This window comes from Plectropomus leopardus, chromosome 6, assembly GCF_008729295.1.
Source record: "Plectropomus leopardus isolate mb chromosome 6, YSFRI_Pleo_2.0, whole genome shotgun sequence".
Lineage (NCBI taxonomy): Eukaryota > Metazoa > Chordata > Actinopteri > Perciformes > Serranidae > Plectropomus > Plectropomus leopardus.
The window spans coordinates 31,397,646-31,541,824 of NC_056468.1; the positions used below are offsets into that span (position 1 = coordinate 31,397,646).

The 144,179-nt window shown below is 39.1% G+C and overlaps 3 protein-coding genes and 2 non-coding genes across 5 annotated transcripts in view; all 5 read left to right on the forward strand.

The window, feature by feature from the left end:
- Window positions 1-17,172: 17,172 nt before the first annotated feature.
- Window positions 17,173-96,753, forward strand: srrm4 (serine/arginine repetitive matrix 4). Its single transcript, XM_042488748.1, is given in 14 exon segments — window positions 17,173-17,973; window positions 72,233-72,367; window positions 81,517-81,600; window positions 81,743-81,823; window positions 81,911-81,937; window positions 82,256-82,306; window positions 85,677-85,760; window positions 87,379-87,544; window positions 92,619-92,941; window positions 93,142-93,336; window positions 95,157-95,255; window positions 95,371-95,485; window positions 95,488-95,528; window positions 96,479-96,753. Coding segments are annotated over 14 exon segments (1,863 nt in total). The 5' UTR covers window positions 17,173-17,770; the 3' UTR covers window positions 96,738-96,753.
- Window positions 80,108-80,190, forward strand: trnal-cag. The gene has a single exon. It is a non-coding gene; the product is annotated as a tRNA-Leu (tRNA).
- trnal-cag lies at window positions 82,353-82,435 on the forward strand. The gene has a single exon. It is a non-coding gene; the product is annotated as a tRNA-Leu (tRNA).
- Window positions 96,754-101,739: 4,986 nt separating the features above from the next.
- On the forward strand, window positions 101,740-117,325 carry hspb8 (heat shock protein b8). The gene is made up of 3 exons (XM_042487482.1): window positions 101,740-102,376; window positions 110,027-110,090; window positions 116,861-117,325. Exons 1-3 carry the CDS (start codon window positions 101,950-101,952, stop codon window positions 117,033-117,035), a joined length of 666 nt encoding a protein of 221 aa, XP_042343416.1. The 5' UTR covers window positions 101,740-101,949; the 3' UTR covers window positions 117,036-117,325.
- Window positions 117,326-132,315: 14,990 nt separating this feature from the next.
- The window catches only part of LOC121944421 (coiled-coil domain-containing protein 60-like), a 73,615-nt gene continuing 61,751 nt past the window's right edge, over window positions 132,316-144,179 (forward strand). Inside the window, exons 1-3 of the mRNA XM_042488205.1 lie at window positions 132,316-132,658; window positions 137,306-137,383; window positions 137,747-137,823. Coding sequence (XP_042344139.1) covers window positions 132,404-132,658; window positions 137,306-137,383; window positions 137,747-137,823 — 410 coding nt within the window. The 5' untranslated portion in view covers window positions 132,316-132,403. The remainder of the gene's footprint in view (window positions 132,659-137,305; window positions 137,384-137,746; window positions 137,824-144,179) is intronic.

Genomic DNA, 144,179 nt, shown 5'->3' on the forward strand with positions numbered 1-144,179 from the left:
GGCTATGTTGCGATACACGATATTTATCTCAATATTTTTATATCTCCTCAAAAGCACTTCATTAAGGCTAGGAATGGGAGACAGAACCAAACATTACAGTTTTTTTTAACCAAAGTCCTCTCACTTAACAATGAAGCTCCACGACGCACGGTGTCTCTCTCTCACCTTATGCGCTGAAGCTGTTGGGGGTTAGGATCCCCTCTCTCCCTCACCTCCCTCATCCTTTTCTCATCCATGAAGCGCACGATTTCTCCTCCCCTGACGGGGAAGCTGGGAAGCTCAAGGTTGCAAGGTGTCAGCACAGTTTCTGTCATCCGACTGAAGGCCGGATTATTCACCGTTGATTAATGGCAAAGCTCTGGAGCGCAGAAAATGGTATTCAGGACAGGCCTTCTAACGGTCTCCATTTCTTGCGGTCATAGGCGAAGGCCTGAGTTTTAGCAAAGCTCATCTCTGTCACTCAGTGATATTGTCCACCAGCTTCTTTCGCTGTTGGCCTCATCTCCTTTTCCCCTGCACTGTTCCCTGAAGGTTGGTCTTGGAGAGCCAGTCAGATCTTGTCACGTGGCCATACCATTCAATTTCCTTTTTTTCATTGTGGACAGAAGGTCTTCATGCCAACTAAAGTGCTGTCTGATGTTTTTCCTGACTTCTTCATTTGTTATGTGGTCCTTATCGGAGATGCCAAATGTCCTCCGAAGCATCTCATCTCCACTGCTTGGATCGTTGTCTGAAGCTCTGCTGTGAGACTCCAGGGCTGCCATGCATACAAGAAAATAGATCAGACCAGTGCGTGCAGGAGCTTCAGCTTTGTTCTGGAAACAAATTCAATCAACTTCAATTTTTAAGGCAGCCCAGACAATAATTTTTCTAAGTTAAAACAAATAATTTCTTTTTACTGCAAACATAACCACTTGCTGACATGTGGAGCCATTAAAGGAGGAGTTTAGCATAATTAAATCATTGTGTCCCACTTGTTAAATTTGTACACAAGCAGAAATGTAAACACGACAATTTGTGGTTTTGGGGGACGATTTTAATGGAAATATGAGATTAATTGCAACTAACAAATCAGCAGATGAGATCAGCGCCAAAAAAAAAAAAAAACAAACAAAATCCTGAGCATCTTGGTGGAACATACAATAGTTTCATGCAGAGCTCTGAATTAAAACTCCACTGAAAACTTTCTCTGTCGAGCGATGCCCTTCCTGAACGACTTGTTTTGTAAGTGAATACAGTGATGGGCTCTTCCAGCCCCAGGGTCAAAGCAGCGGCCATATTGATTTTGCTGTTTATAAAGACAGTAGCAAACAGGGCAGACTCTAAATGCCAACAGGAGTGACTTGAAAAAGGCATAGCCTGGAGGTATTTCTGTTTTCCCTGTCTCTGCCTCCCTCTCTGTTTACCTTGAATGTGTTTTACTCTCTGTGTTCTCACCATCGCTGTCACTCTTGTCTGTCTGTGTTTCTCTCTCTCTCTTTTTATCTCCCATCCACATATTCTATTCTACATGGATGAGTAATTTTTGAAAAAGATAAACAAGAATTATGACGATCTGACAAACACAGCTGTTATGAAACTGAGGTCCATAAGAGGCCGTGTTTGTTGTGGAGAAATTCTCCGCCATCTAAGCTATGGATTTCTCTGACAAGTTGATAAGTAATGCAATTAAATGGACTGCATGCTGCAGAACAGGGATTATTTATTCACGGCTAAAGCTCATTAAATTTTTGTTACAAAAGCTTCCTCTGAGTCTTTTTATGGCATGTGTGTTTCGTTTTATCTCATTTATGTGAATTTCTGAGGATTATAGGCAGTGTGTGAATTATTGTATGGCATCAATGGTGTACGTTTCAGACTCTGATTTGACGTTTGCACAGATTCAACGCTCTTGCTGCCAAAGAGAAACAAACCAAAGACATTTTGGCTACATAGTTACTCGGCCTATTTGTCTGAGGACTGCTCATTGTTTTGACAGCTTATAAGTCTGAAGCCCCAATAGTATGAAAAATGGAATTTGGACTGAAAGCCTATCTGTCCCACAGCTCTGTATCCCCAAAAAATGCATTGCTTCCGAGGGGCCGAAGGCATGACAAGCCTTAAGGCCTTTGCACACTGAGTCCAATGCATTTTATTATTCTGTTCATTTTTTACATTCTCAATACGAGACACATTTGCACCCTTGCTTCTCTCCGCTGGAGTTAGCTCCCTGGCTAATGCCGCTCTCTCCCTGCGTCTTGCATTTGGCACTGCAGCTTCATGAAGAGACTGAGCTGTCCTCCCTCTCTTGTCTCCACACTTGCTTTCTTTGTCTGTGTGCGGTCCTCATCCACCTCCTCATCATCTTCAGTCTGAAATATCACTATCTGGTCTGTTAAAAATGAGCCAACTGAGTTATGAAAAGATATTGTATGTTGCACTCCTCTCTCTTGTTATCGATGTGTTCTGCTGCCACATTTTCAACGGTGTTTCTTGGTCAAACAGCTCTTAAAAAGCTTTTGACTCAGTGCTCAAAGGCCTTCACGCTGCCTCTTATTGGCAAGTACTCATTGCCCTTGTTTATTGGTTTGGTTAGGTTTAGGTACAAAGAGAGAGATTAGTTAGGGTTAGGGAAGGAATATCAGGAAAAGCCAATCAGAGGCAGACTAGGGTGGGTCCTACCTTCATAGTAGGAAGGTCTGAAAAACTAGCCATGTTCTGTTTGAGAAACAGCTCTTTGGAACAATGTGCATTGTTTTTCAGGTTTTTGGTCAAAATGAGACATATTTTGGACTAAAAAAGGCTTTGGAATTATGGGCCATCGGAACAATGGTATGGCGCCGTGTATCTACTCCTTTCAGAAGATTTGATACATATCTAGATACACAGTCTACAGTGATATAAAACAATACAGATACACAATTTGTGATTTAAGTTATCATTCGAATCTGCAGCCTGATTTCAGACTGCAACAGGCTGCTGTTTTCAGTGAAAAAGCACTAAAGTCACTGTGCACTTTGCACCTAGCACCAAACTGCAGACAGACACAGTTAGCAACTAGCTGGTGAGAATTTAGCACCTAAAGAGTCAGATATTTCCTTAAGAAGTTGGTAGATACAGAGTTAAAAGAAAGGCCTATATTAGTCTAAGTGTAGGCTATATGTACAAAATGCTCAGTGCTATGTTATCCATCTACTCTTTCTTCAAAGCCATCAGTCTCAAATAACAAAAACCATAATTTTACCCTGCAGAACACAAGAAGTTGCTGATCTATTGCTGCTTCAGTCAATTAGTTCATTTGTGTTAACTGGTTAGTTCAGATTCATCAAAGTTACACAATGAGACAAATTAACCAAACAAGACAGCAGTAGACATGCAACTCCTGTGATCGGCGAGGTAAAATTACCGTTTTTGTCAAATGAGTCTGGTGGCTTTGTAAAGAGCATTGATAACGACTTCAGTATTGGAAAGGATTGTGTTGATGACAAGGTAAGCATTAAAAATATTTACCATCAACTGTAATACACTGACTATAGATCAACCTCATTTCAAAACGATCTGAACTATCCCTTTTAGTATTTCTAAAAAAGTGTTAAAGCTCCAGAACATTTCATAGAATATTAAGTAATTAAACTTTTCATCAAGTGTCTGATTTTGTTTTTTGGCTGCAAAAAAAGACAACAAATTTTATATTCAAAGCTTTCCACTTTCCAACACATAAAGGAAACAGTGACACTGCAAGTGACAGTGTCTTGGCCTTTGTCACAGCAGGTCCTCCCAGGGCAGCAGAAAGTCTCGCTGTACAAATGAACATCAGACATGTGGCATCACCTACCACCTTTTCTTAATTGCCAACTGTATTTATAGATAAAGGATTCAGCCGTGAGGTGCTGGGGGGCAGAGCTGCACGTCGAGTGGAGACACAGCCGGATCGTTGCCATCTGTCAAGGAGGCTGTTTTTTTCAGGGCACGTTGTTGGCCATGTTGAGTATCTTGTGTATATAAAGGTAAAGAAATCAATGAAATTATCCAACCATACCTCATAATTTGGCTGTTATAGATTTCATAATTTGGACATATTCTATAATATTTATGTCTTGAGTATGCATGCATCATCAGGGACAATAAAACACGACTGCAGTGGTTTGGCATTAGCCAGCAAACGTGATAAATTAGGGATTTAACCACTGAAAATCATTACAGGCTCATTAAAAAAGCAGCTGTTGAAACTTCCAAAAATATTTTCACCGTACAACAACACAAATAATTTTCTCCCTGTGTGCCAGAGGTCTTTAAATTGTGGGTGAGGCTCACAACATGATCGCTGTCCTCTCAGATGACAGCTCACGAGGTGACCCGCAGCTTATCTTTAGGGGCTCTGCGTAACGTTCCACGGTCCGGCACGCAATCACCACGGATGAGCTTTATTCTGTGTCCTCGGCCTGCGGGAAAAGCTGCACAGAGCCTTTCCCCCAACCCTGCAATTTATTTACCCTGATGGAGAATCGTGATTTAATTTGGCGAGATGGGAGTGTCCTCTTACCCTTCCCCTGTGCAGCTGGGTCTCTCCTTCGCACGGCCCTCCCTGACCGCTTCTTCACCTGCCTGGCTTGCTTAGGCTGTGCTGAGTCACAGTATAAAATATTTCATAGTCTGCGTGTCTGTTATGTAATGGTAGGAGCCAGAGAGGGACTTGCAGTTGTTTGTTATCCCTGTTTGGTTCTCTGTTCTTTACTTTTTTACTTTGCATTTGACCAAGACTTAAATCTGACTGATACAACATTTTGAATGCATTTCTTAGTGTATGTAATGCTGGGATATGCATTTTCCCATCAGCACTATCACCTATATAGAAGCTTAATGTAAACAAGAATAAAACTTTGTAACTTATAATGCTTTAATTGTGTCAAATTAAAGGTAACTATGAATGCCAGGAAAAGGACACTGGTTAAAACATTTGAATTACAGCCCAGAAATCTTGTGATATGAAATCATTAAAGTGAAAAACACACACTCATGTTTTTTAATTTTGGCAGGCAGCACAAATATTTCAGCGCGAAACAGCGCACCTGTGTTTATCTAAAGAATAAAGTCATTAATTTGGCGAGCACAGGACAAAACATAGTTTGTTTTGCAGCATGCTGTGAAAAAATAAACATCTGGATAGTTTCATGGAAACATCTATTTTTGTAAGTGACTGCTCTATACTTTCTGTATAAGCATCTTTGTGTTACTTGGCTGTGCAGACTTTATGCTTTTCCAAAAAACTTGTAATACACTTGATGCGATGTTTGTTGTTTAGGTATGTATGTATTTATTAAGCCTGTTGAAATATTCTGAAGCCAATACAATTTTGTTGGTGACTTCTAAAAATACCCATATGACCTTTCAGCATTCAGCTGATATTTGACTGTGGTGGTTTCAGTCTGAATAACTTTAGGCAACTTGAATGACTTGATTACGGTTAGGACAGATTGTGGTCATGGTGGAAAAAAGATATGTTGCCGACTGTTGGTAGGACATGATATCTGAAAGGTTGTCTGCGATGCCAACCTCAGTCCACTCCATTCTCCTCCCTGACTTTAGAAACGATTGCTTCTCCAAACTCGCTTGGTTTGGAGAGCAAAAAGTTGTCCCGTCGTACAGCTGGTGATGACAACATGTGAAGGTCATTCTAAAGTTATGCAATGAGTTAATATTTTTTAAACGATCATAAATGGCCATGTAACTTTATTGGCGGCAACTAGTCGTTCAATTTGTTTACCAAGACAACAATCTTTGCTTATCAGAGCAATAAGATGTATTGATCACTGATAGTGTGTGCTGATGTCAGTCACAGGACAAGGATGTAGGTCACTATATGTGACAGGAGGGGTCTACCTGAGGTGATTTATTGAACTGTTATTTAGCAAAAAGCAGCTCTGGTAGACTGTGCTTATTTAATATAAAGTAGTTTTTTTTTTTTTATTCAGAACCCTCAAAAACGATAATTATTTTGCTTAGCACAAGTAAATTGGAGTAATTTTTATATCTGTCACACTAAACAAAGAGCGACCTTTTAACTTTTCACTCTGATTTGGTTTAAGTACAGATTATAATGGGCAATTTTCACAGTCTTTTTAACCTTAACATGTATTAAGCTTTGAGTTTCTATGGTGACACATCCAGCACTGCAATGTAGAGTTAGGTTGGGTGTGAGGGATTATCTTTATTTTATCTCGTCATGCTCCTAGAGGGTAGAAGAAGAGCTATGAGCTACTGCATGATGGGTAATTACACTGCTAGATTGACTGCTTTGCTGGTTTTATCCAATGTCTCTTTCAACATGTATCCACCCCTCTGTCTGTGACGGTGCTGATGGGGAGATAAAGCTGGGATGAGAATCCATTTATATTCACTATGATATGCTAATGGAAAGATTCAGTATAAAGCAACATATCCCATTACATTTCCAGCCAGTCTGCACTGATTTCATTGTAAAGCTTAATCAGTCATTGTGATAGCAGTGCAGTTATTTGTCCGTTTGGATGCTGCAGTACACTGTTCAGTTTAACAAACATACCAACAGTATAAGCTCCCTGAGCTGCCACATTCATTGTGCAGCAGTGTCAGCATTTGTAACTCTCTTCCTTTTGTTAATTCTTCTTTTATCGGACATCCTCCTCACACCTTGGCCCCCCTGTGCCATGTCACACAATAGAGTCAGACCAGGTCTATTTACTTTCCAAAATTGCAGGCGCCCGAAAATGAAATATCTTATCAGGTTTGAGCAGCCTGAGCCAAAGCACCTAGAATTTGGGGTTTACATGTTAATGAGGGGATTCTGAGTAAACAGTTGAACCAATCGAAGAGCCTGTGTCTTTGTTGGCAGCCGTCCTACAACACAGTAACAGTGCAAGGCTGGATTTATTCTGTAATGTGTTTGTCCTACTTTAAAAAGTCATTTGTAGTTTATAATTAAAAGAGGAGCCTCAAAGTTTTACTTGGAGGAGATTATTTTAGTCCAGTCAAATATTTCAAAACTCTGTTGTTGTCACCTGAAGGTGATGGGCCACCGTTAGAAATGTGCATGAATCTATAACCTAGGGATGGATGATAAATTGAAATATACTGGATGTATCATAGTTTCTTCCATGTGCATTATATAAAATGACTTTATCGTGTATAAATTACTTTTATTTTTTGGACACTCGCATGAGACTTGCTTCGGCTTTTCGTTTTCCCTCTCTCCTGCAGTCCTCTGCCTCTTACAGACACACACACAAAAGTAGGGCTTTTGCAGAGCTCCAGATTGTGACTATTTTGTCGTATTTTGTCATCAGGTGTTTGGGGACTGACCACAAGCCATCTTAGATGATATGTGCGCATGTGATAAAGCCCTGAATAGCTAGCACTTGTCTTGAGTTATATTTCTAAAAATGCTGTTAACAATTAGGCACAAGTGTAAGTGGAAAGTAACTAAGTACATTTACTCAAGTACTGTTCTTTCTTAGGTACTTGTACTTTACTTGCATAGTTAAATTTTCTTTCACCTTATACCTCTATTCACCACAATTTAAAGGTGAATATTGTACATTTGCTCCATTACATTTACTCAAAAAATTCTCTTTCAAGTGAATTTGCATTCTGCTTTAGGGTTGTAACAGTATGAGATTTTCACAGCATGAAAATTGTTTCAGTAAATATTGTGGTGTCACGATATTACAGAATTAATCTTACTGTCAGTTATGATGAGCCTTAAAGGAATAAAAACTGAGGGGCTCTTATAATTAAACAAATGTTTTATTACTATATTTGAAACTTGATACCAATTTTTAAAATTAAAGTATGTGGTGAGATTCCCTGTCCAGTTACATTTTTTTTCATTACTGTAGTAGCAAATGTACACAGTATGATAACTGTATAAGTTTTCATACCATGGCATACTTTGAAACCGGTATATCACTGCAACCCCATTCTGCATAATACGTTCTTTTACTTTTGGTACCTTAACTGAATTTGATGCTAATGTTTTTGTGCTTTTAGGTAAATTTGGCATTACTTTGACTTTACGCTATAGTATTGCTGATTTTAATTACATAAAAAAATCTTGCACTTCTTCAAACAGTTAGCACAAGTTCTCTTATTTTGTATGAAGTTGAGAAACTGCAGAAAGTTGGCTGATGCAGAGAAAAATGGGTCACAGATAAACCTTTTCATTGATTTGTAGCATTTTATGAACAATAGTTCTGCCTGGCACGTAAGCAGAGGACAAGAAATTGATTAAAGCTATTCAGAACTTTTCAGCTGTCCAAAAGATTTTTGAGAGACTGGAGGAATAACAAAGAGAGTAGATGTTCCATTGTTAGGATCAATTGTGAAATGTGGAGTATTTTTCTTTTGATCCCACAAACCAATGCACAGTCACTCTGAAAATAAATACACGTTATTGAACTCCATCTTTCTTTGTCCGAAGTCTTTGGCATTGTAGACTCTATAAACACCCGTGAGCGTATCACAAAATTTCACTTGTCAGAGATCATGTGAGGTTTACCATATCAATGCATATGAAATGCATATTAGTTACTTATAGGGTTGGTTGACGTTTACATTTGAACCAATACCAGTGGCGATACTTGGAATTTGGTACTGGTACCTAACAATACTTCTTTTTTTCAGTAGTTTACACTTTCTGAAGGCTAAAAACAAAAATGTAATTTGTGAACAAGCTGCAGTCAACAAATATTTCTGTTCCTCTGGTCTTTTTCAACTGCACAGTGTGTTTGTCTGCTCTCTTTTTGCTCTCTATTAAGACACAACTGACCAATATGTGGAAATAAGTATGTAATTTTATAACACAATCACAAACAGCAGTGATAATAGGTTATTTTTTAAAAAGAAATAGAAAAGAAAATACACCAGACAAAGCGAAATTATTGGTAGCGCACTGATGGTTTTGGTTTCAGGGCACTCCACCTCCTTTCTAAACCTGGCGGAGCTCCTTTGTCCTTGCCACAAAGCACCCCGAAGCTGGGAAGTCGCTTGCTGAGCTCCAAGGCCGGATTCAGGGCGCTTTGTGGTGTCTGCCTCCTGTCTGGACGTGGCCTTTTCATCCAGGTGTGCTCTTAGCTACCTAAATTTGGCAGCAATTGATTTACAGTGAATTGGTCAGTGGAATTTCAATTGTGTTTGCACTCCTAATTGTAATTAATTCAGTGCCTAACCCTAGTTACTAAGCCATATTCTAAATGCCCTTATTGGTTTAAACAGTTATAATACCTAAATGTACACTGCTAAATTGAAGGCATTCATTCTCTAGAAGTACATGCTGTTCAATATTGATCATCACAAAAATGTATGCTCAAATCCATCATTTTTTAAAATTTCTTCCTCCTGTTTTGATCTAGACGCTGTGGCACCCCTCCATGCATGGGCATGTTTCCCTGGTAGCAATTTTATTCATTTATCTATTTTGAGCGAGCCTTTTCAAATTACTGCAACTTATTTCAACTTCAGCTAATATCCCATTTTGACATCTGTTATACCTTTTCTCCGCAGAGAAGGATGAGAAAAATAGTAATGCAAAGTACAGCCTTAGCTGAGCTGTGTTTGTGTTGGACTTCCTCAGGCAGCACCCTAACTTGGACAGATGTACCGCTGCTGTGATGAGACCAGTGAAAATAAGTGAGACGGCTCAGAAGCATTCAATTAATCTTTTTGACAACAACATGAATCACAAATGTTCAGAAACCAGAAATTGTCAGAAACAGAGTCTGCACATTTCTCTTTGTCCCTATTTCTTTAAGTTTTCAGGGCTCATTAGCTGAGCTATAAAGTTTACAACCACATCCTTAACTGAAAACCAAACACACAGTAACACCACAGAATGAAAAGTGGAGCCAAGAAACGTTATTAGTGTCATATCTCTTCAAAACTTTTTTTTAAAAAGTAAGCCTGGCTGTCCTGAATGCTGTGGTGACAGCTTATCCCCAGATAATACCTGCGGTTGATTTCTCTTGAAGTTATGGGGAGGTGTGCATGCTGAAAGTGAAAATGAAAAAGAAATGAACAATGCTATGAAAAGAAAATACTGCTCAGGTTTTTGAAGGAAGGGCGAGGCTAAGCTTTACTGTTTTTTTTGTGTGAGTTTTAGTAGAACGAAAATAACTTTAAAATTATGCATCAGTGGCAGAAGTTGCACAAAAAGAAACGTATTGATTCGAACTCTGATTGGCATAGAGAAAGGAACATTACATTTCAGAGCAATTTGCTTTTTTCCTTTCATGTTGAATATATTTGCGATAGAAAAAAAATTCCATAGAGACGAATCCATCTACGCTAACAAGTGCAATTACTGTCAGCGTGAGATCTTACAGTGCAAAGCCATTGAGCCCTGCCAATAATATTTCATATATTCCCTCTGCTTCTTACGAAAAAAAATTCAACTAATTCTGATGTACTTTAAATGGATGCATTTCATGGTTAGCTGTGGCTGTTAGTCAGCTTACCCAGAAAATTACACTGTACAGTTGCCTTGTTAATAAGCTTTAGGCTCTTGGTGATGTGTAGAGCTGCATTAACACTGCAGGATACATCAAGACACATCTTAAAGGGGGAGTTTGGGATTTTTGAAGCAGGGCTGTATGAGATGATTATGTATTGTCAGTGCATTACATACTGAAGCTGGCGGTCGGCGTACTCCAGGTTTGCAGAAACGCCCCACAGGGGTATGTCAAAACTTATTTTAGCCTGTTTAAAAAAGGTCTACTTAAAAAAACAACAACACTCCAAGTGGATATTTAGAGTACTTTCACTGCTTTACATCACTGTCACCCTGCCTTTTTTTTTGGCACTCGATTCTCATCTGCCGCCAGCCAGCTGTTGGGTTCAGAAAGTGCTGTTAGCGGCTGTTATGTGATCTAACTGAAACAAAACTTCAAATTGAAAAACCTCTCAATACAGAATCCACTTAGACTGATATTTTATTTTTTAGGTTGGTAATTTTTTAAAGTGGCTAAAATACATTTTGATATCAACACTCCTAGCTGTGGGGTGTGCATCTCGTCACTTTCTGCAAACTGGGCGCGCGCCGACCACCAGCTACTGCATGTAACTCACTGAGATAATTTTACTTGTTTTAAAAAATCTTGGAAAGCAAAATGTTCTGTTGTGTTTGCAGATAATTTTGGTGATATTAAGAAGGGTTGGGTACTGAAACCTGTACGACCGGTAACTACCAAACCAACTTGTCACACAGACCTCTGTGCCTCATTTCAGTGCCAGATTTTGCGAGTAGTGAGACAGGAAGCAGAGGCGAGCGAGAGATAGAGCAAGCAAGCGAGCATGTGTGCTGGTGACGGTGAGGCTGCAGCATTCAGAGCAGAGAGAATAAAGTTAACTTCAGCGGTGCAGTGTGTGAACAGTTCAGGGTGTTTGTCAGTAAATAAATGCTACAACACTGCAAGACCCGAGCCATGCTCCCGTGTCTTTCTTGTCACCTGCTGATTAAAGTCAAAGGCGTTACCGCAGAAGTCAGCGAGCTAAGTTAGCCTCCCAGGCTCCCTTAAGGTGGACCTGCAGTTCTCAGCAAATCCTAAACATAAAATAGAGAAATGTCTGACTGCTGAGTCTCTTCTGAGTTACTGAGGCAATTACAGATGCCAAATCCAAAATTATTCTGCTGGTAGTAGTCCTGAAAATGTATTTATGGTTGGATTATTGCAGTGGGGTTCTGTTTGATTTATAAGGGGCATTTGTGAATAATGATTTGTATTTATTCATTATAATATTATTATTTGTTTATTTCATAACAGTATTATACATTTATATTATAATACATTTAGGTATACATTAAACTGTTAATTATACTGTAATATTTTTTAAGTTTAAATTTGCCTTTGCATTAAAAAATAAAAATAAAGAAATAAATAAGAAAGTTTTTTTTTTTTAATTGTATTTATTTTCTAATATCAGTTCAGGCACCAGTATAGTTTTAGCACCGGTATTGGAAAAGATTTAAATAACACCAAACCCTGATTTTATGAAACATTTCCCCCATTTTATTGCTTTTTTTCATTACTTTTGAGAGCTGACTTTTTGCAGTACAATATTGATGTTATGTTGATGCAATGTCTTGACCACAAAGTGCCAATTATAATGAGGAGTATTGAGTTTCTGATCCTGTATGTGGTGCCATGTTACACCTACTGTCACCAGGTGCAATTCTCTCTGTGAAAACACCAAGGCTAAAACATGAAATGATTGTCTCTCCACAGTTTAATGACTTTTTCCATAACAGCTTTGTGTCCTTCAGCTCAACTTTCCATATAAAACCACTGCTAGCGAAAGCACTTCATAAAAACACTCAGCAGGAGGAAGTCCACCCCATTGCCCTCGGCACAGCCCTCCAATATAACCTGGACTTCATCTCATGGCAGAAACGGCTGTTTGATATTCCCCACCATAAATGAAACATATTCGGTGTTTTGCAGGGCCGGCTCGTCTCTGCCCTCTGGTTTGATTCGAGAGTGCCTCTGCTCTATCTTTATGCAAAGCACACTGATGAAGCAGCCACTTATCATAAAGTGGCTGCCGTTGTTATACATCAAGGTTTCATGTTATCAGCTAATATATGCATTATTAATCCAGACGAGGTACGGCGCTATGTCTTTATGCATACCTATTAGCAGGGAGAGATATTAATTCCTACCCACGCTTACAACTCCTCATCAGGGGAAAGAGAAGTTCACGTGACGATGTTGTCAGTACAGTGAGTGGAAATTGTTGTTTACAACACCTTGTTAACACACAGAGCCAGAGAATATTGGGGTATGATCCTTGCTCACCTTGTATTTTGTAGTGCACTGATCCTTATATATAGAAATGTCTGATCAAAGTCATCCGGAGCAGATTTATCTACCTTCAGCAAAAAGCAATACCACAGTGTAAAAATATTCTGTCCTGCATTCAAAAAGTAACTTAAGTAAAGTGCAAAAGATGTGGTGGAATCTTTGAAGTCTTATTTGTATTGTGAGATTTATGGAAGAAAATTGCTGTCTGGAAAATTTGTAGTATACTCTGGAACAGGGTTGACAAACGTGAAGAGTGTTATTTGTAGTTAAATACAGAGCTGATGGGTTCAAACAGGGATACCTTGTAAAAGCTTCAGAACAGCAAATGTGTGAAAGATGACATGAACCACATAGGTCGTTTTTTAACCGTCTGTGCCAGTGATAGTCGTAGCTGGAGGCATTATGTTTTCGGGTTGTTTGTCTGTCCATCCAATTCACGTAAATGCGATATCTCAAGAACACCTGACGGGTCTCAATTTCATAACTATAGACCTGGACAGTCTTCATATTCTTGTTATAATACAAATATCGGGGAGTTATTTAATGGACTGAAAATGTTCATTTACTGGAGACTTTGAAAAGCTCTGTTGTCAAAAACATTTTAATTGGATCAAGAATGATTCCCTTATGAACTAATGTTCATACGGTCAAAATGTTAATTTGCACTTTTATTTTTTTTTAATTGTCTCAGATTTGGCACAAATGTATATGTAGACTCAACTATCCAAATTTTCTCACCCCCCCAATTTTAAGGATCAGGTCTCTTCTGTCGTGGAATTAACATCATATTATGCCTGCATGCGCTTTTCCCCCCGTTTTTCTAAACGTTATTTTTTATTCTTTATTTGACAGAACAGCTTTAGTGTGAAAGGGGGAAAAAGAGAGGACATGCAGCAAAGGACCATAGTCTGGAATCGAACCTGTGACCTCTGCAGCAAGGTATTTGCCATTATATATGGGGCACCCACTGTAATGCATGTATACTCTTATCCTAATGGCCCACCAGCAGATGGAGACATGAAACACATTGCTTTTCAATTTATGTCATATTCATTTATTGTTAAAAATAGGAAAAAAAACATGTTGTCCAGTTACAATAGTTCATTTTAAAGCCACTTTTGTCTGATACTGATGACATATCAGCACATTGGCAAATTCTGATCGTTAATTTTAAACCCAATATCAGCCGATATCGATGATGTGCCGATGTTACCGTGCATCCCTCAGTGAAGAACTGATAAGAATTTAGTGGTCCATGGTCAAGGTCACTGTGACCTTGCAGCCGCCTCATTCTCTTAAATGCAAAATCTGAAGATGGCCTTCAGGCAGCTTCCTCTAATTTAGCACAAATGTCCACTTGAACTTAAGAATGAACTGTTTAAAATTAGGTGATCAAAGGTCAAAGTTCAAGGCTACTGTGACCGCATAAAATATGTTTTTAGCCATAACTCCCTATAATGATGTAGTGCTGAACTTTTAAATCCAAGGGGTCGAAAGACAACTTCACTGTGATGACAAAAATTTTCTGTCCATTACTGAACCATAACTCGTAAACAGAAGGGGAAACATTTGGTTAGATACTGCTTGGTGACACTAATCTCAGGTGTCCATCATGCGCTGATTGCATAGATCTGCTGTGCTGCTGAGGGGAGGATTTACATGAAGTTGTAACTTGACTGGTGTGCGAAGGCACACAAACATGAGGCAGTAATTCTAGTTTTGTTTCGAGGCAGAACGTGCAGATGAAAATATTATAGAATAGTATTTTTAAAAGCAATCTCATTTTTTTGAGCATTTACACTCACACCCCTGACTCTGCAGAAAGCCTGTTATGGTAACAAACGTGAGCTTGTTGTACGTTAAGGCTGTCAAATAAACAGCTAGATTTGTGAAAAGCAAGAAAGCAATTCCAAAAGTCTATAAATAGAGTTTATCCTGTTGTAGCCTAAACAGGGTGGTATCCCTGTAGTCGTCAATAATCCCTCTCAAGATTCCAAGGCAGAGTCCAATGTGTTACAGCACTGGCAAGCGGCAGATGACTTGCAGCATTAGAGGCAGAGCGAAGAAGAGAAAAGTAGAGAGAGGGAGGGACGGAGGGAGGGTTGGGGTGGAGATTGTCGAGCTGTTGCTCCGTGTTATGTGTCGTGTAGAGGCAGACTGGAGAGGAGAGGAGGAGGTATCCGACGGCAGGGAAAAGCTGAAACCCCCGGGGGGAGGTTTGTGTCAGCCACATGCTCCGGCTGGTCCTCCCTGAGCCAGGGCTTTTGTTATGCTGATTTACTCAGTCTTTTGTCCAAGACACTGATGGAGGGTGTGTGTGTGAGGGAAGAGAAGAAAGAGAGAAAGGCTGACATAGTTTGCAACATATTGCAGATTATTTGTACAGAAGGCATATTAATAATCATATATTCAGGGAATGGCAGTGCACATCACAATATCATACCATCTTACGCAATAAATACGCATTCATGTAACTGAAAATGTTCAGTTATTGATGAGACTGGGTGATAAAGTTGTTGATCAAACTGTGGTGATTTTCCATAATGATGCTTTGTAGTTTTTTAAGTAGTTTCTGTAATTTCATCGACTCTTTCTGCTGTTATGCAGAATTTGTGACTTCGCAGCTGCAGGTGTAAAAAAGTGTTTGTCACATACACTGCATGATGATGATGGCATTATTGGCCCGGCAGGAAGTTTGACTTGTTCACCATCAACATTATTGAGGGAGGCGGTGGTGATAGCAAGTTCTGTATAACAGACACAAGAAAACAATGCGTAGCAAAACAGTAATGAGCAGCAACACGACACATTACAAGATATTTGCTGGAGTATGTAATGTTTGGAAGGAGCTGAAGGTAGCTGATAGGTTTGACTTCTGTCACTACCAAAAGAGATGATGAGGCTAAAAGCATAGTGCTACATCAAAACATTAGAGTGTTTATTTTGTGCATATGTTGTCCTCTGAATAGTACCCCAATTAATGGAATTTTATATTCAATTACAATTTTGGCGTCCAGAGATTATGAAACCAAATAATTGAGGTGAAACAATTGTTGCGCCGCATTCAGCACTGATACGCCTGTTCTGCCCTGTGTTGAAATCCACAGGCACCCCCATCCACTTAGTGTTGACTACTAGGTGACTTTCATGCCAGATTTAGGGATGTTTCCACCCTCTAAGTGATTTTATTTCTAAAGTGCGAGAAAAATATATTCAGATATATTACATTACATTGCAGTTAATTCCAATGCATGCTGCTCAGAGTAAACACAGTCCACAGCTCTTCTTCGTGGGTTCTCTCCTTCTTCCCCTGTGCTGATTTTTTAAATATGTATTATTGATTTGATTAATTTATCTATTTTTTTTTACATTTTCATAACAGTATTTTAGTTTAATCATATTTAAACTTCAAGAATATCCATTTTTAAGTTCAGAAAATGCATAAAGAGAGAAATTGTGTCAAATAACTGATTTCAATATTGTTAAAATAATTGTGATCACGATTTTTGCAGTAATAAAGTAACCTCAGTTTGTAGTGCACATGGAAACAAAACTTAAAAAAGCAAAAAAAAAAAAAAAAAAAAAATAGAGCAACAGGTTTCAATCCAGACAAAAGCTCAATCACAAAAAGAGAAAACATTTATTCAGGTAATTGTTATTTCTTTTTAAAAGTGAATTTACAAGGCTGCAACTAACAACAATAATTTTATTATTGATCATTTGGCCTTTAAATGTCAGAAAAATACACTTTCACAGAGCTGAAGGTAACATCTGCAAATGTCCTGTTTTGTCTGACCAAAAAAGGTGTTCAGTTTAAATAGATTTAATAGAAAACACACAGAGGACGGCAAGCCGGACACGGAGGATGATTGGTTCTTTTGCTTAAAAATAGACTCAACAGATTAATCACTTAGCTAAATCGTGCAGATTAAGTTTCTGTTGAGCAACTAATCGACTAATTTACAAATTATTAGAGCTTAAGTATTTATTGAAAAAAATGGGAAGGGTCAAAAGGAAGAAGAAATAAAGGGGACGACACAAGGAGAGAAGAATAAAAAAGGACTGAAGTGAAGAGAGAAACAAAGAACAGAAGAAACAAGGAAGAAAGAGAGAAAGTGATGCTGACATACGTCAGGATGAGAAGTGAACCTCATCAAGGTTATAGTGGAGCGATACAAGTGTTACAGAGAGAGGGAGAGAGGGAGAGAGGGAGGGAGGGAGAGAGGGAGGGAGGGGATGACAGAAGGTGTCCCTCTCCCCAGCGTCCAGCCCCCGACTTTGACGTCACAGGCTGAGAGACACAAAACAAGCGGCTCTCAGCTGAGCTCCTCGCACATTTCCACTCACACTCTCCAGCGCACATTCACGCCTGCCCTCAGACTTGCCGCGACACTTGCCTCGGCACCCGCTCAGCCCTGAGCCGGTGCGCGTAGGCGTCTAATCATCTCTACACCAAAACATTGCACTTCAGCAACAAGAAAACCACTTGCTCTCTCTCACCCCTCGGGACTGAAACATGCTCCGTCTCTTGTGAGCGATGCCTAATTCTGTGTGAGGCTGCCGACGGGAGCACACGGGAGAACAAGGAGCACTCCGACTCCCAACTCTGACCCCGTCCCAAAAAGCAGCAGATGTGACAGAAGAGGAGAGGCGGAGAGAAAGAAACACAATCTCCCCCCACCCCTCCTTCCTTCATCTGGAAGAACAATACCCAGGCTTCAGTTGGAGAGGGTCAGCTTTTGTCCCTTTCCCCACGCTCCCGCTCATGAGCGAAGAGCAGACAGACGCGCTGACACATTGACCTGCTGCTGCGAGAGGAGAAGACGGCGCACAAACAGTTGCAGCGTGTTTGATTCAGTACTTGGACAGCTCCTGAGCGACAACCAGCGCAAGTGCGTGCGTGCGTTTCCATGAGTGTGTAAGCTCTGTCGTTTTTTGGTTGGGAGAGCGAAGAAGCACATATGCAGCCCCCGTGCTCGCTCCAGCTCGGCCCCTGTGGCCCTTCTCCATCCCTGGGATCGCAGAGCAGCACCACTGGCTTCCAGCACCTGGGAGAGAAGCAGCTCTTTGAGAAGTTTTGGAAGGGGACTTTCAAGGCTGTGGCCACCCCGAGACCAGAGAGCGTCATCGTGGCCAGCATCACCGCCCGCAGGAGGGTGAATAAGTGAGTTCTCTACTTTGTAATCGCAGTCGCAGTGTTTATTTTTTCCCGTTTGAAACATGTTTGCCGTCCAGCTGTTTCAGTGAGAGATGCCAAAGATTGTTCTCTCCATCGAAACGCATGCTTGTTCATACAAAACACCAGCAAGTGGTTGTGCAGTGATTGCCAAGAAGATCTTTGTCAGCAATTTTTTTAAATGTACTGATGCAAGAACAGCTGAACTCATCTTCTCTGTCACGTACTATAGGTATCCTTGTTGCGTGCACATGCCAAAACATTCCCAAAGGCTCTAGCATTTATCGTAAGATTTGGTGTTTACATGTTAGACAAGGAACAAGTCAATCATATCAAGTCAGAGTAGCCCAAAAAAAATGCACTTTTGGTAATTTACTGGTTAAAAGATGTCAAGTTGTCTGTTGGAAAACTGGAGTAAATTTGTTTGAAAAAGAAGCTTACATTTTAGATTTCTTGGTGTCATATAATTATTATCTCAACATTATTTCAGTGACGATTTTAACATGTTAGAGCGTCCTACTCTACTGCTTTATCTAAAGACCTAAAAACGTTAACTTTTCGTCCTAATTTAGCCCTGTTTTGACCTGCGAATTAGGACTTAAAGATGTTAAAAACAAAAAATATGTCCATGGTGTTGCCTTGCCACCACACACACATTTGTATGAGGTCTCCATTTCTGTATGCAGCGGGACACATGTGACATACAGCCAAACACAGCTGGCATGAAGTGTGTGACGTTCACTTAATTGTCCCCTTCAAAGGTCACATGGCAGCATCTTCATGCATCTAATGTCACACTTGTCCCCTCTTTCCCCTTTGTGACATGGCTTTGTGCCAGTGTCTGCTGAAGGAGCAACGTGTCACGTGTTTGTTCCCCCACATTCATCCCTGCGACCAAAGGTTAGTCGGAGCGCTCGCAGCCTGAGTGCGAAGGAGCGGGAGCGATGTTGCCCTTTCTCCTCCTCATCCCTGCTCTTTATTCCATCTTTGCTCCCGTGTGCACGATCAAACATCACGCGCTGAATTTGACAACTTTATCTGTTTTATCATGCACTGCTCTGCCTGCTGAGGCTGTTTGTCAAACATCACACAACAGTGACAGTGACACGGTTTTGCTTACACTATATGTAACAGAACACGTAATGAATACTCAAACAGGTAGACCATTTACACACCCGCTCTTACATATGCATTTGCGCATACGTACCCGCATACCAAATGATGTAGCTTGCTCGGGTGACCTTTGAATGGTTTTGACACCCACTATCAACTTTCTCTCATGTGAAATTAGCTATGTTAATGAGGATTAGAATGGCCCATTTCATCCTACATCGGCACAGGCAGCGCAACACACTGAACCAGATAATGTGTCTTTAATGGGTTCTATTACAGCAGGACCGTAATGCCGCACATGGCCTGGTTATAAAAGATTTTATTAGCTTGTAGGATATTACAAAAAAAAAACACTTTATTGGAAGAATCTGACCAAATATGCTATTTTTTTCATTGTGCCACAGCTCAGCGATCTAACCAAGCTTGAATTTTTTTGTGAAGCAACCGTAACGTGGGACAAATGATAGATCCACATCTATTAGAAGAAATAGAGCAAATGATCCCACAAAAAAATTAACTTAAATGTGGCTGGCTGCCATGAACTGAGCAGCCCTTTTTCTTTCTTTTTTTTTTAAATAGCCGGAGACTCTGGAGCGGGGCCCAGCTGTCTCTTCGGCTTTAGCTTCTTGAGGAAGGAAGCTCTCCTCAAGTGGCTCTGCCCCTCCACGGGCTCTGCATGGGTGACAGTGACGATGATGGCAGCACGGCAGCGGCAGGCGAGACCGAACGTCCCCAGAGAGCAGACATAATGTTGCTAATTCGCCCCATGTCTGTTAGTCAAAGACGACAGCAGCCGTCGTCCACTGTCCCTTCTCTGGTCCCGCCTGTGTGTGTTTTTGCAGGAAGGGTAAAATACAGAGGGAGTTTTGTGTGATACAGATTGTACATAATGAGTAACACACAACAAACAAACGCAACACCCAGAGAATATGAATGCAGGAGGAGGCTCGGGCGTCCTCCCTCCCTGCCCGCCGCACTGTTGATATTGCCCGAGCAGTGTGAGACTTGGGAATGCTTAGACCATCAGAATTCGTGGCCTTAGGCTCGCTCCTCTGCCTCTTTCTCTCCAAGAGGAAACATCATTATTCACTGTGGATAACTGAGGGGTGATGAACAATTGCAGTGAAAGTGAGGGGGCATTATGTACAACAAGCAGAGAGGGATAGAAAAGAAGAGACCAAAGGGAGATGTTTCATGTTCAATCAGCACGGTTCTTTTTTTTTTTTTCTGTTTGCGCCGTCCTCGCCCTTCCTCTGTCTTCTCCTCCTTCTCTCTCTCTTTACTCCTGGAATAAAAATGCTGTAGGGGCCCATGAGCCACAGAGGAGTAATTAGAGTTTGTTGTTCTCCCTCTGTCCTCCCCTCTCTGTCCTTCCTGTTTGCTCCTCTTCAGGCCAGTCACACAGTAGAGGGGAGGAGTTCACTGGCTCTGTGCAGCGGGGTGGGGCTTTGCTCGAAACCATTATGACCCCGCAAGCTGTTTTGTTCATGGGGGGCTCCTCATTAAATATGCGGCCTGGCCAACTTTGAGTTGTGTAGTGTGTGTGTGCGCGTGTGTGTGCGTGTGCATTCATGTGCATCTGTACTGGACATGTTTTCCAGCAATTGCAAGGGTTTGAAATGAGGGTGTAAGCTTGTGTGAGTGTGTGTGGCGGCCGTGTTAGTGGGGTCTCGTCCAACTCTGTGGCAGATGGCAGGCTCGAGAGAATGCAATGCAAGGGAGGGGGGGGAAGAGAGAGAGAGAGAGAGAGAGTGTGTGTGTGTGTGTGTGTGTGTGTGTGTGTGTGTGTGTGTGTGTGTGTGTGTGTGTGTGTGTGTGTGTTCAGGGGTTTCAGGCCCTCTTACCTCAGCAGATGCTGATTTAACGAGGAGGAGAGGAAAAGGGTTTGGAGGGGCTTGTACACCGACAGCACTGGTGGGAATATACAGTGGGGTGGACAAAATAACAGGAACACCTTTGAGTAGATCGCAGTGCAATCCAACTACAGCCTGAAAATTGACCAGAAGGTCTAATCAACACATTTTTGAAGTTGTTGAATCAAAAATAGAACAATAATTACTGCAGAGCTGTTGTACTGAATTAATGATAATGATACTAATATATGTAATATGTAGCACTTTTCTAAATTGATTCCCAGTGTTCTTAAGCAGTAAAAACCAGCAGACTGAGCAGTAAAAATGCCGAATTAACCAGATTACAACAGGAATTCAATAGTACAACACAGGACATAACAATAAAACAATAAGCAGTTAAGAAAAAATAAGTCCAAAAGAGAATGTGGACATAGTTACAATAAAAAAGGCTATCTGATAAAAGTGAGTTTTAAGAAGTTATGCAAAGATGCTACAGAGCTTACTAGCCTGATATTCTCAGAAATGGACTTCCAAAGCTGAGGGGCACGGACTGAAAAAAGGCTTGGTCACCTCAGCTTACTAAACGATTGGTTGAACAAGTAGGAGACCCTTGCCTGAGGATTTCAGGCTGCGCTGTGGCTCATAACGGATTAACGTCAACAATAACTGGGGGCCTGACCATGCAAAGCCCTAACATTTATAAGCAAAATCTTCAAATCAATTGTAAAACCAACAGGGAGCCAAAGCAAAGATGCAAAAATGGGATGATGTGATCTGATTTCATATAGTTTTTTTAAAAAGCCTATTGGCAGCATTTTTTTTTTGCGGATGAGCTGCAGGCGTGCAAATGACTTACTTAAGTGACCTGAAAGTAAAAAGAATTACACTACTCAAAGAAAGAGAGAAAATAAAGGCATGGATTACTTTCTCAAAATCTGCAGCTGTTAGAAACAATTTGATTGTAGATATTATCTTCAGCTGAAGGAAGCATGATTGTACTGTCCTGGTGTGAGTCAAATATGAGCCCTAAATTGCAAGAAGACTTCCTTTATAGAAGATGATAAACAACTAAGTTTGGATTGTAGTGCTTACAAAGATGAAGGTGGGCCAGTGAAAAGATTTTGATTCATGTAGTTGCAGAAAGCTTTGTGCCATCCAGCTGTTGTGATTAGAAAGACAGCTGAGGATTTGGGTTATATTTGCAGTCTCACCAGGTTTAAGAGGAACATACAGCTGTGTGTCATCAGCATACTCTTGAAAATTAATGCAGTGTCTTTAAAAATATGTGCAACATTGGCAACATAGAACTGGAAATTAAAAAACGAAAAATTGTACAGTGGGTTAGCAGTGAGCTTATTCAAGAGCTGTTTTGCTAATATCGACTCATTTTCCAAATGATTAAAATTGGGATTGAGGCAGTAGGGCTATCCTAAGTAGTATATTTTGGGCTCTGTCCGTGTCCTACGGTTTAATTAGAGGCATTCATTAAAGACTCTGTTATTCTACAGTTTCCAAAAGGTTTGGTTTGTTATATACAGTACATGTTTGAAATTCTCTCAGGTTAGGTTAAAGGATATCTTGTCTATGCACTTTATGTGACATAATCACAGCTCATGACAGTTTTTCATATCAGGGATAAATTATATAAGTGAACCTACATAATTTCTCATAATAATAGGCTCTGAATCCAAAACAAAACCTGACAAAGTGTTGTAAAAGAGTGCAGAAACAGCATACTAGCTCCAGCAAGTCTAAGTTTAATGTTTATATTCATAAGATTTAAGTTTATAATTTCCTTATTGTCATTTAAAAAAAACAAAATCCTAAACTTTAAAACAGAATGCCTACCCAATGGCCCAAATAGTCAAAAATTCGGGTCAAGCACTACAAAACAGAACCCAAATCAAGCATTTAGCAGGGAGCAGAATTCAATGATTATAATAATCTTTTATAAAAACTGCAGCTTTAAAATAGGCCTAAAGTTATTTAATACCAGTGGGTCAAAGAATGGACAATTGCATGCTGGAAATAAAGATGAGAAAGTGCTTGTGGAAAGATAACAGTTAATAATGGAAAGAGTATTAGGTTCAGTGGTTCAGTATGAAAACCACATAGAGGTTATAGAGGCAGCAGTGGGGTTTTTTCCAGAATAGTCAGACTGATTGGTGTAGATTTCCCATTCACATGATGGGGGAGAAATTGTAGCCTGATTTATTGATAGAGTGATAGAGTACCTCTTCTACCTCTTCTTTGGTGACTTCAAGAAACTGTGTAAAAGGAGGACTGTCAATGGTCTGACATAAAATCCATCCTGGGATTGTGGCTTTGAGAGGCAATCAGGTGGAAATAATGTTTTTTTTTTCTTGTTTTACAAGTTTGCAGTTTGCTTCTGAAGGAACAAAAAGCATCATTAAGTTTATCTTTTTCCAAGTTGTTTCTTCTCCTGCACTTTCTTTTTAATGTCCCTAATGTGATCATTTAGCTAGGAAAAGAATTATGTTGTAATGTCTCCTTGTAAAAGGTGCAATTTTATCTAAAATACTGCAAAGTACGGTATCAAAACCATTACATTGTATCAGAGGACAATTCAGGCGTATTACAGCTGGGGCATTCATATCTTTGGCCATTATATAAGTTATAATAACACTGCACTCACCACCTAAATAGATGATATATTTGAAAACAGCTACAAAAAGTCTGACAGGGCACAAAACCCATTAGAAGATCAGACAGGTTGCCAAACATGCCAGATTATCTTAACCACTTAATTGTGATGTAAAACTGAAAGTGAGTGTATCTGAAATGACAGTTATAGAACAGGACAAGCTATTTTGGGCATCCAGGTTTTGTAAGTAAAAGTTGATGTTACGTGACTGACCGTCGGAGCTCTTTTACAGCTTGGATCTGCATGAAACGCTCCTGGTTGAAATGAGAGGTGAGAAATTGATCTAAGAAAGAAACTGCAATTTCCATTTCTGGAACAAACATCCAATCACCAAACCCGAAAATCTGTTACCATACGTGCACTGCTGATAATGGATTAAAGCCATATATTACATTGTTGTGAAAAATGGCAATAAAATATGCAGTTTAGATTAATTGATTTTTTTTTTCTCTCTCTATTCTTTGCATTTTTTAATCATATATCTTGAAGTTTAGGAAAAGATCATAACATTGGTTTAAAAAAATATACCACAACAAACTGCTGTTTTCACTATGGATGGATAGTGTGGTGCAAAAATCATAAAATTTGCTGTCTGAGCATTTTTCTGATTCGTCTGGTATAGACGTTTTGGGAATTGAGAAGTACTTTCATTAGCAGTATTTTCTCACTATGTTAAAAGAAAACAAAAGTCGCTTGTCATTATATTTCCCTCAAGAACGTATTTGCAATGTCAAATTAGTTGTATATAAACGTTGCACAGAAACCTGTGGGTACACAACTTCAGCAAGTGTGGTTGATCATAGTTGAACCTTTCCTCTTCAAAGTAAGTTTGACCAATATTTGGGCTTGTTTACAAGTTGATTGTCTGACCGCTATGGTCCTGAGATGTTGCCAAATGTTTCCAATTCGTTATAAACTAGAATTTTTTGTGTTCTCCCCTTTTGTGGTTGTTATGGAAACGATTTGTCTTGGGTTTGAATTTCTTTAGTGGCCTCCTCTGTGTTAAAGCACGCTGGAAATTGTCCACTCATACCCACAAATACAGACATAAAATGTTCTGAGAGTGGGAATAAATGAATAGAGGATAAAGAGTCTCAAAGACATCAAGGAGTCGCAGTCAGAGCTTCCCCTGAGACGCCGCGTCTCTCTCTCTCTCTTTCTCTCTGCGAGAATGACAAACATGATTTAGTGGCGAGGGGTTTGTCTGCCGTTGTATATCTCTCTGTCTGCGCTTCTGCTCTCTTCATCGCTGAGTATCTTTTCCCTGACTTTGCTCCCTCTCCTCACATCAGTATCTCTCTCCTTCCTTCCCTTAGTATCTTTTCAGTGTGCGTTAACTCGGCCTCTCTGTGTCTGTGTCATATTACTCAGAGCGAACAGGATGCGGCTGCTGAGGCACGCTGACAGGAGAGTAGGAGATGATGCCCGCTCTCCCAGGCAGGATTCAGACTTATCACCACAATGGATTCACATTTGATATTGATTCCCGCATAGCCAGTGCATTTGAATCAAACTAGTGTCTGTGGCTTAACACTTTATACCTCGTTCCAGTGTGTTTTACAGGGGGATGCGTTTTGTATGTTACAGGAATGGGAGCTTTAACAGAGACGCTAATTGGTGGAGTTGATTTATATTTGGCATTGATTTCTGCGCGGCTAATCTGTCTGAATCAAACCAGTGTCTCATTATTAACACATGATACACTGTCACAGCATGTAGGAGTGCATTAGGAGGCATTTTAAAAAATCAAGACAAGTTTATTTATAAAGCAAATCTCAAATCCAGAGTTTAAAAGGGGAAAAAAAGCATTCAAAATCATACATGAATGCATAAGAAAAGTGAACCATGATTACATAGTACAAACTGGTCACCAGTGTAGAGACTTTAAAAGGGAAATAAAATAAAAAAATATTTTTTGTTGCAACTTGGCTGTCGCAATTTGCACAATTTGTGAATTGATTTTTGATTTCTGACTGATAAGAACAGTACAATATCTAACAAAGGAGTGGGCAAGAAATGGTTCAAAATAGCAAAACCGTACTTCATCACATTTGATTTTTTTCTTCTTTTATTCGGAACAAAACACAAATGCCTCAGGAGACAACACTTGAGTTAAAGAACAAAAACAGGGTGTCTGCAGGTCCTTAAGTCTTAATGTGGTTTTATATATATTAGGGCTTAAAAGTCTTCAAACAGTATTAAATGAAAAAATGTTGAGGTCTTAATTGTAGCAGTCACTTTATCTAATTTCATTTATTCATCTTTCAGTTTCTTCTTGTCAAAATCAGTTAAGCTCTTCTGTAAAACGTCCATATTTCTAATGTTACAGGTATATAAGACTCCTATTGAACCTCTCATGGTCTATGTACTTTATACTTGCACTTAACAGTTTGCAAAATCTAGATTATCCCAACTCACTCTGATAACCATATTCCTGCATAAAACTACCTCTGCAAGGGAACCACATACCTGCAATGCTTGAATAAGAAAGAAGATGAAAATTTGGTTAAAAATAATTTAAAAAAATGTGTTAAAAAACATTAAATTTAAGTGTCAGGTACCTGGAAAGACACAGAAAACAGTAAAACTAATCTTGTTTTAAAATTGAAGCTTTATAAAGTGTAACAGGTTTCTGCATTTATGCCTTAAACTTCCCTGCTACAATCGCAAGATCACATGAGAATTCATCCCTGTAAAAGAGATTAAGACACATTATTGCCAATACTCAAATTTGTACAAATGGACAAGTTTCTACCATCTCATGGTATACTACTGTCATATGGGCCAACATTAAACCAAACTGTAAAAAAAATCAAATATTGTGTGATGGATTCAGGTTCTGTGAAGTTCTGAAAGTAACTGATTTTTGGCAATATTATTAATATATAAATAGATTGGACAACCTTGCTAATATAAAATCCAAAATTCTGGGTGGCATCAAACAACACATCCAGGTTTTTGACAGAGGGCTTAGTGTTGTAAAAAAGTACAATGTGGAGCAGAAGCTATGAGAATAGTAAGAGTGTTACTGTGTTACTTGAGTGAAGACCTCTTAAAAATAAAGGGCTTTTCAGTAACAAAGACAGTTTATAGTTTAAAGATCAAGCATTTTTGAGTTTGTCCAATGGCATTTTAAAGAGTCTCATAAGAAGAAAGAAACACAGAATTTCTCTGCAAAATAAAAAAAATATTTCAAAACCTTTTACATGGAAAAAGCTAAAGAATCATTTTAAAAGCAGGAAATGATACGCTTTTAGGCAAGGCCACCAAAATGTAGTTGCAGAAAACCAAAATTTTCCTTCAACTGGATATATTTCTGCATACAGAGAAGAGTCACACAGTCATTGAACTGATTCAGTAATGTCCATTTACAGCAATATTTACCTAATAATCATCATTAAACAACATAAACCACCTTGAGCTACTTTTTATACAAAACCAAGAAAAGATTTAGCAGAAACACTACTGAGTGTACTCTGTTGAGCAAGGATGTGAAAATGTGTTAATTATTTTCAAAACTTACATAATCTTCCCTTAATGGAGCAGTAATGTGTTTTCTCACTCAGTCATGAATAAAAAAAAAAAGAAAATCAGTTTTCTATCCATCACTTTAACTCACCAGTCAGGCTATCATAAATACTTTGAGCTGGCTTTAGTCAAATTTAAGTGTTGCTGTTATGTTACCGCAAAGGCAACCTGCAGAGGCCAGCCAGCATGATTGCTTCTACCTTTCCAATTAGCAACACTGTGACCATCCATATTTCTCCCTACCTGCAGGGTACTATTGTACCAAGTCTAATCCCTTCTGAATTCTGCTGCAGCAAAAACTGTAAAGTTCTCTTTCTTGTGATATTTTTTCGTAATGTAACAGATGATAATTTCAGCTTTTAAAGCACACATTGACATTTCCAAATTTCACTCTGCATCACAAAGGCTCAACCTGGTGCTGTGAGAAATTGCTAATGACACTACCATTAATATGCTACAATATGCTGCACTTAAGTGCCAACTTGTGATAGATGTTTGATAGAGCTGAAGCATGATGGGTAACAAAGAGCAGCACATCTCTGTGAATGTGGAGCTCAAACAAGTCTTTCATATTTTAATCCTGCCAATCTCTTTTTTTCTAGAAATACACAGACCTCCTGAAAAGATGTCAGGTTGTGTGCTTTTTGTGGGGTTATGCATCAGAGGATAAAGATAGATATTTACACATTATTGCAGAGTTTCTCACACATTTGTAACGGGTCACCACAATTAAAACATGTGCTTCCACAAATAGATTTTCTGTTTTTGAAGATTTACTGTTAGTTAAGCGCTGTATACTATTTGGTTTTTTATAGCACAACACTGTCAGAGACACTCTGGGCATAGACAAGCATTAGAACATCAGGCGCTTTAAAAGTGAAACTGGATCGTTTATTCTTCTGAATCTAAAATTTTGCATCAACTCACAAACAGCTGCTTTTCTCATCCGTCAGTGTGATCGGATCAGCTGTGAACAGATCAGTTGTCCTCCCCCAGTAATCACAAACTGTTGCCGAGGAAAAAAAGAACTCATGGAGAGCTCCGCCTGTGCTGCTTTTACAGACCCACCGAAAATCTCCAAATTTAGAGAGAGGGTATACAGAATGATACGAAGGGACACATTTAAATAAAAAATAAATACATTTTAAAAAGCTTCCTGAGGTTTTACAAAGTAAAAGTTCCCCCTGTGCTGACACTTTCTTTGCACTTTTAATCAATTTTACCGACAATCATTAAAAAAACAAAAGCCGACAGATATTCGGCAAAATTCCAAATGTTGGCTACAGTAATCGTCCAGGCTGATAATCTGTCGACCCCTAGTTTTGTCTTATTGTGAATCTTTGATCTGAACTGGACTGAATACCTTTAAATGCAACAATCTTGCAGTGAAGAGAAGCATGCCTTAATAAAATCAACACATGAACTCATACAATCAGTTCATGATGTTGATTGTTTCACTCTCCATGCTGGGCAGACAACATGAAGATGATACAAAGAGGTCGCTGTAAAATGCTGGTTGTAATGACACAGACTCAGAATAACAACAATGCCTGCAGTGACAGCCTGACTTCCAAAGGTAATTGAATTCATCATGAAGACAAAGACAATCTTTTCTTTGTTCAGCAAGATGTTTTGAAGAACTCAGAATAAAACGTCGCCGACAAGAAAAAAGCAGTTGACTAAAAGTAAACACTTTGTCACAAAAAAGAATATCTGATACTGATCCTGCAAAAATTTGGAGTCATCGCCGCACAGTTTTTTTTCCTAAAAAATGCTCCCTTCACCTTCACCCCTTCCCAAAAAATAAAATAAATAAAAAATTGCTCTGAACTTCACCTGAACCTTAATCCTCGTCACAGTACAATCTTATATAGTAACCATAATAACAACAAAGCTTGAGGAAGCAAGCGCCTCTCTTTGGAGGATTTTTTCTCATGAAGATACAACACAACGCATGTGCACAAACTGCTTGTATGTGCAGGCACTTACATATACGAACATACTATATGCACATACTGCACAGTGCATATAGAGACTGACACACATTACCCCACGGGGGTTCAACGTTATAATTCCTCCAGAGCTGAACAGCAGCAGCAGCATTTTCCAAGATGAAAGCAAAGAGCTGGGAGTTAACCCTTTCCTCCAAACATCGACTCAAAGCTGCTGTGAAATTCCCCCTCAGGGATCACAGCTCCCAGCCTGTGGTCCACCTCAGTGAGGAAAATACCACACGCTGCCTTTCTCCTGCAGCTGCTAGCTATTGTGAAGCCTCCTCCTATGCTGCACATTTTCTTGTGAAACATTTTCAAGCAGTACATAAATAATTTTCTAGTTCGGAAATAAAAAACCTTGCTTACAAAGCTAAAGGTCAAGTGTGCTGGCCAGGCCACTTTCTGTCCTTTTTGGACATCAGTTGGCACTCTGACCTTCTTTATAGCAAAATAACTTGATATAGTAGTTGAATTCAATTCCACTTTACTCACTCTAGTATCCCTCATCCATGTCTTATACTGGTTCATATCCACTTGACATATCCATACTGGTTATACTGGTTCATATATTCACATTCTGACTCTTTATTTTTGCACTAATGTTCAGGTGTTACTGTTGGCAGAGTTTAACTAAGTGATGTCAGTTATGTCGCTTTTCAACCAAATAATAAACGGCCATTGAATTTTGGATCATTACAGAATATCAGCTCTGTGGTAGACAGATGTTTATGATACTTACGTTTGTACATGCTTTGTTAGGAAAGATAATCTTCAAAAAGGAACGCCACAGGATTTTCGATACCTAAAAGCAATCATCAAAGTAAAAAGGTAACCTTTGGCTATATGTAGACGACACCATGGTCACATGACCTAACGTCGCTACCACAAAAAAAAATCTGCAACCACCCAGCTGAGGCAGCCTTCCCTTCCAGCTGTGTTTGAGAACAACACAAAGTGTGACAAAGACTCAAGAAATGCAAAAATAGTGAGCAGAGTGGTAGCTGAGTTAATCTGTCTTGATCAGGTTTCCATAACTCATTCAGGAAATCCCCTCAGTAATAGCACCCCCTTGTGTGCAATTTAAACATGGCACTTTGTTGACTTTGCAAGCCAAAAAAACTGATGGCTAAATGCCAGATTTCCATCTAAAGTTTATTTCTACAATAATAACGTTAATAAATGAATAATAAAACAGCTCTTTTAGTTTTTTTGTCCTGGTATTGTTTCAGTATCAGCATCAAGATGTGGTATCGTATTGAAGTCATAATTTTGGTATTGTGACAACACGACTTCTTGGAAACTGTTTCTTTAAAGATATGTAAAGGCTTCAAAATTTATGAGTGGGTTATTTACAGACATATTTCATAAACCGCTGACTCATATCTGGGTTTTAGGACTCATTCTTGCAATACTCCACCGAGTGTGAAGACTGCTGCTGTCGCACTCAGGGCATTTGGCACAGTCACTGTACATCCACTAAAAATGCTTGTTTTTGCCACTGACAGGCTCAAGTTTGTTATTCTAAGTGTCTGACAACATTATGGAAAGGATCCTTAGAGATTTATGTTTTTTGTTGTTGTTGTTAAAGAGTATGATCCTTTTTATTTAAGCAGATACAGCCCCGAAATAGATATCACCAATAACACTAGACTTCATTTAATAAGCAATTTTCATCTTTCCACTGTTACAACAATCACCAAGTCTGGTTTGGTTGAAATAATTCTTTAATTCACCCAGTTAGATGTAAAAAATATCAGAATAGAGGAAGGTCAGACATCACAGAAGCAGCAGAGAAAAGCATATTTTCACACCTAACTAAATCATCCTCTGAGGAAAATCACTAAATTATCTCTACAATCTCTACATCAAACTTCAAAGTTCTACATGAACAATTTTACCAAAATTAAAGTACATTCAGCAGTGGAATTGCGCTGATGTATTAACAGTTGATTTATTAGCTGTGCAGAATATTTCCATGCAGTGTGATGTTATGAAAGGCATAAAAATAAGGTGATAAAAACAAGCACTTGAGATCAAGCACAGAAATAGACTGTATAAACATGTTGGTGACTGCTTATCTTATTCTATTTCATACTTATGACTTCATATTTACTTAATTTGGCTAAGAGACAGGAAATTGAATACATTATTAGGCCAACACACTTCTTTTTTCCTTTTTACCAATTTAAACAATTAAATATGCATCTTATCATTGAAGCTGCTTGTGCATTTTGAATGTAACACATTGACACCAAATGTGAGGTGTAAATTCCATCTAAGACGCTACACAACCCACATTATACAAAATATTACTGCCTCTACACTGTACTACAGTACTCCCTTAAGTCTGCTTTCCAGCTGTGAGCATTGGCAATGACACTGAGACAACTGAATATATTTTATTGAAGCTGTAAGATGTAGATGTTCAATCAGCGTCAGTAAAACATAAGGCAAGAATGTAATCTGTCATGCTGTAAAGAGAAATTTTCTGCTCCAGTGGCAGAGAAGGGTGAAACGATTTAGTCTGAGCTTGCGTTTTTACGCCTGAATTAGTTTAATTCCATAATCATAACAGGGAGAGAGAGGAAAAACATTAGCCCTGTTTGAAAGTTACTGTCTTGTTCATTGAAATTTGAACTGTTCATGTATACAAATCTAGACTGAAGTACAGCAGTATGGATCTGCTCTGCACCTGGTTGCACTTACTTTATGTTAAAATCGAGTGCACTGACATTTAAAAAATCTCATGACATTTAAGTCCATTAGCATCGTAAATTGTTTGCTTGCTCATGAGAAGTGTGTGTGTGTGTGTGTGTGTGTGTGTCTGTGTGCGTGTGTGTCTGTGTGTGTATGTGCGCTCCTCATTTTGTCAGATTGCCAAGTGCAGACTCTGCAAGAACAAACATAACGGATGGAGACACAAAGGCGTAAAACATCCCCAAAATGTAACGACACCAATTTCTTCTTTAAAAAGTGAAATATTCTCTCAGTAGTTTGGGTGACACACACTTGTGTTTTTTATTTTTTTTACAGAAACTGTTAAGGATTGCTAGCTTTAGTCTTTCAAACCTTATTAGGGTCTTCTTATCTCTCCGAGCTTTGGCCCTTTAATGTTCTGACTGCTCGACTTTATTCGGGGATGTGAGTAACGCATACGGACAGATGTTGCCTCAGATACTTCACTGGGCTTTCAGCCTTGTTTCCTGTGACTGCTGCATATCTTAACCTTGCTCAAATGCTTCAAAAGGAGGTATTTTGTACTTTTTTGACATTGAGGAACCAGTGCACAACAAGGTAAAAGCTGACTCAACTGGATAGGCTGAAAGAAAACACAGAGATCACAGACTTGCTTTCATATCTCACATTTTGTCTCATACAGAAATATACAAAAACATATAGTGTGGATTGTTAGGATGTGGTACAGGAACAAGCAGCTTTATAGGGATGCATGATAAAATCGCCACATCATTGGTATCGTCAGATATTGGCTTTAAAACAAAATATCAGGAATCAGCCAACATGATGATTTCTGATGATATCACAAATCAATTTTTTAAATTATTTTTACAGTGAACATGTACAAAACATCAACCCTAAGTTGAGGTATTTTTCTTATTTTGCACAATAAATGAACAGTACAAACAGTAAAAAGCATTGTGTTTTATGGGTCCATCTGCTGGTGGGCCATCACAGTAGGAGATGCATACTATTTTGTTCATTTCACTACAGATCAGATTACACGACAGATTAATGATCGCTAAAATTAGGTGGGGAAGAATATGGATTTTGATATTGATATCAATTATCGGCCAAATATATTGTCATATCGGATATTGTCAAAAAAAATCCAATATTGCGTATCCCTACAGCTGTATGTAATTGGTTTCAGTATTTTGTGAAAAAAACAGAAGCAAGAAAGAGAGATGGAGAAAGAGATTAAAAGAAGAAGTTATTATTTTCAATAAAGTGGGGGGGTGGAAATCAATATACAACAGTGCAAAGCATAACTATAATAACTGTCTGAAATAAAAGAAAGAACGAGGGAAAAAAATAGAAAGGGTTAAAAAAGAAATAAGAGGGGAGACTTTGTGAGTGACATTTTAAGATTGTCCATTTCAGGACACTGGAGCAGCCAAGGTTATTACATTTTACTGAATATCACATTCCAGCCTATGAATAGAAATCCTTTCTTGAGCCTCGGCCAAAGGGAATTGAATTATATGTAGGCACATAATGTACAGCATTGAATAAACTCATAATGGACGATGAGAGAGAAGGTGAAACACCCCTTTGTCCTCTCGCTGCTTCTACAAGAAATGGACAGTCGTAAATCTTACAGACAGTAAAAGAGATGACCTATTCCTTTGAGCGATTCATTACCAGCGCGCACGGTTGCTGAGAGAGGGACGGCTCGCTCATTACGACCTATTAGATCTTCACAAACCAGGGATGTCCCTGGACATGAAAAAGATATGAGCTAACTTCCAACTTTAACTGCCAGTCATCTGGCCTGCAGCAAAGAGGCACCACAGAGGAGGAGAAACAAAAACATGCTTATGGCCAGCAAGCCAGATTTTGCTTCTTAATGTAAAATATAATGATACTGTATGTTTTTATAACCCCAATGTTATTCATTTAGACTATTTGCATAAATCAGCCAAGAATATGATTTAATAGATAAAAATTTCACCATAGTATAATTTGACAGATCAGCATGTAACCTCTCCCCCACAGGCAAATCTTCTGAACAGGCTATCTATAAAGAGTATCGGTTTTGTCATACCTTTGTACCAAATTTCACCAGGTTACACGATATATGGTGGTTTTGTGCCGTCCTGTTTCCTAGTCCTGTAATGTAATCCCCACCACTCGCAGTCACAGTATTTCTCAACTGAGCTGCCTGTTTTACCAGTGCAGACTGACCTCTGGTGGTGCGTGCTGTGTATTGGTACCGTTCACATTTGATTAACAGTATCCAGTATCCTATGAAATAGTATCCTATGATACACCCCTACTTTACTTTCTCTGTTCTAACAGAAATGTCATTTTTATACAGGTTGTACAGTTGACGTAGTCGACTCCTCTGCTTTTTTTTATAAACACACAGCTCTTTCTTTCCTTCTGTTCGTGTGTGTGTGTCTGTGTGTCTGTGTGTGCCTGCTTGTCTAGCAGCGATACGAGGCTAAATTAAAATAATATATAATAAAAATAGACCAGCCGCTGAAATTGCCGCAGCAGATTGGCGCTGCAGCAATAGTTTTGGTTGGTTTGGAAGCACACGGAGTGGCCATGGGGCTTCATGGCCGGCATCCTGGCTTTGGTGCGCATCTGCCCCCCCTGAAGTTAAATCTGGCGGCTCCATGGAGGTCCGCTGCTGGCACTTCATAGTATTCTCGCCTATTTGCTTAACCTGGCATTTTCACCCAGATATGCTTACATGTACCAAAATTTGGCACTGATAGATTTAATGTGAATCTGTAGAAGGTAGCACTGATAAAAAGAGTTTGGTACCCAAATTAAGTGCTGTGCACTACCTACAATAAATTATCAATTCAGCAGATTACCAATTGACAGTTTTGAAAATTATGCCGTTGGGATGTCTAAATACCACGGTATATTGTCATAACATGATATTGCCCAAGCCTACCACTGTTGATCTTTTGATCACATTTAATTGACTTGCTGCAAAAGTACAAGCCCATATCAGAGCTGTTTTTTTAACGCATTGAGAAATTTACGCCATCCTTCATTTTGTCTGTGCTTTTAACAAATACTAGTATGCACTGTGTCTATTTAGTTATTTCCACCCTCTTTCTGACAAATACAATGAAAATACAATAAACATACACCCCTATAGTTTTTAACTTTGATACAATACCTTGAAAATATCGATATTCAGTACCATTTTTGATGAAAGGGGGGAAGACTTACATTGAGGGCATACGATTTAAAAATGTTATTAGAAGATAAACATAACAAGGCTGTGACATAACAGCAACAACTTACCTTTTTTATTTGGTTAGTAGAAGAAAACAGCAGAAAACACTGAAAATAGAAAACACAGCGAGGACTGGTTTATCAATACTTCACAAAATGAGTATTAAATCTCTTTCAAATTTCAGAATGTATCAATAAATCAATATTTTGACAACACCACACCCTTGTCTGATGAACTCCCAAGTTTGTTAGAGCCTCAACCTAAATAATATAATGGTTCAGAATATACAGCGGCTGAAAAAGTCATAATAATAATAAGATCAGCCGTGCTTTGGGGGATAGACAGATAGTTATTGCCACATCCAACTGGAATGCAGTGTGCCATGAGGAAGCACAATCACTCATAATGACAGTAGGCTGAAATCTTCTCAGTCTAAAATCGCACCGAGGCAAAAGCCTCATTAAATATGCATGCACACCCCAGAGTTGGCATATTGGAAAATCTGAAAAAAATCCTACATAATAGGGTGAAGCCTTTTTCCCCTGGCAGCAAATTTAACTCCAGAGTCAAAAAACTCCCAGGAGCATCTTATTTACGATGGATACACACACACACACACACACACGCACATAAAGAAACACAGAGGACATTCAGACAATAAAGCTCAGTTTTGTGCTACAGTGACTGACTGTCAGCTTGTTGGTGTCTTTTTTTTTTTTTCCTTTTTTACCAAGTATGCTTCTTCTTTGTAACTGGACCCCCGGAGCGGTCATAGTATTCATTATTAAAATGCAAACTTATCAAAGTCAACTCCTCATCGCTTAAATTAAATCATTTCAAGGCTGACTGGCTCCCACGTCTCGGCCTCCTCCTCCATTTTTCATTCTCGCTTCTTGCCCATCCTCATTTCAGGAAGACGATCTGCCATTCATGTGAAATTGCCACCATTTGCATAACTGATGCAGGGGTGAGGGTGCAAACTGTGGTGGTGTTGATGTCACAAATGCAAGTGGAGATGTGAGCGGTGGAATTAATTGGCCCCGCAGCTTTACTCCCTCCCCTCTGCTGCCGCTGCCTTCACCTCTGCCGTCGCTTTTTGACACGAAATGTCATGCAATGACAAGCGATTCCAAAACTGTAACATCTTTCAGGTTCACGTCAGGTGAAAGACAAGCTTGCTTTGTATTTGGAAACTTTGTGGTGAAGTTGCGTCAGACATCAGCTGCTTTGTTGAGAGTTTGAAATGTGTGTTTTTAGCTGCTTTGGCCTTTTTTCAATCAACGAAAGGGAACATTATAAAGAGCCCCAATATTTCTGCATTATGAATTTATGCCTCTAAACCTCATATGATTCCAGTTAAGTAGTCCTAACACTTTAGCCTCATTATGTTATTATTCCTGTTTTCAATATTCAGTCATAAATAATGAATCCATTTTGCCTTGTGCTTTCCCGTTGTTATATGTGCATAAAAATATACCCACCGGCCACAATTCATGCCTTTTTAAAGCGATAATATAACTTTTACTGCCTTTCAGCAGTAAAATAACTATATTATATCTGAGGGGTTGACGGGGTTGTTGATCAATACCAGTGTATCCCAATTTTAAGACACTCTCAGCACATAACAACGTGTCATTAATGCAGTTATAGCCGCTCTGGGGAATATTTTAATGTAACAAGGACGCACAGTGTCACTACAGTGAGGCACCCTTCACAGTTTAGCATCATCACAGAGACAGCGTTCGTGAATGATCCTGGTTCAGTCTGTTGTCTGTCAGTTCAGAAAATCACTTACACATCAGCTTGTTTGGAGCTGGATTAGTTCAGCTAAATGTGGGAACCTTGAAGTCAAACATTTACAACGCTGCCTATTATTCTTGGAGAGAAACTCTGTTATACTCAGCACGAAAAATAATGACTTAGTGTTGAAATGGAAATAGGGATGAAATGTGAACAGCATCGGGATGGGACAGGATTGGCAAAGAGAATAAATAACAGGGCTGTGATGAGCTGAGGAGAAATGAATCATGACCCAACAGGATGGCGGGATAATTTCACTCCTGTTTCACCCTCAGATTGACTAACTAAGCGAGCAAGTTCGAAAGTGTGAGGAGTAATAAATAAATGAACATGTCTGTTTCTCTTTGTCTGTGAAGTGCTGTGGATCTAAAAAGCTTGGTCACACATTTTAAAATGGCAAAATGTTGTGGCAAAATCACTTTATTTCAACGTAATCCCCATGATCAGTGAATTTGCACAGTAAAACACTCAAGAGCAAGTCTTAAAAGGGTTGACCAAGAGAAAGAAAGCTATCTTTTGTTGCACCGTCCACTTAAATTTAACCTTGTCTTTCGGAGTACAAACTGCTCCTCAAAAGAGGAATGGTTTTCAGACAGCTATAGGACAAGAGTCAACCTAATAATCTTGCATACTGACAGCACATCTAGCTAAAAATTAGCTAAGCGAGCTAGCTTGGAGAGTGTTCTTCGATAACTGTCTCTGAAATAAAATCTTTTATAATCCTGATAACAATATGTCAGCGGGGACTAAATGCCACCGTACAGAGCTGTTGGTAGTAACTAGCACTAGGCTTACATGTTAGCCATTAGCTCGCCAGCTGCAGTAGTTCTCAATCTTGCCCCGATCTTTTACTGGTGTGGCTGAACCTTAAGTCTTTTCTCTTCTTTTACAGCAGGTCTGAATCATAGAGTTGGAATTTAACAGAGAATATGATCATGCATGTCACCATTACTGCTTTTGTTGGATGATATTGTCTCAGAAGAGATTGTCTCAAAAAGATTAACATATCTTTTCAAAAAAAAAAAAATGAACAACTGTTAGTACCTTTATATAAGTAGTATATAAGTATAACAAAAAATATTCAGTTTGAGACTTTGGCCAACAAAAAGAAAACCAAGTGATGCCTCTTGTCATCAATAGACAAGCTCAGCAAAGGTCAGGGAACACAGCAGTTACTTCCATGATTTGTCTGGTGTGCTTCAGCTGGCTCCTGGGGATAGATGGCCTGGGAGCCTGGTGATTTGCTGTTGGATTCAAAGAGCAGAGGATGAAGATGGTGGAAGGTGAAACTACAAACAAAGGACTGTTTGGCTCGCTATCAAGGGTTGGCAATTTAGCAACTATAAATATTGTGCCTTTTCCACTCCAAAAGTACAGCTGCAGGCTGCCAGTACACTGTGTCATCTTTCAAATGTTTTTTTTTTTTTTTTTTTTGGATTTGCGTAAGTGGGCGAGCAGGAGTTGAAACAAAGGAAGATTTGCTGCGTCCCAGTCTAATGGTTTAGAAAACCCTGCTGCATATTGTGGTATTATTTTTGCTGAAATGTTAGCTACATTCTTAAGTAAACAAACATGCATGTAAACACAGTGCACAATTTGGAGGTCAGCAAAATTAATGAGGTCACGTCCAAATGTTGTACAGTATTGTATAGGTAACATAGCCTAATTGTCGTGGCAGGCCTAAATGTGACAAAATAAATGTATGAAGTTTGCATAAATGACATTTTTGTGTTGCATATGGAAACTTTTGCATCCACGATAAGGTCTGAGGTGAAGTTGCACAGTGAAATAATAACTTGGACTCATTAAATCCATCATTTCGTATAAGAATAGGTCAGAGATGTAGTTTGTTAAAGAACCATAACATAATTTTTTTGATATTTAAACTGGCAATAGACAATTTTTTTGCTTCAGTGTACCATGATGAAGTAAATGTTGATTGCACAGTGTACAGCTTCAGAATAATTACACCATCAGTGTTCAGATTGGTTCCTTATAGACCTCACTTTCACCACGCAATTCTGTCTGTTATCGAATATGATGTCTTCTGGGAAAAACCCTCTGACATTTCTATTTGCTTTCATGTCTCCATTATTTCTAAATGAAATAATAAACATACACTTTTCTCCTGTGTTGTTGGTAGTTGCTACTCTGTGGAAAATGGAGAGTGAGCCAGTTGTATTTGTGACAGTTGCCCCAACTGCTTCCTGGAAACGCCTGCGGGGAAAGTTTTCTGTTTCCACTTTAAAGTTTAAATTTTCAGCTTTTTAGGTCTCGTTGCTATTTTCACCTCTGAGCACAGCTGCTTTAGAGAGCTTCCAGTCAAATTTCAGAGGTACACCCCCACTAATGCCTCATCAGATGAACATAGATGAGGTGCGCCAAGCAACAAGCTAAATCTAAGCAGTTGAAGACGCTGTCGTGTCAAGGTCAACATCAAGGTCAAAGAATGATGGCGTAGCAAGTCGAGAGCTGTGCAGACTGTTGTTCAAAGGCTCATTTTCCCAGTGTGCTACTTCCAAGTGTGAGTGTTATTCCCGATGACATTCCAGTAGCCAGCACATCCCACTGAGGACTGATTAGGACAAATGGAGCTGACAGGTTTGTCGCTGTTCCCGGAGTGAGAGAGACGTGCAAGGAAGTGGAGTAGAAATCTCCTGTTCTGTCAGGTCAAATCACACTGAGATGAGACGGGAGATATGATCCTTTTATAAACTCGGACTCACTTCTTTTGTCTATATAATTTTACAGCTTTTTTGAAAAACTAGTTATCATAAAAACTGAGCATTTGTTAGTCATCACCACCTAATAACAGCCCCAAATGACAAACATTAAAACATGCTTGCTTCTCTTTGCCACTGATAAGAGATCTCTCAAATTCTAATGGCTTCAGCAAAGTGTAGGTCCGCCATGCAATTTAATATTTGCAGACTACAGAAAAATCATTTAACAAAGTTATCATTTTCACATGACATCAGCACACTGCCCAAACATCTCAAGATTGGTGTTTCTATTGCTTTGCTTTCTGGAAATGGCTCATTTCTTTCCTTAATTAAGTTCAGCAACAGCCTTGACTGAGCTGCTCAGTCATTAGACATATGTTAAATGTGGTCAGTGTAAGAGATTCGGTAGCCGTGGATGCATAAATGACTTTGCAGATGCAGTTAAGCAATGGTGTTGCTGATTCATTCCCTCAGTGATCAGTTTGTTTTGTCTGAGTTTGTTGGAGTAGTTTGAGAGTTTGTTGATGATCTAGCTCAAGTGTGCACACTGGAAACACATGTTAATACCAGCTTTAAATGTTGTGATCAGGTTAAATAAAATAAATAATATAAATGATCTGTTTTCTTAATGTTATTCTGTTTTCCATGTGTCACTGTTCTGGGATTCCAAAGTCTTGAGACCACATGGGAAAAAAGTGCCATTACTTAACTGTAACATGTCCTGTTGGTATCGTAAATCCATAAATAATCAATGAGTTTAGTGCCATGAGTGAGGCAAGTCCTCCACAATCCAAGTTTAATTAACTTCTCAGCATATAAAGTTTAAAGCCTTGCTCCCCATCATGGAGAGGTGAGCTGTTTTATAGTCAGTGAAAGTAATTCAGCAGCTATAGGCAACCTTAGAATCATATGGAGTCATAAACAGTATACATGTGCGATTCAGGTGAAAACCTTTTTTTTTAAAAAGCCCCCCCCCCATTTAGTGGAAATCTAAAATGCAGTGTTTTACCACCTGCTGTCACTGGCCATACCTTGACTTCAAAACATTACAAACTGAGACATCCTCCAGTCTCATAAGGACTGCTTAATAAAGACATGGACACTGCATGTGCTGTTTAATTTGTCCACTAATTAAATTTATCTGGCAGGGATCGGGGTGATCTGGGGATATTCTACCTAATTATAAGAAATATAATTAATGTCTGTGGCATATGAGCTCATTTCAGTGGCTTCCTATCACTTTTGATAGAAGCGAGGGAAACTTCTTTTTTTTTCCAGTTTTGCATCGATGAAAGAATTGGTTATCGCACTCGCCCTGATTCATTTGGAAAACATGAAAGGCTCTCCGATAGCCACATAATTAAACGGTTATTTTGGGGCATTCAATTTAAACTTGGGCTCAGCAGTGCCCTTGTAGGAGAAATAGAATTGCTTTGTCTCAGCACTCTCTTTGACTCGGAAGACTGTTTAAGGAAATCTAGGCGCCATAAAACACCAGATCTGACTACAACAGGAGGCTGCGAATTAATGATTTGCCTTTGATCCGACCAGGGCGATGCACGAGTGCCTTTTGTCCTCATCTAAATGAGTTCCTAGTTCTGTGGAAGACTGCTAAATTATTTAGGCTGTGCCAGAAGTTTGACTTTTTGATGTTCCCTTTCCTGCACTGCAGCGAGGGAACCTTTGGCAAAGAATTCAAAGATTTAAAATAGAAATAATCTCATGTTTGCAATAATCATGATGCCTCATAGACCGGAGTTGCAGATCATCTGCCTAATCTCATCAACCTCCACATTAACCTACATAGTCTATATTTGGATATTATTTCAGAATTTACTGCAGCAGAATGCAGGAAGGTGCATTATATAATGTGACGGACATGGAGCTGCCGGCTACAATTTGACTGCAGGACGCCCTCATCTTGTCTGATATATTCAGCCGAGGTGGGGGCAGGGTTGGCCTATCAAGCGATGATTTGCGTAAACAAATAGATCCTGACTGGTGGCATAATCTGTCTCATGATGGCCAAAGGGCGAACTTAATGCACTGAGATATCAACGTCAAAGTCAAAGAGCAGAATAGAGACTATTTTTAATCCACTTATCTGAGTCCTTGATTTTCTGCACATTTGCCTCATTATTCAACCTGATGAAAAATACTTTTGAAAAGCAGCGCTTTTGAAATACAGGTGTTGCACATGAATCAGAACTGTGTGCATGCATGTGTTGATAACATTTTTTTTCAAACTCGTTCTGCATAATAAGTATCCAGCAGCAGATATGTGCTGTGGTGCTGTAACAAGGCTGAATGTATTGAATGTGGAGACGTTGGAGAGGAAGAGAGTTGCCTTGTTGACTCTCTTCTCCTTCTCTTCAAGAAAACCTCTCAGCGCTTCAAGTGATTGACATATTTACTCCTAGTCCTCCAGCATCCCTCTCTCTAGCTGTCGCTGCCCTTAACGACACCTCATCCTGTTGAGAATGGGCTGAGAGAGGCAGGAGATTAGGGGCTAATATGGTATTGGAAAAGAGGAATAATCTTACAGTCGCCCTATCTTTTCTCATAAACCGTGAGGTGAAAGGACAGTCCTCTAGCCTGACTGACAGACGGCCGCACTCGTTGACTGACAGCCGCCAAGGTTAGGGTACGTCAGATTGGAGGAGTCGAGTTTAAAAGCCAGTTAGCGACGCACCGTCTTAGCCCTCAGGTCATCACCGTGGATGACCGCCTGTGCTATCAGCTTTAATCCCGGCCTAAAGCCTCGTTCCCCGTCCCCACAGCACCAATATTGCTCTGGGACGTGAGATGCTTTTGCAATCATTTCAAAGATTTATGGTGATTTTAATCCTGTGCAAATCTACCACGTCTACAGTTTGTAAAGTTAAAGTTTGAGGGCAAATTCCTGACTGTATTTATAAGAAAGATGGAGGTCTCCTGATAATACCAATCCACTGCAAATCAAATTCAGTATTTTTCTCCTTTTGAAATGGACGATTGCTCCATTTCAACCCTGCCTCCTAGAAATTGCATTTATAGGCTAATAACGAGGAAATGCTTTTAAATGAATTTGATGTACAAAAGCTGCCAAGTTGCAAAAAGTTAGTTATGATCATTTCTGGAAAACATGCTTCATATTCCCACAGTACCTTCCTGACTCAAAATACCTCGCAGAATCAGCTAATGCATGAATTCAACATTTTTGAACATTTTTGATAGTTATGTTTAAGGACACAATGCACTTGGTTAAGGAAACATCATTGTCTTGGTCAAACATCTAAAAGGTCACTTAACTTATTAACAGTAATGAGATTTCACTGAAATCACAATCTGTCCCAACCTGAATCAAAGTGCTAACCAAACTGGAGAAAATGATGCCACCATTATTAACTGGGCATGCACTTATATAACAGGGTTTCTGTCCATGTTCTACAATAACCTTATTTCTTAAATGTAAATGAGAAACCCAGTTTCTGCAGTTGCAATAATGGATCAGAGAGGCTTGGGAATACAACACGATATCCGCTGGATAAATCTGATTTCATAGCAATGTAAAACATGCAACTTGGTTCTTAACAGGACTTTTACAGGAGCACATGACGGATATTTTTTAATCACCATTGTGATGCTAACTTGCACAATAAACACAACATGAGAGACTTTAAACCTTTAAACTTTTCACACTGAAATCATGCTATAGGGCTGTTATGAAGTCCCTTTTTTTATACTGCTGTCACATTTTCACAAAGAAACAAACAACAACAGCATAATGCTGCTCCAGTGTGTTATTTTAGATAGCATGCTGGCATTGTGGAAACAAAAGGGGCGTGAAGGGTGTGACGTTAAAACAGCATTGTCTGCCTCTAGTGTGACATATAACATACCCCTAAAGAATAACAATTGTATAATATGACAATAATAATTATTTACCTTCTGTGTTAGATGGTGGCTGATCTCATCTGCTGCTCGGAGGGTAAGGAGCTCCCCAGTCTTATTGTGTTCCCAATTTGCAGAAATGTTCTTCTTCTTTGAGTTTGTAGTTACCTGCTATAAGCTACTTTTTAAATCTGTCACAGTGGGTTACACGAATAACACGCCATCAAAACATCCTACTCGTCTCTGCCGGCTGTCCCTTTTAAATAGAACAGGATGTGGCGCTATATTGTCAATTATTTATTAATCTGTTGATAATTTATCAGTTAATCATTTAGTTGATTGGTCTATAACATGTCAGAAAATGGTGCAAATATGTCGCTCAGTGTTTTCCAAAGCCAAGGATAACGTCCTCAAATTTCTTGTTTCGTCCACAACCCAAAGATACTTATTTTGCTGTCATCGTAGAAGAGAAACCAGAAAATATTTACATTTAAGTAAATACTTGAATCACTTAAATTCAACAAGCAATTTGGTGTATTATATTCAACAACATTATTGAATATTTTCCCTATATGTGCAGCCCTTTGTAGTAGTTTTACTACAGTGATTCACAAAGTCACAGCTTGTATATCTAGATGTTTGTAGTCAAGGATACAGAGGTTGACAGGATTGTTCATTAATTGCATAAAGTTCCCAACACACCGAACAGTAGTAGTCCCATGTGAATAAGGCTTGAGTCACTTTTCATCAGGCCTCTTCTGTTTTTCATAATCTGCTTGCAGTCAAAACACTGCAGGATCAGGCTTACCTTCTTTTAAACCATGTCTCCTCCAGTTCCCCTGAGACCGGAGAGTGGACTCCCTACTCCCTGACTCACTTTTACTTCGCCCTTCCCTCTCTATTATTTCCCTCTCTGGAAAATGTGCTTACAGCCTTTCTGTGACAAAAGGAGAGAGATTCAAGTTTACATCTGCACACTTCTCAGGCACCGCTGCTCTTCATGTTCACTCAGAGAATGGCTGCATTTGCCAGCAAAACGACAAAAAAACATGCTGTCAAGACGCTGACGACATTCAAAGCAGCTGACAGGCTTTGCGCCAGATGCCTCATACATGCCTTTAGGGATTATTTTCAAACATATCTTATTTCCCAATATGTCCTGCACAGTGGAAAGCGATATGAAATATGCAATTTACAATATTACGCCTGTTTACCTATGTTATGAAGCTGTGATGCTTTTCAGAGAGCTCTCAAAATAGAACAGGATACAATATGCTCAGTATGCCCACACACCACTGGTCCTGTTGCGTTGATGGGATCGTTTTCACCTTGAGAAAGACTGCATCAGAAATGGAGAAATATTACACTTTAGCTGGCCGGAATTTGGACCATTTGGCCATAATAAAGGAAAATAACAAAGAGTCATTTTATAGTGTCCCCACATTTCCCAGTATGACCTTCAACAATTTAAATAGAAAGTTCACCCCAAAAATCCAAAATACATATTTTTCTCTCACATGTGGTGCTGTATATCAGTCTTGACTGTGTTGGTGTGAGTTGCTGAGTGTTAGAGATATCGGTTTTAGAGATGTCACAACTACAGTTTGCGCACAAAGCATTATTTTTTTTAAAAAATGCATTTGAGAAGCTGAATAGCAATGTCTCTGTCCAGAAATTATAACCCGATACTCAAGGAAACTCACAGACCTTGTTGTTTTATGCAGAAATATTTTCTTTCTACTGAACTACACCCACTAACTGTATCGCTGTGCAGCGGGAAGTGTGCATCTACTCATGGACAAGGCATTAATGGCGTCCTCCTCAGCTGTAGGGTTGGGTATCTTTTCAGTACCAGTGCTAAAACTATATTTCTAAAATGGTACCAGTGTCTAAACGGTGCCTGAGAAGATTTTCCTTTCCAGATAAAGCACAAAAAGACGGTCAACGACACTAAAAAAACTGCTTGTTTTTTCTTACAAAAGCAAATTTGAATTTTAAATTGAACTATATATTAACTCCTGAAAGTTTAAAGTATACTAAATATATAAAAATGGATAAATACAAAACACTATTAACAAATTCACATTACACAATCACATGATTAGTAAAGGGATTTTTGATCTCACAACTTGAACAAAACCAGGGTTTCCCCTGTCATATTTAATAAAAGCTTTATGAAATCAACTATTAAAGTTCAAGGAAAAAGGGCAGAGGCACCACTTAATGCAGCAAATGTCAAATATTAAATTGACATGACTGTTGTTTAGGCCAAAATCTTCCAAGCTAACTGAAGAGTGTGTTGAGGAATTGTATTTTAACATAGTATTCAAGGACAGATGTGTAATTTATGAAAATACTTACCTTCCCACAGTGGGTGACGTTAGTTCTATAATCATCGGTTGTAATGGGGAGACAGCTGTGAACCCTACAAACTAGATTAATTTTGGTTATATGCAAACAACAAGCAATAAGCAACAATAAAGGACCATATGTGCATGTCACTGTACAGTTTATACCACTCATTATATCCACATTAATAAAAAACAGTACGAGCAGCTCGACTACGCTGCATGGTGAATCCTTTAAACAGCACCTTTGACTTTGAGGGGGATTATCCTTTAATAAGGTTTAAGCCAAATATAAGAAGACTCTTTAATTAAGCAAATCATTTGAACCCATGTGGCTGAGATGCTTTTCAATTAAATGTCATTTGAGTTTCATGTTCGTCACTTTGGCCTCTGACCTGGAATATATGGACTTTTACAGACTCACTATAAAAATGAACAGCTTTAACTTTTAAAAAAAGTTACTTTCTGGGCTGCCTTAAATGTTTAAGTTGACTTTAATTTCAGAGGACGAATTGAATCATTGTAAAATTATCTTAACATGTTTACAACTATCATTTAATTCTTTTAACAATAACCAGCGGAAAGCCAGAAAATATTTCACAACAACCTAAGTAAATAAAAAAAATACATCTATAACAGCTATGCGAATAAGTTGTTAATTGGATTTACAACATGTAAAATAATTCAGTTTTAATAATGTAAAAATGTAATCCACAGAACTGCTTTAAAAATTACAATAAACCTCTTTAAAGAGGAATGCTGCGCTAAAAGCAGGCAAATCAGGCAGGAATGAGCATGCAGGAGCCTATTTGTGACTTTTTATTTACTTTCATTGTTTCCTCTGGAGGAACAGAGGTTACACAGCTAAATAAATCCCCTCAGGACCTTGACAGCGTTTGCCTTCCCACACATTAAAGATAATGGAATAATTCACTTGCCCTTGAGCCCTTCGCCGTGCATCCATACAGAACTTCTTATTGGGTCGCCAGCAAATTGAATGAACCTCCTTTCCATAAAAACGTAATGGACTCCCTCGGATAGCCCTCTAAATAACACGGACGGTAGGGGAGGTGAGATGAACCAATTTATTATCCGACTTTGAAGAAGGTGCGTACGGAGGGGAAGGTCACCCTCTCATTGATCACCTGTTCCCCTGTAGGGAAACGATAATTATGTGTACCAACATGGGCCGAGGTCACCTCCAGCCATCACCAGGAAGGGTTAGAAATCCCCCAGGGAGGATTTCGGCTGTGTTGTGGAACGTTATTGTTATAGCACAGATTAAAACTGCTGCGCGTCCCTGTTTGATGTTATGGAAATGTGGAAGTCGTGGCTTTTATGAACAACAGTGAAACGTTTAGGAATTATTGAATTGACTGTGTGTTGTAGTGTTGAGTTGCAGTGCATTATCCCTAAATGTTCTGCTCAAATACATGCATTGTTTGACACTGACAGAAAATTTCAGGTGTAAACATGTGACTTATTTAAAGAAAATGAAATATAACACATTATGCTCCTCTAAACATAGTTTGTTCCATATGATCTTCTCTATGTTGTGCAAGAAACACCAGACATTGAAGAGTTTAAACTAGAGGCGAAACATAAAAGAAATAACCTTAATTTTAATAGAAAATGTTGCGACATTTGGTCAGTTTACAATGCAGTAAGCACATTTCAGTTTGCGCTCTGTGGCCTACAGATGAAATGAAATGCATATTGACTAGAGGAGGGATTGCAAAAGTACAATGTTTTTTGGACAACCTGCAGTAAACCTGCTTGTTATGCAAATCAAGTCTCAACTTAATCATGATGTTGGTCTGCGACATAAATCTCAATTAATTGAGAGGCCAGATAGGCAGTAAAAATTTCCATCTGGCATCTGCATGCCTCTGCTGGTACAACTTTAACAAGGAAAAACAAAACCTGAACCTGTGATTAAAAAATGCGGAATACTGGTGAGTGAGCCCAGCTACAAATAATGATCATTTTATGTGTCAGTGAATTATCTATTTATTTCTCAATGAAGGAATTCATTTTTTAAGCCTATAAATTGTCAAAAGTGAATAGAATCACATACTCCTCAAGCTCAGCTGAAGTCAACAAATATCTTGATTTGTCCGATCAACAGTCCAAACCCCGTTTTAGATGACGAAAAACAGCAAAATTACGCAACTGAGAAACTGAAAGGAGCATTTTTGGAGCATTTTTGCTGAAAACTGACTTAATCGATTATACGAAGATTTGTAGACTATTTGTTTATTGAAATTAGTTTGTATGCTAATTATTTCAGCTCCAGTTTAAACATTTCAAGCACGTTTTTTTGTTTGCTTCCATAAACGAGAGTAAAAAGTTAAAAACAAAAAAGCAGGGATGAGTGAGTCCACCGTTATCTGAATCTCTTTAACCAACTAAACTATCTGTTTCCATAACTGTACTCAGATGCAAAAAAGTCAGGATTAAAAGCAATAAAATATTATCTTGGAAAATAAGGGCTTGCCTGATCTCCAGCAAGGGTGAAAATCCAGGGGAATTTCTCATAGCCCATCCTGCCACCTAGTTTGAGTCAACTGATTTGTTCAGCATAGTAACACAACACAGCGGTTTCTTGGTTGAAATTAAAAGCAATCCGATGAGTGACGCAGGGGAACTCGGCATCAGGTGCGCACCAACACCGTTGTTAAACGCTGCCAAGTAGTGCCCTGGAACTTATGAGTAATAACAATGACGAGTGTTGTAGACAAGGAAGATGCTGCTATCAAGGCTGCTCCAGTCGATATGTCTTCTCAGTATCACCCAACTTCTTAGTTTTTCTTTGCTTTGCTTGGTTTCATGTTGGAATGCCTACGTATCAGTGTGGACTGAGATTCAGGTCGATACGGTGGTCTCTAGAGATTGAATAGGGAAAATCGATCCCCCTTCCTCATGGATATCAGTTACTGTCAGAGTCTATGCAATGTCAGACTGAAGATGGAAATAAAGTTTAATGAGTTGACATTTCTGTCTGTAACGGGCAAGCAGGCAGGTGGTTAAAAAATAGACAAAGCATCGCAGATGATGACAACTTCAAACTCTCTGGAGAATAGAAAATTACAAGAAGTGCCTCTTTTAAAGAGGATTAAGAGATGAACATAATTGCAGCTGAATGATGTTTATCTTGCAAATTTTGTCCAACATAAGGTCTATATGTAGCATAAAATGATCACTGGACCATCAAGCCACCTCTGATTTTAGTATATTGTGGAGACTGCCCTGCTCATCTTTAGCATTTCTGTCTCAAAATCAGATCAAGTCGAGCAGACAGCCAGCAGCACCCACACTGATTAGCATGGAGGGGGAGAGGAGAGGTGGGTGGAGGATGGGGAAGTCAGCGGGTGTCTTGATTGCTCTCTGTAGTCGTCACATTCGGCGAGCCATGCTCCATTTTTAAGATGATTATTTTAGATGTGAATGTCAGGTTGCATAGCTAATGTAACGTCTCCTCAAGAGCTCACAGTGATATGTCACGCTTATAATGGAGGCCTGCACACACTCCTACAGTATGCACATATACATGCATGTGCTGTCATGTAGAGTGGGCAGCGTGGTATGCTTGTTATATAAATGTCTATCACTCTGTGGATCACTCTTCAAATGGTGTAAGATCACAGCAACATTTAAAATGGTTTGTCTTAGGGCTGCACGATTAATCGAGAAAAAATCACAGTTTTGATTCCTAAGTTTATGACTCATTTCTATATGACAGTGATTCACACGCTCCTCTTTCCCTTTGCATTGTCTAGGAATGTACAGGAAATTAAATTTTTACAGCTGCTTAAATCTCCACTACTTGCTAGGCTAATTTATACAATGTAAAATGCCAAAGGCTTGTGCTAAAAACATTAGCATGTTGTATTTGATGAGAAAAAACTGTTTAGTATGAGACAATTAATTTGTCGCTGAACCTCGTGGGTTGTATTTGAGTTTAATTTCGTAACATTACCTTTGTTAAATGTTGCTGTTGCTCCTGGCTTCACTGGGTGCTATGCTTAGCTGTTGTATATATTACTCAGTCTTTGAGTTTTTATTGATTGTTGTGTGTTTTATTGGTGTTGTAATGTGTTTAGTCGAACTGTGAGTATGAATGTTATGTCTATTTATGTAATCAAGTAAGTGAAAAATTATTCATGAAAATAATGGAGACCACAGGAAGAGTAGCTACTGTTTAACACAGAACAAACAAACAAACAAACAAACAAACAAACAAACAAACTATGCTGTTCTAAACAAAGAGAAGAAAAAAGATTTTGACATATGTTACATGTAAGTCAGGCACTTTGATATGTCTCATGTTAATGTTGTCTGTAGAAAGCCCTCGAGACAGCAAGCATCTCAGGCTTGTTTTTTCACTTGAGAATACTTGATCTCAGTTCTTAGAAAGAAAAATCATGATTTGCATTTAAGCAAGAATCGTGTAGCCCTTGTTTGTCTAATGACACTGGAGCGAGATATGTGCAGAGATAGACGACAGAGACGGAGACAATGGAGTCCGCAGTCAAGTGAACAGAGAAGAAAAACAAAAGATGGAGAAACAGAGATTACACTGAAGATATGCCACCCGTGGCCTGTGTAACAGCCCACAGGGTGTAGCAACAGACGTGGGAGGAGGTCCTGACTTTGATACACCACAGACAGCGGGTGTTACGAATGTAGAGCTGTACTCACAAAACCAAGACTCAGCTTCTTGGACGAGACTCAAATAGACAGAGACAGAAGGTTAAAGCAGCACAGAAACAAAGACGAAACAAGCCTGGAGGTCTGATACAAACATATGAAGACAGCAGGGAGTTAGTTGGCTGAGGAGTGCATGTGATGCCATCCACTAAGGTACATTTATAGCATCAAAATGCCGGTAGATCTGCTGGATCTGTCGGATGCTGCGCCTCCATCTGCCCGTGCGGCACACCTGGTAGGTGGCAGAGACAGAGGGTTGATGAAAGCACGAGGAAGGAACACAGGGAAAGTTTACCTGTACATGTATCCACGCCAAAAGCAGCACGATGGGACAGAGTGCACAGTGGGAGAACTGTAATGAGCTCAGGTGAGGAAGAAAAGGACAGGTGTCAAATAATTCAAGCTAATTCAAACCTAAAAACATAAGATGGACATTTCCAAAAGTAATCCCTCTGTAATTATATTCTCGTGGTGTCTTGCTGTGTTCAGGATGTTCCCTGGCAGGGTGCTCATGTGAGTTCAGGGCTTTATTTAAAGGACCAGGTGCCAGACCGTAAGCAGCACGCATTCAAGAGGAAACTATACAGAAAATGCAGACACAGCGCTAAAAAAAATGCAAACATAGCAAACAAGAGTGAATCTGGTTTTGGCCTCTACTTTCTCTGGCTCACACTAACCGAAAATGATTTCATGGTAAACCTTTAATCTTAGCGATTGTGCTGCGTATTTGTTTCTTTTTCCTTTTTCCTTTTTTCAAATAAGTGCCCTGAGCCTAAACATTGCCAAAATAAATGCTGGTATTGTACATTTCTGCAAACCATAAATATGTTATTTGTATCTTATCATGTAGCAGAGACAGTGAAACTTATTATTTCTTAATGTTTCAGAAAGTAACTATAGGTTGTGGTTAGGAAAAGATCATGTTGTGGCTTAAAATTCCTGCCTGTGGTGAGCCCTATCACCACTGGAGTTGCAGCAATTTCTCTGTAAAAAATAAAAGCTTTTTGTGTCACTATCCTGACAAGAAACACAATGCTGTTGTGGTGAAAACCACATGCTTTTAATGGCACAATCCTGGCTGGATTGTCTCTGTAAAAAAAATCTTTACATGGCTCTATCTCTATTTTATACAAAAAATCAAAAATTTTATGTGGCACTGTTCCAGCCTGAAACACAACAATGTATTAGTAAAAAAAAACACACAGAAAAAGGCACAATCCTACCTGAAAAGACTTTGATGTCTTGATAAAAAACATCTAAAGCACTAATGTGGCTGGAAACATGGCAGTGTCTCCATATAAAACAAATGGTTTTGATGGCACTATCCTTCCTGGAAATAAAGCGATATTTTTGTAAAAATAATTTTTAAAAGTTTTTCGTGACACTATCCCAGATGGAGGCGCAGCGGTGTCTCAGTGAAAAACACAACCACTTTTAATGGCACAGTCCTGCCTGGAAACACAGCGATGTCCCAGTAAAAACAAGCACTTTCATAGCACGATCCTGGTTGGAAACACAGGGATGCCTCCATAAAAAGAAAGTGCTTCTCGTGGCTTTATGGCATGAACACAGTGCTGACAACAAACTAAAAAACAAACTGTGTTGTTTGTGGGTCTCGAACTCTTTCACTTTGCAGGCATCTCGTCTTCATGTCAAGCCATCCAACATCCCCTCCACCTCCCCATGACAAACTCAGCTTATATACTACATCACTTTAGAAAATACGATGTGTAATGAAATGTGCAAATATTTATTTTGTATTTGTGGTTTGCAGAAACGTACATTGCCAACATTGGCACTGGGGCTGGCTAAAAAATAGACACCTGTTTCTCTATCATAGGCAGGCAGCTCAATTTAAGGTATAATTTAGAATAAATTGAATCCATGAATCCAATCATCAACCTCACTGTTAGCCATTTTCTGGCCAAACGTAATTTATTATCAACATGCCTATTCGTAATTTATAACTTATAACAGATAGTGTCATCATGACATGAAAGCGAAGTGTAGAAACACGTTGTTATTTAGAGATGTTACTTGTGACATCATGTCAGGCCTCTGCCCCTCCCCGCCAGATCGCACACTGCTCCTATGAGGTCACATCTATCAACAAAAAGGAGGGAAAAAATTCTTTGCTCCACTTGTCTTCTCCTGACATTGATTATCTAATGAGGGAACAGAAACTGTGAAACATGCTCATGAATAATTCACACGGCTGCATTGCATAAGAGAGGGCGTCACAACTGAGGATTAGGTTGAAGAAAAGGAAAACGAGATGGAAAGTCGAGAGTAAGGGACCGTTGTTGGTCCATCCTGAACCGGTTCTCTAATTACCAGCATATATCTAGATCTTGTCGGGAGTTTCCTCACTTTCTCTCCCGCACTGAGGTGTCGATTGGCCCATTGAGTTTCATTCCCCTTGTCATGGCTGGCTGCAAACCTGATATGTTTACTGACACAAATTAGTGTGAAACTCCAGCAGCTCATTAAGGCAGGAGGGGCAGATTGAAATAGCAAAGTGTAGGGACCCAGTATTTCCTCCCTGTCGAGGTCTATACATCCAGACAGGTGCTCGGAGGAACCCTTAAAGTTAATGCTCTGAATTATTCCCATAGAGCAACCACAAGGTAACGTGATGGTGGATAATTGGAGGCAGAAGTGGGGAAAGGCGTCTCAGAAGGTCCTTAATGCGCACAGCTATGGCTACTGGTCTGTCAAGGCAAATTCTAAATTAGCTTCAGTGTCATGGAAAAAGTTATTTGCGGTCTTCTTTGCAGTTGCTGGTAAATATTACTTGTTTAATTGGCTGATTAAGTTTCAGCCAGATGGCAGTTTTATTTTCTGTCTGTTTTCTCAATTAATTGGGAGAGGTGTGCTGCAAAAGTTGAGTTTTTCTCTCAAACAGTGTCTCTTCTGGGGATGTCAGTTTCAGCTAATTTTTCTTTTAAAAGGCCAGCGCTGACTAACTGGGTAATTTTTGGGGGGGGGGGGGAGTGAAATATAAAACCTATAAAACCTTAAATATAAAGCCTTTCCTTTTCGTCTGCCGCTCCATTGACTCAGTGAGCTTTAGCACTGCATTTCCAGCCTGTTTTAATTCAGATGTCGCCTAATACCATTAGTTTATCAGTGATTTCGGCCTAAAATGCTAATTCTAAAATCCACCTTTCTCGGCAGTAGGAAACGCTGCTGGGCGTCCGTTTTTAACAGCCACTTGTGGCTGTATGATACACCGCTGGTCCGTTGGACTGCACCTGGCACTGCAGTATGATACACTGCTCGATGGTGTCAGGTTGAAACACTGCCGGTAACAAAATAATTTAAGGAGCTGGACGGTCCCTGTGGAGGACTCCCGGGTATGTGGCGGCTCCCAGGTTTAAGGGGCTTGTCTTTCCATTATTGCTCACACAACACGCCTACGTCGCCTTCAATTGGAAATAATGACGGCTAATGTGGTGGCGGCAACCGAAATAAACCTGCTAATGTTTTGAACATCCATTGCCACGCTTCTTGGAATGTTTTCCAAAGAGGAGACGTCGCATAACATCACTCAGTGGAAACGCAGTCATTCTGCAATTGTGTTTTATCGACATTTCAAAAATATTGCTGAAGTTTTGTGCAAATCTGTAATGGAAACCCGCCTACAGTCTCTGGCTTTTTTTTTATATCTAGTGTCGGTAAAAACATTTTTGTACATGTGTGATCTGATGCTATTAGCATGTTTGTTATGTGACATTAATGCTTCTGTCACACTGAACATCCTGCTGAGCCCCATTCAAAGTGTGAAATTTATATGGAAAAACAAAACGAATCAGCGAATATTCAAATTTAACGGCCGTATCTGATTTGACTGACATAATTCTGAGTCGGGTATAGTCCTTCAGGAAGCAACTGAAGTGTCCCCTGAACCCATCTGTCAGCTGCGGTATGAGGGAATAAATTTGATTTGGGGACGATAAGATCCCTTTCACAGCATAGACTTGCAGGCCCATTTCCCTGATCCAACTTTTTTTCCCCTCTTTTCTTCTTCTTTGGTCAGTCTCTGCAGGAACACCTTTTGCCAATCATCCTCAGCTGCTTCCTCATTCTGGTGTCATAGTAATTAAACACGGGGAGCAGGATTATTATTGCTCGCTGCACTCCACATACATTAGCCACATTAGCATCTGCAGAAGGCTCTTCAGTAATCTCCTTCACACAGGAAGAAGTGCAGTGAGGAAGTGTGCCTCACAAGCTGCTAATTAAACCCAACTATGCCCGCTTCCCTCCCTCCGCCTCCACACAAAGAGCCCTCTAATCACTTCTAACTCGATTTGGAAGCAAGCAATTGATGCACACGTAAGGTTTATGATGCGTGAAAGCTGAGAAACAGCACCAGATTAGATGTTAACAGTCTGAGCTAAGAGGACCATGTGACGCCGGAGTTGTTCCTCTTCTAAATGCCTCCGAAATGGCATCATTGATTTTGACCACAAAGGGCATAACAGCGATGATGATGACAGTGATGATGATGACAGCATGATGATGATGGCAGCACAACAGTGTTGGCATTTATATGAGGTTCCGGGCTAATCAAGAGTCAGGCGAGCTCTGTTGTGCATGTTGCTGTTTGCCGGGGGGTGCAGTCTGTATGCCCATGTGAAACCCCCCCCCCCCCCCTCTTTTTTTTATTGGAATTGAACTGCTGATTACTCCGTCAACCTTGGCTCCTCGCTCCACACTGGAATAAACTTCGCCTAACATTTTGCTTCTCGAGCCAAAGCGGCTTGTAACAGGAATGAAATGTAAAGCGGCAGATATGGGGAATGGTGCCATCTTTTTCTTTTTTTCTGTTTCAGAGCCTCCGGCTTCAGCCTCCAATTCACAGGGAAGTGCTGCTGCCCTTACTTTGACATGAGCTCATTCTGGCAAAAGAATATTACCACACAGACAGCACTGACACATACGTGACCATATCTGACCCGTCACCAACCGATAAGACATTTCTACTCGAGTCGCAGCAGCAGCATGTTGTATGAAGACGTTATTCAAATGTTGACATTCCTCAACGTTCCCTCCTACACGGTCCCCCCTCCTCTCAGCCTGTAGCAGCTCTCATAATGAACCACGGCGCTAACAGCTCTTGTGAATCCGAGCACTAGCACTGTGATTTGATTTTTAGCTCTACAGAGAGTCGGCAAATAGAAAGAGCTGCCAATGAAATCCGGCAGGTTTACCCAAGTCAAATGAAGCCTTTAGGCTATGATTCACTGGCTAAAAAAATGAATTTATTTTCCAAAAGTGCTCATCCTCCAGTTGATGTTACAGTTCTCATTTACATAACTCTGGAGAGGAACATCTATTTCCTCTATTTTAATTTTAATGAGATGTTCTCACTTTAGTGCCAAAGCTTGGAGACGGAGTTGTTGATAGAGTGGTTTGATTTAACTGGCGCTCTGATATATTCATGGAAACATACGTTTACTTTTTCCAACATATTTTATGTTATCAGAGACCTCCAGGCTATCCATTTTAAGAAGCACAAAATAATTCTCGCAAGTAGAGCTGGCAGTGAGGGGGTTCTGTCAGTGCCATCTTTGGAAGCATCCTACCAAACTTAAATGACTAACTTTAAGCAATATTTTTATGTTTAAACATCTGTTTTCTGTCTTTTGGGAATCTTAAAAGGTCAGTCAGGAGTTACTGTTGATAAAGAGTAACTTTGTCACCTCTGTCTAAAACTGTGCTGAGTATTTGTTTAGGTTATATCTGGCTTTAACATCCAGATTGTGCTTCTAATGTCATGTATTACATTTGAACCACAGAGCTAAGCATCAGATTTGCCAAAAAATAAATACCTGACAATCTGTTAAGTGACACTTACCAAAGAGAAGAAAATTTCCAGAATCCTCGGACACTCTTTTAACCATCTGGATGAAAGGTTATTCAGTCTATTGCAAGAAAATAACTTATTTTAATCAAATGTCATCTTTCTAGACTGAAAGGTGAAGCCAGTGCAGAAATGCTGAAAAGTGCAGTTCCCTAAATGGCCTCTTGAGGCTCCGTAAGCGAGTCAGTCCCCGCAGACACCTGTGTTAAAATGCCCAACTTTACAGCAGAAATAAAAACGTTTACAGCCTGCTACCAAAAAATCGTTTTGGTCTCCAAAACTTATTTCAACATCATGACAACTGCACGGAGGGTGAATTTTTAAATAACTCACCTGTTCACATTTGATTCATGCTTAAAGATATGCACAGTAAAGGGCGGGCCTCTTTGAGTGACAGGCTGACATCCACGGTGCTCAACATCAGAGGGTCCGATTTCACCAAAAATAAACACTTGGTAATCTCTAAAGACACTTAGCACTGTTCTGAAGGTATTTCCAGAATCCTCAAAGACTCCTTTAACCATCTGGATGAAAAAAAGTCACTTGCAAGAAAACAACAAATTTTGGCAGAATTTTCAGCAGTGAGCTGGTAATTTCGTATCCTTGCTCTTTTTGTGAAATAATAATAATAAAAATGATAATAACAATAATAATATGTTGTATAGAAGCATCAATCTATATACCAACATGACTGATAATGATTGCTTTTATTGTGGTTCATGGTTTACAAATTGAGCAAGATGAGTAATATCCTTTACTGTTTGTTATTGGTCAAACATTTTAGATTTTAACATGCAACTGCTTCGGATCTGTTACACAATTGAGTTGGGTTAAACTGGTTATCCCAATAGTTTATTAAGTTATAGTAAACTTAAAATAAATCAGAAGTTATTGTCATTGGTTCAGACTTATCAGTCAGTCAGATTTCCTGTCTTCAAGCATAAACCTTCATAGCAGGATCTCAGTGTCACATTTGATAACAGGCTTAATTCTGATCTCCAAATGAGCTCGGTTGTACAAACCTGCTTCCTGCATCTTTGGAACGTGTCCAAAATTCAATATTTTCTTATCTGCAAAGCACTTACAAACTGTAACCAATGCTTTTATTACATCCTGATTAGATTACTGCAACACTCAGATAAGATAGAAGATTGCATATACAGTATCTCTACATTAGTTGCCTGTGCATTCATTCTTTTTTTCTATTTTTGTGCTGAGCCAATATTTATACTCGGCCCATATAACATGGCACTATACACAGCCACTGCATATACAAAGCATGAACAAACACACTGAAAACAAAACAAAAACAATATCCCAAATGAGCAATTCAGGAGGAGGAAAGTCCAAATATTTACAGATTATATCAATAAAGAGCTTTGTTTGGTCTTTTTCCAGGCTTTCTTCAGATTACTGGCCAATTTGCAAGTTTCATATGTGAACAGCTGTCTCAGTCTTAATGCATCTTCCAGATTTACTCCTATATATCTACACATATTTATTTTACTAAACAACGCATTGCACAGTTCAAAATAAAAAGGACTACATAAAAAAACAAAGCACTTTGGATAGTAAGGCTTTTCTTCCTGTAGATTAAATATACCATCCTGTTTCAACAGTCAAAGGTAAATTACCAGATCTCAGTTGAGCATTTGGAGATCTTTGCTTTTTAGAAAAGCTGTACACAACATGATTCTCCATACCAGTTTTTAATCACAAAATAAGCAGTTTTAGTTTGGTCCATACAAACAGAATGTACAATCAGATTTGAAGATTTTCATTTTCAACTATAAAACATGTATAAGATTGGCCTCTAGCTTTTTTTTTTTTTTTTTGACTTTCTAACCCTCATATAAGTGCATCCGATAGATTCTGTGGTTGGTCTCTATAAGTCGGGGCTCAAAATGAGAGCAGACTGGAACTTTGTTTTCTGATCATTCAGAGTTGTGTTTTCTTAATTGGTTGTATTCTGTGCCTTTTTTGATTTTTTTTCTCTTTGATTCCATCTGTTTAATAGCGTTTTATTTTAATCTTAATTATCTGCATTTTATTGCACTTATATCTGTTAGTTTTATGTCTTTTGTGAAGCACTGAAGAGTGCTATGTAACTGAAGTTATTATTATTTTCAATGACCATCTTTGTTTAAATTAGGAAAAGGAGTTGTAACTTTGAAAACAGGTAAAAATCTCTTTCATTGTGCAGCAGAGAGAAAACTTTTTCATCCAGATGGTAACTCTGGAAATACCTTCAGAACAGTGTTAGATATTAAATGACCTTCAAAGAGTTTGTTTTACATAGAAATGGATAATAAACTCTGCGATTCAAATATAAAGGTAATATATAACCAGCACAAAGACTGGCCAATCTGGTTTAAAATGTACAGATGAGAGTCGTGAACATACTGTAGCTTCATAACATCTGTAAAATAATCAAGCAGAGTTTTCTTATCTGTACCTGTGAAGGCCCTGACACACCGGGCCAAAGGTTAGCTGTCGGTCAAAGTTGGGCCGTGGGCGTCTGCCGCCCCAGTTGTTTACGTGTGTGCTTGACTGTTGACCCTTGTTGGCCCTTGTCACCCGTTGTCAGTCCTTGTCTTTTTTCTTCTTTTTTTTCCTGCTAATTTCGCGTGTTAAGTCGGCATTGAAGATAGCAGGGCTATAGGTGAATGAAATCCATCTGATTTGCAGTTAAGCTCAGCGCACAAGAAAAGAAATGTGAGGAATGTAAACAAAGGGCAAAATTTAACCGGGAGTGACATTGTTATATAAAGTGAGATTGTTTTTCTTTATTCTTTGGGCTCTTTAGCAGAAACGTTTCCTGATGGTTTCTGCTATTATTCACTGGTGCATGGTAAAAACATTACTTTCTTTTAACGTTTGGTTGTGTTGTTAATGTGTTAACTAGGTTCAAGATGGTGTTCAAATTTCCCTTTTTAAATGGCGATTACAGATGACCGCTGTCTGCTGTTATGGATAGTTATTTCCTCTCATGCAGGTGCAGAACGGACATGTTGGCTGGATGTTAGTTATAGCCTTTGCAGTGTGTTCACGTGCAACTTTTGGCTGATACACAGGCAACATGAGGCGACGCATCAGTCGGCTTTCGTCACAACTACTTTTTTGATGACGGTTAGGTGTGTGTAGACCTTGAGACTTTGGCACAGAACATTTATTTTAAATCTCGACACTTCAAAGTCCTGCAGGACTTCTAATGAGCAACTATGTTAAGACTGAACAGTGAGGTCAGAGGTCATAGTTTTTCACCTGTATCAATCCCACACTGACCCAGCTGCCTAAAAAGCTTCAGTTGGTCTCCATTAACCACTTCTACCTCATTATAGTGAAGCAGGCAGAGGCAGTAAGCCCCTTTACACTTAATTAAAGCAAAATATTCAAGTGGACGCCACATTCAGTTTCATATAATAGTTGCTTTTAAGGAAATTTGAATTGTGAATGTGCCTTTTGTGTGGTGAGTGAGCATGGATGTGACTGGAGGTCATGGAGTTGCATTGTTAGACACTGACATTTGATTGCAAGCTCAGATTTACCCAGTTTTCCTGCGGGTGAGAAGCAGCCAGTTGTCAATATTCCCTGAGCTCCTGCACAGCCTTGCTCAAACCTCCATTACAATTGTTCATACACAATTTCTATTAAGATTTCTGACATGTGCAGAGCGCTCTAATCACCCTGAGTGACCTTTGCTTGGAGTTACAGTTCTTAGGCAAACACTTCCCTGGCCGGAGGCGGAGGTCTGAGCCAATCGACTCATTTGTTCTGTGTGGAAGTGATTGCTGCCGAGTGGAGACTGCTTTAATTTGATTGATGTGTGGTTCACCAAGCGGTGGATTTGGTTGTAATTACTCTTTGTGCTCACCGTGATAAGGAAATTAATCAAGCCATTATGTTGCTCCCATTTTATCATCAGGACACAATAATTGAATAAACCAACCTCAGTTGTCGTCAAAGTCACTCTGGCTCACAGCGAACTCGCCCTCTGGAAGGGTAAAGGGCTCGCTATTGCTGATTGGCTGATAGTGAGCTGAGTTTGTTCATTTCATATTCAAAGACCACATAGTCATTGTGATTGAATTAATCAGAGCCAGTTGTTCTCCAAATGAAATCACAAAGCCACACTGTCAACTCTACATACAATGAACAATCAGGTAATCTACTCAGTAATCAAATCCTTAGTGAAAGTACCAATACCACAGTGTAAAAATCACTCTATTCAAAGTAAAACTACTGCATTTTAAAATCCTGCTTAACTAAATCAAAATCTATTCAAAGTATCAAATGTAGAAGTATTCTTGATTGACAGATTGAGACGATTAGGATTATTATACTGATGCATCAATGTGTGAGCAGCTTTTTACTGTTGAGCTGCTTGAGGTGGAGTCACATACAGTCAGTGAGTTTAGTCTGGTGGTTCCCAACCTAGGGATCGGGTCCCTTCCAAGGGGTCACACCATACATCTGCAGGATGATGATTAATGGGCAAGAAAGATGACCTAGACTTTTCTCTAACCTTTGCTTTCATGTGAAATATTGGAAAAACTTAATACTATATGAGAAAAAATGTAAAAAAAAATATTATCTTCGGTTAAGAATTCAATTCAACAAGTCAATTATCGGCTGACTGTTGACATCCTTAGTTGGAACTTACTGCTTATATCTTGAACAATGTATTTTTTAAAGCTTATCATGAGTGTTTTTATGTAAAATTGTAACGTAACAGCCGTAAAATAACTGGATTGAGTACAATGTAAAATATTTTCTTTTGGAATGAAGCAGATTAGAGGTAAAATTAGTATGAAAATACCAGTACTTGAAAAATGTATGCAGGTAAATGTACTCAATTACTTTCCACTATTGCTCTGTGTTGCAATGTGTTAAGCTCTTCAGTACAAATTGTTAAGGGAATTCATTCACAGAGAATTCATTTATAGATAAATCATGAACCTTGAAATTCAAATAGAGAACATAAAACACAATCCCATCGTCACATGATTACAGCCTAATGTTCTGTCAAAGCTTAATGCTGAAGTTGGATGTTACATTTGGAGCAAACCAGCAAAGACGGGAAATTGCCTGGAGCCACTGATACCACCTAACTGGGGCTGAACAACCATTAAATCTTTGATGTTCACTTCTATCATTCTGACTTCCCATCATGCATTGTAAGGAAAAAGAGGCAGCCAATTTGGGGCTCATCTCAACCGCCCAAAAGGATCTGCATCCATCCTTGCAATTTATTCTAGCAGGGGGAACGTCGCAAAAACTCTATTATCTATCTGCGTACATTTGGGAGAAAAATCACCTCCGCTGGGGAGGGAATTCATGTCATTTTCTTTACCCGTAAGAACAGAAACAACACTTTTACATGAACAGACTTTTTTTTCTCAAGAGCAGCAATGTAAATCGGATTAATTTCATGGCAATATAAGTGATCAGGAGTAAGATATATTAGTTAAGGGATACTCACCTGATTGGCTTGGACGGCCACCTTTGCGAAGTGACAGGAGGCCAGGAGCCAGTCGCAGCAGCCCCACACGTGTTTCTAGGATTTAAGGGAATTAATAGGGCTAAAAGATTTTTCCAGGATTTAAGAAATTTCTACGATTTTAGGACATTCCTTGTATTTTAGGATATTTCTCAGATATTAGGCAGTTTCTCAGATTTTAGGCAGTTACTTGGATTTTAGGGCATTTCTCGGATGTTAGGACGTTTGTTGGAATTTAAGGATGACTCTAAGATTTTGTGACATTTCTAGGATTTTAGGATATTTTTAGGAAGGCTACTTCTAGGATTTCAGGGCATGTCTTGGATTTTGGGATGTATCTAGGATTTTAGGACATTAGGGGCTTAGCTGGGACCTTTGTAGGGGGCTCTAATTTTCTTCTGTTTTATGCACTCTGGCACCCGGCATCCTATCATAGGCCAGATTTGGCCAGTGGGTCGTAAATTAAGCATCACTTTCTTAGATTATACTTTTCTTAACATGTCAAGCTCGTTCAGAAGCTTATCTACCACAGTTCTGATGGCAGTTTCAGTGATCAAGTGGCTGGATCTTCTGCTTTTGAGCCTCATCGATTGGGACTGCGTGATGGCATGCTTGTGTTTTTGTGGATCTTCAGCTGAATGATTGCATCAAAACTTCTTAACATTTAATCAATAACACTTCCCTCCAAAGTATCCACCTTGCACTGAAAACTTTGAACGGGCTTTTGAGTGCATTAAGAGTCAGCCTTGTGAAGGATGTGTTTGATTTACTTTGTGTGAGTTTAATTGCTCGCTTGTATCCTTTGGGTCGTGATGAAGTTACTCTCAACTCGAGTCTGAAACTTGCATAAACACTCTAAATAAAAGGAAAGCGCCTCGGGACCACCCTGTTTGGGTTTTAATTGTGGTAGTAGATCATCTCTTTCCCTGGTAATTATCTCAACTATCATCACTCCTATAATAACGATAATCAATTGTTCCTGGTGGCTCTGACGGTGATAATGAAAAGTTTATTAGCCTCTCTTAACCTCACGAGTGGCGGGGGAAACTCTTAAATCATCTGTGGAAACGGGTAGAAAAAAAATAAAAGCATCCCAGTTCTGCACCCTTTACTGTCACTTGCACAAATTTCTGCTGAGAGGATGAAGGTCATGCAAGTCCTTCCTCAGACTCCATTATCAGCTCTGATAGCCTTGACATGTTTACAAGCTTGTAACTTAGAACAGAGCTCCTTAAGTGCTAATTTGCACAATTTGGCAACCCTCCACTTTGAATAATCAGGATGGAGGGAGAGGAATGACACTGAGGAAATCTGTTTATGTGGAGGTAAAGTTACTTTCAAGAGTTCTGCACTTAACATTAGCCATTATTAACAAGCCAACATTTTATTTATATTTTGAACTCCATAATTGAGTTTGAAATATGTTCTCTACAAATCTAGAAGAAAACAATTTTCTTTGTCTTAAAATTCTGTTTTTCTTTTTAGGACTCCTTAAAGTGACGAATCATCCATCGATCGCCTGATGTTGTTTTCCTGTTGTTGCTTTAGGGTTAGCAGTATTGATCTGTCCATGTATATATCCCCCATTGCCACAGTTTGTTATTCACTTGCTCTATTAGGCACGAGTCTTCTCAGCAGTCAGTGGGAGGGAGCACCTGTGAGGATGGCATGGCAACCAAAATGATGCTGGATTGACCAATATGGATTTTTGGAGGCTGGAACCTATATTTATATTTTTAAAATAAAGTCACTAAAAATAAAAAAAATCACATATCTTTAGCTTTCAGAAAAAAAAAAGATTTTGTTTGTATCACAGTTGGGAATTGTCTATAATAATAATGAATCAGTACTTGGTACAGTTTTTTCTTTTTCCCTCTTAAAGCTGCTATGGATCTGCTTTGATTGTGGGTCAAAAGCTTGAGTCAAGTTTTTAAACTGCGTATACTAAAAGAAAGTTGTCTCTGGCTGGTAAGAAGTGGCAGAAGTGAGTGAAAGCAAGCTTTTAGACCAAGCTGAATTAATGGTTAGGTTTCACTGTCACTGCACCTGAAGTTCAGCTGCTGCGTCTGTACCCAGCGTATGCTCTGCACTCCGAGAGTGTCATGCAGTTAATAACCAGATGCTCCAGTAGCACTCTTAATGAACAATCCTGCTCCAAAAATATAAAATCAATACGTGACAGCAGATGTTTTTATTGTGGCAGGCTGCAACAAATAATGAATGTGTGGGAAACCCTGCAGGATTTAAAAAGTATAAGAGGATACAACAGCAGCTCTCAGCGAAGATTTTTAATCAATAGTATGTGGATAATCCTGTGTACACTTATCAAATTAAACTAAATGAATTGAGCCAAATGATGCAGAGGTTGTGAGGATGCAGAGATCGACACTGAGACAGCAACACATTTTTCTGCTTTCAGCAACAGATGAGATCACAGGAGATGTGCAAATGCCCCTCAAGTGTTCCTTAACTCCATCTCTTAAGATCTCGTTCTGTCACAGCGGGGTATCTATAGACACAAGGGTTGGAGGGAACATGTTGCATTTGAGTTGTGTGTTTTTTGTCATGTCCTCATAGATCCTCTCGACTCCTCCTGCTCTGCACACACTTGAACGCCCCCAGAAGGCCTCCAGAAGCAAACTGTCAGGCAGTTTTCTTCACACGCTCGGAGTAAACACTTGATTCGAAAAAGCAGAGCACAGATGAAAACATGTCTTGCAGAATGTACTTAAGGCAGCTGAGAATGCAATCTGTGTTAATCGCTGGTGTGATTTTGACACGTTTTTAATGCAAACACTGGTAGCTGTGTAGCGCTGCTTTGTTGGTTAGTTTAATGGCTGCCTGCATGCTTCTTGCACACCTGTACGATGTCAGCCCGTGTTGTGAGATTGAGCCCTCCAACAGCGAGCCAGTGTTGTGTAGCAGCTCCTGGCAGATATTGTAGCAGTTTATCTCAATTTTACATCGTAAATGGGGTGTGGACAATGAAACTGTACACAAACTATGATGATCCTCCTGTGGCTCCAGCAGTCGATGATGTTTTATGAATATAACAGTGCAGAGCTGAAAGTACAGCAGACAAGCAGATGGTTAGATGGCAAAAAATGAAAAAGTTAGACATGTTTTGCTTTCCCCTTCTTTTTCATCTTTATTATTAAACCAAACAGATCTGCTCATAGTGTTATCCTGCACTCATTTAAGGCTAACTAAACTAATTGTTTGTGTAACAAAATGTGGAAAACGTCCTAAATGTTTAAGGTGAAGTCCTCAAACTGCTTGTTTTATGGGACCAACATCCATATTTAGCGGGTTTACACGTGTTTAGAAATCCTGCGTGCACACGCTAATTTGATGGGAATGCGTTATATGTCCTCGCAGGGATCTAAGTCCAATGGAGGACTCGGCAAGATCCCAGTGGGGATGTGCCACGGATCTGCAAGTGCTTGATCATGTAGGGTTGGAAATGCTAGGTGGCCGCATCTGTGTACAAACATTAAGCCTAAACCATAATCATTTTTGAACCTGATAAGATCCTGAAGTCCTGAAGTCCTAAATATGTTAAAAACTGGGATTCTTTTATTCCTTTTAAAAATGCTTAATAATTTTCTAAAACAGCTGGGCACTGCAGCTTTTTTATGTATCATTGTTAAAACAGAAGGAAATAGTGTGTTTGTTGGGGTCTCTTTTGAGCTGCAGATCTTGGATTCAAAATAAACTCCACTGGCCACTGGTTTAAGGGGACATTTCACCCAGTGTAATGGTCTGGCACACCGATGTGCTTTTGGACAGTAACGGAGCTCTGTGGCACAGAAGAAAAGCTAAATCACAGAAAATACACATACTTCTTCATATGATCAGGTCGCTGTTAGTTTGGGTATTTTCATGGCAGCAATCAGCGATACGTCATTGGAAACGTATTTTGTAGGAGACGACATTGGCACATACACACACACCCTGCACTGTGCCTATCTATTCATCCAAATTTGGAAACAGAGGTGAAAGTCACATCCTCAACCCATTTTTAAAAAGTGTTGTTTTCTTGTTTGTAGAGTGTTTCTGTGCACCATCTGTCAGTATTTGTTACCCATCCACGTGACGGCGAACAGCAGCCGTGTATGACGGAGCTGAGGAGCCCCACGTTGAGAGGAGCGAGACGCTCCCTCTGTGACAAAGACAGAAACAAGAGCTAGTCACAGCGTGGTCACTCTGCTCAGCCTTCGGTAACAGAATAACTCATCACCCAGGGAGCTGTGCCCAAGCATACATGTGCAATATGACACATATGATGAGAGGACAAGGTCAAAAGGTCAAGAAGTGCAACATTATCAGTATCTGCCGTATCCAAATAATGGTGTCATTGAATGGCTTTCACATTGCCATATTTCTGCAGACTTTAATGGAGCTGATCCCAGACTATGACTTCATTTTACCTGTTTTATGGTAAACAAATCCAGTCAGGATTTTAGAGGATTAGTGTCCACATAATTCTTTGTCATCAAGTACTTTCACTTAATCCGCTCAGCATTTACATTCATTTAAAGCTTTTTGCCAGTTTGTTGCTTTGAATTGTCCCTTTAAATACCTTCAACCACTGCCCGGGTTGTGAATTACAACTACAAAAAAAGGATTGTCCACGCTTGTGCAAGTGTGAGAGAGAGAGAAGGAGTGTGGGGTGTTGTTTGACAGATACAAACAGCCCGCGATAAATCCAGGTGCTTATAGCTTGGAAAGTTTTGGCCATAAATTGCAGGGCCGGATGGAGGGAATGTGCATCCATGATGGTGAAATCGATTTCATTTAGAACTCATCAAACGCTGCTCTTAGAGTGACAGCAAATAACAAAGAAGCAGAGGGAGGGGGCTGGATAAAGGAGCTTTGGGCCACTTTCCACTCAGGGACAAAGAGTTGAGCGTTCAGCAGCGCAAATGTTTCAGCCTCTTTGTTCTCCTGTGTCAAGTAAATTGCTTATATTGTTCAGATCTTTGCAGGAACTTTTACCACTGGCTGGAACATCAAGATCTTTTGACAAAATAAATGTGTTCAGCAGCCAAAGACAGCTATGTATACATACAAGGTCTGCTTTAAAGCTGTGAACTACTGTGATTTTGCTAAATTCATGTGTTAAATTGGATTTTTTGATTCATCACATCAGTAAAAAACAAGAGTTGCTTCATCGTTCTGATTGGCCTGGGCACCTGCTGCTGAATAATAGGTTGTTCCCTCTGACAAGGTACAAATTTGATGTCAGAAATAAATGTCTAACCCTTCCATAAAGAAAAAAAGGTAGATTTAAAAATACAAACAAAGACAGCACACCATGCGCAGAGCAAAGCAAATCAACTTTAGGCTCTGTAATAAATATTGTAGTGATGGTCCACATTTCCCATCATGCCTGACATTTAGTTAAGATTGCTGTTTTATGTTCCAAAATGTGTGCTACTTTGTTTGTCATGTGTCTTTACAGAACATTGTGGTTTATAGTTTCAACCATCTCTGAGGTGACTGTTACATTTTTTTAAACCCAGTCGAGGTTACTCATGAGGGAACCACCACTTAGTGTTGGCCCTGTGGCAATCCAACACTTTGTCATCCCAAGTCTTGCAGCTTTCCAGTGGACGTCCGCATCTACATATTATGCTCCAAGTATCTGTCTGTGGTGCTAAAGTGATGTCAACAAATGCACATGGTGGTTATGCTACATGTGGTGTTGTTAAGACACCACAAGCACATGGCAACCAATGCAAAGATGTCAACAAAAGAACATGCTGGCACAAATGGTGAGGATTAGGGGAAGGAAGCACATGGTAAGGTGTAGAAAAAACATCACATTCACTGGGAAGCGAACATTTGACTCCTGCATTAAAGTCCGGGTTTGTTCAAATCATCCACTGCCCCTCATGCCCGCCCTATAGGGACCTCCGTGATACGTATAATACTTACAGCAGAGTTTTATGCTGCTGTGGCAGGTGCCATGCGGCCGCACGCTGGCACATAATAACATCACGAACAATTCTGTCCAGTCGCATTCTCAGCTGATGCCATTCAGTGGTGTATCATGCAGATGCAAAAGGTAGCTTTTGGCATTGGGATCTTACATTGAAAACACTGCAAAAGCTGCAGTATTTGATGCCTTCAGAATGAGAACAGGCTGCGTTGTCAACCTCGGCCCCCCCCCCCCCGTTGCACCTCTTATGTTATCTGCTAGATGATGGATTTACCTGTTTTCAGATGGTTTCCATGTTCTGCTGTGGTTGCCAGTGTTGTCAGATTGCACCAAAATCACAATAAAACTACATATGGAAAGAAACCTTCAAATTCACATACATCTAAATGCAAATGCAAGAGCAGGAGGAAGGTGGAGGATATAAAATTGCTGTGCTAGTATCTGCTTATTGTTCATGTATGCATATAGAGGGCATGACAAAATCACTATGTGGATGATGATTGGAATAGTCAGTGTTTCAAATTAGGTAATCAGAGACCAGTTCTTGCAGAAAGACATGTCAGACATGTTGGATGCAGACCAGTCAACCAGGACTTTTGTGATGTACACAAGTGATCAGAAGAGATTCCCCATGAACCGCCTTCCCTGCTGTCTTTTTCTGACACATGGCAACAACCAAATGTCACGACCAACATCGTTCCTGATGCCTCAATCATGCAACGTGATCTTAGCATTAGAGAAAAGTTGTTGCCACATATGCTTGGATCTCATACAGTATCTAATAAATAGAGATGTTTTGATACCATTTTTTCAGCCCCAAACCAAGTACCAATCCAATACCATTATGTTAGAAAACATTAAGCAGCTGTATATCACTAACCATGTATGGATGCAGAATGATTGCTATCATTGATGTATGGCATTACTGCAGCCCTTTGTAAACATGAACAAATGCCGACATGCAGTGAATGAATTGGCATAGAACGTTCTTAAACTATCTTATTTGACATTTTGTTAATGGCTAACAATACATTATTTGCCGGAAATCAGTTTGTCTCTCTGGATATTGGCTACACAGTGCAACTTGCTGTTTAGGTTACTGTTTTAGAGCGGCAAAGAGCAATTGATTTTCAGGGAACCTGGCAATTTATCCAGGTGTGAAACTACTTTAAAGATTATCAGTAAATGACGTGGTATCATATCACTGCATAGACACGCATACTTGCCGATACCTGATCCTGCATTATATGCATCATATACGTGTCAGAAATTTGTATTGGAACAACTCTACTTGACCACTGAGTGTATATCGCAAATCAGTATAAGTTTGTTAACAATCAAGGAATTGCATGTGTGTTTATTTAGGGGAAAACCTTAAGTGAAGGGGAAATGATAAAATAAAATGCCAATGTTTGATTTTTATAAATTTTGCGTCAGTGTGATTGAGTAACTTTATTTGTCAGGTATCTCCAGCCCATTCTCACTCTGAACTCGTCTAATAGCGCAGCTTTGTCAGTGCTTTAGGCGTGCGAGCATGATGCCAAAAGCCACAGCGTCAGATGAGAATGCGCTCGGACAGAACTGGTGGCATTTTTATTGTACGCTGGCGGATAGCCGGATGGCACCAGATGCATCCACATGCAACTCACACAGGCGGCTTTACGTGAGAACCGCCAGACGGAACCGGGCGCATGCACATGAAACGCGGTAGGACAGCATTAGGTAATAACGCTTCCGGCAACCACATGATAAAGGAGCGCGATTGGGTTTATAGGTTGCTTCCCGTGTGGATGTTTTTTTTTCTACACCTTACCATTTGCCTTTTTTGCCTAAACCTAACTGTCCGTGACTTTGTTGCCTCATCATAACCATTGTGATGGTCCACGCTGTTGTGTAAACATAGGCACCATGCTGCTTCATCCCATCATGTGCCTTTGTTGACATCTCTGTAGCGAAATCCCAGAGCGTAAACAGCTGACGCAGAAGAATACCGAAAATGTCACAAGTAGACGCTAATGGTCACTGACAGAGCAGCACCATGAGACAAGTTGGGATGAGAACGTGTTGGTATTTTATTTGCAGGATTATTTTACCTCTCAAGAATTTCTCTGATTTTTCAGGAAACACATTATCTAACACTATTGGGATTTCATATACTGTGATGGAGGATTTTATTCTCATCTCTCACTCCTGCTGGTTGGTCACTGACATCTCCATCTGCACTGTAAAAATGAATGTGAATCATTTCTCAGTTTGTCACCTCAGACAACATAAATTACAGCACAGAAAATAATACAAAGCTGCTGTTGTTTTCTCCAACAACAGTAGGATAACATTAGTCGAATCACTAGGATATTTAAAGGTTCCTTTCCCATTAGCCTCCTTGATCAGACTAATCATCCTTCCGGTGTCTGTCTTTATCTCCCCTATCACCTTTCAAACACTCGGTCATGTTGGAGCACCCGGTCTGCCGTTTTACATTATTAGTACCCTGCCGGGGGCACTCCCTCTTATGTGAAGAAGCAGAGGAAAGTGAAGGTGAGGAAGATAGAAAGCGACGGCTCCTGCCTGCTCATCGCTGGGGGAAGAGGAGGAGGAGGTGGCGACAGCGTTGACGGCCTAATCTCCGGCTCTGATTATCTTCTCATTACAATCAGACGGGAGCCACTCGAAGAAGAGGAGAATGTGTAATTACGCTCAAATCTCCCATGACTAAAACAGAGGATAATAACCAGGGCTAGGACTGTGTGCTCACATCTAATCATTCAGTTTATTTAGTCATTCGTTCTGCTGCCACATTTGACTCCGGATGACGATTTTTTGGAGGTTCAGGTGGAAGCGGTTGAATCAGAAAACACTTGACTTACAGCAGCATTGTTTTGGAGCCAGAAATAATTTGGTCTAATTTCAAAACTGCAGAAAATGTGCTTAAACATGATGCTGAGTATGTGACTTCTTTTATCCCTGTGTTAAAGGGATAATTCGGATCTTTTGAAGTGGGGTTGTATGACTTATAATCAGTGTATGACATATAGGAGATGATGGTCAGCATATACAGAGTTCAGAAAAACAGTATCAACATGGAATCTAAGTAGTGTACTGCTGTAGATGGGGGCATCAGTAAAACCTCTATTAGCCACCAAAAAATGAATTTAAGAATGAGTTTAAGCATTCGCTGCATCTAACACTGCCCCAACCAGTTAGTTTGTGTTATTATGTGACTTTGGTGTTTAAAAGGGTTACTTCATATCCACCGAAGTCACTCAAAAACAAACTAACCAACTGATCAAGAAGGTAACTCCCATGTTTTGCGATATAAATTTACTGTTTTTGTCAACGAAATCTGATGGCTTTGCCGAGAGCAAAGATGGGGAACTAAAGCCGGTTTCCTAATCAGAACCAAGCAGCAACCTCTGAGGCTGAAAAATGAAGCCAACATGGAAGTGCCAAAAACTGTGCTTCATCAAATGGCTCCAAAGGAAAGAGTCAGTCCACACAGACACCAATGTTAAAATGTTCAACTTTCCAGAATAAATAAACATGCTAATAACCTGGTACAAAAATCAGTTTTGGTCTTTGTAGCTAATTTTAACATCCATGACCACCGTTGAAATATGGTCACTTTTGGCTCCAAAAAATTAAGATGGCCATGGCCATAACGGAGGCTTCAAAGTGGGAGTCCACAAATCAATGGATGACATGACAGTAGCGATATCCAGTATTTATACAGTCTTTCGTCAGAACATGCTGTCTGTGTTAAAATAAAGTGATGAAAATATTCTCAGTATAGCCTCCACTTAAACTGATGATGATGTTTTTATATCTGACTTTTTAAAATGGCAAAAATGCATCATGTTGCTGCTCCACAAACATAGCAGTACATTATTTAACTAAGGTGGTGGTACTCCTGTCTGCTTCTCAGATCGAACTGAAAATAATTACCTCATACAGCCCCATTTCTGAACAATCTCTTTAATATATGATAATATAAGCTGTTGTTTATCAGAAAAAAAATTCAAGGAGAACCAGTCTTATGACCATGCATCTCCCGTGGCTGCATCTGCCCAGCACGAGATAGAAAACACCATTTCCCAAAATGTCAGGGCAACTGAAGCATGTAAATAACTACATTTCAATTGACACCTCGATTTGAATGGTAAATGGCTGACCTCCAATTTTCCCGGAGAATGGCTGGCAGGGAGAAATGGAGGGGAATAAAACACATATCCAGTAGACCAGAGGGAGTAAGGCTAACCAAGCATGCTAAATCCTCCTCACTATTGTATGATGGAAACGTTAACTGTGTGGACAACGAGAGAAATCACTTTGAAAAGTTCTCGAGAAAACTAAATTCTTCTTTTCTTTTTCTTTTTTCATTTTCCCTCACAGCTTAGAGACGACAGCCTGCCAACCACTCAAACCTGATGAGAGGAAATCTGCAGACACCAGGTTGGACACTGCGGACAGGAATGGCTGCATCAAGGGAAAAGGACGCAAACGACACAGTCATCGCAGGGCCAGGAGGTGAGTTTTCACAAATGCAGAGTACTTGGAAATTATCACAGAGGGTTTTCTGATGTCAAAGAGTGCTTGAGAGAGAAAGTTGAGAAATCAACATCCTTTAAAATTGTAGCATTGTTGATCATAGTGAAGCACTTTCAGATAATAAATGTTTTACATTGTTGTTTGTTTTTGGGAGGTGCTTTTGAAATCAGAGTTGGTGATAAAGCATTTTAACAGTGCACAAAAAACTCCTCCAGGGCTCGACTCTCAGTGAGGAAAAACAGAGCTAATCTCTGTACTGTGGTGCGGGGGAACGTAAACAGTCTTATCAGGTCGGGCCCAGTGGAGAACTACAAACATGTTGTGAGGAATTCCACACTATGTCATTCAGATCCTCTCATTCAACAGCACCTTAAACCAAAAAGTCTCCTCCACACGCTGAGAATAGTTTGCAGGCTTCTGATTCTGAGGTGGGAAAAATCGATTCAGGCAGATTTTATTTTTTTTCAAGAAACCTCTCAATTAATCTGACACCTTCAAAGCCTTTTGCAGTTACACAGCAGGAGAAGCAGCCAGTGATATGTAAAACACGACTGAAGCCGCATCTGAGGTGTTAGAGAGGATCATAAACATGAATCACTTCTCTCTGGATGAACTTTACCCGGCGGCTGCTTCTCTTTGTTTTTGAATTTAACAGCGAGCGCAGAGAACGCGCAGCCGTGCAGGCTTCTGATAACCGTTTCTCTGGTTTTGTGCGTGTGAGAAAAGACATCTGATAGAAAAAGCGCAGTGAGAAAGATTTATGGTGTTTGTTCTCCTTGAAACTGTGAGCTTTTTTTTTCTCTGAGTTGAATTTACACTAAAGGACTTCAGTAACTCCAAAAAGCAGAGAGATATACAACGTTTTTTGAAACACAAGTACTGAGGATTCACAAGAGATGTCTTCAGTAAAGTCGACAGTATGTTTACCAGTTTTTATTTCTAAGGGTGGATATCAAGACCATAATCGTATCAGCTTAGTTACTAATTTGGGAAATCGTCGGTTGCACGAGCCATGAGGGTGCGGTGTCAGATTCTGCTTCCTCCTGTTAATATGTGTATCACTCCCCTCCGTGGTTAGGTTAAGGAAAAGTTTTGGTTCAGATTGAGGGTGGGAGAACCATATTTTGAAGGAGAAACAATTTTCAACCAAACACAGGTGTGCCATAAATCCTCGAATGCTGAAAACACAGCGTGTGAGAGTGCTCAGCGCTCACATTAAAAAGTTGCAAACAGATACATTCAATTCACCAACAACTGATCCTCCAACTTTCTGAAATATTACTTATATTTTTGGATCATCACTCATCACAGTAGAAATGTTTCTAAAATATTGCCTGCGTCTGTGAAGAACCGATAGTCGGGACTAATAAACAGAGACTGAGAAGACGTAACAGATGTGTTTCATCCACTCGTGATTGAGCCTCTGCAGCTACACAGATACATCACAGGCTTTAAGCAAATAATTGTAGGTCAATAGTGACAAATAGAAGAGAGGAAATGCATGAGGAATACTTTGTTTGTGTTTATTTATTTCCACTCAGTAAAAAGTGCCTAATGAGGTGGATTCATTTCGAAAGTCTTTGTCTCACTTTACAAAGCAGTGTGAGTTGCTGCCTCTGAAAACTCTCCTCTGTTGAAGACATTTGTTCGTTGGATTTTTATCTTGCTAATTGGCCGGCAGCAGCCCAGTTTAGCAGAGCAACCAATTGTTAATTATTCCATTGAAACCACAAGCCACTAGAAACAGTATGTAAGCGACAGAATTTAGTAAGTGGCTGTTACGTGGTTCATTGGAAGAAGAACCACTGAAGTGAACCATTTCCATTCTGTTGAATCAGTGAAAGCATTCAATTACTTAGGTTGCACAGGACACCTGAAGTTAATATTTTCCTTTAAATCTGAGTTAAGGTTCCCCCTAAAATATCTACCCTCTTAAAGGTTTCCTGAAAATGTTCAGTTACATACTTAAAGGCCCTGACACACCAAGCCGATGATTGGTTATCGGTCAATGTCGGACTGTTGTTGTGCCTCTGTCGCCCAAGTAGCTGCAGTATATCCCACACCATAGGCCCTCGTCAGAGCTAGTCAGCGCTATTTAGTGTTAGTTGGCAATTCAGTATGTTGAATCATAGTGGACCCAATTCATTAATGAAATCACTCAGATTGGTGGATTAGCTCAGTGCACGAGAGCAGGAATGGAAGTGGGGAATGTAAACAAAGGGCTAAAGTAAAGACGGAGCCATTGAGCTTTTTAGCAGAAACGTTGCCGATGTTGTTGTTCACTGGCACACGGTAAATATGCTTTGTTGTTTCAACATTCGATTGTGTTGTTGATTTTCTAAACGGCTAATTAGCATCAAGATGGTCTTCTGGTTTCCCTTTTCTTGAATCAAGACTACAAACTATCACTGTCTGCTGGTATGGAGGGAGTTTCCTCTCAAGCAGGCGTACGTGCTGGTTGACAGTCAGTTGTAGTCTTTGCGGTGTGTTCATATAAAACTTTTTGGCTCAGACACAGGCAAGGTAAGGTCATGCAGCAGGCGGCCTTCATTGCCGCTTGCGCTCTGAGGTTGATTTGGTGTGTCTGGGCCCTAAGGATTTCTCCCTGTCTCAGTCTTATACTTAAGGAATCTAAACAGCTGCAAAAGAGACCATAACAACCAAAGTAAGAGAAAAAATCTTGAGGTACCTCTGACTGCTAAATGACAGAGTTTAGAGAGATAAGTGAAGAAAATGAATGCATCCTGAGAAGTTTGTTCAGCGATTTAATGCTGTAGATATGACTTAAATCCATTTTCATTGCAATTTCCTCCCACATTTTTTTATTTGCTGTTATTTGCAGATCAAATATATTTTTAGTTTGTGCTTTCCTTTAATGTATTCCTCCATAAGTTTAACCTTTCTTTAATCCTCTTCTTTTCTTCTGCTATTTTCTTACTATTTATAGGCCATCTCTGTGAGATGAGAACAGGTGAGGTGGAACAGGTGTCCCAGGTGTGAGTGCAAACAAACAAACAGTCTCCTTTAAAGGGATTCTGTGAAACACCCTTATGTACGTTCTTCAGATTAGGAGAAATTAGCCCTTAAGTGTTATACTTAAGGAGAAAAAGCTAAAGGTTTTGTGCAGCTAGTCCTTTAAACCCCACTGGAAAAATACAAAATGCACCTGATAATGACTGTCATGAACTCTTTCCAGCACTTGACTCCAGTCAACATATTTAGGATGTAGTTACATGTATATATTTATGGCATTCATGGTTGATTGCGGTCGGTTGGAAAATAACATGCGCTTCAAGGAAATAGGCTGCATTCAGCATTGAGCATGTTCTCATCAGATGTCCCCAAATCCTTTTTTCATACACCATTGTTTCACACAATCACCATTCCCAGTGTAGCAGGCAATTGACTGATCTCTCATTCTCCCTTTCATTCTCTCCACCTCATCAAAAGAAACTGTTTCTGCTGGCAAGAAAAAATGCAAACGCTTGCCTTGTGCTCTCTTTCTACAAGGCCAGAATGGTAGAGGTGTTAATGAGTGACAAAGCGTTCTCATTACCAGGAGAGGGTACTTGGGCTTGGTCGGTCTAATCAGCCCTAATGCATTTCAGTTCCTAATGCTCCCAAACTGCCGACTACACCATGCAGGGCCATTTATTATAGCGAGACAGTCTTCTGCATCCAATGAAACAGGCACAGAGTCTCCAGAGCTCTGAGGTCGCATACATCAAGCAGCAGTGCAGTTTGTCACTGTCCGGATCGGTTCTGATCACACTCACCTGTTAGCTTGACCTGCTGTTTGTGCAACACAAAGGTACATTTCCTTGATATTTGACATAAATGGCGATTAACGGCAATTAACGATTACCATCCAGGAAGCATGACAGTGCTAAAAATGTGTCTGTTACAGCTGCTTTTTGTAGACATTTGGATGTACTCTGCTCAGAGCAAAGCTAAGCCTCACTCTGTGCTATAAAAATAAAAATCTAGATATTAATAATGTTATTCAGAAATTGATCTATAATATTTAGTTTTATTCTCAGTAAAACAAAACTGTTTTAGTCAATTCCAGTTTAGTTTTTTGTGTTGTTCCAAATGTTTTTGGCTTACTATTGCATCTCCGGGGGACTGCTGATTAGCCCATTTTTGTCATTGAAGAGGGGAGAGTTCATTTTGAAATGTATTTTTTTAGCCTAGCCCTTCGTTCATGCATCCAAATTCAAAGTAGCAGGTTATCTTGTGCCTTTCATGAGCCTAAAGCTTGTGTAATTTAATTTAATTTCCATGCATCATTGTTCTCATTAAGTCCAGTTAGATGGTTTGAATTATATTGCAGAAAATCTGAGATGCTACAATCGGGTTGTCGATCATTTTGTTTTAAGTTTTTTAAGTTGTCCAATGGAGAATAAAAAAAACGTGCTTCTGTACAAGGAAATAAAAAAAAAATCACAATCATCACGTCTGCATGTCTTTAACTATAGCTGAAGCTTTCTCGTCTTCCCCACGTCTTTGAGTCACAGGTGGCAGTTAAAGATGTTTTTTCAAGGTTTAATTGACAATGGACGTGATCTTGTCATATTTCCAGTGTTTGAGTTCGGAAGTGTGAACATGCATTAAACCTACTCTCTCTCTTTTTACGTAGTAATTCAGTCTCTTCACGCGACTGCCTATTAGCTCCATTGCAAGGTAAAAAAAATAATCATGTAGGGCTAATGGAGGGGAGTAATATTCCAATCAAAACTCAGAAATCAAAGTCACAAATTTGAGCGAAAAAGACATGAAAAACTGTAATAAAATCACTTATACAACCCATAGCATGTGTTAAAGCTGTGTTGTTGTAAAGAGGGGTTGCTGTTACTAAACCAAAAGTGAGTAGTATTACCCGACAAAAATGGCTAATTTTATTAGTACACGAGTTTCAAAATGTGATATTTTAACAAAAGTATTCATAGCTTGTTTGTGTAGATCATTCCTCTTAAATTTGTGACTTTAATCTCGGAAAAAGAGTTTCTTCTTGTGAAGGTATGGCTTTATAATCTCATGGAATATTCAGTGTTTCAGTGTTTTCTTATAAATTTACCACTTAAATAAAGATAATGGCAGAGTTTTTATCTTGTTTATCAGAATATTACCCCCCTTCCCTGTTCACATATTTATTTTCTCTTTTTTCCTTTTTTCTCTTTTTTTTGTATCTACAACAGCCCAAATATGCTGTTGTATCTTTTCCTTTTCCTTTCCTCTCTCCTTTTGTAAATGGCTATTTTCCCCTTTTGATAAAAGGACAAAAGCCAATGAGAACCTTCGTACATTGGGAAGATCATCTAACTGTACCAGAGGAATATAGAAAAAATATGATAAATAATATATAGAAAGAATATAGAGAAAACTGTGTATGAAATCACCACAGCTTTTCTTTCGAATCACGTCTTTAAGAGAGAGAAAGAGAGAAAAGCGCACATGATTACGGCGGAGAACCTGGAGCCTGTGAATGTTTGTGTTTCTGCTCGAAGAAATGACCAAATCAGTTGCAGATTATTTTGCTTTTGTTGATTAATAGACTCATTATTTCAGCTCAAGACTGATTGAAAAAACAGCCCAGATATCACAAAAACATTTAGCACTGAAGCCACTTATTCAAAAGAAATCTGCCAGGAAATAAAGGCTGTTTTGTGCCGTTTTTCTCGGTGGCGTTCAGGAAAGATTTGATATGTCTGGTACTTGGGGGAATGGGTTGGGAAGATTCAAAGCTTAGTAGTTTCTCCCTTGATCGCCTTGATGGAGGATCAAATAAAAGAAAGTGATAGCCTTGGTTTGATAGCAGGTTGGAGTGCACAATAACAATAAAATGGTAAATAGTTAAAGGAAGTTGACATTTTGCAGATAACAGGTTGCTGTGATTGTTGTGATAAACGCTCAGATAGCTGCCTTTAGATGCCATAACAGTAGCTTCTGCGACTACTGGAAATGACTGAGTGGAAACACTGTTCGAACCGTCAGCTTCAGTTGTTAATTCGTAAAACAGGTCCATGTACACGTCCCCATATATTCCTCTTTCTGTATAAGAGTAAATGTCAGTGCAGTAACTACAGTCCTGGCACTGTGGCAGCTCCTTCTTCTGCCTTATTTACCACGCCACCATTAACAGGGTAAACACTCCATCACTCCTACATGAAATTCACATCCATTCTGGTTTTTCATTATCAAAGGCGGGATGAGTTGCAGTCAAAAGCATCTTCTTGCACCTCTCTCCTTTACTGTGTATCACCCTACATGCTCACTCACTCCCACCTGTCCCTGCTTCCTATGAAATTCAGTCAGTCTGCACTTAAAAGGCTCATTCAATGAGCCCGTGGTGCTTCAAAGGCTCTCACCTCCTTTTCCACATCAGTCATTCTCAGAGAGCAAATGAAGTGGACCTCTGGACAGCAATCAAGCTGTTCAACAGATGGAATCGGACAAGTTTCCTTTCTTTGTAATGTTGAATTTACACTTCAAGAGAAGAATGGACGGAAGAAAGAGAATTTCTTAGGATAGCATGCGCATGTGTGTGCATGCTCGTGAAAATGTGTTGTTTCCATGAAATGCATTGCAGTTTCCTGTGGACACTAGTGGCATCATGTTAGAGCCATTTGAGAACTAAAGAAATCCTTCTTTTGTCAATAGTTTTGTTTACATGGACCCTAATATTTTACTAATAATCAGAATAATACAAGTCTAATAAGAATTTCAAATGTAAACACCTGAATTGAGAGAGGCTGGCTGGATTGGAAGGAATTTTTAATCGAGTTGAGGGTGGTTGTTTAAACGTTTGATAATCCATTCAGTGGGAAAATATTTGTGCTTCATAGTCATGCAAACATTTAAGCTAATCATTTCTCTCTGGTTTAAATGGTCTGATACAATTCTTCTCAATCAGTACTTTATATATTGAATTAATGCTTAATTTTAAAAAAAAAAGTCAGAAAAAAAGAAGAATGCCCGATGAGTATGTCATGTAATGCATGTGTCTAACCATAACCAGGGTTCAGGGGATGCTTCATAAAAAATATAAAAGTCAAAAAGTGACAAATCTGCATTCCCTAAAAAAGTACTTAGTTATAATAGAGAAGAGAATACAACTGCAAGTTATTCAATGAAAGCTTTTTGAAAAATGGGCTGTGTTTGCCATTATTTTCTAATGACGTATGAGCTCTATGTATCACAGATAATTCTCCCCCCCGAGTGAGGCCGTGTTGTCATCGGCCTTGACTTCAGTGAAGCTCACTGGCATGCGATCTGTTTTGTACTTAAAACTGGTCTCAATAGGATTTCATCATCCTGTTGTGATGGGATCATCTCGTATGGGACATTTGGTTCGCCGATAATCTTGCTTATGTGTGTTGTGAACGGGAATCAGGATGCATTTATGTGCAGTTATGTGATGCCAGCAATGAGTCATGTGGATTATTTTACTCCACCCATTCTGTCAGGGTTATTTTTCTGCAAAGAATTTAGGGGAAACAGACTTTTATGGTGAGAGTGTCACACTTGGCAGGAAACACACAGAGAAAACTGTAAGCAGCACTTGCTCTGTGATATCACATAAAGAGTGAGTGAAGAACTTCTCGCAGCAGAGCCACGGTTTTATGTTGCTGTCAGTGCAGCCTGCAGGTTGTCTGCGTTGCCTCAGGCACACACTCACTAGTATGTAATGTGAAACTGCTGGTGACAGCAGTATGCAATGTCAGGATGGCCGAGCGGTCTAAGGCGCTGCGTTCAGGTCGCAGTCTCCCCTGGAGGCGTGGGTTCGAATCCCACTTCTGACAGATGATTTTTCCGATTATATTCATATCACACTGTTCGTACTTGTGCGCTTTCTCATTAACTGTTAAACTGCATTACGTTTAGTACTTGCTGTTTGTGCAGTGAAAGTAAACTGTAGTTCTGGCATGTCTGAAGTCTGGTTAGAGAATTAGTTAAAGCCTGCTGACTGATTTATATATACATATTTAGATAACACTTGTGTCTGTATTTAAAAATATTCGTTTGTGCATTAATATGAGGTTTGAAGGTGAGTTCTCCATCAATCCAGGTGCCTACATATTTATAATGGGGGAATCTTGCTGAAAAATGATTGTACCATTTAAAGTGCAGATTTGGAGAGTGCTGTGGTTTATGTTTTGGCTCTAGAGAACAGCATATATTTTGTTTTATTGACATTTAATACATGGTTAAGATTTATAAATACAGCTTGCAAAACAGTGAAGGAAAGCTGCAGGTTTACAGTAGCCAAATCTACAGCGTCCACCCAACAGTATAAAATGCTGTCATCTGCATAAAGATGAGCATTACAGTTTTGTAAGGCTGGAACTATGTCATTAATATAAATAGTTAAAAGCAGCACCTCGAGGGAATTTCCTTAGATTTTGCACAAACATCCACTTGTACTCAAAGATTAGATTTTGGTTGTCAAAAACTATTGTGACCTCAAAAACTGTAGCCATTCTGGCCATAACTTAAGAAATCATATGCTAATTATGACAAAATTTTACACGTCAATAGGATAAAATAATGAAGTGATGTTTCTTTTTATCCAAAAAGTCAAAGGTATCATATATGAAGCTTTTTCTACTGTCATGGCTAACATAAAGAGTATATAGAGATTAAAATGTATCATGACAAGTTCACAGAGGCTCACAACACAGAATCATTCATTCGAGTTTAACGTAAAACACCAAAGTTTTTAAACTTTACCCTTTCTACAAAATTTGCGCATGGTAATTACAATGAGGCCAGGAAAGGAGTTAATAAAGTGAATAAAGAGATAATATCATATTGCACATTGTTGACTGCACACTGATCCCCCACCCTGACTGGTAAACCCTTACTGTCTGTTACCATGGACATATAAAGAGACCTGGACACGGCATTGGCTGCTGCATGGCTAGAGGATACTAGAGATAAACAAGGAAATAACCTTTTGTAATTTTGGTGGATTAACACCTTTAACACCCAGCAGACTATGTAAATAGAGCAAATCAAATTCCAAAAGTCCAGATATTGGGATTCAGAAGCTGTAACTCATTCACATTTCATATCCCGTCAGTGACATTAATCCAGGAGTGTCCCCTCTGCTCTGTCTCCGCTTGCAGCCCCTCCTTCGACCAGGAACTCTCCCCTCGGCCCAAGGGGAAGAAGAAGAAGAGAAAGTCTGAACGCAAGAGGAAAAGGAAAAGGTCAGTTCCCAATATGAGATGTCTTTGGGTGTACTTTTGGACACCTTTGTCGTGTTTCCCAAAATAAATAAACTGAGAGAGGTGTCGGGGGGGGGTGCTTGGTACTCTCTAGAGTTCATGTTTACTTGTTCTCTGGTTTTAGGTCCCCTTCCTACAGCCTGTCACCTCTGAGGAAGAAGAAAAAGAAGAAGAAGAAGAGCTCCAAGAAAAGCAAGCGGCATAGGTAGTTCTCGCTTACTATGACAGTATTGGCAAAATGGCACATTTATTTTGAGTGACTGAAATCGTCGTTTTTTTCTCTCTGTTATAGGTATACCTCCAAAAAGTCAAAACACAGGTATGTGTATTACTATTGCAAGATTGTGTGCATCATTTTAGCATGTCTCATGGCCTTGTGTTTTATTTCTAAAGGGCAAAATATTGGATTAACCCTTTAAAATCTGAGAAAATTGGCTTAATATCTTCCAAAAACATGGGAGGGCAACAAGCCACTTAACAAGAAATGGCCCAAAAATTTGCTAGAAATCAGTTCAAGAATGTACAAGAAATTTATAGGAAAATAAGAAAAAACTGTTTTTTATATTTATGTTTCAGTAAGAAATCAGGCTGTCTTAATGCGCCTCACTCATGTTTCTATTCTCTTTCATCCCACCAGCTCTTCAAGTTTAAAACGTAAGAGGAAGGATGAGCGCAAACACAAGAAAAGGTCAGTCTTCTCACACAGCAGTCATGTATCCATGTGTGTGCACAGTGTCAGGATGGCCGAGCGGTCTAAGGCGCTGCGTTCAGGTCGCAGTCTCCCCTGGAGGCGTGGGTTCGAATCCCACTTCTGACAGAAGAATTTTCTCAGCAGATGCCGTACATATTGTGAAATATCAGAATGTATTCACACCATCCCCCACCATCAGTGTTCATGCTACTTACTGTGGTTATTCCATACCGGTTATAGACTGTGTATATTCAATCTATACCACAGAATGAACAATAACAGTGTATGGGAGGTAGTAACTGGCGATGTTGAGCAATGGGGGGGGGGTCTTTATTTTACTTAATTATTTATTTGTTTTGTTTTCATGTCTGTATGTCCGTACATCTATCCCAGTCTTGTGAAGTGGATATTTCAAGAACACCTTGAGGGAATTTCTTCAAATGTACCATAAACATCCACTTGGACTACAGGATGTACCAATTACATTTTAGTAGTCATAGGTCAAAGATCAAGGTCACCGTGACCTTATCTGTTTCATACTTGTAGATGTGATATCACAAAAACGCCTTGATGAAATTTCCTTAAATGTGGCACAAACGTCCACTTGAACTCAACAATAAATTGATTAGATTTTAGTGGTCATAGGTAAAAGGTCAAGGTCAAAGTGACCTCATCAGTCGCACTCCTCTGAATGTGATATCTCATGACCACCTTGATGGAATTGTGTCAAATTTGCCACAAACGGTTACTTGGACTCAAAGATGAATTTATTAGAATTTGGCGATCCAAGAACAAAGGTCAAGGTCAAGACCCCTGTCACCTCACAAAACATGTTTTGGGCCATAGCTCAAGAATTCATATGCTAATTGTGACAAAAATTCACACAAATGTCTAATGGGATATAATGATGAAATTATAACATTATTTATACAAAAGGTCAAAGATTCACTTCACTGTGACATCATAATGTTGTGCAAAAACACTTTCCTGCCCATTACTCAGCAGAGGACAGCAGACATTTGGTCAGATACTGAATGGGTTGAAACAAGGGAGTTATACATGCATAGGCGCATACATAGCTGCACGGCTACCACAAAACAACACACATGAGGAAAAAGATTTAAGTAGGATCTAACACTGTCTTCAGTAAACTTTTGTGGCATTGGAGTAAGTGAGCAGCTGTTACCTTTTTTCTCAGATACTGAATCGGTGACACTAATATTGACGTTTACAGACGTCGTTGTAAACTGTAAGTGCAACTTGAATAGTACGTAAAAGGGTTACAACCGCTTTTTTTTTTTTTACATCAAATACAAACATTTTTAAAATAGAAATTTTTTTTAAAAATCCGTGATTTCTGCTTCAGAATCATCTACTCTCCAAATCCTATACAACTTTTTTGACCCCTCTTTTGCCTCCTCTTCCTCCACCATGGTAAGCTCATCCACCCTTTTCACAACACTCACTGCTGTAGAAGAAAGAGAGAGCATCCTCCAAAGTGCTCTCATGTAGAGGACACGACGGGTGAATACAGAAACATGCAGGCTTTTATTTTTCTGAGCAAAGCGTGAAAAAACCCTCATAAAAGAGGAAAACCGATTGAAAGCTTGAGCCACAAAGAGAGGGAAAAAAGGGGGGTGAAAGAGGGTAAGAGAAACCAATTTCATGCTGTGATCTCGCAACATTTTATAATTCGACTTTGGATGAGCGGACCGTTGTTTGTAAGCACAGAGCCAAGTTCAGTTGCTGCTTACTTCAACAGAAAGCTCTGTTTTCTTGCTCAGTTCAACTCTCTCCGCTCTTCTCCTTTGTGCTCTTCATGCTTCCACTGATACTTTATACTCTCTCTTCTCCGACGTCTTCGGATTTCATCAGAGAAAACAAGATCCAAAAATTTGTTTGTGCCAACAAATTAACACATGTGCTGTATAGTACTGGAAAATAATTTCCTTTTAAATGAATCTAGCCATAGTATCAATAGTAATAGACCCACAATATGGAGTCAAGATTAATTTGTCAAAGCATAATTGTAATTGATTACATCATATGTGAATCTTATTTTCCTAGTTTTAGACTTACAGCAATCTGTAAGTCTGCCAGTCTCATCCACAATTGTCGCCATTTTTCTGTAGCAATTTTTCACACACATATCGAGCTAACTAGGTAGCTATCTATTTAGAAAGATGCCATCCCCACTCTTAATCCACCCTACTGAACTCTGATTGGGTAATATTTCCCCAAACTGGTTAAACATCACATGACCCCAGATCTCTTTGAATTAATTTAAGCTAATCACTGACGTCTGGGAAAGCAGCACCATTGCTGAGCAAGACGTCCAATAGGGAAATAGATGCAAGCAAGGTTTAAAACCTAATTTGACAGTTTGCAGGAAGGCAGGGAAACCAAGATGGGGAGTGACACCCAAAAATGTCCCCTGCCTGGGAGATAGTGGGTCATGGGTCATGCCTTAATCCCATCAGGGTCTTATTAGTCAAATTAGGCAAATTTCCATTACAGATTTGTGCGAAACTTAAGCAATATTTTTGAAATGTCAATAAAACAAAATTGCGAGATGACTGCGTTTCCATTGAGTGATGTTACGCAGTTTCTCCTCTGGCGATAACATTCTCACGAAGCATGGCGATGGATGTTCAAAACATTGGCAGGTTTATTTCTATTGCAACCACTGCGCTAGCTGTCGTTTCTTCCATTCAAAAGCGATGTAGGCGTGTTTTGCGAGCGATAATGGAAAGGCAAGCGTCTTATACATAGAAGCGGCCATGTATGAGGGATTTCTGAGAGGTGGTGGTTCACGATTTCACAGAGGAATTGTGGGTTCAATACTCTGGATGATCCGCTCAACTTTTGAGGAGTTACCCAATGCAACAACACCTCTTGTAGCATTACACTCAAGGGAGCCAGTTCCTACCAACAAGCGTATAGCCATAGCCTCATGTGACCTATAAAAGCAAAAAGTGTTTCCATTATAGTTTTGCGAAATATGGCTTTTTTGTATTACATGTGTCCATTAGACATATTTTATATTTGCAATTTCAATTTGCACAGTTTTAAGGTTAATAGAAGCCAGCCTACTTTCAGCAAATTTAACACCAAAAAAAATCCATAAAAGTTACCAACTACAGCTTTAATTCACCGGCCCTTATGTGTATATAAACAACATTTGCAAACTACAAATGTAATCGATTTACAGAGGTGAAGAACAGATAGAAGCCAATCCTCTTCTTTGGGAAGCCTGAATTTGTACTTACTAAATTACATAGACAAACTGATTATATCAGTTGTCAAGTAATTCCTGCCAAGTGATTAGTCGCAGTTCTCTTAGCTCTTTATCCACTTGTGTCTCTAGTTCACGGACTCACTCACGGCGGAGGCGGCGCTATCGGAGGTCAGAGTCGGACACTTCATCTTACCAATCTTCCACAGAGGACAGGTAAGAGTCCATCCCTCCTTCGTGCCCACCTCCCCTCACTCCCTCAGTTTATCTTATCAGCTCGAGGTGTCTGCCGAGTTCCTGGTCACACCACAGCGATGACTGATAAGGTAGAGGTGACTTCCTGATCTCAGGCACGACCAGCTCTTATCACAGCTTCACAGGAAGTGGCCCCATATTCACTCCACAGATCGATGCACTCAATTATAATGACATATTGCAAAATCCTGAAAGATGAAGGATGTTGTTTATCACAGGTTTTATGGATTATACTGAGCAGGGTTGATATCATGATGATTTCTTGCAGCTGGTGGGATAACTGGACACCTCCACTGGTCAGAATTAGTCTGTATATAATCATTGATCGCTACTGAATGCAGAATGGTGCATTCAGAGTCACAACGGCACCCTCAGACACAGCTCAGTTAGTGAGGTCAGTGTGAATGCTAAAAGTTTCTTCAAGGTCCAATTTTCTTACTTAAATAATCTGAAATATATCCTATAATTTCGTTTTTTATGCCTCAGCCCCTGTGATAGCTGTGGCCGGAGGCATTATGTTTTCAGGTTGCTCGTGCATCTGTATGTCCTATTCTTGTGAATGTAATATCTCAAGGAAGCCCCTAGATGATTTCTTTAGATTTAGCATAAACATCCACTTGGTCTCAATGATGAAGTGATTAGAGTTTGGTGGTCATAGGTCAAAGGTCAAGATCACTGCTACCGCGTCTGAAGAACATGGGGTGTTTTTTTTTTTTTTCAAATTTGGTACAAATGTTCACCTGGATTTGAGGATTAACTGATTAAATGTTGGTGGTAAATGGTCAAGGTCACAGTGACCCTGCATCTGTATCAGTTTCATGATTGCATTCAGGGAATTTCTTCAAATTTGACACTAAACTTGGACTGTTGTCTCGCCTTTGTGTCATTTTCTTAAATGTTAATATCTCAAGTTGGCCATGAGGAAATTTCATCAAATTTGGCACAAACATCCAGTCAGACTCAAGAATGAACAATTTAGAGTTTGGTGATCAAAGGTCAAGGTCACTGTTAACCACAAAACATATTTTTGGCCGTTACTCAAGATTACACTAATTATGCCAGAATTTCACACAAATGTCTCACAGGATGTAATGATGAAGTGATGAAGTTTTATGTCCAAAAGGTCAAAGGTCAACTTTGCTGTGACATCATAAGGTTCTGGTCAAAGATCCGTATGAAGCAGTCATGTTTTCACAGACATGGATGTAAACAGAAAGTGCTATGAGTTTGCTTTGCATATTAAGCAGATGAAATTACAATTTAAATAAAAATATAGTGAGCTTTAAAATACATTTTTTACCAATATTTCAATGCAGGTGAAACCATATCATTATTCCAGGTAGAAACCACTTCTTTACAGTTTTTCTCTGATCAGACAAAAGATTACAATTTATTCGTCAAGATGCCCAAAACTAAACAACTGAAAAAATGTTTCTGAGGTAAATTAACATTCTGTCTCACTAACATCAAATGTGCATAAGTGCCCATTTTCTGAAGTGCAGAATTGGCTCCAGCTGAAAAAAAACACTTGTTTCACGATGCCGTGTCATGAAAACTAAATCCAGCATTTTTCCCACAGACACCATCTGCAGAAATCTGTGGTACATCAGGCATTAGGAGACCTGGCAGCTGTAGTAGAGGAAACCAATGGAGTGCTTGACCACACGGACATGAAGTGGAGACCAGCAACCAAATCAGTGTGTAAAACGGCTCCAAAATATCGCTCCATCCTCTCAACCGCCACCGTAAGTACACTTTAGGACTGTTAATGATGCTGCTGCTGGTTCAGTTTGATTTCTCAGTTACAGCCATGTAAAACAGCTTATTGTTGGTCCAAAAAAATGCCTGCAGTGAGGCAGTTGTGTTTGGAAAATGATTCTCAATCAAGAAATTTTTATTTAGCTTACTTTTAAGATTTGAAATCCATATCGTAGTATTTTATTTATTTATTGTTTTTTTATTTAGCTGAACTCAAAACTCAATTAGTATTCACAAAATTTCAATACTCTACATGGCCTGACTGAGTTCATTTCATTAATTTATCATTTTGCAGTAATTCTGTCAGTTCCTGTTTTTCTGTTCTTAAAATTAACACCACAAAAACCGTGGCATAGAAGATACTACTGGAAAATTTACACCCTCTGTACATTAGAGTGATGTGAATACAGTTTTTTATAAGCTTATTTCTCCTTCAGTCGAGAAAAAAAAGTGTCAAATTTGAATGAAAAAGAATACCAAGGACAAATTTATTTTCAAGAGTTATATCTTACAACATGTTTGTATTCCTTTATTAACGGTATTATTGAAATGTCAGTTAAGTAATGATGTAAATATATATTTTAATGAATTATTTTGACAAACTCTGTACCCATGGTTGATATTAGAAAAATATAACAGGTAAATGTTTGTGTGCCGACCTTAGCAGTATTTTGATGTTTAAATTCGGCGTACACTGAACAGAAATATATAATCCTTTGATTTCCCCCAATTTTTCACTAGTTAAAGTGAAAGATCTAGTACTTTTGGTCTTATCACTTATGCACACAAAAGGTCTTATTTTCTCAATTTTTGTTTACAATTTTATTGAAATATATTTAATTAACCCTTTTTGCAAACATAATCTGTAATACATCTATCTGACAGGTTAAAAAAGGTCCTAAGCTGGTGTGGTTACACATGGTCTGCAGTTTTAAGGATGGTTGAATGTAATGCAAAATTCTCAGAAAGGACATTAGGGACAATTTATGGTAATATAATAAACATTCAAGTCACAGGCAACAACTCTGGTGGACAGTCAACAAAGAAAAAATGTGGACAAAATTTGAGAGAACTGTATGCATAGAACAAGTACTATGTCTTTTCTTTCAATTCCTGAAAAAACTAGCAAAAACAAAAGTGTCTAGTTTTTGTTTTCAGTGTAGATTTGTATTTAACTCTAAAGGATGTAACAAAGTCTGTAGTTTAGGACCTGTCTGTGGTTAGGTCTGTGGCTTCCTGCATAGTACGCAGATATGAAACTGTAGAAGGAAGAAAGCGCTTGTTTTTCATCTAAGATCACTGTAGTGCAAAACATTGTGCTTAACCCAGGGACGTGCCACACTGCTTCCTTTACTGGCACCCAGCGCCGCAATTTGAAGCAAATCGTGAACTCATTTAATGTCAGTATAATCGTTAGGGAGACTGAGCTGAAGCAGAAGACAGAGAATGAACACTTGAATGATTATAGATTTTGAAATTAATAGCATTTTCTTGCCACTTTGGAAGCCCCAAAAATCAGAAAAGTAGGTCAGAAAGTCTCAGTTAACCCTTTGAAATCTAGGCAAACTGGTAACAAATACACAAAAAACATACAAACTAAAAAAATGGGAAAAAAACAAAGAAATGACATAAAGGAAAAAAAAAATCTTCAAAGTAATAATTTTTTTATAAAAATATTTTTAAATACATAATTATGAAACTTTTAAATGTATTTCCCTGAAAAATTTTCCCCAGCTTTTAAAAAAATAATTAACAATTAATCTACCATTTTCTTGCAATTTGTAGGACTAAGTTGCTAATTACCTTTTTTTCCAAATTTTTGAAAGAAATCAAACCCTTTTGCTCAGGTTTTATATGTTTAAATACATGTGAAATACATCTGAATGCAGCACAAGAAAAGAAAAGTGATGTCCATTCAGGTTTCAAAGGGTTAATGCAAGGAAACAAAAATATATGTACTGATTTAATGAAACCTTTGGAGTGAAAACAGTGAAAAGGACTCGACTCTGAAGAATGTGTTTTTTATATGATATTTTGTGTGTGACGTCTTAATTTTTGCACAAGCTTTCTCTCAGGAGCCATACATTACACGACACAAGAGCAGGAAAAATATATAAATATTTTTAAATTGCATTTTCCCTTTGGCCCCTCTCAGTCCCCTCTGGTTATTGCATCTGTTACTTGGTATACCTCCTGCAGACAGTTTTAATTGTGCTCATTGCAGATCTGAACTGCAGCTGAAATGAAACCATCATCTTTCTGTTAACATCTTAAAAGTGTGATTGACAGCTTTTAGACGACAGACTTTGAATTTTAAAACGTTGTTGTTTATTGCAGGTTGATTTTCCTTTCTTGTTTTTAGAGTGATGTTCTCCCAAAGAGCCTCGTAAATGGCGCTATGTCCTTTAACTCATTGTCTCATGCTTATTGGAGCATGAAATATATTTAATTTCTCTCCAGCAATCATTAAATTATGTTAATTGCGCAGACGAATGTTTTTAATTACACACCACAGGGTTTTAATTGAAATTCAATAAATTAATCCATATATTGAATCATGCCTAGCATTCAATATCCTGAAGTCTTTCAGAGGGACTTAACAGTTGGAGCATTACTGTATCACAATGCTTGCATTTATTTATGGGGTGCATAAAAGCACATAATTTCAGAAGAAATGCAGAATTATCTTTGCTTAATATTTCCTTCCCAAAAAAAAGCAAACCATAAAGGGAAAGGTAGGTAACCCCAGACAGAAAAATGACATGAATGTGGTCAATTTTAATAAATGTCAACATTTCCTGTAATTTAAAGTAACAAGTTTTCTTTTGTGGTGGAAGCATAAGAAACGTCGCAACAAAAGGGGATGAATGCTAACAAGAAGCATTTGAAATGTTTATGTGAAGGCAGCCTTGTCAAAATATCTCCAGGTGACAGTGAAGAATGTGTCTGATTAAAATGTGTCTTTTTGCAATCTTTTACTCTTTGAGTACGATGACAGTGGTAAAGAGGATGGTTCAAAGATTTGTTTAAATTTCCCTCAGGGCTGGTCTTTTGTGTCGACTTTAGATAATGGAAACCTTCAGGAGGACAGACTGGATAAACCCTCTGAGTGTCTCCTAATCAATAAATAAAGAGAGATCATCATTTTATGAGATAAGTCAACTACAATCCTTGTAGCACTCAATAATGTAATAATTTCCTAAAAATGTAACAACGCCTAAAAATGTGATAAAACTTGCGCTAAACTTGCAAAAAATGTGATAAAATCCAATAATGTAATTACCTGACCAATAATGTCATTAAAAAAAGTCCTGACTGACACTCTAATAACATTTTTTCCTTTTTAGTTTTATTTATTTATTTAATTTTTCAACAAATGCAATAAAAAAATGTAAAAGTATGCCTTTGTAATGAGAATGCAGGTATAAAATATTTACAATACTGTTAGTGTCATCCAAGCTTCCTGAAAACACTAACATTTGACAATGATTTTATGTTTTAGAGATGTTGACTCAGGGCTTTATAAATGACTCCTGCCATACTCATGCTGATAAATTCGTAGATTAGAAACCATCAGAAGAGGACAAAAGCTGCAGAGGCCGGCGTTTTACAGGCGTATGCCGAAACAGTCGATTCAGTCTCAATGAAAAGCTCTTTTTCATCCGACTCAACTCTGATTCTTATTAAATAAGTGTTTATTTTGCCACGTCTTATCTTAGGACGTCTCTGCATTCAAAAGGGGTGTTGAATCAAATTTGAAATAAAGAAAAAAGCTCTTTAATACCTTAAAAATGAAAAATAATCTCACTTTTACTCAGTTCCTGAGTTCTCCACGGATTATGATGGGGCATCCCAATCATGGATTTACTAGTTTTAAAAGAGGGTTTAACCCTTTAATACTTTATTTGAAGTACATTATACACCCTTTTTTCCTAATAAGGCAAATTTAGCATAACTTTGCGCTGTGTAAAAAACTCCCAACAATGTAATGAGGTAGTACATTCTTGGTAAAAATGTTACTACAATATCAGTCAGAACATTATATTACATTATTGGTCAGCTTCTTAGATTTATTACATTTCCAATCAAGTTAAGTGCAAATTTTATTACATTTTTTAGGAAATTATTACATTATTGGTTACTACGATCCTCTGAAAATCGGTATTTTTTTCCATCTGTGGATGAAAAAAAAATTCTAGTTTTACTCGCATACGAGCACACGTTTTCTGGGACTTTTCACTCCCCAAAAACTCCCAAACAATGCACCATTAAGGAAAGAAAAAGGAACATGCCAATGTAAGTCTAACTGGCCCTGGGTTTGAAGAGAGGGTTATTGTCTTTTTCTTGCAATTTACGACTCTAATGATGCACTTATGTTGCCCGCTCTTCCCTTTTTCTTACACCTTACCTACTTAAGGAGGAAATCTTGATTGGTAAGTCGATGCTATCCGCAGATTTAGGGATTTACTTGTAGGTCGGTGCAGGCTAATTATTTACTTCTTACAGGAGAAAGAGCACAGTCATCTGTCCCATTCTGAGGGCTTTCTTAGTTAGACTGATGGGATCTCTCTTTGTCTGCAATCCTTTTCATTTCTACATAATACCCATTTTGTGATGTTTGTTCAATGTTCTTTAAATGAGGCTTTTTCAATGGGGGCTATTGTTTACTCTTTTTCTCCTCACTCGAGTTAGAGCCGGTAGTTCTCTCCACGCATAGTTTTTCTTTCTTCTCTGCTCTTTTGTTGTTCCTTTCATATAATTGTTTTAGTTTAGACTTACTTTATCTCAATTTGTTCCTTGTTGATTTCTTCGACTTTAGTTGAGTTCAGACTTTCTTTTGGGGTTAATCGCATGCTTCAAATTTGCATGATGTCTTTATCTTTCAAAGTTTTCTGTCCCGAGAAAAAAAAAAAGAAAAAAGAAAAGAAATCACTTCTTTGTGTTTTCAAGGGAATATGTGCCTTTGTACTAGAGTATTCAAAGTGCATCAGAGCTGATAGCAGGTTTCATTTATCAACACTCGCTTGGTTTTAAGCTGCAGCCTGTTTTGTCTGTTTGCAGATTTTGTCGCCAAAACCTGGAAGAGAGCTTTTGCGCGGAAATGGGTCTCAGCATTTATCGAGCCAGACCGAAGGTCCGCGCGATTACGATTCTGGGAATGACACATCTTCGCCGCCGTCAAGCAAAACTGGAGTTTCTCAGGCGAGTGTCACTGACATCAAGAGGAGCCGCTGTAAACGCCTGACCTCGCCAGAGAAGCTGAAGTTGACTGACAGAGACAATGCCTCTGATTCAGGAAACTCTGTGACCAGCTACGCTTCCCTGTGCAAACCTTACGGAGAGGACGGCCTGTCTGCCACCCTTTTCAGTGGAAACGGCAAGAGGTAATGTTCATAATAAATAATCCATCTGAATGAATGCTCCCAAGGACAACAGCAAACTTTATCTTCTGTTTCCACGCTCTGTTTCCTCTTTTGAAATATTCCACTTACGGGTGAAAATAAAGGAGAGCATTTCTTTAAAACAACCCAGGATACAGTCGGTGCTTTACCACTCAAAGCAGTGAAACGTGTTTTATTTGCAGAGAGCAGATAACCTTGGGGTGTCGCGTGGAGGTTGTGAGATCCCCAAAGACGTCCAGCTGCTCACAGAGGATGAGGGAGTCGTCTCAAAGGCGACTGAAAACACGGTCGTCCAGCAGCAGGAGCAGGAGCAGATCCTCGGGGACTTCCAGATACTCCAGCCGCTACTCTCGAAGCCCGTCGCTGTCGTCTTGCAGGTGGGTCAAATACTTTTACGCTGTATTAACATCCACTGATGCCCAGGTTATACTTACATGTATTACAATGTGCACATAGAAATAGTGGAAATGTGGGACAAATATTCAGGGTGTCCAGAGGATGAATCCCTCTGAGTTTGGTGACTTTTCCTCACTCTCCACAGTGCCAGGAAGCGACCCATCCCTTACTTCATTTAGTACAGACATTCACAGTCAGGGTCTGAAATTAACAGCTGCCAAACGTGGGTAAGATGTTGGCAGTGACGTGTGGAAAAGTCAGGCTTTTCCACCACTTTGGCACGCAGCGAGAAGGCACATTTTAAACCAACGTTATTGGCCATTGAATCATATTAGTTTTGATTGATAGTCAAAGCTCACTGAATTCTAACCGATAACCATCAATAAAAGATGCACACATACAATTACAACAGTTTATTTGAACATGTGAAATTTGATCGTTTGGTTGATCATGTTTTGCAGTGCTGTCAAAGTATATGCAATATGACGTCTGACTGAGGACAAAACGCATTTGGTATTGTTTGAATCAAGCAAAGTTTTTCTGCTTCTTTTTTTCAAATCACAATTATTGGATCGTTTATTTTACCAGTAATCTACTAAGGAAAGTGCTTTTGATTAAAATCTGCCGTGTAGATTTCAGTTTGTTCATGATATAAACGCTGCAGCTGCTCAAGACCCAAGTAATGTTCCCATTTCTTGCTTCCCAGCAAATGCAGATGCGTTTATATGCACGTGTATGAGCACAGTAGCGTTTATATGCACGTGTATGAGCACAGTACTGTAAATTAGAGCTCCCTGAAGGCAGTGGTGTAACTCAGACAATAGAATTGACCAGTGGCATGAAATGTAATCCCACAGTGTAAAAACACTCTGTTACAAGTCCTGCATTCAACATTTGACGTACTTTAAAAATCCTAATAAAGGTACATAAGTATTAGCATCAACATAAACTTAAAGTACCAAAAGTAGTCGTACTCTTTATACAGAATGGCTCATTTTAGAATAGTATATATTATTTATTGGATTAAAATGAATGTGGTCACCACTTTAATGTTGCAGCTGCAGGTGGAGCTATACAATATGTTATTCTTTACATTCAGTTTTCTTTAAGTTATCTAAAGGTTTTTCCTTCATTTAGCTCATAGATTTGAGTGGCTTAAAAACTGTCTCAGCGGTAGACAAAAACAGTGCTTGCCTGCCACAGTGTCATGTATTGAAAAAAGTTCATTTCAGGCCCTGATCACTGTTCCCTGATGATGTATCCTAACGACGTTCCCATAAGCCTCATCAGTGCTTTGTGTTTGGTTTTGATTAGCAATGTTAGCATGCTAACACACTTAATTAGGATGATGAGCACTGTCCAATTACACCTGCTAAACTTCAGCTTGTTAGCATTGTCACTCTGAACATGTTAGCATTTACCGTAAAGCATCACGGATGCAGACAGATGCTGCTGCTGGAATTTCTGTATCGCAGACGAACATTTCCACGCTGCCACTCGTCATTAACTTCAGTGCACTAAAAAGCCCAAAAAGTAAAGAATAAAGAGACCAGACGTGTTTGAGCTCATGTCGTCATAATATCCTTATTTCTAATCGTGATGGGGTGAATTGAATTTATTAACAAATGCACAAATGAATCAGAGTTATTGGTGGTCAAGTGTGATGATACGTGAACATTCATATTTTATTTTGCATTTTTCAGGAATTTGCATAAAAATATAAACAGCATTTTATGAAATCATGCCAACTTCTGCTCTGCTCGACTCCCAGTGATAATTGTGTTTTTTTTCTCGTTGGCAGCTCGTACTCGCGCTCACCGAGTTACTCGGCTGATCCGAGGCGGCGAGGCAGCGTGGCCAGCCTGAGCTCCAGAGGAAGCTACTCCAGATACAGTGACAGGTGAACTTTTATAAACTCTCAGCTGCTAACGACTCCTCATTAGTGGAGTGCGAGAACAAATATACATTTACATTGTTGGCGATTGAATTTTCACATCGTCACGTCTGCTTCCCAGACTACGAGACAGAAAGAGAACACACAGCTCCAGAGACACAGATGTGAAGCATGCACATAAGGTTAGTGGGAAGAGACAAAGACGGAAATCCTACTCTCCTATGAAGAAAAGAAGAAGAGAGACTCACCGAGCCATCTGGAAGCACGCCGAATCACAAGGTACCGCTGTCCCAGCCTGCTGATTTACAGCCACAGTGTGCATTATTATAATATGCGTTCTGTGTAAATATGTACTGCTGGTCCAACAGTCCACCCCCTCAGTTGGACAGCGTGAAGTCTTTGTCATCGTGTCGATGAGCTGCGTTCCTTGATATGGCTTTTAGCTGGATGAGATAACCGTCCGCTCTAAAGCCTCCACAGGTGCGAAAGAAGCAGATGGTGGAACACGGGCATCTCAGATGTTAAAAAAAGAACAGGCAAAGTGTGATATTCACTTTCTTCAAGCAGATCTTGTCAGCCACGCGGTTAGCTTTACTTTTTCTCTCTGACAGCAGCATCCAGAAATATGCACTAAAGAACACGACAGCCACAGAGAGATTATAAATAACTGATTTTATATACTTATTACTCCACTGATCTATACTCGTGTCAACGTTGCACTGTTCAATTAATTCTGTGCCTGGGTCTGAATATAAATATATATATATTTATATATGTACAGCCATGATTACAACACACACAGAGGTAGTGTATATCTTCACATAGAAAATAGTGGTTTGCTGCTGTATTAATGCTCTAAATATTGAATACAGGTCATTTAAGTTTTTTGTTTTGATGGAAGTTTCTTCCTCTTTAGCTCCTAAATGCACCACAATGTTCACAAGCTGGTCGCTAACTTCGTCTGTAACAGAGCAGGTAGTGTCCGGTGGATTTATTAGATAATGAAAGTGAACCAAAACAGTAAAATTGTGGCTGTAAAAATCAAAACAATTAAGACGTTAAACAGCTCTTTAAAGCTGAGGGGAACTAAAGAGTCGAGTGATAATCTGTGGTTTTGGGGTTTGTAACAACAAGCGAACGCGTTCAGATTACACACTGTTCGTATGAAACTTTTGATTATTGTAGCTTTAATTTAATTTCACACCACTAACTTTTTGTACTCTCCACAGTGCCAGGAAGCGACCCATCCCTTACTTCAGACCGAGCCCGTCCTCCAGCAGTCGCTCCACCAGCGTGTCGTCCTGGAGCAGCCTCTTCACCCGCAGCCGCAGTCGCAGCCCCATCCACAGCATCACCCGCAGCCGCAGCCGGAGTTACTCCTCCTACAGGAGCTACAGCCGCAGCTCATCCTGGAACTCAATCTTCGGGACCCGCAGTCGCAGCCGGAGTCGAGGTTCGCTGAACAAACGCAACAAAGCCAGGCATTAAGTTTCTGAGAGCACACTGAGGGGCCGAAGCTCCGGTCGTGTGTCCGTTTGAGAGAGGAGGGGACGGTGGATGTTAGAGGAGCGATCGCGTGCGTGCGTCTCTGTGTTCCTGCTTTGACGCTTGAGTGGAAATGTCCCTGCGGGGGTCCGACCACGTCTTTCATTGAGGCGGTCTTGTTCTCTGTGCCCACAGAGACCTCTGGAGACTGAATGTCTTTTTGTTTTTTGTTTGTTTCGGTCTTGCATCAGCACTAACGATGGCCTGAGACTGTTCATCTCTTCGATATTTACAACAGAAACTGTGTTCCTCTGTCTGGTCACCTCCTTATTTGATGTCCGTGTACTTCCCCTTAAATTATTATTTTTCATTAATGCTTTAAAATTATCTTCATATTTATTTGCAATGGTGCATGAAAAGGCCTGAGGGTACCATGAATTGTTAACCCTTTAACACCTGCATAAAATCAGTTTTCTTGTGCTGCATTCAGACGCTTTTCATTCGCATTTAAACCTCTGAAACCTGAGAAAATTGGTTTGATTCCTTTTTAAAAAAAAACAAGCACTGGAAAATAAAGAGCAACCTGGCAAGAAAAGTCCCACAAACTGCAGAAATTAGTAAGATGTGACAAAAAATGATCTGAAAAAATTAGCTGCAAGGGATTTTCAGATAGATTTTTTTTTAGACTTGGGAAAAATGTCCAGAAAATTATGTTTATAATTCCCTTAATTATATATTTTAAATTATATTACATAAAAAAAGAAAAATATTATTTTTCAGCACTTTTTGAGATCATTTTCTTTCTTTTTTGTTTACTTTTTTGGTCTATTTTCAGGTCATTTTTTGTAACCGTTATTAATATCTTGATCATTTTGGGGACATTACTTCTTAGTTTGCTAATCGCCCTCCTCTGATGCTTTTTAAATAAAATTAAGCCAATCTGCTCAGTTGTCAAACATGATTTGATTCTAATATTATTTTGGGGGTTGGCATTACATAGTATGTGTGATGCACCAGGTGAACTCTTTTAAGGTTTGATGAGATGTTTACTGTCACACGTCAGCTCTGTATGTTGTGGATTTTGAAGCATCGCTGTAACATTTGAGCCGTTTGATCCGAGCGTTTACAAATGGCTCCAGAGGGATCGTTGTCGGGGATAAGGAAGGTTTATTGCTCTGATCTCGGCACTTCACAAGGTGGAGAACCGGCGCGTTTCCTCTGAAAAATGAAGCGGCGAGGGTGGCCTGACGGCGAGCAAACTGCCTGTCAGCTCAAATGTCAAATTAATTTATCCTCTGATCAAGTGGAAAACAATTGAAATGTCAGTCCGTGTAATACAACAGAGAGCGATCGAAATCGTTGCGCAGGGACACAGAGGGGGATTTCTTTTGACAAAAGCTCCACGTGTCAGAGGAGGAATTTTCCCCGACCACTTGTGTCAAATAAAACATAGTCAATTAAAGGAAAAACGGTACTCTAAAGGTAAATGTAATGGACTTTTTATCTGCTTTAATGCTTAAAGTGTTTGTTTTGGGGCTGTCTGTAGGCATAAATATGTCATATCAGTCACAGTCACGTTTTTAATTACACAGCACAGTTTGTATTTATTTCGTATTTAATATTTATTGCTTCGTTGTCCCTCTCAGTGGTGGTCAGTCTTTCTATGCAACTCTGTCGATTTATAATTATTATGACACTGCTGTAGATTTTTTTCGGTTTGTTGTAAATTTATTCTTGGATTTTTTTGCCGCCTCGCTCACAAATAAACCTCAAAGTAGAAGCAGATTGTTCAAAAGACACAGGAGCAGAAGGAGGAGTGGCAGAAAAAAGGTCTGACCTTTTGTTTTAGGTGCTTTTTTTAAGAAAAGGTTTGACATTTTGAGAAATTTCTTATTTGCTTTCTTGCAGAGAGTAAAATGAAAAGATTGATATTAGCCTCATAGCTACGTGTGCATATGAGATGCACCGAATTCAAGGAATTTGAAGTCTGATTTGATGCAAAGATTAGTTATAAGCAGGAATAAAGCACGAGGTAAAAGTGAAAGCACTGCTCTGTTTATTTAACTCTTTGAAACCTGAAGTGATATTTTTGGAAAAAACATGGAAAAAAGGCAATAAGCAACTGGGTATTAAATGTTTCACAAAGTGCAAAAAAATTAGTAGATTTAGAAAATTAATTTTAAAAAGCTAAAAGCTAAAAACGATCAAAATTACATATGTAAAATTATGTTACAAAATTATTGTGTTTTTAAGCAAATTTTCTGGGTATTTTCTTCTTTCTTTTTTTTACGAATTTTCAAGTAATTTTGTTGTACTTTTCAATAATTTCTTGCTAATTTTTAGGATAATTTCTTCTTTCTTCATTCATTGCCTTCTTCCCATGTTTTTGGAAAGAAAAATCAAGTCAGTATGCTCAGGTTTCGAGGGGTTAAATGTAACAGTGAAATAAATATAAATAAATATAAAATATTTTGTCCCTGAAGACAATGAATAATCACGAGGCGTTATCATGATCTTAATAGAAATCAAAACAATCGTGATGATCATTTTGGACGTAGCTGTGCAGCCCTAAAAGCAAATCAGCGTATTTTCCAAAGTGTCAAACTGTTTCTTTAAATTTCAGTTGGAAGCTGCTTTAACTCCAGAGTTTAAATCTGCAAAATAAGTTTGAATCTGCCTTTCCGCATAATTATGGGAGTTATATTTCTCAGTCATTTGGAATCCGTCATCCTGTCTGTGTAACTGCTCCAGGCCTGACAGACTGCTCTCTATGCACTCAATACTCTCAGCTTATTTCCCTGAATGTCAACTAAATTGGACGAATGAGGGAAATATGACGCTGGAAGAGGAAGGGACTTGGCACAGAAGTCATCCATAAACTATGAGGTGATGACGACTCGTGGCGAGGGGAAGATTTGTGCGGACGTGTTGACAAACTTTGTAGACGGGCTCTCCCCGCCTCACAATGTAAAGTTTACATCAGTTCTTGTGCAAGATAATTTTGAAAATGTAACTACTGTGGTGTAAATATGCATCTGCATTGTATAGATACAAAAAAAAAGTGATTCTTTGATTTACAGAATGTGATTTGGGCCGTGTTGGATGTTAAAATGTTGGATATGATGCGCTGACACGTGGAAAAGCCCGTCAGGCGTCACTCAGTGGACTCTCGATGTCTTTGGGCTGAAGATCCCTCCGATCATGTCTTCTGTTACTTTAAAAATCCCAATAATGAGCTCATACAGCAATAGTGATCCAGTGTTTCAGTGTTGAATTATGCATACTCGCCCAGTTTTCCATATGAAGGAGCATATTGCAGAAGCGTATGTTTTTCATACTGTCACATTTTATCTCGTGCCAGTGGGAACGCCACATTGTAATAACGTGTCACCCGGAAATTGAATCGTCCCCATGGAATCCCCTCTCACTGCGTGTTAAGAATAAGCTCTATAAAATCATGTTGTGAATAAAAATCGTCTTGTTTTATGTTCTGAAAACGGATGTAAACGCTATTTATTTATTTACTGCAGTAAAAGGCTGTAGCCATGGAGACGTGGGGGCATCGTGGCCGAACATGCCCCCCCATGGTACCTTCAAACGAACGGTCCTGACTGAAGTGAAGTCTTATTATTGGTGTTAAAATAGTTCCCATCAATACGTAGCCTAGTGAAAACCTTAACATTACTTCCCTTGTGCTGTTGTGTTCAGACCCTCAATCTGAAAAATCTGAACAAATTGATTTGATTTCTTTTGAAAACATGGAAAAAAGGGTAATGAGCAAAACTGTTCCACAAACTGCAAAGACTTAGTCGCTTTGGAATTTTTTTTTTTTTTAAAAATAGGAAAAAATGTCCAAAACTCTGTAATTACAATTATGTGTTTTTAAAAAATTACAGATTTTTTTTTATGCATTTGTAATTTTTTTTCTGCCTTTGTAAGGAAACCTTCTTATTTTTGTAACTTTTTCTTATTTTTTGTTTTTTCTTCTAATTTTTTATTTCACTGATTCCATTTGTTTGGAGAGGAAGAAACCTGGGTGGATAATTCGGTTCCCAGTGAAAAAAAGACAAAATAACAAATAAAGTGAGTTAAAGTGATCAGAAAAAGGTGAGCACGCATTAGCAGGTTCTGGGCTGGCGGCCCATCTGCAACATGTCAGACAGCATTGGAGAAACGCTGATTTTTTTAGCGTAAAACTAATTTGTAGCATTTTTACTGGTTTAGAGAAGAAGACACCTCTGCCGCAAATTTGGCTCCCAGAAAAAAAACTTCCTGAACAATTAACTCTAAAATATTTCTAACCAGGAGAAGTTTCACCTGGTTACAATCTGCAATCTTAAACCACTACATGCCACTGAATCCCCCTAAATCTTACACACTGAACCTTTAGCAGTGGTGCATGGTTGCCTGTTGTAGCACAGCAGATTCTTTTACCTATATTTGTTTTATCAATAAATTTGGGAGGGGTATTTTAAGCATATCTTAATAATTAACAGGATGTGTCCCCTCAGCACACGCAGCCTTCACGATGTTGACTTCTTAGCTGTTTTGTTTAATCTGTGCTGTGACCTCAGCGAGTTTGACCTGAAGCTCTGCGTGATTTTCTATTAAAGAGCCGGTGAGTCACCGGGAGGAGGCAGCTCCAGCTCGGCCTGAGCGACATGTGCTCGCTAACTTCATTTGGTCAAAGGGGGGGCTGGTCTCCGGTCAGCTGTTGCGCCTGCGCTGCAAAAAATATCCACATTAGCAAATCAGTTCATCTTGATTTAAGCGTAAACATGATTTTTGACAATTAAAACAGCTGAAACGGATGATTTTTTTCCCCAAATACGTTGTTTTTTAATCTTGCTGTCTTTGGTTTTTAAGTTTTAAAGACTCTTGTTTGACTTCTTAGATGATACTTTTTGCAGTGCGCGCGCTCTCCGGATCCTCCCAGCACTTTCTCGACACTTGCCCTGTGCAGACTCATCGTTTGGGGAATCACCGCTCAGTATAAAACCCACAGCCAGCAGGGATTCACTTTTTTAGGAAAAGCAGAGTACTACTTCACGGTTTGTTGCTGGATCAGCGTGTTGCGTAACGGTGATGCGTAAAATCCAAAAGCGATAGTTTGACCACACGTAGATTTAAGACGGTTTTTTTTATACAAAGGAAAAGTTTTCGGGTTGTTTTGGACAAAAAGCAGAATTTGAACTGGTTTTGAACTTTTTTGGACATGGCAGAGGGAGACTTCTACACGATGGGAAACCGGCAGAGGTTTCCCCGGGATCCGTTTGGAGAGTCGCCGTTCAGAGATCAGTCTCCGTTCAGGGAGCAGCTCGCCTCTCGGTTTATGGACGATGACTTTGGGATGCCTCCTTTCCCGGACGAGCTGTCGATGGACTGGCCGGGCTGGGCGCGGCCGGGCCGGCTCAGCACGCGCCTCAGCCCCTCGCCCTTCGGCACCGGTTTACGCACAGGTTTCCCCTCGCGCCAGTCTGCGGGAGGCCCCGCGCTCTACACCAGCAGGTACGGGGAGCCCTCCTCCCGGAGCTCCCCCACCACCACCGGGGGGGAGCCCTGGAAAGTTTGCGTGAACGTCCACAGCTTCAAACCGGAGGAATTAAACGTGAAAACGAGAGACGGATTTGTAGAAGTTTCAGGTGAGTTAAGCCAAATTTAACCACTTTTATTTCCTTTTCTAGGACTCTATAAAGTGTGAGATGTGGGCCTCTGCATGAAAACCGCTGTGACAACCATCCGTTCAGTTTATTTATAGAGCAAACACAGCAAATGCTGCCAGAGTGCCTTTAAAGTGGGGATTTAATCGCTCAAATACACAGTCAGGATGAAACATTAGCTTACTTTAAGGCATATTTAATAGAAAACATATTACACGGAATATAAACAAAATAAAGTGGGAAAAAGTGTCACCTGTTTGAGAAAAACACTATTTTGCAGGGCCTTAGCTGCCACTGAGGACACTGAGGTCAAGCCCTCAGTATAAATGCTGAGAAATATGACATGGTATATTATTTTTAAAGGTGTCTTCTGCAGTTGAATATGACTTTCTGGAGAAAAACACTGAGATGAAAATCATTTTATTGTTTTTTCGAGCAGAAATGTGTCTCCGGCTGTGTGGTAAATGAATTAAACTGCATTTAAGGCCTACATTTTTTATATAAAAGTTCAAAGAAAATCAAAATAAACGGTCACAGTGTATTTTCACAGAGATTTTCGGTGGCTGGTCAGACCTTTTTTTGGCAGGATGAAATTTCACTGAGGGAATTTGACCTTTTTAGCCCCTCAACTATGTATTTTTTCTGTTTTTGTCTCTTCATCAGGTAATTACATTTAGACAAACTCGACAACCATCGTATGAGAATATAAAGGTTGTGTCTAGGTGCGTTCGTAAAAACAAACAACACAGACTTTACTGTTGTTGTTGTTTTGTGTCTCTTTGTAGTCGAGGTGTGTTTTTGAGTCCATGTCGTGTTGTTTTCTGGTTGATAATTCGTCTGTTTGTGGTTGTTGTGTTTTTTATGATAATTTTGTGTCTTTTTGTAGTAATTCCTTGTATTTTTGAAAGCATTTTGTTTCTTTTTGTTGTTGTTTTGGGTTATTTTGTGGTATGTTTCTTTTATGTGGTCGTTTCATGTGTTTTTGTTTTGTTTTTTAGAGCATTTTTTGTCTCTGTCATTTTATGTCTCACTGCAGTAATTTTTGTGTCTTTTTTGGTCCTTTTGTGTTTTTGTCGCTTTTTTTGTCTTTTTGTTTTTGTCTCTTTATGCTTGTTTTGTGTCTTGTGCCATTTTTGACTTTTATGTTTTTGTTTTTTTTTAGGGGGGTGGTTTGCATTTTTGGCTTTTTTGTTGTTTCATGTCTCTTTACGGTAGTGTTGTGTCTGTTAGTTTTGTGTCTTTTTTTGTCCTTTTGTTGTCATTTTGTGCCTCTTTATGTTTGTTTTGTGTCGTTTTGCTGAAATCTTTTGTTGTTTTGTGTCTCTTGATGGTAGTTTGGTGTCTTTGTGGATTTTTTTTGGTTATTTTGTGACTTTTGTGGTTTTGTTTTTTTTGTTTTACTTTTGTCTCTGTCTTTTTTGGTTGTTTTATGTCTCTTTGTGGTTCATATGTGTCTTTGTGTCTTTACAAACCTACGTTTGTAGGGTTTTTTTAAATTATTTCGTGTCTGCGGTTGTTTTGCCTCTGTTTGTAGTTATTTTGTGTCTCTGCATTTTCTTTGTATCACTGTGTGGTCTTGTGTCTCTTCGTCATCATTTTGTGTGTCCTTTTAGTCATTTTGAGGCTTGCTGCTGGGGATATGTTAATTTGAGTGACAGTTTGAAGGTGAAGGCGAGGGGGACCTCTGACCCCTGCACACGGTCGGCCTGTTCAGTAATCCATACGTGCAAAAACGATCAGCGGTCGAGCCAAATCTAGAGTCTGAATGAAGCAAAGTAAAGCAGAACACCTTACAGAGAGTCTCTCAGGACTCTGACCTGGCTCAGAAACACGAGCTCTGTCACTGTGGCAGCAGATCTGAAGCAGCACAAAGAGCCTCGCTGCTGTAACATGCTCTCGGCATTAATGAGTCTTGATGTGGAAGAGCTGAACAGATTTCGGGGACTGGGAGTTGCATGTTGGCAGGCAGATCCTCAAGCCCGGGACACCTGTTTCAGATTCCTCTAGAATCACTCCCTCAGTCGCCCATGAGCTCGATTTAGATTTAAGGCAAGGCCCGTGACAACAGTCTCTGTTTACAATAAGACAAGCCGCTCGCTGCCATTAAACGCCAGAGAGAACGTTCTAGAAACAGGATTTTACCCAGCGGTCCTCGTGCTGGGTCTGCAGTCCTGCTGGTGTAACGGTCAGGCTCAGTCACTGATTATGGGGCTAAGAGGTTTGGTTAGTTAGTTAGTTAGTTAGTTAAAGCTAAAAGTGCAGCAGTCTAAAAGGATGCTCTGAGGGCACAGGCACAAGCGTTAAAACGTTATGCACTTGTTGAAATCTCCTTAAAAACTAATAAATTAGGGGGTATAAGTGGGCAGAAAACATCACACAAGTTTGCTAAGAGGGGCTTAAGGGGCTGGAGACGTAAGTAAGAGCAGCCGGATTGTGTTGATAACAAGGGAATTAAAATTTTTAAAAAATAATGATAAAAGGAATAAAAGAATAAATAGAAAATTTAGAATTATTTAAAAATTAGAAAAATAAATAAGGGTTTCCTCGTGTCTCACACTTTCCTCCTCATATTTTTAGGTAAAGCGTTGGCATGATTCGTGACTGTTAAAAGAATTAAGAAGAATTTAAAAATATGTGTAAAGATAAATAATAAAGATACATTTTTAAAAACATGAAATTAAATTTAAATTCCAAAAAATTTAAATTAAAAATCTAAATTTTCTCTGTCAAGTTTACTAACGTTGGCAGGGGAGGGCGCCACGAGACCTTTGTAGGTAAAAATAAATGCTGTATAAAATTAAAAAAACAAGAGAACACCAGGTAAAACCCAAAAGCATGTATAAATATTTTTTTAATGTAAGTGCTCTAATAAAAGTAACAAAAGGTGCTTTACAGGTTTGAAAAATTTTATAAATAAAATCAGATGCAAAAACCAGGGAAGGGGAGACTCTGTCCCGTCCTGTATTAGAGGACACCATCACAAGACAACACGTGTGTCATCTTCCGGTTTTACAGATATCATCATCATCCAAAAAAAAGATACATAAAATAAGTGAACTACCAGAATAATATATGACTAATATCCTTGCAAAAAATAACTTTTACACTGAAAAATAAAATGTACAAATCCACAGTTTATCCTGATAAAGAGCTTGTTTTCTCTTCTTCGATGATTTCTCCAGATAACGAGCGAATCTAAATGTTTCATATGTAGTAGGGGTCGATTAATTTCGTTTTTTCAGGGCCAAAACCGATTATTAGTACTTAATGAGACCGATAACTGATATTTGGAACTGATATGCATTTAAAATAAAAATGAAAATATTTCTGTCAAATTTAGAATTTATAAATATAACAAATTTCAACACAAAACTTTGTTTAAATACCTTTAGCGAACGTTTAATCAAAACTGACACTTTCTTCATCGTACACAGAAAGTTCCCTGCAACTTTTTTTTATATAAAGTTCAGTGAAAATTTGAACCAAAAATAATTAAATAAAAATATCCCCCTGAGGTTTTACAAAGTAAAAGTTCCTCCCATACTGACACTTTCTTTGTATACAACCAAATATGTAAATAACTAACTTCATCTTTGTGCATCATCTATATTTACTAAACAAAAATCTGCGCAGTTCCTCGTGGTGAAAAACAAAATCGTTTTAAATATCAGAAAACATCACACACAACAAAATCTGCATTTCTTCTTCTAAATTCATAAACCGTCCAGTTTCAGCCATCAGTGATGAAGCAGCAGATCTCAGCGGCGCACACAGGGATTAAATTACATAAAACAAACAAAGCACCATATTCATATTTTATCATCCGAAATGTTCACAGAGGTAGAAATTGCTTCCTGATGTCGAGCTTCGGATGAATTCCAGGGATACCCGGGGCCGCCGAGGGCACGGAGGACAGCAGGGCCCCCGGCTCTGAGTTTTTTTTAAACACATTGTTGGTATGCCAGTTGGGTCATTCAATCAGCGCCATGTTGGGCCCGCCTGCCCGCCGCGCTGACTCGACCCTCCGTGCTAAAAGCGTGACGGGGAGCTGATACATGCATGTCGGAGGTGTTCAGTACATGAAGCAACAAATGTTTGACTGAATCCTCCTGATGAACCGAGTGTACCCATCATCTGAGCCGTGAGGTAACCCTTTAAAACCCGGCTCGAAAGCGGTTTCTTTTGCATTCAGGCGCCTCTCACAAGCTTTTTAACCCTTTGAAATCTTAGCAAATCTTTCAAAAACGTGTGGGAAAAAAAGCAATGACCAACTTAACAAAGGAAATGACCTGACAGTTTGTTTTTTGAAGTGGGGAGAATTATTAGAAAATTATCAAAAAAACTAGGCAAAATGTCTAGAAAACTGTCTATTTGTTCTCAGTATAATTATAAATTTACAATTATGTTACAGAAAAGAGCTGCACATATATTTTTGGGTCATTTTCTTGTTTTGTTTTGTTTGTTTTACTAGTTTTTGCTTATTTCAGGTAACTTTCTTGTAACTTTTTACTAATTTTGTGCTATTGTTTGGGGTATGTGTTGTTAAGTTGCTCGTTGAGTTCTCTCCATGTTTTTGAAAATAAAATTAAACCAATTTTTCTGTGTCTGACTGATAAAGTTCACTCAAAGTACGATTAAAATGTTACAGAATCTGACTGAAAAGTGCTCATTTCCTTAAATTATTCTTAAAAGTAAAATTGTAAAGTACAAGCAAAATGAACTAAAACAATTAAAATGAATGTGTAGCTGTGTTGCCATTATTAATAACGCTTTTATAGTTTTAGTTTCTGTACTGAACTGAGTTAAACCAGACTGAAGGGGTCAAGATTTTCTTTCAATTTTGGGGGAGACGGAAAATCTGCGCATCAAACACTGAGTTTCCTGCGTTCTGATGATTTATTTTCTTCACCATTTCATGGTGTAAATGTCCGTTTTTCCAAAATAAGTGCTCAGCTACTTTGATGTTTATATTGGGGGCCAAATACAAATGTTCTTCATATTTTTGGGATGTGTCCTCCTTAAATCTACAGTGACGCTAAACTCACATAGGATCAAAAATCCAATCCATCCAGTCCCTGTAGTGACACAGCACTTATCTAAAAGCAGTATAAATTAAATATTTTTGGACGTATTTCATTAATTTGTTTATATAGCATGGACAGCACAGATTAAAATTGTTACATAGGAAGACGACACGAACAGATGAGGTGTATATAAGGCAGTGATACTCCACTTACGGCCTGTTGTTCAGATAGACGGCTGACCCGCCGACCTTTTTCCAAGTCACTTTAAAATAAACTGATTCACTTTGGGATTTAGTTTTACTTTGGATGAAAATAAGCTGCCAGAGTGCATAAAGCAGCATCCAAATAGCCTCCTCTGAGGTCCATCTCATTATTTATATGACAATGAATGTGCAGAGTGCGGCCGTGACGTCACTGTCTCACATGATCCAGTGTACACGGCGACAGAAGGTTTTCAAAAGATTTCACTCTGAAACCAGGTTTCAAAAGTTTGCATTTTTAGGCCCCCAGAGCGCCGTTGTCGTGTGAACGAAAGGTCATGAAAAGTTTAGTACCGTTGCCGCGTAAATGCCCTCTTATTGATTATTACCTCCACCAAGGTGGTTATGTTTTCAGTTTGGTTTGCTGGTCTGTTTGTCAGCACGATCACAGAAAAACGACTTGGCCGAGGTGTGGCATTGGCCAAGGATAAAGCCATTATATATAGAAACGTATTTCAGTCACAGCGCATTGATACACTGAGAACTTTTTACTTTTGTTGACAGGGCATTTGGCTTTGATCGAGCTCTCCCCTTCTAGTTTTCTATAAATTTAACATCGTTTGATATTACACATTTTATCTATTGTTTGTATGTAAAAATATTGATTAATGCAGCTTAAAAAAATCTAACAAACTGCATAATAAGTGATGATTATTCTTTGATCTGAGTCCTTTTTACTGGCCGAGTGTGGCGACACATTTTGACAAATAAAGGTTTTATAGAAGTTCTTTGGATGTGTTTGCTACCTGCTGAAGAGGATTTTAGTTTGCTGCCTCGGTTATTAATTAAAATTTTACAGTAATCGTGGCTTCACACAGAAAAGAAGGAAAAACAGAGTTTGTCCTGCGGTGACACAGCTGCAGGAGTATCAGAAAGCTCCAGCGTCTCTGATACTTGTGAAAAACCTTTCATGCATGACGTAAATGTCCCGTCCGTCATCTCTCCTCCCAGAACATTCAGTATCATGAGCGTTACATCGAGCTTCTGGAATTTCTCTGTCGTAAGAGAGTTAAAAACAAGGACACGCTCTGACCAAACCTCCATTATTTATGAAATGGGACCGGTTTAAAGCGTTGGCGAGGTTTAAATAATAATGTTCTGACTTCACCGGTGATCTTAGCTCACTTCTCTCTGGAGTTTTATCCCGCCCTCGCGCTCTGGCAGAGGCGTCACTGTGGGGGTATAGGCCCGGAGCCCGGAGTGCAGACGGGGGTCGAGGGGTGGAGCGGGCCGCGCTGCTGCTGGCGGCGGCTGCAGTGATATTTAACAGCCCCACAGCAGCTGCGAGCAGGCCCGAGAGATACGACGGCCATAAACAGAGCGAGGAGGAGAAGGTGGAGGCCGGGGGGGCTCAGCTGTTCTCCACAACTTCATACCTACATGTGCTGAGTGTTTTCTGCAGGAGGATCATTCCTGGAAGAAAGAGACCGAAAAAAAAGGTGTTTCATTATTTCAGCGTCACAGCAGAGGCCCCCGCAGCGCAGCACTGCTGCGGCCGTGAAGCCAAACTGTGTGCGCCAAATAACACGCGTTTCATCGCCGTGTCATCGCCAGCTTTTTAGCCCCCTGAAAACAGACCTCCTGCACATGGTCGGGGGTGGGGTTGTTATTTTCATGATCGTGGTTAACCGTTTAAAACCTGGAGTCACATCACTTTACTTATGCTGCTTTCAGATGCTTTTTTTCTCTGTATTTAAACCTTTGAACCCGAGCAAAGTGGTGCAATTTCTTTCAAAAACACGGAGTACTAGATTTAGAGAATTAAAAAAATTAAAAAGGCGAGGGGAGAAAGAATAAAGCTGGGAAAAACTGTGTAATTATCATAATTACATATTTAAAACTTTCAAAATTACTAGAATTTCTTGGTGGTTTTTCTTAGGTCATTTCTTTGTTGTTGTTTTTTTTTTTATTTTTTTTTCTTTTGTTTTTTTTTAGGTGATTTTTCTTGGACTTTTTATTGAGTTTTGGGTCATTTTTTTAGTCGTTAAAGCATTTTTCCTGGTCATTTCTGGGTTGTTGTTGCTATTTTTACTTTTATTTTATAGTTTTTGTTGTTGTTTTTTTTTATTTGTTGCCATTTTCCAGTCATTCTTGTACTTTTTATTGAAATATGGGTCATTTCTTCAGTTTCTTATTGACTTGTGAAAGAAATCAAGCATTGATGCATTTAGAGGTTTAAAGAGTCATGAAATGGCCCATATATATAATCACTGTCCGAGGGGACAAGGACACTTATTTATGATGCATGGCGTCACTAAACTATTGCAAAACCTTGAACCCTCATATATGAGGTTATTTAAGGTTTCTTTCCATTCTCTCACTCATTTTCTGATGTTTCTTTCCAACAGGAAAACACGAAGAGAAGCAGGAAGAAGGAGGCATAGTGACAAAGAATTTCACAAAGAAGATTCAGTGAGTATAAACTCTGGATCGCAGAGATTATAGCTGCACATACTTTTTTGTTTTCTGCACATTATGGACACAAAGGGTTAGATATCCCCCCGCCCCCAGAGAAACTCACGCAAAACACGTCACCTGGTGGAGTTTCGCTGGCTCTCGAGGTTATTGCTGAAAGTACAGGCTGTACTTTGGCGTTTTCATATTACACGCCACATTTCCTTCCAGCATGCACACAAAGAGGATAAAAGCAGATCAAGAGACCAAAATCTCAAAACTCAAACTCGGACCAAAATCTGATAAAAACAGTAAAACCACAAAGTGCTGACTGAATTTAAAAAATCACATTTTAGTGCCAATTTCAGCAGATATTGAGAGAGTTTGTGAAGAAGAAGCGTGCACCTCACTGCTTCCTGCACAGTTAGAAACGGAGGCGGAAAAAACACACATCAAACTGTAAAACTAAGCTGATCTGATATAAACCGAGATTTTGTTACTGTGTTGCATATTTCGCGCCTTAAATGTTTTTAGAAACATTTTTGCATACTGTTTAACTGTAATACTAGATTGTTTGTTACTAGCTGGCCGCCACTGTTTCATATGTTCGAGTTAGCGTTATGTCACCCTAGCAGGAGCATTTGTAAGTCTGATGCGGTGAAGTGCATTCTGGTAGTTGTAGGTTTTCTACCTCTCAAGCAAAAATGTACTTTTTCTCTGTTTTCTCTGTCTTGTAGCACCAATTTCAAAAATATTTGCATCTTTCTGTTGCATAGTCATCCTAGTTTCATTAAAAGGCCATTTCGCCAGTAGTAAACTATTTCTTTACGCCAAAAAAAAACCATATAGTCATGATATACAGCACTGATTTCCAACCTCAGGGTCAAGGAAACCCACAAGGCGTCAGTAGGAGTAAGGGGTGATTTAAAAAATAAAAAATAATAAAAATAAACTCTGCTATGCAGAAAAACGGATTTTTCTTAATATTGTTTTTTTTTTCTTGTGATATACTGCATAGTATCATATTTCAAGAGAAACAAGTAGACATGTTTTCATAATAAAAGCACAATCAGGGAACCACAGCTACAGAGAGCGAGATAAATTATGAGTTTTCTTGATTTTAAAACTTTATTTTTGCAATATTGCCCTTTAATCACTTTAATTCCTTCCTTTTTTTGCTTCCTTTTGTAAATAAAAATCTTTTAAAAAGTAATGGTTTATGTAACAATTGTTTGGAGAAGTTCTATTAACTTTGCTGTGTATTAACATGTACACGACTGACAGTGCGCTATAATTAAACAGTCCAGTCCGGTGACACAGTCGAAATGGAAAAACGATAAATATCAGTGCTCCTCTTATTCACATGATGGTGTGTGTGTGTGTGTGTGTGTGTGTGTGTGTTTACTGCTAAGAATGGCACAGTACACAGGGCAGAGGTTTATGAAATATTTCCATTTTATGCTTCTTTATACGACTCCTCTACTGTATTAAGAGGAAATATTAGATTTTTGCTCCCCTGAATACAAGTTTGGTTTATTGCTATTATTATTGCTGTGCGAAACGAAGAATGAAAAAGTAGCAGAGCTGCAGTTAAAACTACATTCTCAGCTATTCAAACTCACACTGTGACTAATCTGTGCTATCTGTCTGTTTCATATAAGCGGAGGATTTGGGGATCGAGGTCAGTTATTTATATATGACCCCCCCCCCCCCCGAGCCCCCCACCCTATATTCAGTCTGTCGTTGGTTTTAGGTTTTGCTCAGCCGAGGAGCACAGGCCTCATCTGAGGGCTTTCCAATTAAAAGGATTGTGATATGAGCAGAGCGGGGCTAGCACAACTGCTTACTAATTAGCCAACAGGAAATTAGCAGAACTGGAGTGACGCGCCAGCGAGACGGCGATTCGCACCAGCGATTAGCGCTGCCGTTTGATGTCTTCCCGCTGCCCAATTAAAGGCGGAGAGCCGGGCAGGTTGTGGAAAGTTCTGCGGCCTGTTTGGCTTGGATGAGTTACAGTATGAAGAGTCGACGGAGACGTTTGAGCGGTCCTTTTCCCTGTAGTGCCTGCTGCAGGGTTGTAGCGTTAGCGAGGGCTGTTTTTGACAGTGACGGCTGTTTGTTTGTCCACTCGACACTGATACGAGTTTGAAGCAGCTGTTCAAAATGTTTAAAGTGAGAGTAGCGGACCGTTTAGATAAACAGAAGCGGGATTTTGTCATGTTGAAGAGTAAGGACATGCCTCTCTGTATTTTCAGTAGAGGGAAGAAGGAAGGTAGAAGGCAGTTTAAAAAACGAAATTTAATTTGTCCTTAATGCAGCTATATCTTTGGAGTTGAAGGATGAGTTGATTAAAAACAGCAGCTGCTATGAAGACTCCATCCGGTTGCTCGGGCATGTTGCTGCTGATGGCGTCATTCAGTTCCTGCAGTGCATTTTTTGAATTTGCATCAGAGTCTTGTGTCCTCATGGTTCCCGACAAAGTCCACCCCTCCAGAGCAACGGCTTGACCCGGGCTGTTAGGGGTTAACTATGTCTCTGTGAAGATGTGCACAGAGCAGTCTCTGATTTCCCGTTGCTGATTTAGCCTCAATTTAGCATCTCATCCACTTTATTCTCCAGTGACCGGACATTAGCCAGAAGAAGGCTTGGTAGAGGAATGGCTGTCGGTCCCAGTCGGTACCAGCTGATTGCAGACTTTATCGATGATGTAAACAGGACAACACGGTGCAAAGGTGGATTTTGCTGTTAAACAAGTGAGAAATATGTCAGTTATTAACCAGATTTGTTGCTGTTAAATCATTTTAAGGGCAAAGGTAGCTCTCAGCCTCTCAGGTCTTACTGTCTTGTGTCTCTCTGCCTCAGCGTCTCTGCAGGGAATAAGCATATTGGAAGTGTTTTGGCAGCTGTACAAAATCAATGTGTGAGATAAAATGTGCTCCTGCCAGAGGTAAATAAACTCCCCGAGCTGGACTGATAAGGCTTCTGCCTGCGTCCTACGTAATGGGCTGGCTGAGTGATTTGACTTTGTCAGACGGGACAACTTTGCTTCGCAGCAATTGACTTGTGAAGGAAGTAGTTGTGGGACTGACACCAAAACGTGTGTGTAAGTGTGTGTGTGTGAGTGTGGTTAGAGTAGTTAATGTTCAGCATTGATGCTGGCGTACACACACTTGTTTTAGATTTGTTTTTAGTTTGACCCAGTATATATGACACTGAACATTGAAAGTTATCGTCAGCCGTGATGTGGCTCCACGGTTAGACAGTCAGGCCACCACTTTGGTCCAGACTGAAATAACTTGACAACAAATGAATGAATCACCATAAAATTTTACACAGACACTCGTGATCAGCTGAGGGTGAATCCTGCAGACCTTTGTGTTCCCCTGACTTTTCCTCCAGCACCAGCATGAGGATGGCATTAGTGGTTTTGAGTGAAATGGCGTCCCAGCTAACAAATTTTGGTTCTAAAAACATTCTGAGAATGACTCATTACCACCAATGCAAAGTTTTAGTAATGTTTTCAGCAGCATGTTTTATTTTAGTCTCCAGAACTTCTTAAGTTAAGGAAACATCAAAAAATGTTGGGTTTTTTTGTTAACATATCACATTACATTACATTTCCATACATTTTTACAAAAATGTTCTGTAATCTCAGGCCTCAGTAACATGTCCTGCATGTTGCTTTAAAAACATTCTCCATTTGTTCTGATTTAACATTGTGGGAACGTTTTATAATCATCTATCACCTCTCAACATCACCAAAACATCCCCAGAATATCGCAGTTATAACATTACATCTTAGTCAGCATTTAACCTTATAGGGACATTATAATAATATAAATAAAAATACAAAATAAATGATAAACATCCTTAAAATGTTTTCTTTAAAACATTTTTGTAATTTGTAGGTGCCGTTAGCCGATGTTGTGGGAACGTTCCCCGCCTGCTGGGTAAACTCTTAAATAAATTGAAATGAAATCTGGTAGCGTACACACATTAATGATCCCCATGGGATGAATTTTAATAACTTTTATGATTTGTTAACTTTTCCTCTATCATCATCATCATTATTTAAGTTTTTCCAAGCAGCAACCTCTGGGGCTGAAAAATGAAGCCAACACAAAGTGCCAAAAACTGCAGTTCCTCAAGTGCGAGTAAATCCCCAAAGACCCGCATGTTAAAATGCCCATCTGCACAGCAGAAATAAACAAACTGGTACAAAAAAAACACTTTTGGTTCCTAAAGCTAATTTCAACATTCATGAAAACTATATTTTTATAACTCCCCCATTTACATGAAACCAGACAGGTATGAAGCAGCTGACAGGACGCGTCACAACATCACGTGACTCTTCTGAGGAAGACAGAAACATGTCCGTGTCTGCCGATAAGAAAAGATTTAATATGAAAACTTGCTTTTTTTGCAGAAAACTCTGTGTGGGGTGGGATATGGGGATGATAATGTTTGTAAAATTTCATGACCTGGTGTTTTTCACTCTATTTACATCAAATTCTGTCATTAATTTATTGTTTCACCTACCAGCCCAGGGACAACAAAAAAAAGCAAATAAAATTGCAACTTTGCTAAAACCTAGTAAAATGCTTCTCTCCTTTTTTAATATAAGGTTAATGTTTTATTGCATCTGTCTAAATAAAATTACATCCATTGCATCCCTACATTTGAGTCTTCGTTGTGAACTTGGGTCTGCAGGTTGGTCACACAAACAGACCTGAGTTGATCTCCGTGTCCGTCGGCTTCTGCGTGCTGAAGTTTTCAGTCCCTGCTGACTCGTTTTTCTCAGTGGAGTGGGAAGCCAGTGGAGGGTCCTCTCTAATTAAATGGAGGGTAAACTCGCAGCCTCCTCGTCTGAGCGGGGCAGCCTGATGTTTATATTAACTCTCAGAGACACTTGGCTGCTCGCTCAGAACACCTACCATACCCATATTTGGCCTCGCTGTCCGGACGAGAGCAGAGTTTGCTTGGATCGCTCTGCGTGTTTTTCCTCTGCACCAGGTTTTGGAGGACGTTCATTCCAAAGTGACGTGTTTTATTTTGAAACTTGAAATTAACCCAAAGCTTAACACTGTAACATCATTAATTACAATTGTTCCTAAAGGGGATTTATAGTTTAATGGAAGTAAAACTCAGCAGCTCTGGCTGATTTTCCATCAACACTTTATCTTCCTGCAAGTTTTGGAAGCCAATTATCTCGCTCTGCTGTGGAAAATATAACATTTTCAGCACGAGAAGTGTCAAAACGTGAAGTGAGGAGGCAAAAAGAAGAAGAAGCTAGACACTAAATTAGTCGTTGCCTATATGACAGATGAGAACAGCAGATTAGGAAAGTATACAGCGACGGAAATTTACAGGTGTTAAACTCCTGCAGACAGACACTTTCATTAATTAGAATCCGGTTTCGTTTTTTACCTCACACCTGGATCAGCTGTGTGTTTTCTATCCCTGCCGCAGAGCTGGAGGATTTTTAATGAAAACTCCTGATGGCTTTCACTTCATCTCCCATGTGCGAGATAGTTTTGTGAGTCTAAAATGAGTGCTACAGCCAAGGAGGACGGGGTGAACATTTTTTATTAACAGTCAAAATCATGAGCCAAGTCTCTCTTTTTTTTCTCTCCTATACACGCGGTGCTAAGATCATCCGACTGCAGGCTGTTTATGGGGATTGTGTTAATAAAAAAAATCCCAGCATTTAACAATGTTTGCACAGCAGCACTTATGGAAGAAGATGTCACAGTTTTGCATGACCTCCAAGAAGGAAGTGAACCGTTTCTCTCGGCTGTTTCTCCTCACCGCTCTCCTTATTTTGTTCCTCCCACTCTTTTTGCTTTTAAATATGCTGCACGCACACAGCAACTGACAAACTTTTCACCAAGTAAACTTTTGCTACTCTTAACATCTAAACTTCTGTCCTCGCAGAAAAAAACATATACAGGGTTCATAGGGTTATGAAAAACCTAGATGAGTCATTGCATTTGTAGATAGTAATTTCCAGGCCTGGAAAAATTAAATGTATTCTGAAAGTTTTGGAAAAGTCATGGAATTTAGTTTCATAAACCTGTATAGTATAACATGATGTGTTCAAGGACCATCTGAAAATAAAAAAACAAAACAATGATCATTCTGTTTTTACAGTTTCTGGCTGTGAATTGTTGGTGATTTTTAAAGAAAACATGCCTTCCAAATCTATGGCATGTTTTTTAAAAAAAAAAAAATTAAAAAATAAATAAATAAATAAAATCACCTTTTTTAATTTCCCAAAATTTTAAAATAAGAACAAAATCACAAAAAAAATTAAAGCAAAAAAATCACCAACATGTTTCTCTATAAAAATTGCCAAAAATGTTTAAAGGAACAAAATTGTATTTTTTTGCTGTAAAAATCATCAATTTATTTTAAACATTTATTTTAATTTATTTTTTCTTTAACATTACCAATACAATTTAAAGAAAAAAAATGTTAAAAATTTTGAAAAAAAAAAGCCTTTTTCAAAAAAAAAAATTTTTAAAAAAAAAAAAGAAAGCAAACAAACTGCCTATTTTTTTGTTAAAAATCACCCAAAAATTGTGGGGAAAAAATGGACACATTCGTAAAAGAAAAAAAATGTTCAAGAAATGAAAAATAGCCTTTATGTTCCTTTAAAATTTATAATGAAAATGGCTTGATAATACGGTCATTAAAAGTCTCGGAAAAGTCATGGAAATTTAATAGTAAAAATATGCATGAACCCTGCATATACTCTCTCTCAGCCCTTCTCTCCTCTGTTTCTTCAGGATCCCGATAGATGTGGACCCTCTGACCGTTTTCGCCTCCTTGTCCCCCGAGGGCGTCCTCATCATCGAAGCTCGGCAGACGCCTCCATATTACCTCTTCAGCAACGAGGGCTGCCAGGGTGGAGACGCAGAGGAGCTGGAGCCCCCTAAACCCCAAGAGCCCCCGATGGTCTAACCCCCCCACAGCCTCACTAACATAAACCATCCTGCACAATCATGTTTGATATGACATGTGTGGCCTTCAGCTTCATGTTATGAGACACCTGGAGTGAAAATGTGTAAAATATGCCGCGGAAATAGAGTTTGATGTTTGGGTGCAGCAGGGATGTTGTTTTTTATTGTAGGCCGACCTGGAAGTTAGCATCATCCTGGTTCCCTCGACAAATAGATAATGGGATTTTTCCATTGGATTCTCTATTATTGCAGAAAATTATCTCCATGACAAACAAAAGTTTATGATACTTTTGTTCAGCAAGATCATCTTCACAAATGAACAATACTTTTATGATTCTCTCTCACACACTTTTTAATTTTTTATTTATTTATTTATTTCCGCAACGTCAGCTTGATTTATTTTTTTGGAGCCCCTATATCCCTTTTTCAGGGGAAGATACGACCAGCATAAGAAGTAACTCACACAGTTGTAGCTTAGTTTAGGGAAAAATCCTGGTGAGGCATGGACTAAACCATTTTGTACCTTTAACTCTTTAAAACCTGGATCAACATCAGTTTTCTAGTGTTAAAATGCCTTTCACAAGCTATTAAACCCCTGAAACCTAAACAAAACCTGGCAAGAAATGTCCCTCATATTGCAGGAAATTAGTAAAAACAAGAAAATTATGAGGAAAGTTTTGAGATTCTTGGCCTAAAATATTCAGAAAATTATGTGTATATTTTCTATTTACATATATTTAAAATAATGTGTGTGTGTGTGGGGGGGGGGTTCCTTTTTTAGGTAAATTTTTTTAATTTTCTTGGTTGATTTTTTTTTTTACTTGTTATATTTTCAGGTCATTTTCTTGTTGCCCTTTTTGTTTTTTTGTTGGTTTTTTTTTACTAATTTCCTGCCAATTTTGGGCCATTTCATGTCAAGTTTGCTTTCTACCCATATTTTTAAAAGAAGTCAAACCAATTTTCTCAGGTTTCGAATGGGTTTAGGGGTGCCAGGAGCCCCAGAGAGCTTCTGCTATTTTCTTATACAAAGTTCAGTCTTTCAAAAGTTTTATTGAGCCAGTTTTCATTTATTTATGGCACTATTTCTTCAGAAATAAAAACTTGCAAACAAAACCAAACTTTTCATTGGTTTTGTGCCACTGGGGCCCTGGGTAATCAGTCCAACTTTTCCTCTCACTACGACGCCCTGCTGATGTATTTCATGTTGTAGGAAAAAAAAGCGAGAGTCTCTAAAGCTTGTGTTAACAACAGACCCAATTCCAGGCATCTACCCAAAAACCCATTCAAAAAAAAACCCAATGACTTTGAGACGAGGGAACAGTGGGTGCTAAAATGATAACTCATTTCTGGGTTTTAGGACTCATTCCTGCAGCACTCTATTAAAACTGCACAAGGAAAAGTTATGTATGCAAGCAGAATAGTGAAGAGGCTCCTGTCACTACCCACAGAGCTGCCATAGATTTGCCCGGTTATTATTTCGCTTTCATTAAAAGTAAACACAAAACACAAAGGTCCAGAAGAACTCGAAAATGAAGATGTTTATTTTCACTCCCTTTGGTGTATTTTACTAAAAAATTGATTACAGAGCAGCTGGTTTGATAAACATGAAGTGATGCTCAGTTTCAGCATTGCTGGGAGCTTTAGTTTTTGCTTCTCTTGTATTAAAATTACATGAAGGGGTAAAGTGCGGCCGGAGAGCACAGAAACAACACTTCGCCACCTTTTTTCTCCAAGTAGAATATTTGCAGTTTACATAATCCGGTTTAAATTCATATACGTGTTTTAAGCGCTTGGAGATCTGATCATCACTAAAGCGTATGTCTGCAACTTTAGGAGCAATAAAAACAAAACAGAGTGTTGTTATCACAATGACATATAAAAAGTGTTCATATCAACTCATGCATTGGATAACATGCAAGAAAATATTCTACCTTAACCCTTTCAAGCCCAAGCAAAGCTTGACTTTTTTTCAAATCACGGAAAGAGGGCAATGCAAAAAAACAAAAAAATAAATGATCGAAAGATGTTCAAGAAATAAGTCAAAGGGATAAGAACATTACCTGAAAATTAATGAAAAACACATGTTATACATGTATAAAATAATTTAAAAAAAACATAAATAATCTCAAAAAAGTGCTAAAAAATATAATTCTGTAATAATTTTAAACATAATTCTCCCCTAGGTTTTTTTTCTATTTCCCCTCCACAGTTCTCCCTTGCTTTAAAAAAAAAAGATCTAAACCTACTACTTTCTTGCAGTTTGTAAAACATTTCTTTCCAGGTTCGTCATTACCTTTTTAATCCATGATTTTGGGGGTAGTCTTAGAACAGCACAGTGAATTAATTTCTCAGCATTTTTCTAGCTAACGGATAACTAGAAAATATGAAAAGGCAGCAAAACATCGTTTAATTTGATAGTTATAGTTGACTAAAATATGTAAACCTGCCATTATACCTCTTAAGTGCACAGGTGCACTGCAGTACATAAACAAATAGACATTTTATTACATATGTGAGTTCAGAACTGCAGAAATGAACTTTAAATTTAAAGATCACAAATGTCCAAACTTTTTTGTGGAGTTTGTGGAGCCCTCCGTGAGTTAACTTGTCTTGTGCAGCTTTAATGCTACATGTGGGTGCATCCTAAGGTTACGCAAGAGCTGTTGGGCCACACATTATAATTTATAGCATTCTCAATAACCAGTAAGTTAATATAAATCTGTATGTGAAACACATTTATATTTGTATTTATATTAACATGCAGTTAATTTAGCGGAGCAGACGTGTCATCAAATATATGTGATATCTTTGGTTAAAAAAAGACAAATGTGCCTTTATTTACTTGAGTGCCTTCAGTCCTCCAGTTGTTTTTCTTTTTGAGTTAATGAATGTCACTTAAACTGACAAGAAACGAGAGCGAGTTACCTTTTTAGGCTTCATTAGAGGGTGAATTGTGTGCATTAATACTGTATTCTACCAAAGTGTAAATATACATCAGTAATTCATTATAAATAATAATCTAAAGTGTTGCAGGTTTTGCAATATGGTTTGCATTTTTTTCTTTTTCTATCTGAGCATTCAGGAAGATGGCTGCATGATTGTTGGAGCGGGCGGACTGACTTGTTTGCCAAAGACGTTTGTTCCTTTCCCTCTTTGCCGTCGACGTCTTTGTATTGGCTGATGCAATAAAAATGTCCAGCCAATCTCCCGGTGTGTCTTAACATCTGTGTCTTTTATTGAGAACCGTGCCACTCACTGGCCTGGTACCAGGGATCCAGGGAGCCTGTGGTGTTATTGTTGGATAACAGAAGGAATTGGGCAGCAGATTAGCAGAGGGCTTAGTGCTGGGTAAGATTGGCACCGCTGTGTGTTGCAAAATGGGCAGAATGCACGGAGGCAGCATTGCCAGAGCTTTTGTATGCAAGTGCAACAACAACAAAAAAAAAAAAATGGGGCAGTTCCTTTGCATCTTGTGTGATGCAAAATAATGTAATCTTCTCTGTGTGCTGGAATCAAGAGGGATGATCAGTTTTGAAAAAGTTTCCAAACTGGAGTCACGCTGTGGAAACAACAAAAAGGCGTCCGAAAGCAAAGGCGGCGCTTTGTGAGACGTGCCAGCTCACATAAACTGTTGTATTTATTGGTATTAGATGGACTCGCGCTGCCATGGCAACAGCATTATTGGCAGAGTTACTCATGTTGAATTGACTAATGCACAGCTGTGTAAACTTATAGCACCTGGTTAATGTCGAAACTTGTTAGCAGAAACAGCATGATAATTAATCACTTTTTAAATGTCGCCCTCACGTGTTTTCAGAGGTGTTTGCAAATGTGATTATTATCTTTCATGAGCGGTTGCAAATTCACACATTCGTTCATAGATTGAGAGGAAGTTAACACTTTGAAACTTGGATTTACGTCAGTTTTCTTGTATTGTGTTGAAATGCCTTTGACAACCTATTTAACCACTAAAACATAAGCCAATTGGTTTTGACTTCTTTCGAAAACTGCAACGAGGAACTTGCCAAGAAATATTCCTCAAATTACAGGGAATGAATAAAAGGTGACAAGAAAATGACCTGAGATAAGTTTGAAAAAAGAGGCAAATTATACAATTTTCATCCTTAAATGTTATGAGTATAAATATCATATACATACATTTAAGATTATGCTACAAAAATGTAAACATATTGGGATTTTTCTTCCTATTTTCTTGGTTTTCTTTTTTTTCTATTTTAGGTAATTTCCTGCTAATTTTGGGGCCATTTCTTTTCAAGATGCTCATTGCTTTCTACCCAAGCTTTAAAAAAAGGCAAACCTATTTGCTCAGGTTTTAAGGGGTTAAACCCTTGAACCCTGAGCATATTGGTTTGATTTCTTTCAAAGACATCGGAAAAAAGGCAATGAGCAGCTTGGCAAGAAATGTCGAGCAAATTGCATGAAAAAATTAAATAGCCAGGGAAATAATTCCTAAAGAACTACACTTAGAATTATTCTAATAATAAATTTAGAATTATTTTACAGAATTATTTAAATTTCTGATAGGTTATTTTTTTCAGGTCAGTTTCCATCTTTTTTTAACTTTCGCTTTTTTCCACTTATTGATTTTAATTTGTGTTTTTACAGATTTACACAGTGTCGATACACAATACACACCTATTTTCACACGACTGTTAAATACATTTGACAAACAAGGCAAACAAGACAAAACAGGACCAAATGGACGAGACAGACTGCACAAGACCAGGCTAATGTTCATATACTTTTCTTGTACTTTTACGTAATTTCTTGCTAATTTGGGGTCATTTCTTCTAAACATGCTCCTTACCTGCTTTCCGTGTTTTTGAAAGACTTAAAACAGTTAGAGCATGTAGAAATAATGAGTAACACTAACACCATTTATCATTTTTACATGCTATTGCTTTATTGGAGCTCCAAAGACAGCATGGTTACATGTTGCTATTACATCTAATGCATGTGTAGAAGTGCAAGCTATGCAGGCTGTTTCAGTGTTTTGTCATGATGTGATGTGTGCAAGACTTTGGCCACATTTGTGTTTCTACTCGGTTTCTTCTTGTTTTATGTCGGGAGCCTCCAGCTCCTGGCTCGGGACCTCGCTCTGTGGACTCTTGCCCGGCTCTGGCTCCTCAGGGTGGGTGATCTCCTCAGCAGCCTCCCCTGAGCCGGCCATTACCTGGATCTCTCCATCCGCAGCTGGTTCTTTGTGTTCCGGCTCTTTGGACTTCTCTGCGTCCTGGTCTTCGTGCTGCTTTGGCAAATCTGGAAGGTTGTCTGGGTTTTCGCCATCTGCAGCCGCTGAAGGGTGGGTCTCTCCAGCTGGCTTTTCGTGGGTCTCCTCCTCTTGTTCGCTCCTCTCTTCTTTCTGAGGCCCAGCTGTGGTGCTGCCAGGGTCGGCCTGATCGCCACAGACCTCTTGTTGAGACTCTACAGCTTCATCCTCTGGTGCTCTGCAGCTTTCTGGTTCTGCATCAGGGGCTTCTCCTTCCTCCTGTTTTTCTCCACTCACCTCCACCTCCACCTGCATTCATGCATAAATATTTAAAATAATGTCAGCAGTGATGTGAAATGAGCGGTTATGATGAAGGTTAGCTCGCTCAGTTTTCGGGCTCCGAATCAGCGTGCGAGTCCTCTCGAGAAAGATGTTGAATTGGATGCAATCAGCAGATATTGTTCAGAACTTGTGAAGAAAATCAGCTGATTTTAAGGAATGGTTTTACATTTAGCAGAGATTTTTTCTTTTTAAGAGTTTTAAGAGCCATCGATACCACTGGCTACTGTTGGTATTTATGGAAACATCCACAAAACCTCACATCCTTTAACGCCGAGGGGGAAAACTTAACATTCGCTACCATGCTGAAGAGTTGCTGTTTGGCTTTCTGCACATGAAGTAAACTGGAAAATCCAAAGTTGAAGGGTTGTTTTTTGACCTAGTCCCTATTTTTTTTCCATTTTTGTGCTTTTTTTCCCCTCAGCTTTACAAAAGACACCAACTTCTAAGCATTAAAATCGTCCTGCACACCAAAACATTTCTCAATTTTGAAAAGACACTTCACTAAACATAGATATTCATAACTTATCAAAACAAGGCCAGTACATTAAAAAAATGTGACTCATTCTCAACTTCTATTAATTCACATTACTGTCCTCCTGGATGTTTTTTCTAAATCAGCTTACTTCAGGCACCAGAGGAAGGATTCCTGTTTTCAGCTGTGCCATTAAAGACTTTGATACATTTGATACATTTAAGTTTGTTATAAAAAAAGTTTCAGTTTGGTATTTGTACTTAATTTTATTATGTTCATAATTTTGGTTTAACCATTTTTCTTTGAGTGTGTAAAGTCACTTTGTTCTTCTGTAGCCTGTGACAAATTGTATGATTTAGTCCAATGGTCATAACTTTTCTAGGATGTCTAGATCTATGGTTACTCTCATTTGACTCCACCCACGTGCAAAGACTTATTTGATTGGATGTCTGTAAGCCAATCACAGTGTTCCACATCATTTAAACTGGACTTCAGTACAGCGACGGCCCCTTTTTTCAACAAGCATGGCTGACTGTGAGGTGTGGAGGGAAGGTAAGCCACGTTTTAATCTGTTAATTATACTGTTGAATTACACAGTTTGTGTTTTAACTGTTTTTACAGTCAACGTGAGAAGTTAGGTTACTTATATATGTCAAAATATGAAAGATTTCTAGCTTTTACTCTTGACATTTTTAAAACAATCAGACCATTGGTGTGGACGGGGCATTTAAGTGTCTGAATGGACTGAGCAAACAATTCTATCGTTCCACATTTTCACATTATTGATCCAGAAATCCAACTCATATTAATCTTATCAGCCAAAGTAAGTGCAAACTTAATGAAATTATTCTTTTAAATGTAAATAAACATCCCAGGTGTGATCACCTTTATGGGAATGATGATGGCTGCAGGAACTGAGGTTTCGGAAACTGGAGCTTCCACAGTCAGGATACCGTCAACAGACAGAGTGGATACGATTTTAGTCGCATCGATTTCAGCTGGGAGCCTAAAAAAGACGGGATCCTGTTTACAATGTTATCAGAATCAGAAATACTTTATTGATCCTCAGGGAGAAATAGTGGTTCATTAAAGTCGCTTTAATAGAGAATTATACTAAGTAGAAATAAATACAAACAAAGTAAAAAGTTAAATAAAACTAATTAAAATAAGCAAAATTCCTCCAATGGTTACACCTTCTTTGCAATTTTTATTTAATTATTTTTATTGGCGATCATTTAGATAAAATACCAATACAGATAATTGACAAAATGCCAAATATTGGCCCAAATATTAAGCCAGTCTAATAATCTGTCCACCCCTACAAAAATCTTAAATTAAAAATAAAAAAATCAATTTAAATTACAGATTATTATGCAACAAATTGGGAAAAAAAGCCAAAGAGGGGTGAATACTTTTGCAAGGCACTGTGTGTCATCATCTGCGGGTCAACGTCAGTGTTTAGTCTGCACACCTGTATTTCCTCGTAAAATATCTGGAAATAAATCCATGCTCGTCTGGCCTCTCCTCGTGTTTCCCTGGGGATGGATGACAGTTTATGGAGGAAGAATGTGAGGACACACAGCTGAATCAAGCAACACAGAGAAAACCGCTCAACACGGAAATTAATTTCTGCCACTGAGCTGTGATTTCCCCGAGCACATTATTTAAGCAGCTTTCTAATTTTGTTACATTCAGCTCCCCTTTTCATCAGCGTTTCGTTTTAAGGGCTTTATTCTGTGAACTGTGAGAGAAGTCTATATAGATAACTCTATTGCTCTTTGAGATAATGATATCAGATAATGAATTAAGAGCAGAAACTATCCTGCGTGTAAAAGTTCTGAGTTAACCCTTTAACACCTAGATCAGCTTCAGGTTTCTTATGCTGCATTCAGACACCTTTCACAAGCGTTTAAACCTCTGAAACCCGAGAAAATGAGTTTGATTTATTTCAAAAACATGGAAAAAAACACAAGGATCAACTTGGCAAGAAATGTGTAATGAGGATTATTAGCTGTAATCGAAACATGAGGGAAAAATGTCCATAAAACTATATTCATAATTTTCATAAATCTTTGAAACCATATGAATGTCACTTGATGTCAACTGGGTTGAGACAGATTAACAGGTATTCACACCTTCGATCCCTAAGTTGTTTTCTTTTGAAAACATTGGAAAAAGCAATAAGCAACTTGACAAGAACTGTTCTGAAAACCACAGGAAATTAGTAAATTTGAAAAACAAGTTAAGAAAAAAAAAACTGGGGAAAAGCAATTTAAAAAAAAAAAAAAATATTGTATTTTTTTTATTTTACTGTATTGTAGTTAAAATTATTTTCCATAATTAATTTATTTTGAAACATTTTTCAGGTAATCTCCCTGTTTCTTTGCCATTTTTTTCCGCTAATTTTTGGGGAATATTCTTGTACTTTTTGCTTTTTTCTTTTGCTAACTTCTGAATTACTTCTTATTTGAAAGATATCAAGCCAATTTGTTCAGATTTTAAAGGGTTAATTATATATTATGTTACAAGCAAAAAAAAACACACCAAAAAATCACCAGAAAAAATAACACTTTTTTAAGGTAATTTTCTAGGTTGTTTTTCTTTTGTTTGTTTGTTTTTTACTTAAAAAAAATATTTTCAGGTAATTTTCTTGTAACTTTTTACTTATTTCACGCTATTTTTGGGGGGCATTGGTTTTTTTTAAAGGTTGGTCAGCATCTTCCCATGTTTTTTAAAGAAAGCCAATTTGCTAAGGTTTCAAAGGATATATATATATATATATATATATATATATATATATAAAATTATGTCTCAAAAAAAAGACCTTTTTTTTTAAATTAACACATTCTTCAACTCATTTTCTCGTCATTGTTTTATTTTGTAGTTGTTTTATTTGTTTTTTTACTTTTTAAAAATTATTTTCAGTTCATTTTCTTGTAACTTTTTACTAACTTCTTGCTATTTTTTGTGCCATTTCTTGTTAAACGGCTCGTTGCTGTCTCCCCATGCTCTGGAGGAAATCAAGCCAATTTGCTTGGCAATCACAGGGTTAATAAAGTGAACTTTTAGAGCTGTTTAATTAACAGAACCAAATGCTCTATACCTCCAATCTCCAGGAATCCGTCTCTGACGCTGAGAGAAATCTCCGAGGGGAAGAAGTGAGACACATCCAGGCTGACCCTCCACTTGTACTGCTCCTTGCTAATCTTCTGGCCGGGATGATGCATCGACTCAGAGATGTAGGGCACAAACAGTGGAGCGGGTATGTACCCCGGCCAGGAGCAGGCTGCCAGACTCCTCTGGAGCCGCTCCACTTCCATCCACCGAGGGTCCCCTGGCTCCAGGAAAGGCGGCAGTCCAACATCGTGATTGAAAAGCCTGCTGGACTGCCACCATTTCCTCAGGGGGTACCAGGGGACACCCCCCGCACATGACGGCTCTGTTTTGGCCTGTTCGCTCATGATTGGAGAAATAAAAACACACAAAAAAAATCCTATAGAGACAATAAAAAACTGGCAGCCTTTTTTTTATGACGGTAAGTAACTTTTGGACTCTCGGGGTTGAGTCTGTGAAATTTAAGCAATTAAAATCTCCTTAATGAGTGAGGGAATGCAACGGGTGGTGAGACAGAGGAGTCTCAGAGGGCCTTTATATCCTGCTCCTGTCAGTTTTAGCACTTATTAAGCACTCATGCCGATCCCATGAGAAGGGTGTGTGGGCATGGGGTGATGGGTGCGGAGGGGAGGGGAGGCCATTACCTCTCGCTGGCCTGAAGAAGGCGGCAGACTAATTAGTTGTATTTATAACTTTTAAGGGCGTGATGGCAAATAGCGGGCAGTTGGCTGCTTTGTGTTTGAACTGGTGCATCTGTTGCCCGAAAGATGTTCTTCTCACATCCCAGTGAACTCTATTCTGTCACTGGTGACTACAGCGTTGTCATGAGCCAGTGATGGCGTGTCTCACCCCTCGAAGGACACACAGCGGTTTGTCTGGAGCACGAAATACCTCCGCTCGAGGCCGAGGAGGACACAAAATGACCTTTTTCTGTGTGCTGTCTGAAACGTTTGGGCAGCATGTGTGTGTATTGAGTGCACAAAGCTCGCTTCTGCTCCATTTTTCTTTCGCCCAGCAGTTTCAACAGGATTATTATTGTTCCCTCTTTTATCAAGTGTGACAGACTTGTCAGTGTTTCATTTTTAGAGCCGTGTGCCCTGAGATCTTGGCATACTGTCCACTGGAGCACAAAACAGATTGAACAGATGTTTCTGACACTTTGTGTGATGCCTCACCCACAGATTCTGTCTGTAGGATATGCTGTGAGAGGTTAAATTGGGTTTCGCTGCTGCTGCCGGAGTCGCCTGAAAAATTGGTTCCTCTGTTTCAACCATCAATAGAGACTTCCATGCTGCTCACATTAAAGGCACACATGCCCACGGTGCACCGAGATCGTCATGCTACTCATCAGAACTAGTTGGAAACACTGATAATGAAAGGTGAAACTTTTTGACGAGATGCCACAGTGACAAATTATTCTAAAATATCTCGTTTTTTCATAAATATGAGTTTTACCCTTTTCCACAATTAAATAAGGCTGTTTATTTATAGATTTTACTGATTTCGTTAAAGAAATGATTAAAACTGCAATAACTGATTATTTTCAATAATTTAATAATGCTAGTTTGCTGATTTTTAACTAGGTTTTTATCAGAATAATGTGAGCAGTATGCATAAATGAACTGTGATAAACTAAAATCAAACGGCAAAACTAAACCAGAATGTGTCTGAGTTGCATTTTTCTCTCCTCAGATGTTTTCGGAAACAAATTGTAGCTTCCCATTTAACTGTAATACAAGATCGTTTGTTTCCAGCGGGACGCCATTGTGTCAAACTGATGAGTTTATATTACGTCACCTATCAGTGGGAGTGCTTCTTGATCTGGTGTGGCGCAGTGCATTCTGGTAGTTGTAGGTTCTCTGTCATATTGATGAGGTGGAGCGATTCTTACCAGATTGATTAGGAATCAAGTGACACCGAAAAACTGGATGGGACTAGCATAAAATGGACATTTCCGTAAAGGGAAGAGTCACAGTTACTCACAAAACCCATTTTCATTCAGATATCTTGAGGTCAGGGGTCAAGGGACACCTGTGAAATGACAATGCCGTTTTTCCATCGCCAAAATTTTACCTAACTTTGGGGTGTTTGCTTGCCCCCTTCCTTTCTAGGATGACATGGTTGGTACCACTGAAATCCTCAGGTCTTCTAGTTTCAGCTGGTACCAGTATCATCACACTAGCTTTAAAAGCCAGTCTTACACTCCCTCTTACACACAGGAATGTCAGCTGGCGATTTACATGATTTTAGAAAATAATGCATCATGTTCGGACCTTTATTGAATCGTATTTAACAAGTAAATGCAGACAACCCTACTATGTAGATATGTTTATATCTATGCAGAAATGAGCAGCTCATTCTAAGGTAACAAAAAAAAACACAATAATTCTTATTTTCAGGTTATTGTACACCAAAGAAAACTTACTTATTATATTCCACTGAACCTTTAATCCTTTAAATCATGTTTTTACCTTTATCTTCCTCTTATTTCATCTTTCTTTTTATTTGTGCTTCGTGAAGTAATTTCTGTCTCAGTAAGTTAATGTGTTTGTAACAGAAAACAACATTTAAAATGCTTTCACATCCAAATACTATCTGATTTCCCTGATTAGGTCCTCTTCTCTGGTTGTTAATTAGTGACAGAGGGTCAACTCAATCCAGCTCATCATGCCTGTCTGTCATGTTTTAACACCTTTTCTTTGTCTGCATACTAAAATAGATCATTAGTCACAAGGTGATTAGCGTTTCGTTTTTACAATTAGCAGGTTGAGAGTTTTTCCAGGTTGATCTCGGAGCTGCATGGAGTGAAAAGCTGTTATAGAGATGGCGCCTGAAAAGGTAGATTAATAGACTGTGGGAAAATTATTATTGATCCTGCAACATTATCTTGATTTATTAATTTGGATTGATTGCCTCACACTCTCACAGCTCTTATTTTGACAAAGCCGACTATCACAAAAGCTTTGGCTCACTTCAGCCAAGAGAACAATATTTCCAGTGTGACTGACTGTTCCCTAACGTCTATAATCTCACTGGTGAGTGACATAAATCTAAATGAAGAAAACAAGTTAATGTACCGCGCAGAGGCATTCAATGTTTACTCAGTAGTCATGTTTACAGGTTGTAACTCATGAGAGTGAGACAACAGAGGACAATCGATTTTTTTTATGGCAGACATTCTGAATATGAAAAGCACAGATGTAAAAAAGATTCATTTCGGGGACCTGGTATTATGCATGCGTGATTCATTGTCACACTGCCGTGACTAACTGGGACACCGGAGTAGAACAGAGTAATCGTGAACTTCATTAAAAGGCTAACATCTGTGCTTTTCTGACTGTGGCCTTATTTCGACCATAATAATAATGATTTTGACTTGTGATGGCAGAAAATTACACAGGTGCAGTGAGTCACATTCAGGTGGTTGCCTGCTGTCACTGGTGAGGTTTTCAGGGACACTTAATGGAACAGTCATTATAAATGTTCATCCATCCATCCATTTTCTTAAGCTTATCCAGAGTCAGGTCGCGGGGGCAGCAGCCTAAGCAGGGAAGCCCAGACTTCCCTCTCCCCGGCCACTTCGTCCAGCTCTTCCCTGGGGATCCCGAGGCGTCCCCAGGCCAGCTGAGAGACATCGTCTCTCCAGCGTGTCCTCGGTCTTCCCCGGTGCCTCCTACCGATGGGACGTGCCCTAAACACCTCACCAGGGAGGCGTCCTGGAGGCATCCTAATTAGATGCCCAAGCCACCTCATCTGGCTCTTCTCAACGCGAAGGAGCAGCGGCTCTACTCTCTGAGGGAGAGCCCAGCCACCCTACGGAGGAAGCTCATTTTGGCCACTTGTACCCGCGATCTTGTTCTTTCGGTCACTACCCAAAGCTCCTGACCATAGGTGAGGGTAGGAACGATGATCGACCGGTAAATCAAGAGCTTTGCCTTTCGGCTCAGCTCCCTCTTCACCACGACGGATTCCGGAGTCCGAATCATAAATGTTATTATTTGTAAGCATACTTCCTGCAATGACAAGTCAAAAAATCAAGTGAAAAAAGCCACTATATAGACCCAAAAAAAGCAGCAACAACAAACATCTAATGCAATTCTCAATTTATTCTTCATCTGACACAAAAGTTACAAACTTCAACATGATGTCGTCAGGTAGCTGGGGATAGTTGCCTTATGCTGGGTTTGCACTGGATGCAGAAGTGTCTCGATATATTAATTGCCAAGCAGCCGCCCGTCAGCAGTCGCCTGGCAGTTAACACTCGGAGCGCATTTCTCTGCGCTGGTCAGCAGCGATTCTCCTTCTCTGCTCCTCTCCTCTCACACAGAGAGCTCTGTGCCTGCCTCTCTGCTCCTGCTTGCTTGTGTGTCTCTGGGTGTGTGTCTGTGTGTGTGTGCGTGTCTCTGTGTGCGTGACCATGCTCTGATTTGGGTACTTTTTTTATCTTTCGATTACTTCTATTTTTACAGTTTCTGGCTATGATAAAGGTGTAATTTTGGCAATTTTAAGAAAAGCATGCCTTCCAAACTCATTGGAAAAAATTATTGACAAAATTATTTGACATGCCTTCCTGCTAGCTATCTAAATTTATTTTCTCCTAGCTATTAATTAAAAAATCTAATTTTCTATGAACTAATAAATCATTCAGTTTTTGTATTCCACATAATTACAAGCAGCAGCTAAATCCAACTGTGATGCAGAAAGCATCAGCATAACTAAACTCCTGCTTAGGATATCTCTCTAACTGCCATTAACGTTACATTTGCTCGTGTGATTTTATGTGTCTTTAAATCTAGTTACATTTATTAAATTATAACTTAATTTAATGCAGAAAGAACACATTTTCATGGTAGATTTTGAGTTCCCCTCATAGTTTTTGAAAACTGCAATTTTCAGTTTTCGTTTAGGTCACATGGCAAATTTTTTAACCATGAAATGACCAAACTAAAATAAAGCATTACAACTTTTTAAATATTCAGCTGTAGACATAAATAGACAGTGGTGGTCTGCCATGATGCTATTATGTGTCTGTATCACGCTGACAAGTCAAACTTTCATCCACCTGTTAAGTCTTTCACATTAAAGTGGTTGAAATCACAATCTGCATATAATTAGCTGTCAAGTAGCAAACTACAGACTTTAATTTATGATTAACTCAACAAAAAAGGGTCTCAAATGATAATAGCTTAATGGGGCTGCAAGATCTAGGCTATTTTCTGGTTTCGTTTATACTTTGCACATAGGTGTGTCCGCATACTTTTGGCCACAAAGTGTTACTTTTACTGTTGTTTTTTTTTTATATTTTCTAATTTCGGAAAACATGGTGTTGTTTCTTACATCCACAAAGCTAAACTGCTTCAGATTTGTTTTGAATAACAATATATCTTTGATTCTGTTTCTAAGATAACATCAAACAAAAAAAGCTATTAAGACCTCTGAAACAATCAGAAAATGTAAATTTGATGAAACCATGAGGTGTATGCTGAAAAAAACAAGAACTGCCAAAACACAGCTTATACTGGTAGCTGGTTTTAGTCGGTTTTAGTTGGTTTTAACTGGTCTTAGATGGCCCTGACCCAGTTCTTGCTGGTCTTTGAAGGTTTAGCTGGGTGGGCCGGACATGCTGGTGTGTCCAGCCTTTCAAGCTGTGCACATTTATTTTTATGCATATCCCACGACAATAGACTAGACTGCTAGACTGATCATCCCAAGCTGGTATGACCAGCTAAACCATCACAAATTATGCAAAAACTTACCTTAAACTGGTTAACCAGTTTATCCATCTTAAGTGGGTCAAGCTGGGTTTTTTTTTTTTTTGGCGGGGTTGGTTTAAATGTCCCTCCTACCACTTAATATTATCTGCATTTTTGTTTTTGTTTTTTTATTTTTTACATTTTTTAAATTGTTCAGATATATTACTAGAATTATAATTTTAATATATTTTTTCAAAGTTTTAAAATTCATATGCCTGTCCAATGTGCTGTATAATGTGAGAGATGATCTATAAATGAAAAAAATAATAAAATAAAAAAAGTTTGCTTTCTGTGGGCTGAGCTCGACGTCACCATGGAAACGGAGGTCCCAGGGTTAAAACACGTGTTGCGGAAGTTTGTAGAAATGTTTGTACACGGTTTAACTCCGTTTACGCTTGACAGTAATATGTTGCACTTTCTGTGCAAATTCACTTTACTTGTTGACTTAAATATTTATCATGATTAATCGAAGCTCCACGCTGTATCCGCGTCGAAACCAGAAAGTTTGTGCGCGGAGCAGCAACGTTACTGGGCGTCCGGGGCGGAAGGAGCCAGCGGCCTCCGGGGAGAGCCGTGACCGCCGACAGCTGCAGGTGAGCCGGCAGGGCTGCGGGGAGGCCCCCCGGAGCCGGAGCGAAGCCCCCAGACCTCCCTCACATCTGCAGACTAAACCAGCGCTCCTGCACAACGCGAGACAACAACGCGCCAGAGAGGTATTTCAGTTAGTTATAATTCAATACAGTTTGTTTTGTTTGTCTTTGTGTGTATAAAAGAGCCAGACTGTATAATATCTTCTCTCAGATGACTTCCCCCACCACCGCCCCCTGTAAACACATCATCACCAAATCATTTTGATGCCTTGAATCAGGATTAACTTCAAAGATGGCTGGCAGTTTATTTATCTCACCCAAAATAAAAAAAATGCTCATTTGAAGCAAACTCTCTCCCTCTCTCTCTCTTTGCTATCTCTTTTTCTTTTTTACATTTCTGATTCATCCCATCCCATCTGGCAGCTGCTAAAGATTAGAAAGTCTTCATCGTCCCTCCTGCTTTTCCTCCCTTGAACTGCTAATGCCCCTCTCAAGTGATATTTTCATATCTTTCTGTGTATATGCGATGCCTTTCATTTCAGGGCAGCGCTTCTATCTCTTATTCATCTGCCGACCCCTAAACAGAGCAAGAACTTTCTAATGTACGCTGACCGTCTTCAAGCACATTTAAGTGTGTTGCAAATGAAAAATGTCTTGCCCATATGAAACCATTTTGGATTTAGCCGTCAAAGGATGCAAAACACACTCGTGACCCAGTTTACTTAAGCGTCTTCAGCGTGTGATTTGAGTTCGAGAGGATCTCAGAGATAGTTTTGAAGGCCCGGTGGGCTCTTCAGAGTCAGTTTTCATAATCAGTAGCACAGATGCTGTGTCTGATCCCCCCCTAAAACCTGCTCCCGCTAACAAATGCATTTGAAGTAAGACATTGCCAATTGTATGATGATTACAGTCACCTATGCTCAGGGGAGGGCTCAGTCAGCGGAGGCCAGTCACATCGACTCATGAGGCTTCAAACAACCCGCCACAGATCCACGGGATATTAGCAGCTAATGCATCAAGGGGGATGAAGTGTCAAATGGCTGGTTTGGTCCTGTGGACACTGCATTCATCATAGTTATTGTGAGGCTGGCTGAGTCTCCGAGGCTGGCCGGCGAATAGAGAGACGTGGTCAATATCAAAACTGACACATCAGAATGGAGTGGCTTATCTATGGAAATATGTTTTTGGAAGGCCGTTTTACAAGTTATTGCAGCCAGGAATGAGTCAGAAATAATACAGAGCGGTGCTTGAACCTCGATCTAACATAAAATGATGGTATTGGCTGGAGAAATTTATTCGCTGAATTGGTTTAGCCATGCCTGTTGCCAATCCATTGTCTCTATGACTACAGTGAGCAAGAATGGCAGCGTATACGCTGTAAATCACCAAGGAGGCAAAACAAGACAATCTCATCTTCTGCAGTTTCCTGCTCTGTGTTATTGCATTTACAATGCTTCTGATTCAGCTCTCTATGGTGCCGTTAGGACAAATGCAATACTAACAACATTGTTTGGTGTATGTGTGTTACTCCGAAATGTTGATGGAAATACACAGGCCACTTCACAGAGCGTCTCTTTAAAGAAGTATTTCACTGCTACAAAGATTGCCTTTTAATAAAACTGGGACGTCTTTGCATTAGAAAGACAAACTTTGCATACAAAGTTGGCTTTTGGCGTCGGCGTCTTGTGCCGAAATCACTGAGAAAGCGTCTGTAATTGATGGCTTTAGAATGAAAATGTTTTGGCATTGGCTAGTTTTACCGTTTGGTTGGGTTTCTGTCCGACTTACAGAGCGAGAGAGCGGGGCAGGTGTGTCTCTTGATTTTTTTCTCTTACCCTTTGCGTCTGCGGTGGCGGGATGATTGTTGTGCAATACGCAAATGCGTAATTACAGCCTGTAGTTTGTAGAGCTTTTGGGTATTCTGCACCCTCAGCCTGGAATTTGTTGCAAAATGACTTGAAACGAAAGGAGCTGGTGTCAGTAAATGTCTTTAAATCTAAAATGAAGGAGTTAAAAGCAGATTTTTAGTATGTCGTTGTCTTTAGCCTGAATGACCCCCAGAGAATCCCCCTTTGACTGACAGATAGTCGTCTTTTATGCTTATTTTAGTGCTTGTGAATTGTATTTTGTTTCCTTTTGTGTCTCTTTCTGCAATTTTGTGTTTTTCACTGCTGACTGCCAGGTCACCCTTGAAAAAGAGATTCTTAATCTCAATTGGTCCAACCTGGTTAAATAAAGGTTAAATAAATAAAATAAATAGTTTGAGCAATAGCCTTGAGACTCAGCAAACTCTGCTGGATAACCTGTTCTGCATCAGTTTGAGTCATCAAGGAGGGATGTTTGGCACTGGTTAGATGGAGGGAAGTTTACCACAATTCATCCACACATGCTTCCCACTTTATATTCTATACGAAGCTGTTAAAAAGTATTCCTTCAACCCTTTGAAACCTGGCTTGACATGACTTTTTCCTTTATCTAGACGCCTTCTAAAAGTACTCAAATTGTTGAACACTGAGAAAATTTGTTTGATTTCTTTCGAAAACATGGGAAAAGGGAAGAAATTCATGAAATTATTTATTAAAAGCTATAGCTTAGGAAAAAAATGGGGGGGGGGATTCAGAAAATTATAATTATTATGAATATATATTTAAAATTATTTTATTATTTAAGTGTTTTTTTTCTATTTTTTAGGTTTTTTTTTTTTACTTAACTGTTGTTTTTTTATTTATTTGTTTTGTTGTTGTTCTAGTTGTTGTATTTTTGGTTGCTAATTTTTTTGGTATTTTTCTTGTACTACCTAATTTCTGTGTCATTCCTTCTTTAGTTGTTGCCCTCTTCCCATGTTTTTGAAAGAATATTCCCAGGTTTCAAAGGGTTAAAAAAATGAGTTTTCCCCTTACATGTATGTATTTGAACATGCATTTTCTGTGCGTTCACACATACGGTCTCCACATGCTGAGGTCTCTGTTCTGTGTTCACCGAAGTAGCAGAGGCAACAACAGTGTCCCGGTTTAACTCGAAAGAGATTTGCAGCAAATGAGCTCATCCATCAGCAGAAGCGTGTGGGGACAAGGGGATGATGAGGAGTAGGAGGGGGTGGAGGAGGATGAAGAGAGACGGTGGGGCGGAGCAGGGGCCGCGCAGAGGCAGGGATCGCTCACAGTGCAGCCTCACTGTGAAATATGACGGCCGTGGCATTTCCGTGCTCTCTGGCACCTTCTTTTGTCCTTTGGATGTCGTGGCTTGAAGACCTGAGCTCAGCTCGGTCCTTGTCCAGTTCATCTGTAGCTCGGCTATAAATCTAAAAAAAGTCATGACATTTAGGGGAGTAGCACTTTTAACTGTATTAACCTCCAGTGATTCAGCATTTACTCCCTGGAGCTCAATTTTTTAACCCCTTTACATGCAGTTTTCACATCTTCTCAGCTTTAAGGTTGGAAAAATCAAACTTGTTTACTGTGTCCTACTCTCTGTAAGTTTGGGTAAACTCTTATTGACAGTTGGCAGGTTCCCATTACAGATTTGTGCAAAGCGTAAGCGATATTTTCGACATGTCGATAAAACTCAGTTGTGAGATGACTGTGTTTCCATTGAGTGATTTTATGCTCCTCTCCTCTCGTGATGAGAAGTGCATAAATTGTGATTGGCCTCATAAACAATACTCTGTCCCAACCCTTCCCCCACCGCCCACATGATACAGGCTCTCACCCAGCTCCCGAGTCTGAAAACATTACATTAATGTTAGGCTAAATAAGTTTTTATGCATTACATTAACGCACACTGGACTGGATTTCTTTACATTCACACTGTCAGTTAACTTGTTTATTTAGACTGTATATATTTGCACTTTAAAACCAACTTCTGCACATCTAGACGTCCTTCATTGCACCTTTTGTACATACATTTTGTGTTGTTTATATTCTGTTTTTTTCTGGGTTTTTATCATTTTATATTTTTAAATTGCTTCTATATTTTTTATCTCTTATACTATTTAAATTTAATATTTTTACTCTTCTTTTATGTTAATTGTTTTGCACCAAAACACCAAGTCAAATTCCTTGTATATGTAAATGTACTTGGCAATAAAACTGAATTCTGGTGATAACATTTCATGAAGCATGGCGATGGATGTTTAAAACATTAGCAGGTTTAATTCTGTTGCAGCCACCACACTAGCCGACATAGGCGACGTAGGCGACATAGGCGTGTCATGCGAGCAATAATGGAAAGGCAAGCCCCTTATACATGTACTGCATGCAAAGTAGATTTTTTTTGTTTGGATTATCACAGACAATGTCAATGAGTTGCAGCATCACTGATTGTGAGAGTGCACCTAGTGGACATAGCATGCATTGTCCCCATATACCAAATATGGAAGGCAGAAAACAGTAAAAAATGACAAGTTTCAAGGCAAAAGCCCAGAATAACACCCAGAAATAATACAATGCATGTTTGCTTCGATGGTTGTGGGATCAAAAATTGCAGTTTGAATGGTTGTCAATGGCGCATTTTGGCACTTGTTTACAGTGTGTATTTAAGACTTATTGTAGAAAGCTGAACCGGAAATTTCAAGATCGATCAAAAATCCACAATCTTGCCAAAATTTATGTCTTATGCATTAACACAGCCAAAATTATCAAAAAATGAAGAATGAAAAGTGCATAAATTGTGTTAAACAAGTAAAATGAAAAACCTGAAGGCAGAAAATCCTCGTAAATATCCAGTCCAAGCTAATGCCTCTTTGCCTCGTCTCTGATGATCTATTCATAGGCGACTACAGATGACCCACCAAAGATAGTCGGCCAATCCATTAACAGCAGCCCTCCAGATTCCACAGGAGGAAGTAAGGTGTGACTGTTAATCATTGAGCCCACATTTACACTCCTCTCACACCCCGTTATCTCATTTATATTATAGAAAACATCAGTTTATCTTGCAGAAGGAGGCTTTTTTTACTCATTGCAGTTAATTATGAAGAGATTAATTGCCCGATTATCTGTCATTTCCATAAGCAATGTCATATTAGAGACACAATCTTTACCCTTGGCCTGCTGCCCGACTTGCCTCTGCAGAGGTCACATGGGGATGCGGCAGAGTCTTTCATGGGTGAAAAAGTGCTCTGAGCTCCGGAGCTATACTCAGAAGACAAAAAGATAATAGCTGCTTGTCCTTTTCTTTTTATGTCTTTGTTTTTGTGCACTTTCTTCTCAGAGTCTGCCAGTTTGCCGCAGCCAAGCTGGAAGAGGAGCAGATATCGTTTCCCTGAGGAAGCATCTGGGCCACGCCAGGTGAGAGTTACATCTGTGGGTGTTTGGCAAAAAAATGGAACAAATGAATTCCTTCTGTTGATGTAGATATGTGGTGTCTCGCCGCTACTTCCCGGCAAACAGATGAGGAATGCAACAGCGGCAGCTATTTATGGTAAAAGTCACATTTAACAATAACATCGCTCATGAAAAAATGTGCAACAGTTTGCTCACTGCAGGTATGCTCCGCTCTCAGTGCCTCTGTGTCCTGCAGGCAGTGCAGTCCTGGCACTGAAAAAGCTGTGGCATTTGGTGTTTGTGTGTGTTTGTTTGTGTGTGTTTGTTTGTGTGTGTGTGTGTGTGTGTGTGTGTGTGTGTGTGTGTGTGTGTGTGTGTGTGTGTGTGTGTGTGTGTGTGTGTGTGTGTGTGTGTTTGTGTGTTAGGAGTGTGTGTGCAACCCTCTAACCCCACCACAGGGTGTAGAGACAACATCCTCTGGGGGCAGCCAAGGGTACTTCCAGCCGGCTGACATTTCTGACAGCCTCTGATAGAGCCCGGAGTGTTGAATTATTCATACAGGTGTTATGGGGTTGCCATTTTCACAGGAGATACTAACCCCCAGATGAATTGTGGCTGTTTATCCCTGCAAGTGAATACAGTAGTAATGATTTTGGGCTGTGATGCCTTTTAGGCCAAATGGCAGCCTATTGTCTGTCTGCTCGCATGTTGAAAGCTCGTACATCTCACTGCTTCTCTGGTCGGAGCAAACCTCTTAGACTTAATCAGGCTGGTTTTGTTTTTCAGCTCAGGCAGTTTGGTGGAAACATTAGATACATCGTGGTCTGTACAGCCATATTATATTTCATAATGGTGGACTTAATGCAGTGGGTCTCAGCCAGTGGGAGTTCTGGGGGGGGTCTACTGGGGCATCTATGGGGCATAGTTTATTCATCCAAGCTTTTATTTTATTTTATTTTATTTTATTTTATTTTACTTTCAATTTCTTTTCTTTTCCTTTCTTTTCTTTTCTTTTCAATTTATTTTTTTATTTTATTTTATTTTATTTCATTTTTTTAATTCAATTTCATTTTATTTAATTTATTTATTATTTAATTAAAAAAAAATTAAGCCTCCACTCTGGCCATAGCTGTGGCCGGAGGCATTATGTTTCTGGGTTGCAGTCCATCCGTCCTATTCTCGTGAATGCTATATCTGAGGATCATCTTGAGGGAATTTCTTCAAATTTGGCACCAACATCCACTTAGATCCAGTGATCAACTCATTAGATTTTGGTTCCCTCATGTAAAGGGATGCCACAACGTATCTTTCTCCTCTTCCAGAAAATGGTGACTTTCAAGCAGAAGTGGACGTCAGCAGAGAGTTTGATTTGAATCCAAAACTCTTAAATCAATCAAAACAGTTCATTTCAGTCAGATGATTTAAAGTGTGCATGTAAACGCAGCTGATGTTGAAGATCTGGGTCATTTCACACTGCGGAAATTGAGTTTATTGACTTCATTTGCAACATTATTAGAAGACATGGTAAACTTTCTTAGAAATGAAACATGGTCCCGCCTGCAGCGCTGTATCCAGTTCTCTTTTATATATCCATTAGCTAGAGCTAGGAGGGGATTAGCCTAGCTTCGCATAAAGACTGAAGCAAGAAATAAGCCAAGCAAAAAAATAATTAACTGCAGTAATTACCTGTGAACCCAAAACTTTCAATTTTCTGTTTCTGTTTACATAAAGTACTGACAGCTATTTAGTTCATAAAAAAAAACAAAAACATGCAAACGATTTGCTGCAATGCATCACTTTGCTTTATTAATACAATGAAAGATCTGCTGTTGGGTCTAAAATTAGACAGAAAATATTATGACAGAAAATATGTGTTGTTAATTCTTGGTACATTTTTATTAAAGTTATACAGTATATCAGGACCGTGCAAATATGTCTACCATCAGTTTACAAGGTAAACCTTTAGAAGAGCTTGCACAACTTTGAAGTTTTTTGACCGCAAACTTAAATTATACAAACGCAACTTTTCTCTTTTTCTCTTTACTGAGAGGTGGTAAGTGCAATAACACTTTAGGACATCCAGATAAAGAAAATAAGATATTTTGACAAGTGAAATTCTTTCTAGTTGTCAAGATCTTCATTAATTCAATTCATGTCAAGAGGAGTATGGAGGAGTGTGTGGAAAAAATAAAAAAATGGAGCTCTTTGTTTAAAGTCTGAATTCAGAGAAAAGATCACAATTCTCAGATAAAAGCACAAAAAAATATCAGGAAAATGGGCCGACAATATTACATAGTGTTAAATAATGTATTTCAAAAGGCCCTAATCCTCCTCTGTAGGACGGGGATTTGTCACATTATTTAGGTAATCCCCGAAACACAGACACAGCTGTAATAATTGTGTCCATATAAAGACGTGGTGGAAATAGGACACAAATTTGAAAATATTCTTTTGAATTCGATTCCTGCAACACAGCTGTCAGGTTATTTACATCATGTGTACATAGCGTCTTTGCATCTTGGTGCTGCTTTTATGGGTTTAGCAATCCTCATTCACTCTGAGCACGCAGTCACTGATGCCTGACGCAATATGGACGTGAATTGTGATGCTCCATGAAACTATCTGGTGTGCAGATACTGTGAGAGTCGGTCTGCTTTCGTATTTGTTGCTGTTTCTCTCCTGTTTTGTCTCAGCAGACGCCACAAAGCCTAATCAGCGTTTTGGCTCTTACCCTTGCCCGTGGCGCTCTGTCATTTATGACTGCGCCAGCTTGTGTTGTCGTGGTCTGCCATTTGTCTCTGGCGATGTTGACATGAAACATCCAACGCTGTCGTGTCAACACAACTGCGAGTCCTGTTTCTCGTCACGTTGTTGCAGACAGATAATACTTACCGAGCAGCATTCTTCTGCTAGATTCATAAATAGAATTTAATTATGAAATGTGTTTAATTTTTTTTTATTTTTGACAAAATGAACATGAACAATACATCAGCTAATTAATAACAGCACATGTGAAAAACAAATATGAGTTACATAAGTATATATATATAAGTATAAATGACAGTATATAAAGCTGATTACATAATAAAAAACAAAGATAAACGATAAAGAGAAAAAAAGATAAAAAAGATAAAGAGGTACACACGAACATATTCAAAAAGCATATTCAGTTAGTTGATTTGGGGCTGAAATTGCAAAAAAAGACAAAAATGTATTAAAAAAACACACAAAATTAAATTAATAGGGTATTTTTTTACTTAGAATTACATAAGTATGTTTGTATTATATGTACTTCTAAACTTCTATTTGAGATACAAAACTTAAAAGGTAAAAGCCACAATCTTGGCTCCAGGTACAGTTTTATTCTTTCTTGAAAAGGTCTGCAAAGACGTATATTCAAACATGAACGCGGCTCCCACACTTGTAGCTACAGGCTATAATAACGCTAAAAACGTGATGCCAGTGATGTTTTTCAAAACAACTTGGCACATTGGGGCTTCAGGACACTTGGATTACGCCAACGCTCCAATTACACTCGGACGAGCAGTATGGAGACATTTTTTCTGGTTTTATTATGTATCACATTTAAATTTTGGTCACCATTTGCTTTAATTATTTGGGAGATGAGTGCAATGCCTTTTCCCCGTGAAACTCCGGCAGTGTTTTGCAGAATATTAAACTTCAGCCGACTTTCCATCGGCATGAGGGTGACTAGATAATAACTAAATTTTCATTTTTGGGTGAACTATCCTTTTAATACCTCCATGGAGCTGTCATGTTATTCATCTTTATATTCTGTCTATGATCTTTGATCTTGTTTATGACATGTTGCAGTCATTTGTGTATCATAACCTGCAAAATTCACAAAAGTTTTTAATCATAACTTGAAAAATTAAGGTTTGGGAATTTATGATGGTGTGAGAGTAGAGCCGGTGAGTAGAATCAGAGTAGAGCCACAACATCTTAGTTGGTCTAATCACTGAAGATTTCACCTACCACAAACCCTATCTCTTTTGTTGCCTGGCAACAAGCTGCCACCCAGGGGCTCCCATGAGCTGATCTGTAAAAAAAAAAAAATCTGTCCCCGACCATCACTGCCCTCCCCCAACGCACAAACGTCTACATTTTTTTACATCGCAATCAATTTTTAACCACCGATCAAGCCTCCCTTCCAAGCATTGTCATGTTTAATGAGCTTTTCAAGCCCGGCTCTGATTTGTGGACATGATTCACTCTCACAAAGAAGAATAAGTTGTTATTGACTGGAAGGACAGACGGCGGTGATGAAAAAAGGCATAATGGGGTTTTCACTTCAGAGCGTCTTGGCTTTCAAACACAAAAGTTTCATTGTGTGTTTACGTATTGACGATGCATTGCTTCTTCTCAATGCCTTTTATTTTCTTTGTCACACCAAATACTGCAGCCTGTCATTGACTCGGCAGCTCTCCTCTCTCTCTCTTTCTCTTCCTTCAGCACATTATTGTTCAGCTTTCATGTCCCATTCAGACACGACTGGTGCTGCTGTCCCAAACATTTGTGCGTGTGGTGCATCAAACACAAGCAGAAAGACAACCACTTGTGTTCGAGTTAGAAGATATTAATCAATTAAAATAAAAAAAAAAAAACCATAAACTTGCTGAACTAAAGTGAAAGATTCACTTTAGCACAAAGAGCTAACGAAAATTAGTCACGTCTGAGGCAAGGTCACTGAGCCACCTCCCACACTCTTGGCAGCCGGCAGCCACTCCAGGGAAAAACTTTTTGCACATTTGAAGTTACGAGTCATTAGCGATGCTGATAGAAACACACTTTAATTAAGACTGCTGCATTTTGGTCTTAGATGTCACATCTGAAGATTAATAAGTAATATCAGGGGTGTGGTGGTATGCAAATAGAACAGACATGCCTCCGAGCTAAACTGGTGCACTCGGTGTATCACTGAACAGAGCCAAATTAGCATGCTGGTGCACAAGTGCTCCGTGCCCCCCTCCTAGGCTGAAGTGCTTGGCTCTACTTGTGGGCGAAATATTACCAGCCAGCTGCTCGCTAGATAACAAATAAGAACTGGAGCAGCAGAGGGTTTGAACATATGCAGGCGTTTGTGCTTTTGCTTGCTTGTGTGGTTTCACCCCTGTGAAAACAAACTAGTTCGCCTGTGAAGGAAAGGTCACCAAAATGTTGTAAGGCAGTGATACTCGATTCTCATGGCCGAGGGCCAAATCTGGTGCCGGGCGGCCCCTCAACCGTTTTCTAATTCACAATAAAAAATAAAGTGATTCATACTGGGAACTGCTTTTGTACTTTAGGTATACATAAGGCGAGTGAATAAAACAGCATCAAAATAGAGCTTGTTTATCAAAAAAAAGTGCCAGTGGAGGATCCCTGCATCCCCCAACTGAGGTCCTACCTAAGCCCCTAATGTCCTAGAATCCTAGAAACTTCCTCAAATACAGAAGGTCTTAAAATCTGACAAACTTCCTTAAATACTAGAAACGTCCCTAAAATCTCAGATACATCCTTAAATCCTCAAAACTTCCTGAAATACTAGAAATGTCCTAAAATACTAGAAATGTCCTAGAATCCTAGAAACGTCCTAAAATCCCTGAAACGTCCTAAAATACTAGAAATGTCCTAGAAATCCCAGAAACATCCTAAAATCCTCAAAACTTCCTAAAATCCTCAAAACTTCCTGAAATACTAGAAAAGTCCTAAAATCCTTGAAACGTCTTAAAATACTAGAAACATCCTAAAATCCCAGAAACTTCCTAAAATACTAGAAATGTCCTAAAATCCTAGACACGTCCTACAATACTAGAAATGTCCCTAAAATCCTTTGAAACATCTTAAAATACTAGAAACGTCCTAAAATACTAGAAACGTCCTAAAATCCCAGAAACTTCCTAAAATCCTAGACACGTCCTACAATACTAGAAATGTCCTAAAATTCTTGAAATGTCCTAAAATACTAGAAATGTCCTAAAATCCTAAAAACTTTCTAAAATACTAGAAATGTCCCAAAATCTTAGAAGCATCTTAAAACCTGAGAAACATCTTAAAATTCTCAACATATCCTAAAACGTCATAACATCCTAGAAACCTCCTAATATCCTAAAAATATCCTAAAATCTAAAATATGTACTGAAATCCTAGAGACATGTATTAGCCCCCTGTCAAGTGTTCCCTAAGCGAAGCAAAGTTGAGTATTCCTGTTGTCAGGTCGCTGTGGCTCTGACCCTCACTCCTCTCCTTTTTGTTTTTTTGTCACGTTCATAAACAGGAAATTGAAGCTGCGTTTTGTTTTGTTCACCATGAGTTGACTGGACAATTGGGTTTCCTAAATGGTGTCCAACAACCAGAATGTTATGGCATGAAACCGTCTG

Coding starts and splice junctions, on each gene's coding strand:
- hspb8 (XM_042487482.1), top strand. CDS start 101,950: ATGGCAGAGGGAGACTTCTACACGATGGGAAACCGGCAGAGGTTTCCC. Junction 102,377..110,026: donor CGGATTTGTAGAAGTTTCAG/GTGAGTTAAGCC, acceptor TCTTTCCAACAG/GAAAACACGAAGAGAAGCAG. Junction 110,091..116,860: donor AATTTCACAAAGAAGATTCA/GTGAGTATAAAC, acceptor CTGTTTCTTCAG/GATCCCGATAGATGTGGACC.